Source organism: Strigops habroptila, chromosome Z (genome assembly GCF_004027225.2).
Source record: "Strigops habroptila isolate Jane chromosome Z, bStrHab1.2.pri, whole genome shotgun sequence".
In the NCBI taxonomy this organism is placed as follows: Eukaryota; Metazoa; Chordata; class Aves; order Psittaciformes; family Psittacidae; genus Strigops; species Strigops habroptila.
The window spans coordinates 71,643,259-71,787,437 of NC_044302.2; the positions used below are offsets into that span (position 1 = coordinate 71,643,259).

The 144,179-nt window shown below is 39.3% G+C and overlaps 1 protein-coding gene and 1 long non-coding RNA gene across 2 annotated transcripts; one reads left to right on the forward strand and one right to left on the reverse strand.

Annotated features, from left to right (window-relative positions):
- Window positions 1–13,639: 13,639 nt before the first annotated feature.
- Window positions 13,640–35,043, forward strand: LOC115600844. The gene is made up of 3 exons (XR_003989184.1): window positions 13,640–13,711; window positions 24,646–24,658; window positions 35,034–35,043. It is a non-coding gene; the product is annotated as an uncharacterized LOC115600844 (long non-coding RNA).
- Window positions 35,044–39,361: 4,318 nt separating this feature from the next.
- LOC115601040 lies at window positions 39,362–77,134 on the reverse strand. The gene is made up of 5 exons (XM_030470563.1): window positions 76,881–77,134; window positions 75,147–75,597; window positions 61,788–62,033; window positions 52,958–54,292; window positions 39,362–39,547 (listed from the first exon to the last, which is right to left on the reverse strand). Exons 1-5 carry the CDS (start codon window positions 77,132–77,134, stop codon window positions 39,362–39,364), a joined length of 2,472 nt encoding a protein of 823 aa, XP_030326423.1.
- Between the last annotated feature and the right edge of the window lie 67,045 nt (window positions 77,135–144,179).

A 144,179-nucleotide genomic window follows, 5' to 3' on the forward strand; every position in this document is an offset into this window, starting at 1 on the left:
AAGAAGAATAGCGTGTTTATCATCACAGTGTTTTTTTCACAGTGGTTGCTGAGGATAGCAACGTGATAGTAAGGGTATGGCTTAGGAGGGTGCATAGAAGAGTGTATAAGTAGGCAAATTTTTTTTACAGTAAAATCCACAGTGCAACTTAGACAATGTGTTGGTTTGTTGCTGCTATGTTTCCCTCTTCACTACGCTAACTTTTCTAGCCAATGAATACACAACTTCTGTTGAAAAAGTTCCAGCATTGCCACATCCTGATACTCTCCTACTGAAGATTTGCAGTAAGAGTTAAACAGAGAAAGTTTTAATTAAGTGTTCCTTTAGGATGTTCCTGAAGAGCAATTTTGGAAAACCATGCTCCCTCCTCCTGCACTCTTGTTCTTCCTACCAAAGCAGCTGTGTGCTTTTTATTAGTTTCCTGATGGACATGCTTTTAGTGCCTCTAAACCTTTGCCACTGGTGGGAGTGTCTTGTCACATCATTAAGAGCAGTGAGAAAACTTGTTGTTTGACAGAGAATGGAAAATTGTTATATATATTGCACTAAAAGGATGATCAGGCAAACTGGTTGGGATTACAAATATAATTGCTCGTTCTAGCACTTTCCTAACTGAAGGTGATCAGCAGAATCAGGCATTAAAGAAACATCAACAGATATTCCTGTCTTGCATACAGTAACTAATTTCTGCGCTATCACTATGCAGATATGTTCCTATGATGATGAACAGTAACACAAACCTGTTTCTTCCCTTCTCATCCTCAATACAGGTTTTAACCAAAAAAAATGCTACAGAAGCAGCAGCATTGCACATGACAGCAACACTTTCCCCCTTGCTTCCACAAGCTTAGCACGTAAACACAGAAAGGCAACCTAGGCCTGCCACACCACAATGAAATCTCGTGTTTGCCAGTAAACCTCCCATTTCCCAAATCCAGCTCATCAGTGCTCCCTAGGCCAGTAATATTTACTGACCTCCCCAAAAAAATCTTAATCATATAGCGTATAAAAGCAGGAATCCTGTTTAGTTTGACTGACATTTGAGTACACAGCAATAAACCTACCTTTGTTCCTGGAGTTCTGAGATCTGTCCTTTGCACAATCCTTGCTCCCTCTGCCAGACCTGTTAGCACAGCACACTGAATTTTACTCATACCAGTTCTGCTACCAATTTAAACTCAATGATACTAGGCAGCCCCTGAATTTATCCAGGAGACCGATGATGAATATAAGCCTTAGCCCTAACTCGGTAAAAGAAGTTGGATGAGGCAATAAATCCAGTTCATTGACTACTGTTCGATGAAAATCCTATCTTAATCCCAACCTCAACAAGAGCTGTAATGGTACCTGAGAGGTCCTGACTATAACAGCACAAAACTGGTGAAGTTCATCACCAATCTGAGTCCACCTGTCCTCTCTTTATTGGCAGTATTGCTAGCTCATTGTCTCCTGCTAATCTGAGCCTTAAGCTTCCTTCCACCTCTAGCATTAGCTGGGTATCTCAGCTGGCTGGGTATCCCAGCTGGCTCCATCGCCCAAAAATTAAAAAACCTTTGTCTCTGCCTCTGTACTAATCTTACCTATGTGATACCAGACTTGGCTGAGTTCTATGGCCTTTGTAAGGTCTAGTAATAAACCTGCTTGTTGCTAAATATTCAACCAAACACAGTCCTATTCCCAGAACTAGTCTCAAAGCTAATGTAGAATACCTTCCATACCTTTAAGTCAAATTTAGACATCCCATTGCTCTTCAGATAGTCTCTTACTGCCACTTCCTCCTTCTCTGCTCATAGCCTTCTATGATTCAGCTACCAGCAGGAAAAGGAGTGGTGAGAGAAGAAGAGAAATATAGACAAATCTGGAGTGAAAATTCCTTTCTGTTCAGCCTTTACCATTGTAGACCATAATTTCCAGTCCAGCCCTCTGAACAGAACAGTCTAACCAGCCCATGGCGAAGAATACCCACAGGGAAATAAACCATCACGATTTATCATGTTACTATGGCAGCAGATTCCAAAATTACTGTAATTCAATGGGATAGTTTTATCTAAACCCTAACACAAACTCTATCCTTATCCTGAGTACACACCTGGGTAGTACAACAGCCAAACTTAAAAATTAATCACTGCTGTTCTAAGCCCACTTAGAGATTTTATTGTTAATGGAACTCTTGGAACCCATTACCTTCAAACTTATGAAATCCTAGCACTAAATTTATCAATGTGCAGCAAAACCCTAGAGAAGCCCAACTCAGAGTCTCCTTTAGAACCTTAATGGTTAATATTCTTAACACCTTTCATAATGAGGTCAATAGCACTCTTACATTTGTTCTACATGGTCTGTTTTATTGAGCCCTAAATGCAAGCTGGCTCTAGCCCTATGATCACAACTACTGTTGACAGGCAGATATAACTACAACCCAGAATCTAGAGAAAATCTATGCTTTTCTTGAGGCCAAGAAGCAGGACATAGATTAGTGCAGGTGAAGATAGGCACCTTTGTTTAGACAACTTGAACTGGGTTGGCACTCTCAGTGAGTCACTTCTACTACAAAAAAGCTAAACTGTGACTTTACACAATGCACAGTAGTAATAGGCAAAAACATTCCCTGTTTCAACCATGAAAATATTATCAGCTATTGTGCTATGCTTCCTTTTGGGCTCTGATTTAAACTGTTATTTTTCCAGACACTCTACTGAACCCCAGTCATAACTCCAAGATTAAATCAGGTTCATTGGTATTATGTGGAACATCACCCCTAATTTTCATATTGAGAAATCAAATGGTTCCTGCTTTAAACTTGTTTTATGGCATTCATTTTAGTTGTGCTGATACTGTCACATTGTAGGATACACATCCTGAAAATCTAGCACTAGGCAAAAGCCTGACTAGGTCAATATACTCAAAGTAATTACAGTATTTATTTTTTCACTGAGAAACCTAACGACCAATCACACTTGGTCACTCCAGGGCTCCATGTATTGCAGTCTTTAACCTAGGCTCACACAAAATTCAATCATATGTATTACATGCCAAGACAGAAATATAATCACTACCATCTTAAACCTAATTTGAAATCCATTTTCAAATGCTGCATTTGTTACTCTCAGTAGTTTCTCATTTACTAAAATGTAACAAAAGCCTCAGGCTGTGCTCACTGACACCTTGTGAAGCACTTAGAACCACTTGGTCATGCAGGCTGAAGTAGACAATGAGAGGTCTTTATCCAGCCTCTCACCCAAAGCAGGGTCAACAGTGCATTCAGGCCAGTTTTCTCAGAGGTATATCCAGTCAGGTCTGTAAACCTCCAGGGACAGAGATTTCAGTCTCTGTGCTGCCCATCCCACTACTTTATCCTCATCAAGAGTGTTTTTTCCCTATCTCTATCCTAAGCTTCTCATGTTACAGGTTCTGCCTGCTGCCTCTTGCTATCCCACCATGCACCACTGTGAAGAACCTAGCTCTCCTTGGTCCGCTCCCATCAGTGACAGTGTTGCTCTTAGATGACACTGATGCCATCACTTCTTTTAGATGAGCTAGCCCTATTCCCACAGCTTCTCCCCACAGGGCATGAGTTCCAGTTCGCACCATTTTGGTAGCATCTGCTTGATTGCATATCATATTCCAGATGTAGCTTAACCAAAGTGCTGATTGAAGGGGAATAATCACTTTCCTTGATCTACTGAATATGTTCCTCTTGAGGTAGCCCAGAGTGCTGTATAATTTCACCATTGCCAGGGTTCTCTGCAGGCTCAGTTTAGCTGACTTCCTCATCAGTACATGTAGGTGTAACACCTAGGGACATGGTTTAGTGGTGGACTTGGAAGTGCTAGAGTTACAGTTGGACTCCATGATCTTACAGATCTTTTCAAACCATGGACTTTCTCTTCAGAGCTGCTGTCAGGGCAGTCAGAGTGTGCTATTGCAGATGTATTGCAGGGTTCTGCATTTGTCTATGCTGAATTTCATGAGACTTATGTCAGTGTGTTCCTCCCACCTGTGCAGTTCCACTCTTAACAGAATTGACTGCACCCCTATCCCTCTGTCTTCACCTTTGTGAAGGTGAATTTCATCTTGACATTTAGATCACTGATAAAGATACTAAACAGAGCACGTTCTAGGGTAGATGCCTGAAAAGCCCTGCTTTTAACCAGCCTCCATATACACTATGACCCATTAACCACTGCACCTCAATCCTGATGGTTCGGACAGCTTATCACCTAGATGGCAGGCCAGCAACATAGATTGTAACATGTCATTTTGATTATAAGGATTCTAAAGGAGACTAGGCCAAAACACTTGCTAAAGGCAAAGTAGACATCTTACAAAGTAGAAAATTTCTTCTCTTTCATCCACTTACACGATTTAATCCTCATAAATTCATGCTGGCTATTTCCAGTCACCCACTTTTGTTTCATACATCTAGAAATGGTTTCCAAGAGGACTTGTTCTGTAATTTTTCCAGGCACAAAAGTGAGACTATCCATCCTGCATTTCCCTAGATTGTCCCTCTTGCAAATTTTGAAGACAGTTGCTGCATTTCCCTTTCTCCAGTCGTACTAGATTTTGCCATCTTTTCAAAGATGATCAAAAGCAGCCCCACAATTACATCAGCCAGCTCTCAACATCCTCAGATGCATCCTGTTAGTCTAGATTTCTGTGGAGCAAGATCTATCAAGAGATCCTTGACTCAATTCTCCTCCACCACTAGTAGCTCCTTGATTTCTTGAACTTTGTTTCTAGGTGCAAGACCTTCAGAGAGATCTTGCTGTGAAGTGTGAGACAAATAAGGCATTATATGTATCCCCTCTCAGTAAATCATCTGCTCCAGCCAGCAGAAAGCGCACATGTTTCTTTGCTTGTTCTTTTACAGTTAGTTCAGGGGTAGAAGCTCATCATACTGCATCTCATGTCCCTTGAGAGTTCCAGCTGTAGCTGAGGTATTGCTTTCCTCAGAATATCTCTGAATGGTTAGAAAATGTTTCTATAAAGTTGAATTATAGTCTTGTCTCACTTCCACCTCCTGTATACAACTTTTTGCATGAAGGATCACTCATAAAATGCTTTGCCACAAAGCTTAGTTGTCGTAAGGTGTTTAGCCACACCAGTCTCCTGATATGTCCAGATATTGTCTTGATTTTGGGATAAGCCTATCTTGAGGCTGGAGGATGCTGTCCTAAAGATCTGAGCTCCCTTGGTCTTCAGAGCTGTATCACAGTTTTCTGTAAAGCTGAAATCTTATCTCCTGGATTGCAAGGATCTCTACTCTTCTACTTGCCTTCCTCACTTTTGTCAGGATCTTGAAATCTATTGTTTCATGTTCATTACAGCCAAAGCTGTCACTGACCATAATTTCTACTGTCAGTTGCCTCATTCATAACTCATATATCCAGGACAGCATCACACCAAACTATCCCATTTAAAATGTGAGATAGGAAATACACACCATAAATGCTTCCCCTAAAAATGTTATGGGCACTGCCTTAAGAATATTTTTCTGTCTACTTTAGTGGTGATCTACTTTAAACCTTTCATCAGTTTCTCACTATAAAAACAACTGGCTTATTCTGAAGTTTTCCTTCAGCATATTCACGTTGCATATGCAATTATGTTTAATTGCAACTCTCCCTTACCTCAAATATTTTGTGTGCAATAATCCGCATCTTTGCCTAGCCTTTACTGCTGGTTTGTCCATTACCCTTGGTTCAGCACACAGTGTTCCTCAGATTGTAATTTCTCATTTTCTTCCAGAAAAATTTTATGACCACTTTCCACATTTCTTCTGTTGCATACTTACAATGCCACCCCCAATCTTGTCTCATTTTTTCCTAGGGTCAGCCTTCTGTGGGCATGTTTTTGTTGCTCCAGGAATTCCATTTCTTATGGCATTAATAGTCTAAACTCTCCTTTTAGTTGCAGACTTGCAGTTTCTCACTAAATCTGGCCTCTCTAGGCTCAGAAATACCTTATAACATTTTCCCTTTTTCTGTCACTAACGACTAAAATCCTATGTTCTCTTGGGTAATCTTTACAAAGACCTTCTTACACTCATACTTTAATTTTCTAATGTAACCAACTTAAACCCTAACTGAACCCTAACTCTAAATTTCCACAAGACTCTAGATGCATTTAAATATCTTCTTCTTTTCAGTGAGAATTCTAAAAATGGTTTACCCACACTTTTTTCCTGGTTTTAATTCATCATTGAACATTCACTATCAGTCCAAGGAATTTTATCACCGTATTACCAAGATGCCCAATGTCAAATGTCTTAATATTTTTATCTCTTTTTCTATGTCCTTCTCACTGCTCAATTACAACTTTTAGTTTACTCAACCTTAAACTGAGTTTAGTGGCCCTGTTAACTTTTCACTGAAATAAATACTAAACCCTCACTAGTCTGAGCTCACTTTTGGCCTTGTCTGAAATGTGGTTTTATTGGCTTTTTACAGATCCTTGTTTATGAAGTTCTAATCTTCGTTGTTGGTTTAGGGTGACCTCAGTAACACCCTAGAAAACTCTGTTCCTCAGCTTATCTTTGAAAAAAACCCCAATAATCATGTTCTTAAATGTAGCTCGGAGTTGCCTTTTTGTATGCTCTTATTATATTTCCATAGCTTCAGTTTATCTAAATCATAATCCTTACTATATTCCTAGCCAACAAGGGCAATCAAATGGTAGTCTTAATGTGGACAGAAGAGAACTGAACCACCAGTGTTCTAACTTCTGGGGTTCTTAAAATTTTATTTTTGGTAGAAAGAATATTCAAATCACTAGAGGAAAACCATAATCCTTGGTTTCAGTGAGCCTCTGTAACACCACCTGGGACGTTATTCATCTTTTTCCAATGAAGAATTCCTTCTATAGTCTGCTTTCCCAAGGCACTATTGCTGTCAGTTCACAGCTTTCACTTTACTATACCCCAATTCCAACCATAGAATTCCACTAGCTTCAACGACGTTCTCCAAAGGTCACTGCTAATTTTCACTACTGAGAAAGCCGACAGTTAGTATTCAGTTTCCTTGAGATTTGTTTTAAGATTGCTTTGGGATTAGCTTTCAAACATTCTCATTGTTATTATTTTTATTATTATTATTATGTGGTTTACTCAACTGTAGCGTCACGATAATCAAATGGAAAGATGCTCCTGGATCTGTTCCTAGGCAAATAAGTTTGCTGCTTTAAAATAACTTCATGTCTCACTTCAGAGGGCATTTTTGCATCTTAACAGATACAGTGGTTGCTCAGTCCTAACATGTATCCTAGAGCTCAGATTTTAAGTGGGATTAATGGAATATAATGAAATTCCTAGTTTACTCACTGAGAAACCTAATCACCACTGTCTTAAAATAACATATTTCTTTTATTATTTATTTATTACCTACTTATTTAGTGTTAGTCTGCCAAGTAGATATTTGATCAAAACCAGGAATCCCTGCAAGTCTGCGGGAGGAAACCTCCCTAGACAGAGACAGACAGACAGATACACAACACAGACACAAAACTACCTGATCAGCACTTTAAGGACTAAACTCTCATGCCATGATAAAATTTCTAGTTCACTGACTCCCACAGCTGTAAGATGCAGATACTCTTAAACTATCCATAGTCCCAAGATAGAAGCCAATACTGTTTACATAAAAGGCTTACACAATTATTTGATCAAACACTGTAGCCTTGAATTTCAGCACAAAACATGGTGCAGGAACCACTACTACTCCAGCTCTAAATTAACACAGGTAGCCTATTAAAACAACAGAATAGTATGTCAGTCTCTTACTAGGAATTCTATGCATTTTATTGCTATACCAGAAACAATCCACAGCTTTCTGCAAATAATTTGGGATTGCCTGGAGATGACAGAAGTAAAAAACTGAGACAGAGACATGGGTTTCAAAACTAGAAATAATAGTTTTCTGACAGTATGATTAATACTTTACAGTTCTGTAACTCCTTCCAGCTTATTCTTTGCTCAGGTGAGCTGTGACACTGCTAAACCAAGCCTTCATTAACACAGGGATCATTCCATCTGACATCGATGTCCTTGAAAGCAAGTTAGAAGTACAACATGATAAAGCATTTCAGCACTAGAAATATACTTTGCACTTACATTTTATTTCTTTTTGAGACTTTCAATACAAAGGTGAGAGATCACTTCCTAGGAGATCTGGGCTTTTAATCCCATATCTTTATCTTGAGCTACCCTATCTTACTCTCTTTAGTGCCTCACTCTGTGGGTTAAAACCATTCTGATGAGTGACTGGTAAATGCCATGTAACAGTCAGAATTAAGACATCATACTTTATCAATAAATTCTACAATTCAGGAAAGTAAGTCCATGACAAGTAGTTATTTTGAACCATTTTCAGGCTAATCACTTTGTATAATTTATAGTAGGTGACCATTCCTATAGTAAAGAATGATTTAAAACATTAATCTTGTTTCAAATAGATTGTTTATTACAATCTGTTCTTTCTGTATTCATTTGACCTTCAGTTTGTATGCATCAGTACTCCTGTGCCATTGTGATGTCATTGTGAGATTACTTCAATTACCTGTATACATACAAAAGGTGTAAATGATACTGTGTCCCATGTCTGCAGAGTCTGAAGTCCTCAGATGTAAGATTGCATTTACCCTTCATATTTATCCATGGTAAATCATACTTTGAAAGAGCAAACATAACTTTCAAGAGTTACAATTATTACACAGCATACAACTGATGGAAAGGCTCTGAGATCCCAATAAGAAAAACATGTTTAATATTTAAGAAAGTGCAACATAGTGCATAGGTGACATTTGAGATGGGATAGGAATGGTTAGGCTTGTTCCACAAAACATTATGGGGAACTGATTGAAATCCCCATAATTCAGGAAGAATGGTTAGTAACCTCCTACTCCAAATAGATGTACACAGTCTATGGGGCCGGATGGGTTACACCCAAGGGTTCTGAAGGAGCTGGCAGAGGAGCTCGCTAAGCCATTCTCATCATCTATCAGCAGTCCTGGTCTAGCGGGCAGGTCCCAGAGGATTGGAGGTTGGCCAGTGTGATGCCTCTCTACAAAAAGGGCAGGAAGAAAGACCTTGGGAACTACAGGCCTGTCAGCATGACCTCAGTGCCAGGGAAGATCATGGAGCAGATGATCCTGAGATCATAAAGCACATGTGGGAAAACTGAGGGATCAGGCCCAGTCGGCATGGCTTCATGAAGGGCAGGTCCTGCTTGAACAACCTGATCTCCTTCTATAATAAGGTGACTTGCCTGATTGATGAGGGAAAGGTTGTGGACATTCTGTATTTGGATTTAAGTAAAGCATTTGGCACTGTCTCCAGCAGCGTTCTCCTGGAGAAACTGACTGCTCATGGCCAGGATAGGAGGATTCTTCACTGGGTAAAAAAGTGGCTGGATGGCTGAGCCCAAAGAGTGGTGGTGAATGGTATCGCATTTAGTTGGTAACTGGTCGCTAGTGGAGTCCCTCAGGGCTCGGTGTCAGGGCCAGTGTTGTTTAATATCTTCACTGATGATCTGGATGAAGGGATTGAGTGCACCCTCAGTAAATTTGCAGACAACACCAAGTTGGGTGGGAATGTTGATCTGCTGAAGGCAGGAAAGCTCTGCAGAGGAATCTGGACAAGCTGGATTGATGGGCTGTGGCCAATGGTATGAGGTTCAACAAGGCAAAGTGCTGGGTCCTGCACCTGGGCCACAACAACCCCCTGCAACACTCCAGGCTTGGGGAAGAGTGGCTGCTAGGTGGAAAAGGACCTGGGGGTTGCTGGCTGACAGCCACTGAAGATGATTCAGCTTGTGCCCAGGCAGCCAAGAAGGCCAACAGCATCCTGGCTTGTATGAGCAATAGTGTGGCCAGCAGGGCCAGGGCAGTGATCATCCCCCTGTACTTGGCACTGGTGAGGCTGCACCTCAAATACTATGGTCAGTTCTGGGCCCCTCACTACAGGAAAGACATTGAGGTGCTGGAGTGGGTCCAGAGAAGGGAAACAAAGCTGGTGAAGGGTCTGGAGCACAAGTGTGATGAGAAATAACAAATGTGATGAGGGATCTGGGGTTGTTTGATCTGGAGAAGAGAAGGCTCAGGGGAGATCTTACTGCTCTCTACCACTACCTGAAAGGAGGCTGTAGTGAGGTGGGGGTCAGTCTTTTCTCTCAAGTAACAAGCAATAGAACAAGAAGTAATGGTCTCAAGCAGTGCCAGGGGAGGTTTAGATTGGATGTTAGCAAATATTTCTTGTCAGAGAGGGTGATCAGGTATTGGAACAGGCTGCCCAGAGAAGTGGTAGAATTATCACCCCCGGAAGTGCTCAAAAACAGTGTAGATGAGGCCCTCAGTGATATGGTTTAGTGATGGACTTGGCAGTCCTGAGGCTCTGGTTGGAACTGATGATCTTAAAGGTCTTTTCCAACCTAATTGATTCTATTATTCTATGATTCTATTACAAATTAAGTTTTTTTTAAAAAAAAAAAGAAGAAAATTTCACTTTTGTCAAAATGAACCTCACCAAATAAACCAAAGGATTTTTTTTTTTAAGTAAAAATTTTCAAGGAAAGCAAATATTGTATGAAAAGTTTCACTTTGTGGGTTGCCAAATATTTTATTCCTACACAATCAGTTGTGGCATGGGGGTTGTTGTCCTTTTGTTTATATCTACCTGTCTGCCCTATTACAAACTTTTTGAGTGAGCAAGCACTCAGAAAATGCAGTTTGTACTTTGAGGCACCTAAACAGAGAAGGAGGAACCTGAACTCCATGGGCAGGTGCAAGAAGGAATGGTAGATGGGAATAAGGAGGTTACCAGTCTAGAAAAAGAGTTCACTTTGGAAAGTAAGCGCAATCAAAAATTTCATCATGCTGCATTCTAACTAAAAGGTGGATCTAAATGCATGTTAACCCTGCATTCACACTTCTGTTCAGCAAGAGAAGATAAAAGGATGGAAATTATTTTTCAGTTGCTAGTCATATTTGCTTATTGTATAAGCCATCTGAGAAGTAACACTCAGCAGATCAAAAGTATTCTCTTTTATGAAAAAAGGGCTAGATTATATTCTTAAAGTGAATAAAGAGAGGTTTCCTTATTTTTTCCTTTTTTTTTTTTTTCCCCTCACTCTTCAGGATGTAAAGAACTTGTATCTTCTTCAGGCACAAAATATGGAAAAGTCCTGAGAAGACCCTACAAGCCTGGAACAAATCCAAGTGCTGTTATTGTTTGCACTACACATTAGAGTAACGAGATGCAGAAATTAAGTTGTGGTTTCTGAAGCCTGCTTTACCAGCCTGTACTAAGATAACTCATTCATCTTTCTTGCATACAGAACCTTTGTCAAACAAAGACTCAGCTGATAATGAGCAGAAGAGAAATAATTTCTGCAAGTCATTAACTACTTTTTTGTTATGTATTTGAAATTCTATCAAATTGTTAAAAATAAACCTTCAGTATTCCTTTCTGTGTTGCTGGGGCAAAGTCCTGTGATGATATACAGAATCCCTCCTTTCTGCTTCTGACATTTAGCAAGGCCGCTCTTGTATCTACCTTTGTGATCTACTGTTATGAGATAGGAAGGCAGTTTCAAGTGTCAGTGAATTCTTTTTTCAGGAGAGATGCTTAGAGTCTTTTCCTAGCAAGAAACTCCTCACAGAGGACTTGAAAATGATTTATCATCCATTTAGATTTTTTTTCATGTGTTTTGTGCTTTTCTGGTTTGAAAAGATTTTTTTTTTTTTTACTTCCCCTTTGGCTTAATCAGGTCCCTTTAAAATTCATTACAGAAAAGAACAAAAGAATGCGACTAAGCGTAACTATGCTAAATCATCGCACCAGCAGAGCATTCAGAGATGAATTGGTCTCAATTAGTCAACGGTCTCATTTCTGTACTGCCCAAGTGCTCTCATCCTTTCTTTTCTTTCTAAGGAGAAGTGGAAAAAATGTGTCAGAGAGTACTATCATTAGCAGTAATTGTTGCTATTAATGCACGCCATTTTCATTAAGTATTCAGTTTTGGTAGAACATGGCTCTACTAACCTCATATTCCAAAATAATGGAACTCAATAGTAATTAAAACCACATATTTATTACTAATCCCATTATTCCCATTAATCAAGCAACAAAAGAGAAGATCTCAACCAGTAGCAGGAAAGGACCATATAAGAGAATATTTAAAACACTCAGATACTTGGAAATAACTTCGAGAAGACAGGTTTAACCCTAGAACACTAAAAAAGGTCCATTAAACTGATTGAATAACCAGAAAGTCACTCTGAGATCTCCTAGGGAATGAATGAGAAGACTAAGAAAAGGTAAATATGCTGCCTTTCTTTAGAAGGAGACAGAACTTAGATAATTAACTTAATTGGAATACCTGGAAACATCTGAGAGTAGATAAGCTATTAGTAGGCAAATGAAACAAGCAACACTGAGATGATTTACAGCAAAAGTAGATATAGGTTTGGTTTTGGGTTTTGGTTTTTTTTTTATTAAGCTAAATAAAGGTAGTTTTCTTACACTAGATTGGGAGAGACCTTGGTGTGTTTAGCCTGGAGAAAAATAGACTCTGGAGGATGTATATAAAACCTGATGAATGTAGAGTCATACTCTTCTCTGTGGTGCCTGCCAGCAAGACAAGAGCCAACAGGCATAGGCTGAAATAACTGAAATTCTGCTTAACAAGATAATTTTTACTGCAGGTGATCAAACACTGGCCTAGGTTGCCCAGAGAAGTTGTGGAGTCTCTGTCTATGGACACATTCAAACTCACTGGGACATGGCCCTTTGCAATGTTCTTGCTCTGAGCAAAGGTGGAACTGGGTGATCTCCACAGCCACTGACCAGTCTCAGCCACATTGTAGACCTGTGATCTGGCAGCACAACAGGTTGTATGAATTTTAGGAAGGTCGGTCTTCACCAGTAAGAGCTTCAGTCACACTGCCCCAGTCACAGAAGGCAAAGGCAGGGACTGGGAGAAGGGAGAACCACCTGCTGTAAGAGAAGATTAGGTTCAAGATCATCTAAGGAACCTGGAGGTGCACAAGTCCATGGGACCTGACAAGATGCAACCGCGGGTCCTGATGGAACTAGCAGATGAAATTTTCAAGCCATTATCCATCATACTTAAGAAGTCACGTCTGTTAAGTGAAGTTCCTGCTGACTGAGAAAGAAGAAATATAACCCCCATTTTTAAAAAGGGAAAAAAAAGAAAACCCAGGGAACTACAGGCCAGTCAGTCTTACCTTGGTGCCCAGCGAGATCATGGAGCAGATTCTCTTGGAAACTATGCTAAGGCACATGGACCATAAGGGGGTGACTGGTGACAGCCAACATGGCTTCACTAAGGGCAAATTGTGCTTGAGAAATTTGGTGGCCTTCTGTGATGGGGCCACGGTGTTGCTGAATAAGGGAAAAGTGACTGATTTCACCTACCTGGAATTATGCAAAGCCTTTGACACTGTCTCACACAACATCCTTGACTCTAAACTGGAGAGGCACGGATAAGATGGATGGGCCATGCATTGGATAAGGAATTGCCTGGATGGTCACACTCCGAGTTGTGGTCAAAGGCTGGATGTCCCTATGGAGCCCAGTGACGAAGGTGTTCCTCAGTGGTCAGTAGTGGGACAGGCATTGAACAACACCTTTGTCAGTGATGTGAACAGTGGGATTTATGCACCCTCAGCAAGTTTGCTCATGACACCAAGCTGTGTGGTGTGGTCGACACACTGGAGAGAAGGGATGTCACCGAGAGGGACCTTGACAGGCTGGAGAGGTGGGCCTCTCATAAGCTTCAATCCTCATGAACTTCAAACCTCATGAACTTCAACAAGGCCAAGTGCAAGATCCTGCACCTGGGTCAGGGCAATCCCAGGCACAACTATAGGCTAGGCAGAAAATGGATGGAGAGCAACCCAGAGGAGAAGGACTTGGGGGTGTTGGTTAATGAGAAGCATAAGATGACCCCGCAGTGTGCGTTTACAGCCCAGAAAGCCAACCATGTCCTGGACTGCATCAAAAGGAGTGTGACCAGCAGGTTGAGGGAGGTGATCCTGCCCCTCTACTCCACTCTCATGAGACCCCACCTGCAGTACTGTGTTCAGCTCTGGTGCCCCCAACACAAGAGAGGTGTGAACCTGCTTGAACAAGTCCAGAGGAGGCCACAAAGGTGATCAGACATCTGGAGCACCTCTCCTATGAAGACAGGCCAAGGGAGTTGGGCTTGTTCAGCCTGGAGAAGAGAAGGGGAGACCTTCTAGCAGCCTTCCAGTACCTAAAGGGTCCCTACAAGAAATCTGGAGAGGGACTTTTTACAAGGGGGAATGGCTTTAAGCTGACAGAGATTTATATAAGACATTAGGAAAAAATTCTTCATTATGAGTGTTGTGGTTGTCCCATTCGTGGCAGTGTTCAAGGCCAGCTTGGCTGGGGCTTGGAGCAACCTGGTCTCGTGAAAGGTGCCCCAGTTCATGGCGGGGATGTTGGAACTATATGATCTTTAAGGTTGCTTCCAACTCAAACCTTTCTATTTTCTATGATTTTCTGTAATATTGTCGTTAAAAAAAAAAAAAAAGGCAGCAACAGAAACATGATGAAAACCTTTTAACATCAGCAAAGATTAAGTACTTCCACATTCAGTGGAAAGTTTAATGTTTCACTGAAACAATGGAGAGACTTATTTAATGGTATCCGGTAGGGGCTTGATTTGGGTCTGCACCTACTTTCTATCTCTCCAATGAACTGAATATAAGACAAGAGGAAGTTACCACTTATGAAAACATTGACATAGAATTCAAACATATTAAGATGCAATATATTCTATGTAAATATACTTATATTCCGTATTTGAAAGGAAAATAGGCAAGTCTGAATGATTAGAATTGCAATTGCTAAAGATGTTGACATCTTAGAGAAAAAACATAAAACTAAGATTGAATTCATTAGAAGTTTATGGTAGTCCCTTAAAGAGGACAAAACTGGCTGGGAAGCAATTCTTCAGAAAAGAAACTGATAGGTTGGTTATATATGACTCTAAGATGAGCTTTAGTTAGCAAAAACCTATTCTCAGGTAATGTAAACGTTAAGTTGGAAGGTATAAATAGGAGTACGGAATGCAACATAAATTAGTTAACTCTTCCGCTCTGCTCTGAATTGGTAACACTTGACCTAAAGCATTACAGCCATTGATTTTGAAGGAAAAAAAGTCTTGCCCCTTTCATTTCTATGACACCTTGATTAACAAGGTCATCATGATTATTCACTTTCCTTTGTAATTTGAATATGAAAAGTATAAACTCACCAGTGTGGATTGAGTATTCAATCAATTCCTTCCTAAAATATACTGTGGTGAAAATGTAAGTCTTTTAATATTGCCTCCAATGTCCATGTTCTGAGCCTCCATAAGAATAATAAATTCTGTAATATAAGATGTCTATCTTCGCCCTTCGAATGATGCTACATGGATGGGACTATAGAGACTTTATGTTCAATAATCATTTATTACTAATCTGTTTTGTATGCAACCATGATACATTTTGCTGGAAGAAAATGCAAAGGTGCTTTCTGGAATGTATTAAAGAACCCACCTTCTAATTTTAAAAAAGTAATCTTATTTTTAAAGTAATATTTGTAATTCTCTGAAAGGTCATTTCAACTCTTTTTTTTACACAACAGAAAGCATTATTCAGCTTCTAATAACAGTGAAAATAATAGGAAAAATTAAACAAATTGTTTGGGTTTTTTTTTCATATTTTGGCTCAGTTGTCCCATCCTAAGCTAAGAAATAAACAGCTTCTGATCAGACATTAATGCATACACAGCAGAAGGATTTATCAAGACTACAGCAGAGGAGAATAAAGTTTGACAAATACATGCCAACGTTGCATATAGTAGTAGAGGAGTGGCTTCAGTGATCTAAGTAATCTGGTATTACTCTTGTGTTTCTATGTGGTGAATTTGTCACTTTTCCATTCTTCCTTTTTCTGCTTAAACAGTGATTAAAAAATGTTAAAGTTTTACCTCTCCATAAAACCAAAAAAATAAAATCTAATAATCTACACCACCCGCTCAATCCCCCTTCAAATACAACACCTTCTTCCATGTAATTTTTCTAAAATGTTGACATCGACTACTGAAGTATTTGGCTTTTCTGTTATCCTGTTCATATTTACTTCAACATCCACCACTAAATGATTCTGAAACTAGTACAGATGACTCTGAGAAAGAGTAACTCACTGATGAGTGGAAAAGGACAGCATTAAACTGAACAATACAGTCATTAGAACCACTGGATGGAAATGCTCCTTCTATCCCCATACAGTTCACACAGCGCTGCCCAATGATGGAAGAAATCCAACCCTGATGAAACAGTTTTATGCTGACAAACTAAAAATGTTAGATTTTCTACCGTGAAACAATTTTTACTGGGGACCCAGGTGACAATTCAAACATAAAGGGAGCTTTCTTCAAAGATTTGGACATGTATCTGGTTTCCTGCTTTTCCAGTTTTACGTTTTCTAATTATGGTGTCAAATCTCCTCAGGTAGCCTCCTCATTAATGTAAGAAGCAAAATTTACTGAAGACAGGTATGAAAATCCTACAGTTACAAATGCCCAATAACAAAAATTTGAGTCCAGACAGTTTAAGGTCTCAATATCACCTAACACACACTACCCCATATTTTCTACAAGGGGTTTTTGGTCTCTCCAGAGCAGTTCATGAACCTATGGGTTTCACATACAACAACTCAGCTGCAACCACTTTTTACAGAATAGTACGTTCTGCAGATGTGGGACAATTTTTTAGTAAGACCCCAAGCAAGGACTGTGAATATTTGAAAATTCTGATAGTTTGATATTGCTACTCCTCTTCTCCAAGAACAGTTACTGAGAATAGTATGCCAGAAAACTCTAATCAGACCCGACCCAGTGACATGGGTGTTTCTAATGCACATATTTACCTAGACTACTTTAAAATTAGGCAAATCCTTTCCATGAACAAGCTACACTTGCTGATTTTTATGGTGCACCATGAATTTCAACAAAGAAAGAAATCAAGAGGTCTTAAGTCTTTTTGACATCTCAAAAATTAGTAAACTTGATCTACATTTTGATTCTCAGTTTTTAAAGTATTGTCATGTATTAATTGAATAGTGAGGACATGGAATTCTTGTAGAGAATAATGTAAACATAAAAGGTAGTGATATGGTTTAGTCTCAAAAACACACAAAGAAAGGGTCAAGTTCACCTCTTTTTCTTCTCTGAAGATTTACTCCTGGGAATTTGAAGTCCACCGAGGAACTGTCAATAGAAATTAGAAATACCTAATAGAATGGTCTGTGTGAGCACAGACCAGCTGCTGGAGCTCTGTAATATAGTTAGAATCAGCAAGGATGTGAAATAAAGCAGCTGTGCCTTTCAGTTGTTTTACTCAACTATCACTATTAACTCTATAACTGAGGAAACAAGCAGAGGCACCATTTGAGTTTCTACACCACCACTGTTTGCTTGATTCTCTCTTCCCTCTCTCTGAAACTGTTCCGTGTGTCTCATGGAAATATGGGGATAAGCATGTCCTATTTTGTTGCTTCTGTTCTACACATAACTTCCTTTCCCCACTCCACAGAAATGGAATAACATGATTTTTTTCTTCTTTTTTTTTCCCCGATAACAAGGGCAAATGGGCTGTTTTGCAATATTCAATCAGTGTGCTTTTCCAAGTCACACTGGGAACTATTTTGGATCCCAAAGGCACAGTTCCATCTCAAAGTTAAAATGAGTTACCAAAAAAGAAAAGTAGAATATTGCAATTTTTTTTAATATAAAAATCATATCGACAGCTAAAAAACTAGAAACAAATGTTCCATTAACAATTACAGGAAATCTATACTTGAGAAAAATTTCTGAAGAGCCGCTTTGTATGTATACTAATCATTCCTAGTGATAAAAGAGAGCCATCTGAGATAAAGCACTGGAAAGGCTGTCCATGCAATGGTCCTGAATGCTAATAAGCATTGCTTTACATAAGGGACAGTGCTGAACTTCAGAAATTAGGCAACTGATTCCTCTCCATTGCTGCTGACAAATATTTCAGCCATAAGACCTGATTAAGCACTAATTGCTGCCCAGCAGTGAATGCTTTCTGTGGTATCCTGAAATGAAAATGAGGATGTGTAACCAACCAAGAAATTCACTAGCTTGGCAATGACCTGTTCAGAGAAGCTGATGAACATTTGGTAATACTTTTAATTGTTTTCATGCTGCACTTATCATCTGAATAAATATCTTCTGTAACAGAAACTCCATTTTCTGACTGGTTTGTTTAAATTTCCGTAGTGCAAATGTCATTCCAATTTAGCTTATTGTTTTGATGGATATTTTGCAATAGGTAACATAAAATCAATATGGCTTGACGAAAAAACCAGTAATAAATGACTTTTTTGAATATGCATTTATTAAAAATTGCATCACCCAAGTGGACCCAAATAACATTTAAACTTAAAATATGAGACTCATAATAAATAGGTCAAATTACCTAATGTAGATAATTCAATTGAAAAGTGCAGTTCACTTCTTTGTTCATATATCTTAATGAATCCAGCCCAATTTTATATATGTAAGTTGGGCAAGATTCGTGAGGGATTATAAATAGATATTAACCATCCATGGGCATATCCTGAACAGATTATGCTAACAAATTTTGGCTGCTAATTCACGTAATGGTGCCTCCATCTGCTCCAGGCATTTCAGCTGGTTACATGGAATGTGGGGCTACTGTTTCTGCTTTCCCATAAGAGGACAGGAAACTGATGCAAGCCAGTAAAGGAACAGAGAGAATAGCAAATATTTTTGTCCATTAGAAAATAATTTGCTTCCACCAATTTTAATGAAAGATACTGTAGTTCTCTAAGCACTTCAATGTACATTTCTAAAATTGCAGAGCAAAAATGCCTATATTTAAACATTGTGGAAGCATAAGAATGCTTACATAGAAACTTTTACAAATCTGAAAACATTCAACAACACAAATAGGTACATAATCTGTCCAAAACAACATATAGTGCAATTATTACATTAGTTTAATCTTTGGTAACAGCTCCAATTTTCCCTGCCTTTCCTTACTGTTGTGAAGAACAGTATTTCATGACACTATTTTATGTGCCCTTTGGTTATAATCCTGCCTTTCAGCCCTGGTAAAAAATGGTACTTAACAAAATGGCTAAAGCAGATGCCACTTTCTATTTTTAATTTATCAGAAGAGTGTGAAAAAGAGTGGCTTTTTTACTTTACAACTGGTTCTTCTGGATTCTAACCTTTTAATGTTAATCTGCTTCCGTTTGTAATTCCTATTTTAAGTATATCTGAAGCTAAAAGGTCTTCCCAGGCAAGTCCTGTGTATGTTGAACTGGTGTGACAACGTTTTCCTCCAACTCTGATGTTGGCTTCCTACCTAAAACTTGGACTTCCATTGAGAAAGAAATCAGTTATATTTCCTGGAAAGCTAAGAGAGAAAAACAACTCCAACTATTCTGTCAAAATCTTTCTAGAAAGGAGATGAAGATTAGGAAAATTTCCATGCTACAGCAGACTTGATCACAAAGATTTGCCGTGGATTACCATTGTAATTGCAATCTCTCAAACTCATGCAGTTTCATTGACATGTAATGATAAATATAAGTGTGTCTGAACCTAAACAGATGCCTGTTGTAAAATACTTTTCTTCGAATGTTTTCCAGTCTTGGCCGGATACAGTTGTGACTGACGTGATTTGGGGGGCCTACTTCCCACCTGCAGAGGGACACCGGAGAAGATGGCTTCAAGTTCCTTCAGTTCCATGATGCTGACCCCTGTGTGCTGTTACTACTGTCCAGCAATCTGTAACCATCCCTTCAGCTGAGAGACAAAAATTCACTGTGGAAATGCATTTCATTACCAAGCAAAACAGACCCATGTGAAGTGCTGTTAAGAATAGTTTAAGCAAACCTGTTCCACTTTGCTCTGAAATTGACTAGAATTGAACATGTCATCATATATCAGTTGCCCTAGTTGAGGCTCCAACAATTTCAAACAACTGGAAGGTATTAATGAATAGCCATAGGGTAATGACATCTTAAATTGTTACATCTATTTAGAAAATGAATATATGACTGTCCCCTAAGGTTCTCAATTTCAAAAGAATAGAGTATGAGAAATTAAGAGTACTGGCTGGTAGAGACAGCTGCACTGACAAAAGTACTAAAACAATCAAAAATTTATACCCCAGCCAAGGGGAAAAACTTCTGTGGTGGGTTTTCAGACCTAATTAACTAAATAGTCACTTAAAAAAATCATACCAAATGTAAGTAGAATTACTATAAAGATTGACATCAAGGATTCTTCAACAAAGAAACACTACATTTAAGTCATCAGAAAGCACACAGGGAATAGCTAAAAGTAAAGTTGACACAGTCTAAGAAGGAGATTAAAACAGAAAATGATTGCTTATAGAGAAGGTATATAACCTTCAAGTAAGAAGAGTTTAAAATTAAAGGTAGTATAGACAAGCTTCAAAAGTTAAACTGACAATTTACCTCAGTTTCAACTAAGAAAAGTGCCTGAATGTGCTATGAAAAACAGAAGAATTAAAAAAAATGAAGAAGGATTTGTAAATTATAGAGTGGAAAACTATTTTAGATAAAATACAATGCTGCCAGAAGCAGACCTGAACATAAACAGGGCATTTAAGAACTAGTCTTCTACTAAGGCTAGTGGTAACTACCAATATGCTCCTACTTGTAGGGTTATCAGGGATTCAATAACCAATTTAAAAAAGTACGAACTCCCTCAAATGTATGTATTTTTAGAAAACTTAATGATTTTAAGGTGTTCTTGCAGCTTCTAGTGGTTCATGTGTATTTTTCAATATTTATGGAGGTAAAACTGCAGCTATCCACCCAAAATGCAGACTGTTCTTCATTTATCATTTCAGGCACTTTTTTCTTTTCTTTGCAGAGGAGCTTGCTGTGAAAAGAGGAAAAGGAAGGGAAGGGCAGGGCAGCGAGGGGCCGCAGCGAAGGGCAGGGCGGGGCAGGGCAGGGCAAGGAAAGGAAAGGAAGGAAGGGAAGGGAGGGAAAGGAAGGGAAGGGAAGGGAAGGGAAGGGAAGGGAAGGGAAGGGAAGGGAAGGGAAGGGAAGGGAAGGGAAGGGAAGGGAAGGGAAGGGAAGGGAAGGGAAGGGAAGGGAAGGGAAGGGAAGGGAGGGGAAGGATAGGGGACACATGTGCGCAAACACATATTCCCAGAAGATGAGCTGAACGACAAGAACCATGACAAAAAAGTCATACTGTTCATAGATTAATAGAGAAAAAATGGCTAACCCTAGAAGTAATGAATGTCAGGTTGAAGGTGTTCTCATTAACTACAGTTATCCTAACATGTGGATTAGGGGGCATAATGTAATATTGTACTTGCTAGAAAATACAACTGTGTTAAGAAAAGGACTGGCCAAAGGACTACTAAAGAATGTATACCTTGTTATGTCCATAGACTCATGCATACACACACATAGAGACACACATAGATGGGTATCCACATAGCTTGGAAAGTTCTTTTGTTGTCATAAATTAGCAGGTTTAGTACATTAATGCAGCTTTCTTTCCTTTTAGCATATGCAATCACTTTGACCAATGTAGCTGACATAAATAATGGTATACCTTAGTTAGAGAGCAGTGATATATAGAACCCTAACCAAGTAAATCTTATACAGTAGTGTCGCTAAAATTCCTCACTATAAAATTGCCTATAAAGAATGTCTGGCCTAATTAAGAGACAGTATGTGAAGCTCTGGACAAAAAGGTCTAAACAGGGGCAATTTACAAGCCAAATTTTAATGGAAGGACTATAAACAAATAAAACCCCTCAAGTCTATTACCAGAGGCATGCAGAAAGTGTGCATTTCAATATAAAATCAAATTAATACTGCTGGAACAGTGGATATTTGTGGATCAGTGAGACAATGAAAATTTTCTCTAATCATTTTTTTCCAACATCCCATATTAGAGAAGTTCTGTAAACGGAGATCTTTTGGCTGAAGGTGTTGCATGATTCACATTGAAGAATTGGATCAGATTGTTGTGATTTAACTGGACATACTGTTGTTTATTTCTTAAAATAAGGAGTGACTTGGTGGTAGCCAATTAGGTACTACACTGATGTCTTCTTAAAAGCAATAGGTCTAGTAACAGCAAAAAACTGAGTTTACCTTCCACAGACATTCTAATCAATATGAAGATTAAGCAGCAGCAGAACATTCACTAATCTCATTTGTGCACTAAATCTGAGAATTATTCTTGTACTTAACACTGCTTACCGGTTCTAGAAGATGACTTAATTTGTAAATGTTAATATCACTTTGCAAGTGTACTAAGGAAATGGAAATAAAACCTGACTGTTAGGTCTAAAACAGACCAAAACATTAATGCATACCTGCAACTTTGATAGCAGGAACATAAAACTGATGGAAACAGAGAGATGAAACGGCTGGAAATGAGTTCTTATGCCTTACTGTGAGTATTGGCACTTCAAATGCAACACTAAAGATCAAAATGAATTACCATCTGAATATTGTTCAGTAGACAGTATGAAATGAGCCAGTGGATCTCAGTTGGGTTTTGAATGGCTGTATTACCGCTGCAAAAATTTGCAGAGACATTAGGGATGAATAGCCCTGAAAATTATATTATGCTGTATAGGCATAAGAGGTAATGTTTCCAACATATCAGTGGCTGCAATGTGTTGGAATTGTGCACACTGTAGGTCTGGCTGTCTGAACAGTATTTTTTACTATATTTATTTTCATGCAAACTGTTACTGTACCTGCTTCTCAAAAGGATGATTTTTCACTCTTGGAAATGACACACTGGTTTTACATAACAAAAATGGTATCTTAGGTGTCTTAAGCAGAGGTAATACACTTCTGATTTCAGAAGTTGTGCTGTTATTGAGGATAAAGCACTAATCGTGGTGCTCTGTTGCATTTTCAACATCTTTAAAGAGGTATTCCACCTGAAGCCATGCCCTCAACTACATGAGCCCCGCATGATCACAAAGCACACTAGAGGTATTCTGTGGCAATACACTTAGGAATAACTTGCTGGAAATGAAAAGTGACAAAAGAGGAACAGCAGCTCCAAAACCCCTTACAAACATAAAAGAAAAATTGAAATGAACAGATGAGTCAAAAGCAGGAAGAAACAAAAAGTCTCTTTTTGCCCTTTACATTATTGTGTGATAACCACATAATAATTATTGTGTGGGAGTGTATTTGTAATCAGAAGGTTTTGTCAGACTGGAGGACAAGTTGGGGCACAAGGTTGTGATTTCTAGAGATCACTTGCTAAGTTTCTGACTCAGGTCATATAAATGGAAATAAGTTTGTTGACCTCCATGTTAATGGCTATTTGTGCACATCAGAAAACACCTCTAGCTGACAGAAGTGACAGTCATCGGTCAAGAGAAAATTAGCAACTATATAGTCCAAATATGAATGTCATGGAAAAGAAGAGATGAAAACTTACACATTATGAACTCACATTATAACATTAACTCACATATATCCATTTCTATCATATCTAAATTCATTCAGAGCTATTTATAAGGAAACTGCATAGGAGCATGTAGCTATGGAAGAATTTATAATATTTCAGAATAAAGTTATGTAAAACTGAAGTTTCATGAAAACATACTGAATATTTTTCTCTGCCCATGGCAGGGGGTTGGAACTAGATGATCTTAAGGTCCTTTCCAACCCTAACTATTCTATGATCCTACTCTTTTAATCACCAAATACTTACACATATGAGAAGCCCTACAGGAGTTATAGCCTAACTTTTTAAAAAGGGATTGAATATAACCATGTCTATCTGTACATGGGTTGTAAGCGTATGAACATCCATGGCTGATGACTGTAAACACATAGCTATGCAAAGATAACAAGAATATATGCTTAGTAAAATTAAAGTCTTCTAAGGTTTCTGGGACATCCACACTGGTATGCAAGATACAGCTTGTCATTTGTGGGTGATCCACATCATTCTGAAGAGTCAGCAGTAACCAGTGGTACACCCTGATGCATCTGAAATGTCTACAGACACCTACATTTAGGGAGCTGAATCATGTTCATTGAGGCAACGACGCTTAATGTAGATTTTGTAGATAATTAAAGTTCAGCCAAATTTCAACATGGTGTTGGAAAATTCACCGCCTATAAAAAAATATTAGTAAAAGACTACACCTCGCATGACATTTATGTCCATTTCAGCTCTAATGACATCAGAAGTTCTTCACCACCCATGCCAGAACAACTATTTGCTAGTAATTTTAAAAAAATACTTCAGTTCTTTAACAGGAAAGCCCGCGTAAATGATGTCAGAGATAAATTATACAAGCATAAGTCATGTTGAGGGAAGGTTAAGAAACCAAAGCCAGACATTCACAAAATTAATCTAAAAAGTTATTGTTCATTCAATGGCTTGCTAAAACAAAACAGGTTGCCTCCTGTAAATAGTGTTATTCTACAAGTGGCTAATTTTAGAATCATTATTATTTATAATGAATATTCAACTCCAGTTAATTAGCATCCAAGAATTTGTGTAAGATCCAGGATAGGCAGAACAGTCTACCAAGTTGCATGAATACTTGAACGAGGATCTACTGGAGCAAACTTGAACTAGGTCTGCTGCACTTCTTACACAAATAAAGCTACTTTACTCCAGATCTACATGCCTAGAAAATAAAGAATATATGAAACAGTGATCTAATTTTTATAAACTTAATCTTGCACTTTTCTACTTTAGCATTAAGAAAGTAAAAGCAATACAAATGAATGGTAAACCTTATGTACTGCTAAGGAAGTGTGTCCATACTGGAAAAAAATAAAGCTAATGTTCCTCCCCATGAAGATGCAACTGTGCTGTTTCAAACTGTCAGCATTCATAGCGGGCTGACATCCACCCCAGTTACAGGAAGTTCTGAAACTGTTCCATGCTGATTGTAATGTCATTGTCTCCGTCTGGAAAAAAAGGAGTGGTATATAACTTAGATTGGCACTAAAAATCCAATGTTATTTAGAGGTCAGATAAAGCAATGAGTCTGCATTCAAACATCTGAGGGAGGGTCCCATTTTCCACCACTCCACCTCTCTGTTTTCCACCCACAGACTACGTTAATCCTTCTTGAGACAGTTGATGTTTTGGGGTTTGTTTGGTTTTTTTTTTTTACGTGTTTACCCAAACACTACCCTTCAGCTTGGAAAGTTGCAGGCAGTATTATTAGAAAACACGGGCCCTATTTGGCCTTAAGGTATCCCTGTGCAGACACCAAGGGATAGGTGTAGCAACAGTAACAACAACCGACAAGAGCTATATTTATGGCTTGCAAAAAGAGAAGCAGTGACAAGCTAGATAGAGGAAGGATTTCCATGACTGGGACTATCTGTGCTTGGTAGAATACATACAAAATAGAAAAAAGGCAGATGCACCAAAGCCCTACCAGCTGTCCAGAAAGATGATAATTTGCTAGTACAATATTGTTACAAAAGCGGTTGGAAAGTACGGAGAACTGTTTGACTCCACACCTATAATAATGGTATTACTTAGCATTTACATAGTATGTCTCATCTGCACAGCTAAAGCTCTTTACAAAAGATAGAGATCATTATCCTGATTTTGCATTTGGGAAATGAGTATGTACAGAGTTTAAGCCAAAATTTTAAGAGTTGGCTCATTTGGGGGTTCTGAAAAAAACAAGGGATCTGATTTTACAGAGGCTCCAAGCATCTGCAACTTCAGTTAGAATGGCTGGTAGCTGCAGGTGCTCATCAACAAGAAAATCATGTTGCAAATGCATTAGGTTGAAGACTTCAGAGCCCGGTATCCTAAATTAGTAGGTGCTTTTGTGAAAGGTAGACTGGCTGATGTGGCAAAGGTTACTTGTAAAGCTGAAAAACAGGAACAAAACTGAAGTCTCTAGACTCCCATCCTATATAGTGCTATAGAATGAACTTCAGTGTCTTCACCAAAATAAGCTCACTAAAAAACCCAAAGGCTTCACTAAATAACAAATGCAATGGAAACACGTTTGGGGGGGTCTTTTTTGTTTGCCTAAGTGCCAAGACAAAGGGATGAAGTGTGAAGCTAAAGGAGGTAGAAGGCTTAATTTAGGATGGAGGATTTACTCTAAAATTATAACAGGAAGGATAGTAAACTGTAAGAACGTAACAATAACATGGTGTCATGGTTTGAGCCCAGACGGTAACTCGGAACCACACAGCCGCTCGCTCACTCCCCCCCTTTTTCTTCCCCTCACTCCCGGAGGAATGGGGAGGAGAATCGGAAGAATGTAACTCCCACGGGTTGAGATAAGAGCAGTCCCGCAACTAAGGTATAATACAAAACCACTACTGCTACCACCAATGATAATAATGATTAGTGAAATAACAAGGGGAGAGGATACAATTGCTCACCACCCGCCGACCGATACCCAGCCCGACCCGAGCAGTGATCTGGGCCTTCCGAGTAACTCCCCCTGGTTTATATACTGGGTGTGACGTGCCATGGTATGGAATACCCCTTTGGCTAGTTTGGGTCAGGTGTCCCTTCTCTGCTTCCTCCCGGCTTCCCCTCCTCCCTGGCAAAGCATGAGACTGGGAAAGTCTTTGGTCTGAGTAAACATTACTTAGCAACAACTAAAAACATCGGTGTTATCAGTGTCATTTCCAGGCTGAAAGTTAAAAAACACAGCACTGCACCAGCTACTAAGAAGGAGAAAAATGACTGCTACAGCTGAACCCAGGGCACATGGTCAGAATACCCAGGCTGAATGATTTAGCATAGCTCCCAAGGACACAACAGCTGCAAAAGCAAGGGACTAGCAAGATCTGAAATGAAGTCTAGCTCAGGTAAATGGCCAAATTAGTGTGACTGTTTTGGCACCAATACTGAAGTCAGTTTGACAGAAGTTGGATGGGAGTTGGATGATTATCAGACATCATGGCATATAGGTATTGCTTAATGTTTACAATAATTGCATCACTATCACCAGACAGAAAGAAAAGGTGACATTTACAGAAAATTAACAAAGATGAGTTCACTAATCCCATTTTAGCTTAGAGACTTCCAAGTATCTAAAGGCTATGGAAAAAAAGATTCAGGTATTACATAGAAGGCTGGATCCCAACAAAATTTCCAACCCTGTCCCTATTATAACTACTAATGCCCTTGCTACAGTTTGCATCTGTTCCATTGTACAGCTCACTACAGAAAAAGCTTCCTCTGGAGAACAATCTCATAAGGCAGAAGCAGCTGCTCTTGTTCCTCCTGCTTTCCCTCTTCAATTCTTCAGAGTTGTGTCACTAAATTTCAAATGATAAGTTTGCTTTATTACTTTAGCTTTCAGTGGAGTTTAGGGACAAGTTGGTAGCAAGACTTAGACTTCATACTGTAATGCATGTGAGGACAGCCCTGGAGCCAAGGCCCAGCCCTGCTTCCCTCCAACCTCAGAGTTGTTTAACTAATAAAATTAATTTGCCTTTTTAAAATTTGAAATAAAGACAAGATGTTTTGATTTTTTTTTCGGTAATCGACATTGGCAGAAATGAAGGGATGTTATTTGTATGCTGATTGTTCTGGTAAAAATCCAAACTGCAGATAGTTTGGCCTGGTGCCAGTCTGAGTTGCTTCATTTCTTCTTTTCTCTGAACACAATACAGGAAAGATAGCTACTCTACACCAGTGGCTGGGCCAAAAATTTAAATAACTGGAAGTGTAAAAGAGAAAGTCAAGAAGTGGCCGAGAGCAAAACACACATCTCGCCATAGTTGCCACACTGGCGTTGAAATATATTGTTGATTTCATAGAGCACCAATAATTATCATAATTTTTGCAGTCTTACAACTTCTGTTTTTTAGACATAGAAACAGTTCACATTTATGTTTGTTGCCATTTTTTCAGCTATTTGTCAGAAAGACAAGTGCAGACTTATTAAATCTATATGTCCACAAAACAGCAAAAAGACAACAGATTAATCCTGTAACATACTATCAATTCTCAGCTTTACAAAATCAATAACTAGACTGCCGAACACAGCAACCATAACAAAAATAACACCAGAGCTGTAAAGTCCTAATCTGCTTTTCTAGGAGGATATGTTAAGGTCTCTTCCTCAGAGCTTTGAGGTAGATGTGCCTAGCCATGGTCTTGAGTGAGCCTCTCAAGAGGCTGAAGGTCTTCAAAGCCAAAAAGCAATGATGTATCTGAATAAAACCTAGAAATTTAACTTAATGAGAAAGATTACAGGAGACAGAAAAGAAGAGCAGTCTTTCTTTACAGTTCAGTCACTTCAAACTGAAGCAAGTCCTGCCTGGTGCATGGTTTGCCCTAACTCTCCTGCAGTCTGACTAGCTGCTCCTTACTGCAGTTGGTTGTTTCTCCAGCTGTGTTTGAATTGCAGGCTTTCCTGCTGCAACTTTCTCATTTCCTTTTGCCTATTGTTTCCAGTTTTCTCCCACATCTTCTGTTCCTGAACAGGTTAAATAATTTTTCATGAGAAGTCTCCTTTTCCTTTCATGACCCAGTGTTATTAAAGGAAGATTAACACAGAAAACAAAACAAAAAAAACCCACAAAAAACCAACAACAACAAAAAATCAGTGCAGGCACTATCCATCCCAAAAAGGCAAACCACAAACAAGAGATATAAGGCTTAACAGTCTTAGATACAGCCTTTGACCTTTGGCAGAGCTTCTATAGGATATGCCTATATTAATTACTGATGTACAGCACAAGGAGAGATGAACTGTGAAGCTGTGATTTGATTTGCTGCAGGTCGCAATGTTTCCAGAACTGCCTGTTTACATTAACCTCTTAACTAGAAATTAAGTTTGGGCTAGTACCTAGTCCTCTATGTGTACAATGTAGGCATATAGGCTAACTGCCGGGAAACCTTGCAGCCACATTGCAAGTGGGGTGTTCTGGACATCTCCCTGCTTTCAGTCTTAGTTCCAGCAGGAGATAAATTTCTTTGGTTGTACCAGCAGTGCACTTTGTTGCATATGACACTATAGACAAAAGCCAAATTTTCACTTAAAAAGATCTCTTCAAAAACTCAAATTCACTAGATACAGCCATCATCCAACAGACTAGACTACAAAATTACACTGGTCATGAAAAATGGAAAGAGAGGAGAGTCTGTTTGCCATAACCTTGCCTGTTCCTGGACTACTTGGACACCAGGCGTTGGGAATGAAGAGGGTATGTATTGGGTCTGCATGGCAAATTTCTGGTAATGGGTGGGGTGGGCTACAGGTGTGGCTTCTGTGAGAAGCTGCTAGGAGCTTCTCCTGTGTCCAGGAGAGCTAAAGCCAGCTGGCTCCGAGATGGACCTGCTGCTGAGTCCACTAGTGACAATGGTAGCATCTCTGGGATAACACATTTAAGAAGGGCAAAAAGCCTGCTATGTAGCAGCAGCTGAAAGAGAGGAGTAAGAATATGTGAGAGAAACAACTCTGCAGACACCAAGGCCAGTGAAGAAGGAGGACAGGAGGTGCTCCAGGTGCTGGAGCAGAGATTCCCCTACAGCCTGTGGCGCAGCCCCTGGTGAGGCAGCTGCACCCCTGCAGCCCATGGAGGTCCATGGTGGAGCAGATCTCCACCTGCAGCCCATGGAGGACCCCACACTGGATCAGATGGGTGCCCAAAGGAGGCTGTAACCCTGTGGGAAGCCCACACTGGAGGAGGCTGCTGGCAGGACCTGTGGTCCCATGGAGAGAGGAGCTCATGCTGGAGCAGGTTTGCTGCAGAACTTGTGACCCTGCAAGGGACCCGCACTGGAGCAGCCTGTTCCTGAAGGACTGCACCCATGGAAGGTACCCACATTGAAGAAGTTTGTGGAGCTCTGGCTCCCATGGGAGGGTTCCCATGCTGGAGCAGGGGAAGAGTGTAAGGAGGAAGGAGTAGTAGAGACAATGTGTAATGAACTGACTGCAACTCCACACCCAATTGCCCTGTGCTGCTCAGGGGGTAGGAGGTAGAGAATTTGGGAGTGAAGTTGAGCCCACGATGAAGGGAGGGGTGGGGACATGGTGCATTAAGATTTGGGTCTATTTCTCATTTTCCTACTCTGATTTGATTGGTAATAAATAAAAATTAGTTTCCCTGAGTCAAGCCTGTTTTGCCAGAGACAATAATCACTGAGTGACCTCCCTATCCTTATCTTGACCCACAAGTCTTATGCCATATTTTCTCTCCCCTGTCCAGCTGAGGAGGGGGAGTGACAGAGCACCTGGCATCCAGCTAAGGTCAACCCACCACAGGATAATAAAGAGATCATGTTCATGTTCTTATGTAGTAATGAACACAATCACAAACAAATGTACACTTTGCAAATATAAAGATGGGTAATAAACCTTTTTGTTGTGATTTTCCAACTGGATTTGCCCCATACCCCATCTGCCCACAATTAAAACCCCACAATCAGAAATAAACTCATCGAAACTCTCTGGTGATTCACTCAAGTATTTGAGTAAAGGTTGCCCATTTTCTACCTTTGGAGGAGAAACGTATCTAAGGCATACACAATACTCATCTGAGCTCTTACAACAGCTTCTCAGCAGAATTTCATGCCCAGAATTTCTAGACCAGAATCTGATTTCCTTGAATAAAACAGAAGATCATTTGTTTGTTCTCTGGAAAGTGGTCAAGTAAGACACATTTATCAAACTGCTTTGTTCTAGTAAATCTCAGAGATTTTAAAGAACGGATGGCTCAGTACCCTGTGGAGAGCAACAGCTGCTCCATGATGCAGCTTCACGAGGGAGCAAGGAGATTCCAGCCAGCCATGGATGGAAGTTCAGGGTGGGTAAAATGAGATATCTCAAACAATAATTAAGATATTTATCCCTCTAGTAGAATTAGGATCTTAAATGACTACAAGTTGCTAAGATACTAAGTCTGGACATAAACTACCATCCAAAAGACAACATTTGCAGAAACAGATGCCTTGCAAAGCCCTGCTGGGCTGCGTGTACTGTTACAGAGACAGAAGTGGCACAGTTAAATTGCAAAGAACAGTCAGCTTTTGTAAGCTTTAATACCTAAGCAGCTATTAATTGTGACCTGGCACACAATGTATGTGTAATGATATGTTTGTTATTACGTAAAATAAATCAGTTATTTTTTCCTTATGTTTCTTAAGAATTACTTATAATTTACCAAATAACTGACACTAATATTTCTTAATTTTAATTATAGAACCAACATATTTTCAGGGAAAGTTATCATCCATAAATATACAACTAAATATATTACAAAGTACAGGAAATGAAGTAGTATTTAATTACCAGTATTTAATTACTCAATTGCGTTGAGTAATTGTCAAGTGCTAACCGCCACTACTACAAATCTCATATAAAATGGAAAAAATCATGTATTGTTACTAATAATTTAATTTACTAATGGTTCACTTTTGCACTCTACTTAGAAGAGAGTATCAAATAAATACAATCATTCCTTTACACAATGAATGCTGGGTGAGTACAATAACTCGAGGCTGCAAATGAGAATATAAAACACTGCAGCTGAGAATAATTCATATAAAGCTTGAATATGTCCAGCTGAAATCAATATAGAACTTTGATCAGTTTCACTGATGACTTGAACAGCGAAACTTATCCTACAGAAAACACTGTAAGCTACTACTACTTATGATAACAGTAATAACTGTTACTGGTTCAACACCAAAAATAACAGCAAAAAGGGAGACAGAATCATCGAAACATAGAATGGTTTGGGTTGTAAGGAACCTTAAATACACCTAGTTCTACCCACCTCCCATCCTGGCCAGGGAAAGGTAGCAGGGAGGGGGGCTAAGTGAGTGGCTGTGTGGTTCTGTGTTACTGGCTGGAGTTAAACCATGACAGTCCTTTTCGGTGCCCAGTGTGGGGCACAAATGCTTGTGATAACAACAGATCTGACTAGAGCATGTCAAAACAAATTTGTTATAAACATTCACTGTTTTGGTTTAATATTCACTGGTCACTCCGAGATTTGCTAGAACAAATGCTGATTTATTTGCTCTCAGAGTTGTTGCACTTGGTCTGAGTGGCATTATGTCATATCTTGCTTGCAGTATGTATTTCCTGTTTTGATGTTTATTGCCTTCTGGGCCTGGGCTAAGGTTCTTGGTTTGTTGTACTTTATAATAGCAGCTTATGATATAACAGAATTGCTAGTCATGAGACTGATCTGATATGTGTACTCAGCATTGCCTCTATACTTTGAGAGCCACCTAACGGGAACCGTTAATAATAATGCCTCTTGCTTTTTCTCCTCAGAGAGCCAACCAATGGAAGAGAAATTCCACCATATCTCCCCTACTAGGCTATTTACAGCAACCTTTGAGAATTTTGAGGATTTTTAATATTTTTAGGATGCTGAAACCATCCTGGCCCTACTGCTAGGAATCAGTATGCTGTTGAATATGGTTCAGGTCTTGCTTAAACAGCTACCTGTGTCTACTCCAACCCTCATGAGAAGCATTGTGGCTTGAATGAGAAGAAGAGAGACTCAAACTCCTATGACAAGGATTTTGGCTACTTCAACCCCTGCAATACACACTATAGCTACTCAAATCCCAGTGGCAAGAACTATGGCTGCTCAAACCCTGGCGACAAACATTATAAGCCCTGTAGCTACTCAAATTCTGACAAGCAGTACCACAGCTACTCAAACTCCATCAACAGGCACTTCAGTTATTTTTACTCCCATAACAAGCACTGCAGCCACTCAAACCCCAGTGGCAAGTATGGTGGCTATTGAAACTTCAGTGACACGCACTGCAGCTGTTTTAATTCCTGTGGTCTGTACTGCAACTACTCAAACCCCAACAGCAATCATGACACCCACTCAGACCCCAGCAATAGGTGATACAACAGAACCAGAGAACCAACCTGTGTTGATATCAGTTGCCGCTATATACACAAGAGGAAATGGAAGTGAAAATTCATTTAGTGAAGGAAGATGAAGAACCATTATCAGAACTAAAGGAACCATTACAGAGATGTTGACCACAACTTTTTGAGTGCAGCCGTCCAGCTAATTCTTTATCCATGCCTCTCCAATTTAGAGACAAGAATGCTGTGTGGGACAGTGTCAAATGCCTTGCACAAGTCCAGGTAGATGATGTCAGTTGCTCGTGCCTTATCTTCATATTATTGTAAATATTATGACACAAAGGAATTTAGAGGAGTGTGAAAGACAGGAACCAGATGGAAATTATTGGTGAAATGTAAGGCATTTCTACTTCTACATCATTGATTCATAGGCAGCCACCCAGTACCAGTGACTCGTGAAGGTAAAAGCAATGACTCATCTTTATTTATACCATATCAGGAATGAAATTACCTCACATTCTGGATGTCACAAGTGGGTCCCTCTTGAGAATTTCAAACCTCAAAGGGGACAGACTACTTTTCTTCTGCAGATAGCACTTCCAAACCATTACTGCAGACACCAATCCTGTGATACACATGCACATACATTATAATAAATGGTCTTTCATACAGATTTTACCTCAATGTCCTTATTCACATGATCTTTTAAAGACATTAACAAATGTATTTTTCTAGTTATGCTTCTCAGGGGTTTCTATGCACCAAAAGACATGTAGCATCTGGCTAGATGCTAATGCAAATTCTTTTTCCACGGAGCCAAGGCAGTTTACAGAACAGTCTGAACTTTGAACTTCACCAGCTCAGCAGTCTCATCTACACACTTTCTGAGCTTGGTAACAGAATTTACAATGCATATTCAATATCTAATTCCCTAAAATACTCAAACGGGTCAAAGCAAAACCAGTTTTCTCATACATAAGTTCAGGAATATCTGCCTGTTTGGGGCAATTTCCAAACCAAATTATTGTTTACCAGAATGAACAGCACAAGTGTTTTTGAAGGAAAAAAATCTTCCATAAATTTATATTAAAAATATTTTTCTAGCCTTAACTGGATTCAAATTGAATCATTCTTATGCTCAAAGAAAGAAATAAAACTAATCACCAAGAAGTTAAATAGTTGGGAAAAATCTTTACAGGTACAACATTTAGGAAAAAGTGTAAAAATGAAAGGTTAAAATGGAAATATGTATGACTGCTTTTTCTGCAATGAAAGAAATTCAATTTATTAATAAAGTTCAGTGCTTGTTATGCCTTTCAAGTAGCAATGTGTAAATGTGAAACATAAGTTTCTTTCACTTCCAAGCAAAAGTCAAGATACTGTGTGAAACAATATGTAATTACTAACAGCATTTGATGTGGCAACATAAAATACCCAATCCACTTGTGTTAACTGTTTAAGCCAATCATAGGGCTCTTCAGATATGCTTTCCAGGTATGTTTTAGGAAAAGCAGATACAAAACACTCTGTCTCTTTTCTTCTGAGGTGCTGTAACGTTCAAACACTGCACTCATCTTTCCAGACTTCCCGTATCCCTCGCACCCACCTAGAAGAGGAGCAAGAGGGAAGAGTACTAACCTGATTTCCTAAACTTATGCAATATTGATGCATCTTTCTGCTCTCTCTTATCCATAAATTTGCAATCCAGAGTCCAATTTCAATTAAAAGTTGCAGAAGCAGAGCTCTCAAAGATATTAAACCCCTGTGAATTTCATGAAAATTGTATAACTAGAAAAGACAGACACTAAAATTTCCATCATCAAAGGGAAAGAGCACAGAATGGTTTTTAACCTTTTTCAACATAAAATAGTCTACACAGGGGAGCAACACGATCAGTGGTACCTGATCTCTAATGTGTTTGTATCTCACAGTGGACTGACACTCTGGTCAACGTAGCCAAGAATTACAACAGGCACTCAGTTCTTATTAGCCACAGGAGAATCCACAGCTGCGAGCACCACTGAGTGTTCCTTGACTGTGGCAAAATCTTTAGTGAGTTTATGCCATTTATCATACACCAGAGAATATGCGTTCAAGATTTGTTCATGCTGGCAGCACTTGTTGTGGAGCCTCTAGCATCTAATAAAGTGGCAATACAGATTGAAGCTCATTTTCCACAGAGTGTTCATAACCTCTCTTTCTCATTCTGACACTCTTTCTCTCTTTTCTTCCAGGTCAAGTATCAGATGTTTAATAAAGCATGAGCTCATCTTGCAATCATAGTATATTTCAGTTAAATTTCTCCTTCAGCTAGGAGAGAAATCCATACAATTCTTTACAATTATGGTTGCTTTTTAGGGACGAAGATGTTTTCAGGAAGCTGAGCATCAAAAGTACTCAAATCATTATGTATGAAATAATTTATAATATCATAGCTTTTATAATTATTGAAATGTTACACTAAGATTCAGAAAGACCTGTGTACAAAATTCCAATAATTTCTAGGCAGATATGCACACAACACACAATCCCCTGAGGCCTGTGAAGTTGTGAATGGCAACCAGTCCGTGTTCTTCACAGCACCTGATTTCCTCACAGCTGCTAGGTAAGGAGCAAAAGAGCTTTTTTGACATGATATAACAAAATTTCTGCCAATTGTTTGGGGTTTTTTTGTATTTTAGACAGGGATATTCATTTTTGTTTATTCTGACCTCAAACTCTTTGGTCCTATAATATTTCTCGTTAGCAATATGATACAGAGTGAATCCATCACCTTCTGTTAAGGTCCTCTGCATGAGAGCTATATGGGAAAGATTTCTCTTCTTTTCAAAAAATGTAATTCCTGTATTAAATGAAGACCCCAAAATTTCTTAGGAACTGCACTTTTCATCCAAAAAATATAGCCTTCAAAGAAATCCTCCCAGTTTACAGGACATTGTCTACTAGCTGTATTAATCACTTTTTAAATTGAAGCCCTTAGGCAATATATGATGTGAATTTCTTCTCATCTCTGTAATTTTTTGTAACAGCATAACACCACTGACAACAATGAAATAACGTAATTAAAAGAAGAGGAGAATGAGGTCGATGTGTTCTTATATTGGTTTGATAGAACACATTATTCATCCACTAATAACCTGATTAACGGTTTGAAAATCCTGAGGTTTACTATGAATTCAGCCCTGTTGACTGTATGCTGCTTAAAAGATATAGCCTCATTTTTTTCAGTTGCATATTATGAAATTGATACACTTTCTTATCTAGGTATGATGAACACTTATTCTCTTGCCAAGCTACTTCCAACTTCTGATACATGTGACAGTTCAAGCAAAACATTCTGAAACTCTGCCAAAATCCTGAGTTGAAGAGAATGAAACTTTATGCTTAAAGAATTCCAGTAAATTTTGTCTGGCCCGCTTTATTTCCCATTTGTTTTCAACAGCCACTAATAGCAAAAAATTACAAAACAAAACAGGAAAGACTATTCTCTGAATATACTGGGCCTGATTTAGAGCTAAATCACTTAAAAACTTCCAAAATTCCTGAAATTTCCCCAGAAGTCTAAGCGTTTCTACAGAAAAGCTAGCTATTGATAATCCTTAATCAGATTTATGCCTAATTTCAACAGCCTTTGAAAAAGCACATTACTTTGTAAAATAATTAAGAGCAAAAGAGATATTTCAACAACTAGGTGAAGCACTTTACACATCGTAAAGCAATCTGCAACTTATTTATATATTACGAGTCACATCTGTCCATCATTCATAAGAGGGAAATATTTGCCAAGTATGACTTCTCACTTTTACAACACATACAGCTAAACTGACAGGGCAGTGGCCTATAGTTAGCTTTGTTTTTCATTTCTTTCTTACTTGAAGACTGAAATTAAAAAGATGATGAGGATTCACTATGTGAAAATGCTATTTTTTGGATAAGTAATTTGGGATTGGGATTTAAAAAGGGAAAGAAAAGTGAAGCAAAGAGAAAGAGGGAGAAGGGCAGGACAGGGCAGGGCAGGGCAGGGCAGGGCAGGGCAGGGCAGGGAAGGGAAGGGAAGGGAAGGGAAAGAGGATAACTGAAATTGCAAACTGTTTTCTTATATAACTTGTTACCCAAGGGCATTGCTGTGGCACTTTACCACAATACCTTGGAGTAACCTGTAGAGTTTCTGCTGCCTCCAAGTCAAAGGACTCCGTAGTTTAGCACAAGCCACAGATGTTCACAACTGAAGTCAAGCCATTCACAGGCTGAGAATTCCTAAAAGAAAATTTAGCAGTTCTATTTGTGTGTGTCAGTAGAAGACATTGATTAGTAAATCCCTGTACAAATCCTACCCATGAAGTAGAGTAGGGAAAGATTTCACAGTGCATATCTCCTACGTTATTGTGGAAATTAAATGGATATTAAACCAAAAAGGTTTGTCTTCAATCTTGAGTTGCTACAGAAAGTAAATCCCAGCACTCTGTTGCGAAAATGCTTGGGATAAACACATTTCTGAGTAAGGAGTGTTTCTCTCATGAGAGAAATGTAATGGATATATCCTCCACTAAAGTTCATTGTTTTAACATCATTTAATAGTCAACTCCTGTACTGGTCATGACAGCACCAAAGGCAGGGGGGAAAAGCAGTAAATTTTGTGTGTGTGTAATTACATGCTACCATATAAGTCCACCTTTCCTAAGAACTACTTACAGTCACCTCACTTATGATTCTTGAACAGCCTAGAACTGAGAAAATTTTCAGAAAAACTCAGGACACATCTATGTTTCATAGTGAACCAAGGTGAGCTCTTTTTCTGACCCATGCCTTGACCCACTTAAGTAATAGGATTTCAGTGGTATCAGTGGCATAAGACTGCTCTGGACTGCAACAAAGCTCCTCTGCATGGTGCCACCTGTTATATACTCACCCATGAAGGAAGTGGGCCAGACCAGCAAAGAAAGTGTAGGGACTCCAGCAGAAACTTAGTCATCTTTTTGGCCATGGCAACAATAAGCCTGATCACCTGGCATGCCCAAAAAACAGCAACACTGACACATCATGATGAAGAGCCATCTGGGTCAAATAGCTGTCTACATACTAATAAGAATCTCAAACATATATGTATGTATATATTGCTGTTCTGAACTAGACTTTTCAGGAACATATCTCCTTCTGCACAAAAAACCCCCAACGGAAACTAGCCTTCTGAGTTTGGTGCCCTATGTTAAAGAAAAATAAACACACCTCTCATTTAACCAACCCATATTTTTAGGTTACATTCTCTTCCGTCACCCTTTCTAGAAGAGACCTCCTACTATGACACTCACAATTCATACCCAGAAGTGTATAAACACTCCAATTTCTGGATACGTTCACTGCTTTATTTTTTCCTGTTTCCTGCTGTTTGCAGGTGGTATTCTATGCTGACACTGTGAAGTTTGCACAGCTAGACCTATAAATCAATTACATGTATACACGAGCCCCAAAATTAGAAAGAACAAGTTTAGCAGTGTTTGCATGTGAAGAGTACAAAACTCTCTCTAAAAAATTAGAATATATAAGTTCTTATTGACAAAAGCTTGATAGATTTCTACCACTATATCTCATATAACTGAAAATGACCAGGCTTTCTGCTCTTGAATGCATTCAAATTGAAACAATACTAAGATCTCCTGATCCATTGATAACAGGGTGCATCTGCCTGATAATTTGACTGTACAAGTGCCATGCAGTGAAAGGTTTTGTTTCCATTGATGCAAGAGAGGAGCCACATAGGCAGACCTGGACGGTGCAGGACTTTCCAGGAAGAATGAGGCTGACTTATTGTATGTCAATGAGTAAATAAGGAATGATTAATCATGCTGGGAAGTCACTAATCTGTACTTGATTTCAGACAAGTTTGCAATGTCAGATAAAACTAAGGACATGTGAAACTCATGTACCAGGACTGGTGTAAGGCTTTATGAAACCCATATAATTTTACAATAGCAAGTTTCATTCTTCAACATTTGCCTGTGGATTATAAACAACAAGAAAAAATACAAAAGTCATAAATAAGCCTCTTAATGTGTTTTGACAGGGTTAATGACTCTTCCCAGTATAAAGAACAAATTCATGGTTATTCTGCAAAAGAGGAAATTGGAAAATTATGTACAAAATAGGTTTTAACCATTCAAATTCAATGATTTTCATACAATCTTAAAAAGCAGTTTGACATACCACATATGGGCTTTTCCTACTCTTGTTTAACATACAGTTAAAATAGTCAGATTTCTAGTGGAATAGCAACACAAGATTTTTATTTGACCAGTCTAATCTGTCACTACAGTAAAATGTTAACTGGAAAAAATAGTAATTTCCATATTTTGCTAAGCTGATATTTACTGGACCCATTTCTGCTGAAAACATTTGATCTGGTTGAAACTCATTTTATCTTGCAACATAATCTCTAATGGAAAACTTCAAGTGCTAGTAACAAATCTCAGTGCATTTACTTTTGCTGTCTTAGCCTTCTTTTCTTCCTCAAGTACTCTGTTCCTTGGAACACATTTTCCAGCATTAAGTTTTTTCATACGCAACATTTTAACAAATTCTTCAGAGGGCTGGAGCACCCATCCTGTGAAGGCAGAGAGTTGAGCTTGTTCAGCCTGAAGAAGAGAAGGTGCAGAGGAGACCTTAGAGCAGCCTTCTAGTACGTAAAGGGGGCCTACAAGAAATATGGACAAGGACTTTTTACAAGGACTTATAGTGACAGAACAAGGGGGAATGGCTTTAAACTGAAAGAGGGGAGATTCAGATTAGACATGAGGAAGAAATTATTCATTATGAGGGTGGTGAGACACTGCTGCAGGTTGCCCAGAGAACCTGTGGCTGCCCCATCCCCAGAAGTGCTCAGTGTCAGGTTGGATGGAGCTTTGAGGAACCTGGTCTAGCGCAAGGTGTCCCTGCCCATGGCAGGGGTGTTGAAACTAGATGAACTTTAAGGTCCCTTCCAAGCCTAACCATTCTATGATTCTGTAATTCTATGAAATTGCAAGTAGTCATTACAACCCCGTGGTTTTAGAACAGCCTTGAAGGTGCCTTGTAATAGCAGGGGCAGTATCAAGCCCCTGGCCAAGATCAGGAATGAATTTAACATCTACTTTTATCTATCTTTATTCCTCATATGTACTCTGGGTTTGAAGGTGGAGGACTACCACTCTGGAAAATGCACTTCTGCAGGAATTTAGCACATCCTTAGATCTCCAAGCTTATGACAGTACCACTCTAAATAACTGTCTACAGAAAGATGGACAAAAGCACATTTTACAGTGACTGGTAAAGACAAGGCTTGTGTATTTTGCAAAAGCTTTTCATTTTTAATGAGCTATTCACTTTCTGTACTCATTTTATTCAATAGCTTCGCCTCCCAACTCTCTCTTCGCTCTGATAGTGAATTATTTTCCAGAAATAAAAGGGAATTTTATGCATCATCATGTTGCTGGTACTGTCACTTGAAAATGTGGGTCGCAATCACCTCATCTCCCCATCCTGGTTTGCTCATTAGTGGCACTCTGTATGGAAAACCTCTAAAGATCATTACTACTGTAGTCTAAAGCCAATGTGCAGGCATAATGAAAAACAATTCAACAGTTCCCTATGCTCTGTTAGTTGTGTTTGTCATAAATGAGTTGTGGAGATTTGGAGTGAATGATCCATATCATATTGAACCGTCCTTTTTATAGCTGACAATTGAAGGTGACTGAAAAGCTGGGTCAGTGTCAGACTGTATCTAATTGGAAACCTTTCCTCATTAACGTTTGATGTTGACTTGTATTAGTTGATGAAATTAGGACCACAGTGGAAAGGATTTTATTACACAGAATGACTGGTTGAGTTCTCTTCCATTTCAATGTTTTTTTAACCCCACCCCTGGCTGCTGAGAGAGGAGTCCAGAAGCAAGGGAGTTGGGAGTGATACAGGATTAAGAGGAAATTGAGTAAAAATGTCAATGCCACTCAGGAAATTGAAACCATGTGCATACTTCTGCCACATTTACTTCAGCAAATCTTTTGTGAAAATACTTCCTTACAGATCTCGGGGGTTATTTTGTGGGTTTGAATCAGAAGTACAGGACAAATGTTTCCCAGGTAAAAGGGAAATTTGAGGGAGGGGGAGGTGGGAAGTCTTGTTTTTTGAAAAGCAGAAATACGGAAATACTTTTTTAAGGTTTAGATAGTCATATTTGCAATAAGAGAAATGTAGCAGTACCCCTAACTCTGAATAACCCATTTCCTTTTTTATCAGCTGCTGCAAAAATCTGTTAATTGAAGGATACTAGGACAAATCCATTATAATAAAAATATTAAATATAACTGCATAAGCCTACAGAAAACATGCAGGAGTCATGCCATAAAGATAGATAACACACAAGGTACTAAATTTTTCACAGACATTTTATGACTTTAAAAAAGCAGTAATATTTACGAGTTCATTTTAGGAGTAAATTATTGCAGCTAAATTGATCATAGGAAAGTCTGATATAGGACCATGACGCCTATAGACTATCAAATTGAGTTAAATTCATTCATTACAGAAGAATGAAGTGGGAAGAGATGCTGTCACAAAAACTCTGTTACATGATCTTGTTCTCAAACTCTCAACTCATCTTAAATAGTCTTTATATATACATATATAATTTCAGCAACAATTCATTAAAATTGAATTCATAACGGATAGTCAGCTTTCCGCTCCTTATAGCATATTCTTAAAGCTAATAATTCACTGCTAATTATGGACAGAACAGCAGGACATACTGGAACTGAGGTTTTTAAGATGTGATCTAAGAAGAGTAAGAGCTTTCTTTTCAAGCCACTTGTATGAATCTCTCGAAGGTTTTCCATCAAACTCATGATTCAGGACTCTTTACATCAGAAACCTTTCAATATTAAAACCATGTAAGAAGACCCAAAATTTCACTTACTTTTGTAGCTCAAAGACATACAAAACCACCATGCAAATTCTTGAGTCTGTGATCTCAGAAATTCTGCTTCTGAACAGTTCCACAAACTGCTTTCAACTCTCAAAAAGTGCTCAGTCTCATTCAGACAGGCGTCTGAGCTGTTTTGTCAATGTCTCCTCTTTTTGTTATTAGTCAGAGATTGACCCATCCTCACTAGATCTTGTAGCTATGCTAATTTGTAATCATAAACAACACAATGTAATCACAAATGCTGTATTATAAGATACAAAAAATGACAGTATAAATTGATAAAAAGTGAAATAAGTTGATAATAGAGTAATATCAAATGGTCTTTTAGTAACACCTCAGATTATCTTGGTATGTTGTAGAAATGTTATCATGGTTACATTTTCCTTGTGCCTATTTTTTTTTAATGAAGCTAATCAGTTTTGGTATATCTTTTAGTACAGTTACATGTTCACATTTTATAAATACGATTTGGGATTTTAGAATGAAACAAAACTTTTATTGGTGTTGCTAGAGGAAAAATAATAGGCATTTTTCATCTGTCTCAGCTAAGAAGAAAACCCAGAAACTTGCCCAGTATTATGAGAAACTCATATTATAAACCAAAAAAATTATCTCATGTGTTGGAATGACAGTCTGATAGGTTGTGCCTAGCTACTAGTAGACAGAATCATTTCCTCTTGTTTTCAATCAAATATATTTTGATTTACATAATATAGTTGCTTTCAATTCTCTTTTCCTACTCAAGCATCATGAGACTAGACTTGATATTAGCTGCTACTTTGCTTCTAACTCTGGTGCTTCTGGGCATAAATGGTTTGTTAGATTCATATTTTGATGTCCTAAAATTTTCCTTTGATGTTATAAGAAAGCTTTGTCCCAGCTTATAGTAGACTTCTTTGGCCCAACATAAAAAGACTGAATAAATAACCATACAACTTTCATCTATTCCCCCACAGCCAACATCTGGAGTGATAAGTATTTTGCAATATCAAGATAGTGTTGGAAATTAACCTTGTTACAAAAAATATTTTAAACCTTTCAACTTCCATAAGGTATTTAAAACAACTATGGAGACAATTAAATTCTGATAGAAACAGGGGGGGAGAAATGAGGAAGAGAAAATAAAAATAAAAACAAACATAATATGAATGTGTGATGGAAAGATCTGAGATTTCCATAACTAGATGAAAATAAACAACTTGTAAAAAGGTACGAAAGATAATTCTATGCTTACAAACTAGGGTGACATCCAAAGCAGAAAGACTGACATTACTAGGAACACCAAGGTTTAATTAAATTATTTAAAAGCATTGCTTTGCAAAACACAGGTACAGACAAATCTGTTTTGATTCTCTCTACCTTTCAAACAATTCCAGCCTTCATTTCCATACAATTCTATCTGATGTTTACACACAAAGGGCCAATATGCTTAGCTTGCTCAAATCCATTAATAGTTTCTCCCTATTTTACCTCCACTATACTTATGAACCCTAATTACTAAGTAAACAGCAGAGAGAAACACAATGACACCCAAACATGGACAGTTAGTGGTTAAACTCACGTGTTTCTTCCCAAACTGTCTTCCTCCTCAGGTTTCAAGAGCTGTTTAAGAAGAGCTGCAGGCATTTTATTGACACCAGACTTGAAATTCATAATGGGCACATTATTTGGCCACATAATAAAATAGCATCATCCATCTAACAAATGAAAAAATGTTAATGGGTGCACTCTTAATTGTAATAATTTGGAAGAGAAAGACATCAGCTGAAACTGAAGCGAGAAGGTCATTTAATGAGATTTGTGACTTTGGTGTCCCTTTTCAACTTACTACAGGTAATTGGAATAAAAGATCTCAAAGGCCTTTTCCAACTGAAATGATTCTATGATTCTAACTCACATCCACAGTTCCTGTTTTGCTGGAAGTTTATGGCAGATTTTGTTTTTTCTGATATGTAGGCAAAAGCAAGGCCATGACTACTGGATGCTGTGGTTGTGATTAGATCTCTTTTTTATCGGAATGACAGTTTCTAATATTTTACATTTACTAGTAAAGCATCCCTCAGTCACTTAAGGGCAGGGAGAAGGAGACACACACCAAAGCCCCTGACAACGGATGCTTGCACTTGACCAAGCTGGAAGACAGAAATGACATGGAGAAAGGACAGAAACTAAAATAACTCTTCCAATCTCACAGTACCTGTGAGTCACAAAAACACCTCACATGCAGCTCTACCAAGCTGTTACAGATTCCAGTAAAGTTCACAATAAAAAAGTGTATTAAACCAACATATTGCTGTTTTCAACACAGGGTACACCATTCATGAGCTTCTATTCATTTTTCCAAGGAGGTACTTTCTTCTTCTTTTTCTCAGAAAGAAGTTTAGTGCATTCTTTGCAAGAACCAGTTCTTGCCCAGGGACTGCTAGCACCCAAGCTGCCGTGCTCTTCCTTCCGTCTGCAAGAGCTCATAAGTGGCAAGACAGGAAATAAGAAAAGTGCATGTAATACATATATAACACATCTTTGCCACACATGTAGATGTCACAGATAAAAGACATAAATGCCAGGGTGGTGGTACACTAACCACCCTCTTGATTCATTAAGTTACTTACACCTCAGGCATGTTCAGTAGGCCAGACTTCAAGAAAATTGAAACACAGGCATCTATTACCAGAAATTTCTTTGTATCAAAATTATTGCCACTCCCTTTTAATAAATAACTTTGATTAAAGTCTAAGCATAAATCCTAGAGTCTGACCAGCCGTTTGCTGTATAAGAAACAAGGTGAATAAATATTCTGTCTCAGCAAAGATAACCTTGTAAGACAATAGTCCATTATTACAAGTACATATGCATGACCCTAAAACCAAGCTGTCTGTAAGAAAAATCAGCCCTTTGGCACCCAGGAACACCAAAGAATAGGCTGCCCAAAGTTTAACAGTGGACAATAGATGTGAGATCAAAACATTATAGTATTATCATGACTGGGAAACTATTTGCTCAACAGAATTAAGTCACCGTTTAAACACTACAGAAAGCACTCATGAGTTTCAACTTCAAGGGTACATTGTTAACAGTATGGGTAACATACTAATGTTACTAACTAATAATGTACCATTTTATCTAGTTCTTTATGTGACCCAGTTACCAAGAGCATCTTAGTGAACTAGTCTGACATGGTTGGATGTGGTTACAGTGTCTGATGCTTAACTTCAGAAAAAATATTATAATAGTAATGTTCCTGTGTTGGAAATTAATAAAAGAAATGCCTTTTTTTTCTTTTCTTCTTCTTCTTTTCTTAGTTGTTTTTTTTAATGAAAATGTAGATTGGCCAATCATATGCTATTGCAATGATATGGCAATGGTGTGTGGCTTTTTGGTATTTTACTCAGAAATATATATTATGCCCTCATCTGATTGTCTGAATTTTGCAAGAACCAGGACTCTATGGCCCTAGTGTGGCAACATAAAGATGCAGCTGCTATTAATCAAAGAAATGGTGACATTATTGAAGGAAGAGAGAGCTGCATGTAGCATTTTTCCTGACCTCTTTGCAAAAGAGTCAAGTCTAGATTTTAATGAAATGAAATCTCTTTCTAGGGAATCCAAATAAGGCTGCCTCTGGAGCACTGTTCTGGGGAAATTCTTTCAGCTGGCCTCTGAGAAGATTTACACCTAGGTCTCTAGTGTCAGAAGTTAAGGTAGACTGCATTCACTACATGGAGACCTTCTTATCACTTCTTATCCTACAGCCAGGAGCTGCCTCTGAAATTGCTTCAAGTAAAAAATGTTTTAGAGGCGGAAAAAGATATAAACAAATTAAAGAAGAGTCCAAGATCACTATGACTTTCCTATCTATAAAAATGTTAGCCTACCTAGGAATTTCCTGACTATAACAGGGGAAGAGATTAAAGTTGTTATTGACTCAAAAAAGTGTGCAGAGAATGCAGAAAGTTATTTTCTTCTTGTTAATATTAATGATTAGTGCTTGTATTGTAACAGTTCTCGTACTAGATACCACCTTTAGCCAGAAAACTGTCTTTCTTGTAGTAAACTGAGATAGCAATTAGAAATTATTTTCTGATATAGTTTTCCCTATGAATTTGGGCATTTTTCTTCAAACTATTAACTCCATTGATAAGAGAACAAATTTCAGTAAATAATTTGGTTATTGCTTAACATCATTCAGTACAAAAATCAAGTTAAAGTAATTTTCTTAAATATTCAAACGAAAGAACTATTAAAATTGGGGTTGAAAGAAGTTTTGTGTAAATAAACTATTACCCTTTCACTTAGGTAAAGCAACAGGTCTTTGGCAGATCTTAGCAAATGTTAATACTATGCGTAAATTGAACATTTTGATGTATAGCTCAATCTACTTGATATTAAAGAACTACAACATCACACAGCTGTGCAAACATTTATTTGGTTAGCCAATCTTTAAAATCACACATTTTAACAGTCTAATTGAAGTTGAAAAAAAAAATAAAAAAAAATTGGGTACTCAGACTTCTGAATACAGTAATTTAAAAGGAAACTACCAAGCCTCCTGATCTCTGTTAGACAGAATCACCTGTTGTTCTGTAGTACTGTAAACGGTCTGAATTCCTCACCAGAGAATACAGGCAGAAAGGTCAATAATTATGCAAAATAAACAATGGGTTTAGAATAATCACCATACCCAGCTGTCGCAAAGAAAGCAGACTCTGCCTGCCAGGTGCAGGTCTCTTATCCCTTTGGGAATGACCAGGAACTTTCAGAAAATGATGTAGAAAACAATACTGCTAGAAACCCAGGGAAAATACTGGTATGTTTGAAAACCTAAGGGCGCTAGATGCAGATAATGGAAAATGTGGTTATTTATTTTGGCAGATCTATTTTATTAACAAAGAACTTGTTTTTATAAAACACATTTGTATGAATACTACAAAAATTATAATCTAAAAATGATTCCTGAAAATTTTCAGGGTTTCTTTTTGCTGGATGAATCACAATCTGCCCTCATTTAACTCCTCTATTCAAACACACCAGTTTCAGTTTCTTGTCACTGTTTGCAAGAAATTGGTTGTACAGTTATAAATACACATAGAGAGAGAAGAAAACTCAAACTACCTTACATTAGAAATCCTATTACCCTCTTTGAAGGGGCAAAACCAGTTTTTTGTGACATGTGGGTTCAATTTCTTTGTATTTTGAATGCTCACTTTAACAAAGAGGTCTTCGTATTGCATCTGTTGCTTTTAAAATTTGCTAGGAATATTCATCAAATACCTTTGAATAGCAATATATTCAAAGGAAGAGCAATCCAATTAGAAATTCATGTAAGCAGAAGGTTTCATTAAGGTTACTGGTTAAATCGTTTCTCCTATAATCTCCATACACCTATAGAGTGCACCCTAAAATCTAGACCTACTCTCCCACCTAACAGACACCTCCCTTACTAATTCTTCTCACCCTTATTTGATTTTTTTAATCTTTACATACTCAGAAAAAAAAGGAACGATGGGCAGAGCCCAACATATGCACATGGTGCTCTGCAAGTGCTTCTCTTTTCTAATTTGAAATATCCTTCCTGCTATTTAAGTCTTTGGTCAGCCTTAACAATTCAGCAATCCTTTAAGAAGCAGTTCTAGTGCATTAGGAAATGAGTCCTTAAATACAGTTAAAAGCAGTGTAGAAACTCATCAGCTATACTATTATTTGTATTATTATAGATATCAAGAACCTAAAGGTGGAAGCTATAGAAGAATGAAACATCCCAAGGCCCTTCTCGAATCAGAAACACTACTTGAACTGTATAGTTCGAGATGCAAAGAAATAACAACAGGAGGTTTGAAAGGGGTGCTTTTCTCTTTCTGCAGCTGTCAAGCATTATTGGAAATGGGAGGTAAAGCTAGAGCAGAGCTGGGGAATGATTAGAAAATATTTTCCTGATGTGTCAAGGCCTCCTCTCTCTCTGGTTGCAGGGCGAGCAGTGAATGAAAGATCTATGGAAAGCCAGACCCATGTATCCAGTGTGCCTGAAAACTTTCTTTGGAATTACAGAAAAAACAGAGGAAGCGGCATAGGTTTAGGCATAGATCTAGGGTCTGTGCTGGATTACCATCCAGATGCTAAGGTAAGTAAAAACTATCTCTACGCAGAAAGTTACCTAAAATTGTGTATACAACATTTATGCACTGAGAAGTCAGTGTTACTTGATTTGGTTGCCAGCAAAAACAAATTTCTGCTATTGCTTGAACCTGTAGTGTAAGCACTAGTAATGCACCAAAGTGCTAATATGCCATCAGATGGTCTGTTCTAGCAGCCTAGGATAGTGAGACCCAGGAAAACAGAGAATTACTGCAGTAGATTTAGAGGTGCTGAGGGAGTGTAACAAGGACCTCACTTCTTTTGTTGTTAAGTATCTCTGTATTAATCTGCAGCAGTTGTTTGTGGACAAACTCACTGTCAGCATCACTGAAAGTAGTGGTTCGTAGGATTTCCATGAACAAGGAGGAACAGGCACAGCATTTTCCTGAGGTGAAAGACTAATCAAGGATAACCCTGGCTTTTTGCCCTTAAGAGTCAAAGAACAATAAAACATAATAGAAAAAAAAAAAAAGCTTTCAGATGGTATTTTGGCTGTGTGACTTTCCTCTGGCTTCAGGATGATGAGAGCAAGCTTAAATGCAGCCAGGTCTATTTTTTCCCTAGCCAGAAATTGAAAGTCTCAGAGCTAAAATGTCACAGTGCTTCTTATTTTCAATTTTCAGGTTGTAGTCAAAAGCTGAGGCTGACATTTTGTCTTGAACTCTCACAGCTGAAAAAAAATGAAAACAAAATCCAAAAAACAAACCAAAAACAAAGGAAAAACACAAAGGTGTGAGGAATTAAGGATAAAGTATCTTCAGACTTGCCTCCACAGTTCCTGGATTTTGGTTGCTCACAACAGCTACTGGGCCTTGTGCCACTAAAGCCTTTGGAGTATGCATTGCCTACGCTTTCTGCAGCCAGCGTCTTCCACAGTTCTGATCCGGTAAGGAACACTGTGGGTTCCTGGCCTTTGACCACATGCACATATGCTTCTAGCTGGTGTGTCAGCTTCTTCTACTATCAAAGTTAAATTTTCTTCCCATCAGAAAGCACTAACATTCCCCTCAAGTGTCCCCAGGTTATATACTGGGTGTTTCATTAAATTAAATTAACTATACCTTAGAGATGGTGATTATAATAATTTTCCCCATCAGTTTTAGAGTATTGCACACAGTGAAGATCCTGATTAGACACTAATTTGTCTAACTGAAATAAATAAATACATGATAAGATTTCCCAAAGGTCTGACTTTCTCCCATAGAGAACAATACTGGGGACAGGGGGTGGTTTATAAAACATACAGTTTTGATCTGTATAGGTATTACTTGCCTTTTTCATCCTCAGTAGGTTGAATCTTTCTCCAGTCTTTTACAGTTCTATCACTTTCTGATAGTGTGAGTGAAGGAGACAAATTATGAATTCAAGCCTCCAGAGCAAGCACAGTGGTAAGTGCCACATTGATGCTGATAATCCAGGAAGTAAGCACAAGCAATTTAGAAAGGGTCAAAGGCATTATTCCTTAATGTTAACAACCTTCACTCTGAGACCGAGATGAGACATTGTGACAACTATTCCTGTTGCTGACTTACACATTCTTAGGATACGGATTTCAAACAGGCCAAGAGATCGAATAGTATAGATTTATTATTACTTTTTCATTTATGCAAATTATTTGTACTTGTATATGTTAGCCCATATTTGTTATTTTTGCCACGGTAACAGACACAAAAGTCTTTGTATGCTTGTCACTGGCTAGACTTTTCATGTAGTAGCTTTGACTTCCCATTTTCTTGTACAAGGCATCCTTCTGTCCATTAGACACTATTTAAACCCAGTTGCTGTTACAGGTTGTATAGAAAATCAGGCCCTTATGTTAACAGTATAAGTTTTCTGTAAAATCATTTCCAATACATCTTTTCTTTTTCTGAAAAGTTTCTCACTAAAGCAAACGTTTTAGCTTAGATAGTATGAGAAAGAGAGAAGAAAAAGAAGAGAGAAGCTCTGAAAATTCTGATAAACTAAAATATAAGTGGACGGAAGAGGATAAACAGACAGATACAGTGTGCCAGGATATTTGCTCGTCACTGAACATAAGCTCTTGACAAGGGCAATTAGCTGTCTGTCAACTGTATTGCATGTTCCATTTTCCACCATTTCCTCCCTGCCTAAGAGGAACACACCACATGCAATTTTTCTGTTACTCTTCCTCATTTGTTTCTTTGATTTATTTTTTTTTTCCCCCCAAGGCAGGTTTTCACATCAGGATAGCATGTAAATCTGACTACATAACCTTAGAGCAACACTCAGCACAGAAATGAATGTAGTAAAAGTGATGCATACCACACGGCAGTCTTCTATCATTTGTTTCCTATTGTGCTTTGGTATGGAAAAAAGGAGGATAAAAAGAAGAAATGGAAAAGTGTTGTCAAGGTCACCAACACTTCTCTGGTGCAGGATTTCCCCAGGTGAAATTATTTTAATTTACAAATTTGCAGAGATGAAAGAGGTCCTGCTGTGAAAACCACAATATTCACTGTAGCGTGTGGTGCTGATGAGCTCCACCAGATGATAAAGGAAATTGAAATCTCACATTTCTAAGACCTTTCGTTAGTGGGGGGAGAAAATCATGTGAAGAGTTATAATGTAGTTGATAGTATTGCAGGGCTGATCTCACTAATTTTATAATTCTGTTAACGTGCATAGGTTATCATACTAATTAGTTTCATCTGGAATATTAGTCATCTTAATAGAGGGCTTTCATGTTTCCTTTTACATCAGTTCTAAAGCTTGCAGTTTGACAGTTTCACACTGCAATAAAACTCTAATCTCACAAAACTGATCAAAACTGGGTAATTGGATTTTAAACAAACCATTCTGCTGCAGGCATGCCACCAAAGGGAAAATAGCACAAGAGAACTACCCAGTAGCTCTCAAATCCATTTAAAAATTATTTACTTAAATACGAAGTACATCCTGAAATTCAGAAGAAAATCTAGCATGTGTCAGATACTCCTTTCCATGTGTTCTTTTGCAGATTCATCCTGCACAGTGCCGTGATAACCAGTATCTCTAAATACATAACCAGGGTTTAAGTACAGCTAAGTTTTAACAAGTCATGCCGCCACCTGTGAGTAGCTTTGGCAGTAGAAGGCAAGCACTAGATAGATTTCTTCTCATTGCTTCTTGTTGGTGGTGTTCCAAGAATTTTGGGAAGCTCTCAGCAAGCAGTCCATAGAAATCTCACTACTTCAAGAAATTCCTGCAGAGGTAATTCTAGAATTCAGACTTAAATAAAATATCATGAAACACAATCTTATGATATGCTTAAGTACAGTTAGAAGAAAGCTGTTTTGAATATTTACATTGTCCCATTTTCGGATCATTTGTTTTTAAATCAGCTGTGAAAGCAACAAATGACAGTTCCAGAGAGGAGGGGTTTTTTTCTAAACATCCTGTCACCACCTGAAAACTCCCTCTTTCTTAAATTTTTCAGTTGCTCTTAGCCCAAGACTTAAAAACTTGAAAATGGAAAGGCAACTTTAAATGACAAACATATCATAAGAGATTATGTAGATTTTACTGACAGGTAGAATAGTTTAAAAGAAAATAGTCTCTACATAGGTAGACGACATATGCGGCAGTTTTTAATAAAATCTTTCATTCGATAGAGGATTATGTTTCGTTTCGATGGCACCATGTTTCAAAGGCTCCGAAGAGTTTAGAAGTGCCTCAGCTTCAAGGCAGCTTACCTGTTGAGCTACATTCTTTATTGAAAAAAGTATGAAAGTATTTTGATTTATTGGGCAATCGAAAATACAAGAGAAGCAGTGTTCAGAGTAAGTAAGTTTCTACTTCAGCAGAAGGTTGGAGAATATCTGGTATATTTTGCTCTATTTCAATTATTTTACTAAGGCCAACATGAGATATTCTTGAGAATGAAGGAACCACAGGGTGTTGTAATGTGAATTATTTGTCTTAATGCAGATACTGTCTCCTAAATATTTTTCTAAAACAGGAAATGGTGATTTTTCAAATCTGGGTTTGGGATTCTTTATGTATTTTCTTCAGATAAGGTGATGACTTTAGGATCAATTTGACTCTTCCAAAAGTGGAGTAACTTATACAGGCAAGAAGGTATATAGAATATAGAATATATTTAGAATGGTTTGAATATATACATCAATATAGAATCATAGCATGATTTGGGTTGGAAACGACTTTAAGATCATCTAGTTCAGCCCCCCTGCCACAGGCAGGGGTGTCTCACCCTGGACCATGTTGCCCAAGGCTCTGTCCAACCTGGTCTTGAACACTGCCAGGGATGGATCATTTACCACTTCTTTGGGCAACCTGTTCCAGTGCCTCATCACCCTCACGGTAAAGAACTTCTTTCTTATATCTAACCTGAACTTCCCCTGTTTAAGTTTAAACCCATTACCCCTTGTCCTGTCGGTACAATCCCTGATAAAGAGTCATAGAATCATAGAATCATAGAATCGTAAGGGTTGGAAAGGACCTTAAGATCATCTAGTTCCAACCCCCCTGCCATGGGCAGGGAAACCTTGCCCTAAACCATGTGGCTCAAGGCTCTGTCCAACCTGGCCTTGAACACCGCCAGGGATGGAGCATCCACAACCTCCCTGGGCAACCCATTCCAGTGCTTCACCACCCTCACTGTAAAGAACTTCTTCCTTATATCTAATCTAAACTTCCCCTGTTTAAGTTTGAACCCATCACCCCTTGTCCTACCACTACAGTCCCTAAGGAAGAGTCCCTCCCCAGCATCCTTGTAGACCCCCTTCAGATACTGGAAGGTTGCTATGAGGTCACCACGCAGCCTTCTCTTCTCCAGGCTGAACAGGCCCAACTTTCTCAGCCTGTCTTCATATGGGAGGTGCTCCAGCCCTCTTATCATCCTCGTGGCCCTCCTCTGGACTCGCTCCAACAGCTCCATGTCCTTTTTATGTTGAGGACACCAGAACTGTACGCAGCACTCCAAGTGGGGTCTCACAAGAGCAGAGTAGAGGGGCAGGATCACCTCCTTCGACCTGCTGGTCACGCTTCTTTTGATGCAGCCCAGGATACGGTTGGCTTTCTGGGCTGCAAGTGCACACTGCCGACTCATGTTAAGCTTTTCGTCAACCAACACCCCCAAGTCCTTTTCTGCAGGGCTGCTCTGAATCTCTTCTCTGCCCAGCCTGTAGCAGTGCCTGGGGTTGCCCCGACCCAGGTGTAGGACCTTGCACTTGGCTTGGTTAAACTTCATAAGGTTGGCATCGGCCCACCTCACAAGCGTGTCAAGGTCCCTCTGGATGGCATCCCTTCCCTCCAGCGTATCAACCGAACCACACAGCTTGGTGTCATCGGCAAACTTGCTGAGGGCGCACTCAATCCCACTGTCCATGTCACCGACAAAGATGTTGAACAGGACCGGTCCCAACACCGATCCCTGAGGGACACCACTCGTTACAGGTTTCCAACTGGACATCGAGCCGTTTACCACAACTCTTTGCGTGCGGCCATCGAGCCAGTTTTTTATCCACCGAGTGGTCCATCTATCAAATTGATGTCTCTCCAATTTAGAGACAAGGATGTCATGCGGGACAGTGTCGAATGCTTTGCACAAGTCCAGGTAGATGACATCAACTGCTCTGCCCCTGTCCATCAGTTCCGTGGCTCCATCATAGAAGGCCACCAAATTGGTCAGGCAGGATTTCCCCTTAGTGAAGCCATGTTGGCTGTCACCAACTACCTCATTGTTTTTCATGTGCCTTAGCATGTTTTCCAGGAGAAACTGTTCCAAGATTTTGCCAGGCACAGAGGTGAGACTGACTGGTCTGTAGTTCCCCGGGTCTTCCACCTTCCCCTTCTTGAAAATGGGGGTTATATTACCCTTCTTCCAGTCATTGGGAACTTCACCTGACTGCCAGGATTTTTCGAATATGATGGACAGTGGCTTAGCAACTTCATTCGCCAGCTCCTTCAGGACCCGTGGATGGATTTCATCAGGCCCCATGGACTTGTGCACGTTCAGGTTCTTCAGATGGTCTCGAACCTGATCCTCTCCTACAGTGGGCCTAAGGTCTTCGTTCTCACAGTCCCTGCATTTGCTTTCCAAGACTTGGGTTGTGCGGTCAGAGCATTTGCTGGTGAAGACTGAGGCAAAGAAGTCATTAAGAACCTCAGCCTTCTCCAAATCCATGGTAGCCAGTTCTCCTGATAGCTTCTGGAGAGGGCCTACATTGTCCCTAGCCTGTCTTTTATTTGCTACGTATCTATAGAATCCTTTCCTGTTATCTTTTACATCCCTTGCCAAACTTAATTCTAGCTGGGCCTTAGCTTTCCTAACCTGGTCCCTAGCTTCTCGGGCAATGCTCCTGTATTCTTCCCAGGCCGCCTGTCCTTGCTTCCACCTTCTATAAGCTTCTTTTTTCCCTCTAAGTTTCCTCAGCAGCTCCTTGTCCATCCATGGAGGTCTCCTGGCCCTCCTGCTGCACTTTCTTCTAGTCGGGATGCAACACTCTTGAGCACGTAGCAGGTGATCCTTGAATATCAGCCAGCAGTCTTGGGCCCCCCTGCCTTCTAGGACTGTATCCCATGAAACCTTACTAAGGAGGTTCCTGAAGAGGCCAAAGTCTGCTTTCTTGAAGTCCAGGGCAGTGAGCTTGCTGCACGCTCTTCTCACTGTCCTGAGGCTCTAGGATCCTGAGTCCCTCTCCAGCATCCTTTTAGGCTCCCTTCAGATACTGGAAGGCTGCTATGAGGTGTCCATGCAGTCTTCTCTTCTCCAGGCTGAACAGCCCCAGCTTTCTTAGCCTGTCTTCATACTGCTCTTGATCATCCTCGTGGCCCTCCTCTGGACTTGCTCCAACAGTTCCGTGTCCTTCCTATGTTGAGGACACCAAAATGGCATGCACTGCTCCCAAGTGGGGTCTCACAAGAGCGGAGTAGAGGGGTAGGATCACCTCCTTTGTCCTGCCGGTCACGCTTCTTTTGATGCAGCCCAGTACACTTACCCCTCTAAAACTGTTTAAGAAAATCTCAGACAGATAGTAACTTTCTGTGACTTCGTGTCAGTTTTTGTAGTTCATGTCCACATTTCTACATCTATACCAATAGAAAGATAAATGTTTTCTCAGCTAAAGAAAACACTGAAATAAACAAAAACAGTGATCCCTCTTTCAGAACTGAAAGGGGTAAATGTTAAATAAGGTCTAAAAGATGTTTCCAGCTATTTCTCTGTAAAATGAAGGATGAGGCAGGGGAAAATCATCAGCATTTGGTTTGATCTTGAAAATGTTAAAATCTCTGGAAAGGACAGAAAACAAAATTTTCCAGTTGGGCCTATGGTATTATTCATTTTATACATAGGGAAAACAATCAAAAATAGTGCTTGTTTTGATTTGTCAAGGTAGGCTTACAACTGAACACACTTCCATTACTTTTGGAGCTCTGATGAGGTCAGTAAGGTACTCATCAGAGTGTCTTACTTATTTCAGTTGACTCATACAAATTATTAAATTAAAGGAAGGCCTGCTATTGTGTTTCATATTAAGTGGATATAACTGTTCTCATCATCACTGAAAGGTTTCCATGAAAAACGTGTCTGAAGGACACAAAGATATTTAGCTATGCTGTTGTAAAAAGGTGATTTAAGCTTCTTTCATTCTTGGGAGACCATAAATTTAGTATTCTCTTCGGACTAAGGTATTTGTTCATGTTTATGCCACAGGATGAGATATTATTCCTAAAAACAATAATCTAAAAAAGTGGTTGTTGGAAGTTAATCATTTTATTCTGGACAGACTGTATGCTATGTAAAGGACTGGTATTTGTCAACCAAATTGTGCAAATATATCTGTGGGCTTTATTCTCTAGAAATGGAATGGAAGCAAGTCGGTGAAAACCTGAACAAGGGAGTTAGTTAGAAGTAAGAACAAGTCAGTGGCAATTCTCTGCCTAAATTACCTGTGGGCTTTCAGCTATCTATCAATCCCTACTTCAGGAGGTTTTGCACAGTTTCCTGTGACTAAAATAGAGTGAAGAAAAATGTATAGCCCTGACTTTTGGAAGTCTTAGATATTTCTCATCTCCGTTTGGATCTGAGAATGCAAAGTTCAGACTTTAAGAAAAAAGAGCTTAGGTAAGTTAATAAATCTTTCCTTGTTAAGGTTTGTGAAAGTGGGAATATGGAAGGCTGAGGATACAAATCTTGTTATACAGAGTAGGAAAACGGAAAATGTTTACAAGAACATAGACAGTTAACCTTCTGTCTCAAACTTGTGGAAGAAGATTCTGTTTGAGGGATGGGTGAGGTATGCTCTGAATAGTCACACTAGTAAAATGTGATCAAGCATAGGAAGATGTCTATCTTTGCGACTGAAGAGAAGTGAACTGAAAAGTTTGTTTGCTTTTTCTCCAAAAGGTCTAACCTCAAAAGGTATTCAATGTCCTTCACTCTCAAGAGACTGGCTTAGTACACTGCTGAACCCACCACTAACTGCTTTGTTGGATTATTTAATTAACCCTGAACAAACTCTCTTAAGGGATGCAGCAAGTGGCATTTAACCAATCTCCCTCCATGTGAAAACCTTGACTGGTGGAAACTGAGAAGGTAAAAAAAACCCAATGGCCCCACATGAAATTATACTGATGACATCTTGAAGAGTGAGACATATTCAACATAGAATTTAATTAGCTCAACTGTCATTTCACCCACATATTTTTAGATGTATTTATAAAAACTTGGGAGTAAAACCTGTTTTCCTTGGGACCCACTATGAAAAGTGACATTGCTTTCCTGTATCTTATTACACCGTCTCTTTATTACGTAAATTGGTGTCAGCAGGAGAGGTAACAGCTGAAGGAGAGATGGTGCTACAAATGGTAGTGGTATACAGGCCCATTCCTTTCAAGTGACTGATGACAGCAATAGCTGGCATTATAACTGGCATAAATCCACTCAACAATCTCTGAAAATATGGTACAGAATGAGGTGGCATGTCAGTTAAAGTAATTCCAGTTCTGTCATACAGCAAAGGAAAATAAAGCTCAATTGAAGTCTATCATGCATAAGGTATTTTCAGGCTGTGATAAACAACAGCTTTAACTGCAAATATCAAAAAACACAGCACATACTCAAGAACAGTTCAGTACACTCCCCCCAAAAAATGGTTTAGAATCAAGACTTAGAGAAAAAAAAAAAAAATAAAAAAAATTCCAGGCTAAGAAATGTGGCAATTTACCTCATTGGAGCAACCTCATATTTCATTGAGGAAAGTGTTCTAAGATTTTCAGTCTTGCCTTTGGTGTTTTTGGCAAAGAATTTGCAAACAGTTTCTTAATTTAAGAATAAATAAAACAAATATGATATCATACTACCCATGAAAGCTACTGTAGGATGTTTTATTGGACATGGCTTGTCCAGCTGGGGTAAGCAGTTATCAAACACTTATATTCATGCAGGAATGAAGGCCTACAAAATATGAAAGTTTGCACAGCTGCATCTTTTTGGTAGCTTGTGACATATCTGCTAAATCGTAAAATCCAACATATGGGTCTTATTTGAACATTTTGATTAAGATATTAAGTATATCCACAACTGGCCAAGGCAACCATGTCATGTGTACTTTGAAATCTGAAGTCCAACACACTTTTACTGCTTCCTTCTCTGGATTTTCTTTCCCTCCATATTTCACCACAGATGCCAAAAGTGACGGTATCCCACAGACATGGCATGTACTCACTGTCATGTCATTTTGAAAGGGATATTTTCATAACCATTTTTTTTTAAAGAAAGACTTTTATAGCATTGTGAATAACATCCTCAATGCCTGTTAGCCTGAAAAAAATGGAAGTTTAGGATTTAAAATCACATTATTGAAAAAAGCCTTCCCTCAATTGATTGCAGAGCTGTGAAAAAGCCCTCAAAATAAGTATTTCCATGTGTGAACCCTCCCAACCAGTGTCATAGCAAGAAAGCAAGTATTTTGGGCAATACTGAAGTATCAGGTGAAATGCCCTTACCCTACTATCATTTTCTGTTTAAACAGAACGAATGACAGCCCAAATACCTCAGTTAACCTCAGTTCTTACGACATCTCTTAGACAAATCTGCAGCAATTAAAACATAACCACTTCTTTAGGGTTTCAATGGTCAAAATCACTATCATAATTGTCTTCAAAAATCTGTTGGAAACCAATTTCAATAACTAGATGGAATTCAAAAGTGATTGTACCATCAAGGCGTTGCGAAATATATTTATCCTTGCATGACAGTCCTCTTACTATTGGACTCAGATGTTGCTGCTGCCAACAAGAATGGAAGCAGTTAAGGTGTACCTATGCCGATCAGTAGATGGCCAGGCATTGTGGTGAATGCTATTCCCTTGCATATGAAAAAAAGGCAGAAAAAACTCAAACATACTATTGGAGTTTTCCTGATGTCCAGCCATGGCTACAGGCTGAAGTGGCCGCCACAGAAGTGTTTGTGAGGATAGCAGATATGCCAATTCAGCACCAAACCCTATCTGTATTTTGCCAAGGAGCACAAATTAAAGCAGCCTAAAAGTTGCCTTGAATTCTGCTGGCAGACAAGTTGTGGACACAAAGGTCTTTGGGGACTTCTTATGCTCCTTTTCCCAGCATATATTTGTGTTTTCTAGCCAAACCCTTGTATATGACTTATTAAATGTGGAAATCGTGGTGGGTAATGGAAATTTTTTTTGTAGTTTGGAATGAGATTTGACAACCTATTCCCTCATTGGAAGACTTGGCACACAACAGTTTACAGGAAAAGTTTGCATTATAAAGTAAAATGCTGCTGTGGTAATTGGCTCTAGTGTAAATATAATTTTCTAACATATTCCATGTTTCTGCCACCTTATTTTTCTAGCCATCTTATACTTTATTGGCCATTAGAATAGAATATGGAGAGTGTCCTTTATTAGTTCATGCAGAAAGATATTTCAAATTTTGCAGCATAAATCCTGTGCTATCCCAGTGCCTCTTCTCTGTTGTAGCTCAGTCATCTGAATAAGAAATAAGCTTATGCTGGTGTTAGGGTTTAACTAGCAATGACTTTCACTTTATTGTGATATTTATGAAAGCTTTTTAAAATGTGCTTAAGAAGAAACCTTCCATGTGGCTTTAGTCAATATTTCTTGAGGAGGAGGACTTAAAAAGCTGTAGAGTTTTCTGCTCTTTCCTGATACCTCACCTTCCTCTGCCTTTCTTCTCTTCAGCTATTTCATTGAGTCCCACTTTAGTGTCACAATGGTCATGGAAAGTTGTTCTTATTCCTTCAGCTGCTTTTTGGCAAAGATGTCTCTATGTTGCCTGTAAGGCAGGCAAGAAGCTTGGAAACTGGGACCAAAAAACCCCAGGAGCACTTTCCAGGACATTGCAAGTATAGCAATAATTACCAGTGGTACAATAGCTGTGAGAGTTGTTATTTGACCTTATCCAGTTGCAGCCAAAGCTCTTAAGAACCAGTTTGTAAACAGTTCCTTTACTGAGGAATGTTTCTTGGAATCAACAGGAAACTATGGATCTTAGGCAGTTTTTCAAACAATCTTCTTCCCCCTCTTTTTCACAGGGGAAGTTGAGTGTCAGAAGACGATAAAAAACATTAGCATGGCAGGGCAACAAACTGTGGTTTATTAATGACTTATAAATGTAGCAGAGACTGCTGGTTTGGGGCATCTTCTGAGGTGTCTTACAATGGCTGAGAACCTTTAAGTAGCCAGTAAGACTCAAGGGTGTCCAGGGCAAGATCTTCCAAGATTTAAATTATATTTTGAGAGAAAATGTTCTGTTAATCTAATATCTGAGAAAAAATGAAATTTTAGGCACAGTCTGTGCCTAAGCAACAGTTTTCTTTCCCTCCAGTAAGTCTCTTCATTGTAGCCTCCTCAGCGCTGAAAAACAAGGTCTGTTTTCCTTATCTCCATCTTCCAAGGGATTTATCTTCATCACTGGACTTTCCATCCTGCTCACTCTTATCTGCTCGTATTGTACTTCTGCCTACAGCTGAAGAGGGCCAGAAAGCACCAGTCTAATCCTTGCAGGAGCTGCATGTTTAGGAAACTCTCCAGTGAACTGTGAGCTGTGAATGAGAACCCCTTTTCTTTTGAGGACTACATACAGGATCTCAGTATTTCGCCTGTAGAAGGAATAGTTTAGCCATTTGGCTTATATGCAGTTACAAAATCCTTTCCTAGTATGAAAATGCAGTGGCTGCTCTGTTTTGTAATTAACCTGGTAACATCTACTTTATGAAAGGTGCAGCCTGAAGATGCCTGTCACGGCAGGATTCTCAGAGGAGTTCAACTTCTAACACACCAAATCCCAAGCAAATTTCATTGAGATGTGTAAATCTAACCTCTGAGCTTCTGTTGTAAGAAAACCTTAGGTGCCACATAAATCCTAAGAGCTATCCAGACTGCAAGACAGATTATAGGGCAAAAGCAGTCTGATCAGCAGGCTGGTGTGCACCACCAAATACACTAACGCAAAATGACCATTTCAGTGACTGAGAACTTTTCATTGCATTGCACTGTACTTTGTAGACTGGACATGCTGGGTCAGATCAGTTTCAGCTCAGGTGTGTCTTCACTGTGTGATCCACAATGTAAGATATACCAGAACTTTATAGACAGAGGGTTTCTGGATCTAGCCTCTTCTAAATACCGCCACCTAAAGTGCAGGTATACCAGTGCACGCAGCCTGGGCAACAAACAGGAAGAAGTGGAACTTCACACCCAGTCAGAAAGTTATGGTATAGGAATAACTCAAACATGGTGGGACAACTCACCTGACTGGAGGATTGCAATGCATGGCTATAGGCAGTTTCATAAAGACAGGCAAGGAAGAAGAGGAGGAGGAAATGCACTTTATGTTAAGGAGAACCTTGAATGTACAGAATTCAGCTACAGCAATTGTGAACACCTATCAAATGCCTCTGGGTCAAGATCAAAAGGGTGATCTCCAAGGAGATCTTACAATAGGCATCTGCTACTGACCTCAAAATCAAGACCATAATGCCAATGAAACAATATTTGGATCACTTAAGGAAGATTCATGTCAGCAGAACCAAATACTTATGGGTAACTTCAACCACCCAGACATTTATTGGAAGAGCAATACAGCAGCTCACATCATCCATCAAGTTCCTGGAATGCATAGAAGACTGCTTCCTCATACAAATGTTAGATGCACCAACCAGGAATGAGGCACTGCTGGACTTCTTACTCACAAAACAAGAAAACCTGCTCTGTACTATCTCAGTTAGTAATAGCCTTGGAGCAGTGATCACACTATGGTGGAGCTTGAGACCCAGCTGAGCATGCTGAAGATTACCACTATGCTGAAGGTTAGTACTAAGGCAAAGGTTTTAGATTTAAAGAAGAGCAATCAGAGCTTAGCTGAGAGGGATTTCCTGGAAGCTTCCATGGAGGATAAAGAAGCCTGGGAGATTTTAAAGAGCTCTCTCCTGGAAGCACAAACCAGTTCATTCCTTTATAGGTAAAGCAACTAGGCAAAGCAAGAGACTCGCTTGGTTTAACTGTGAGCTTCTGGATCTGCTCAAAACCAAGAGAAGCATACCAGAGATAGAAAAGCAGATGAATACCCATTGAGATCTACAAGGTCATTGCCAGGGTGTGCAGAGATGCAGTTGGAAAAGGAAAAGCTCAAATTGAAATTGGCCAGAGATGTCAAAAACTACAAGAAAGGTTCTTCGGGTACATAAACATCAAGCAGAAACAGAAGGAAATTATTGGCCTGATGGAATTAGTCACCAACAGTGCTGAAATGGCAGAAGTTCTCAACACTTCCTTCACCTTTGTCTTTACGAGCACTGTTGAGCCCCAGGCCTTGGGAACAAAAATCCAGGTTGATGCCAACACAGGCCCACCATCAGTGAAGGAGGAGTTGGTCTGAGAACTGTTACAGGAGCTTGACCCCTGCAAATCAATGGGCCCTGACGATATCCACTCAAGGGTGTTAAAGGAGCTGGCTGACATTGTTGTGACATCGCTTTCCGTAATCTTTGGGAAGTTGTGGGGATCAGGGGACATCCCCAGACACTGGAAGAAGGATAACATCACCATCATCTACAAGAAAGGCTTAAAGGAGAATCCAGGCAATTATAGGCCCATAGCCTTACTTAAGTCCCTGGGAAGGTTATGGAGCAAATCCTCCTGGGACTACCACAAGTCAAATGAAGCCCATCATCAGGAAAAGCTAGCATGGATTCACCAGGGGCAAAATCGTGCTTAACAAACTGTGTCTGGACACAAGAGGAAAATTTTTCACAGTGAGAACACTCAGCCACTGGAATAATCTCCACAGGCAAGTGGAGAATTCCCGAACATTGGATACTTTTAACATTCAGCCGGACAGAGTGCTGGGACATTTTGACTAGACTGTGCTTTTGCCGAGAAATGTTGGACCAGATGGTCCTGTAGGTTCCCTTTGAACCCGAGGTTCTATGATTCTATGAAATAGTAGCTCAACAAACTTTGTTTCTCATTGCTTTATTTCTAGAAGGCAACTAAAACGGTAGAAATTGTTGTTTTCACCTAACACACACTTGCATTGTGAATAATAGAATAATTTAGATTTGAAGGGAGCTCCAGTGGTCGTTTAGACCAACCTCCTGCACAAAGCAGGTCTAATGAGATGAGGTTGCTCAGGAGCTTGATCAGCTTGATAAAGCTGATGAGCACTAGAGGCAGACTGTGAACCACTGTACCATTCAAATGTGGCAATCTGGATGATGGGGAAAAAAGTCATAGAATTTAGAATTCACTTTGGTATATTTGTTATATTTGCAATGCAAATAAATAAAGGTTAGAAGCATGTAGTTGAAATTCATATATAGGCATAGATATAACTTTAAATTTACGTTACACACCCGAACGTGTAGAATGGAATGCTGTAGAAAATCTAATACATTTCCAAGAGTTAACATATGAAGTGATAAACTGATGAACTGTAGAATATGAGACAGGAAAGGATAGTGAGAAAAGATCCACAACAACCAGCAACTCTCTTCTTAGAGAAGATAGAAGTTCAAAATGACAGTGATCAAAACAGCTGTAAAATATGGAAGCAACAAGCACAAAAACTAAACATTTCAGTCATGTCAGAAAATTGGAGTGTCAGGGCTAATAATCTTGGAGGAACAACTTGTCTTCCAAGCTGTCTTTCATAAGCTCAGCCTCCTCCATAAGCATAGTGTCAAGACAACAGATACCTCCACATCAAAGGATTTCACTGCAGGAGTCAGTATGTCAAAGAAATCTTCTGCAATCTTATGTAAAGATACCTGAGCATGTACAGTAAGTAATTTTCTGGATTATAAAACAACACAAAACAAATAACTAGAAAGCAGCTACCACCAACTGATTACTTGGAGTGGGCACTGAAACTAAAATTTTGCCTACATGCTTTTCTTCCTTGAATCCTCTGACATGCATTGCAGAAAGATGGAAAAAAGTTGCCTATTGTAACAATATGCTTCCCAAAGAGTGATGATCCTATGTATTTTAAAAGCTGTTTTATTCTAAAGCAGTAAAACACATTCCAGTTTTTCCTGCTTTAAGAACACAAATAACATATCAGTGAAACTTAAAAATAAAAGGATCCAAGGGTTCAGCTTGCTTTCATAGTGGACATTTGTTTTTGAATAGTTATCAGTAGATTTTGGATTGAGCTCTTTCCCATTTTAAATGCTTCTAAATGCATTTAAATACCCTAACTGCAGGTAAAGGTGAGGAAATCACCTGTAGCATTTATTTGGTTTTATATGCTTTCTGAAATGTTTGGAAAACAAACAAAAATCTCCACTGGAAGTGTAATAAAATGGAAACAGAAGAGATACAGATACACGTTAATGAGCAGTGAAACCATCCAGAATGCCAATGATGGTGCAAATATCACAGATAACAGTAAGGAATGAGATAATTACACAGCTGAAAGGCTGGTTGCTATCTCGTATCATGAGGATATTGTAAAGGGAGCTTCTCTTTCTTTCTTTCCTAAAGGAATAGGCACAGAGATTGTAACTCATTAGGCTAAGGCAAATAAAAACAAGGACCTCACCTGCCATGCACTACCACCACCACCACCACTTCGTGGTAATCATAGTGGCTTCACTTTCTCATCCAGTGGCCAATTACCATGATACTAGAACAGCACATACTTCAAAAGAAATAATTGTTCAAGTGATTTTAGTTTAATTCTACAAACAATTCCTAACCATACCCCTGGATCCAGCTCTTTCGTACAGTACTCTTTTCAAAACATGGCTGAAACTTCAGTGCCATTGTTATGGTGCTTTTTTGTTTTAATGAATTACACAACTGGTTCATTTCAAAAAAGGCAGTAGGTAGGGCAAGGCAGGTAGAATCAAATAGTTTTTCATTCAAACATTCCTTTCCAAAAATCAGTGCCTACAGGTACTACTATAGTGCCTAATTGAAGAGCACTTTTTGAAGCCACAGGCCTCTTAAAACAACTTATTTATGTGATCCTGATTAAAATATAGTCATAAATACAAGGAGATCCTACCTCTCATTTGACTAGCTCGTAAAGACATGTGTATCCTGGAAGACAAAAACACCAACAGATCTCAAGCTGCAACAGCATAAAAGTGTCTGAATAAATACACATTTGTGCATGGACCAGACGTGATACTATATATTAGTGAGTGATATATCTACAAGAAAAAAGACCTGGAAAAAAAAAATACTGTTAATATTTTACAAATGATGTTTCAAAAAATACCATTCTTATGGGGAAGTTAAGTGCTCAACAAATGTACAACTAACAGATAATAAGGAAGTAGAGCAGTATCATACAGAAGTACATTAATCAATAGAGTAGGCGTAAGAAGGTCTGTAGAAACAATACTGAAGAGTACAGCAGCTTTGTCTGCGACTGTTGAAAGTAAGAATACCACATTTAAATGCTGAAAAGAAAAAGATGACTTCTTGGTAAAAAACCGTCATGGTGAGACAGTAAAACCAGTATTTTTTAACCTCTTCTCCTATAGAATGGTGGAGACAGTTAAGCAGTTGTGAAAAGGGTTGGAAGCTACGTTTAAAACCGCTCACAAAGCTGCATCTTGTCTCTGGGTATATGTGCTTGCAACAAACACAAAAATAGTAAAGACACCAAGAAGCATGTATTATAACAGGACTAGAATGTGAGAAGGCATCACAATTCCTGTTTGGTGGGTACATAATTTCTTAGTTTTCTTAGGTATATATTCTGCTGCAGGTGAGAGGCCCGTGTGCACATCCACTGGGTTTTCTTCACAAATATTGTTCTCTTGCAAAATATTTTATCTAGTAAATTCTATTAAAAAGAAAAAAAAGGGGGGGGTAAAAAATTCTTCCATAAGGGTTGGATTATCTCTTCCAACTCAAGGACTGACTTTCATATTCTTTTTTTCGTTGTCTGGGGCCCAGATGATAAGTGCCAATGTAAGAACTTATCTGAAAAAAAATACTTGTGAAAGAGATTTCAACAAAACAGTATATTTTACTATTTTATAAATAGTAGGAATGTGTCCTTTGAAAATTCTCCATTTTTTTTTTTTTTTTTTTTCCCTATGAGTTAAGTAGAATAAGAATCCTCTTTCCTGCTGGTTAAGTCCCTGATTTTTCACTAAGCGTAAGAATGCTTGGACTGTAATGAAGAAGAGAGGCTGCCAAAAAAAGTCTTTGTGGCTTTCCAGATGAGCCATTCATTGTGAAAGGTAAGTTAAGAAGGGACAATTTTACTTTAAAGCTGCAGAGGATCAAGTCTCCGGAGCTTTTTTAAACTCCTCTCTCAACCGATTCACTCATATCCATGCCCCAGACATGTAATTTCTGCTGCTTACATTTGGGAATGTTGAAAAGGCACAGTTACCTTCCTCAGATGTGCATCCTCAGAGCATAGCCACAGACAAGATTATACTACATTGCCTAATTGAAGCATGAGTTGTATCCTTTAATAGTTTAGAAAAGCAGTCTTAAGCAAAACAGGGAACTTCTCATTTAGATGCTTCTAATAATAGATCAGAGGTGTCATCTCATGAATGTTGATTAATTACTGGGTTTCACACAGCCTGTTTTATGGTGCACCCTTAATTTTTCTTTTTGGAGTCAGAAATTCCTGAATTTCCTGTGATTTTTCATACATGAATGAAGAACTTCCATCCCCAAACACAAAATATTTCAAAACAATAATTTCTAAATATGAAAATTTCACAGTGCACTCTCAGTACTCTTCAGTAGCACATACTGCACTTTCAGCTTTCACTCTTAAATAATTTTTTTGAGAGAGGAACTGATGGGATCCCAGTTCTATCTTTGCTCACATCTAATTCCCCTTTCCAACTCCTACATTTTACCAGAAAGTTGAAGATGGTTCTCAATAGTAATCTTCAGTCCTGTTCTGGGTTTACCAGGAAAGATTTGGTACACAGCTATGGAAGGTGAGCACATGAGCACACACAGAGAAACACATCTCAAGAGCCCTAATGCAGAAAAGGAAGATACTGCTTCTTCAGATTTCTGTCTCAACATTTAGTAGTTGATATCACATTCAAGGGCACCCAAATATCTATCAAGGCTTAAATATTTGCCAGGCATGCAGAAACATTTAGACATTTAGTCTGCACAATAGAGAACGCCTGAAAAACTGAATAATCTAATTGGCTAGAGTGCAAAACAACAGAATTCACCACTCAGAGCTTATTAGCCTGTTCATTTAATTAAGATTACACAAATTTTTTTACAAAAAGTAACAGTTCATAATAAAATTGAGTTCTTCTATTCAGACATTCCACTGTTTGAATTGTACTAGAGGATATTCATTTTGGACAAGCAGCTTTGATCATAAATATGCACTTATTCAAGCTCTGCTATGTCTTATTAATTAAACGGGGTATTTTTCCTCTTGCCAAAATGAAGCTGCAGTTCAAAGGTTTTGGAAAACCATCCACTATAAGAAATTGGCAAAATAAGTGTGTAAGTGCACTACAACCTTCTGAGAATTGCATAGTGTTCCTTCTTCCCCAGCTTCTGGGGGGGTTAGCATTGAAAAAAGAGTGTGCGTAGTATGTGCTGCAGTTGAAATTTAATAAATATTTGGAAAAAAATTTTGCTAGAAGACAAAGGTGCACTACGTCAAATGCCATGAAATCACAGGCAGGTTTATTTATTTAAACATATCATGAGGTATTTCATCCACAATGTGCAACTTACAAGTGAAAGCTTTGGCTCATATCTCCTAACAGGACTACTAACCCTTGCACTATATTAAAGAAAAGCAATCCCAAAATGTCGTAAAAATGATTGAATCCCAGAGACCTGTTATATGAAATAGGGATCTCTCTGATGGGTTTTGTTTATAAATTTCAGTAAAGATGTCTGTAGGCTTTTTGCAGAAGTAAAGAGTACAGAAATGTTCTGTTTAGATTGAAGGTTTAGGTTCAAGAGGGTTATTTTTTTTTTCTTTCCCCCCCCCCCCCCCCCCCCTTTTCTTTTTTGGTCTCATTCTTTTTCATAAAAGTTCTGTGTGATTTAATTGTTCTCTGAAGCTCTCAGTAATAATTCCTCCTATGGCAAGTTTCAAAATGTAAACCAAATATCTCCTGGGCCTTAGATAGAACACATTGAATAATAAAATAAAACAAGGTTTGCACTCACACAGCAGTCTCTGAAGGTCTCTAAGGACTTCAAAAAGAAGTTAATTGTCACAGCAACTTAGCAAGGTAGTAAGAACAAGAGATGGTAATACTGTTATTATCTCTACTTTGCTAACATAGATACCAAGATAGGGAAGTTGAATAACCTGCCAAGCCTCTGGTATGGGCTCAAGAGAAAGCAGATCTCCTGATTCCTAATTCTAAATATTAATGTCGAGAATTGCCAATGGCTAGGCAAAGTTTGCTGACTTCCAAACCTTACGAAATCTCTCCTGAGATATCGTATAACAACCAGAAAGCTAGACCATGATCCAAAATGCATTAACGTTAATGGGATTTTTTCTACTAGAATAAACATGCTGAAGTCTGAAGATTTTCCTGAGTTTTAGTCAACCCTAATGTTACAAAATGGGAATAGGTTTTGCCACTTCCTGCCACACTGCCAGAAAATAATGTAATTATTGTCTCTCTTGCAGGGTTTTGGAATCACTTTTCTAAGCACTAGTCAGAGCAAAATAACAGAGTTCTCAAGAGCATTTGTGTTCTCCCACCTGGCCTGGCCATTTCCACTCTGGGTTCTGTGGGTAGCCAGTTATTTCCTTGGGAGGCCACAGGTCATGAGAGATGCTTTTCTCTGTATTGCTGCTGAATACAAAGAGCATTATTTGTATTATTAGTCATATGTGTATTTATATGTTTTAGGCTGGCTTCTCACTTATAAAATGGTCACCAAATAACACCTTTCAAGAGAGATAAGAGGGTGTCACAACTGAAGAAAAAACCAGAAGCTAATTTCAGAATTGGATCACCCCTGCTCTACACATTCATTTTTTAATATTTACCTCTTTTTTTGTTCGGGTTTTTTTGTATTGTCTCTCTTTCAGCATAACAAGATTACATGAGGCCAGCTCAGAGGTAAGAGTGCCACCTATTGAGTTCCTAGCAATATTTATCATTGTCTACAGAGGAAACGAAAGCTTACATACCATTTCTTACGATGCATCCACATAAAACAAAACGGTAGCCAATGTTTCCAAGACTGTTATGTATGGAAAGAAAAAAAAAAACCACATTATAATTATGATAAGAAATGGTGTCTCCCTAAAAAATACATCTTCAAATATTTTTTTTCTTTGGAAAATAAGAAAAAGGAGAAAATCAAGATACAGAAAAAGGTCAAGTACTTATGATAAAAAACAGTGCCTCTAATAAAAGAGCAGTTTGCTTAAAACGCTTCAGTTATAGTTCAGGGTAAGTTTGCCTCCTGACTTGACCCAGAGAGAATTTTTCCCCTCATCATACTGGCTAGTCATTATACTAATTAAATACTTTACTAAGCCAGGGTGAGGTGGATGTCACCTTGGAAACACTTCAAACAGTATTGAGTAATATAAAAGCTGAATATAAGGCAGAAACATTACGGGGTTATGTTACAGAATGAACTAGCTTTTTTTCTTTTTTTTTTTTGGCAGCAAAATTGAAAAGACAGTGCATATTTTTAGAAATTGCTGGAATCTCCAGAAAGAAACCAGAAAGACTTACAAGAACACTGATGACTTTTCCACTTTATTACACTTGCATATGAATCACATTTGCCTGGCATTCCAAGCACTGATGACATATGAGAAACATATATTTTTAGGAAAGTTGTATTATTGTTGACTTGGGTGTACGTACTAAGTTTAATCAAGAGAAATCCTACCCATATTATATGCTTCTCTTAATGGGCACTAGCTAGACAAATGAACCATTTCCTGAAATATGCAGAAAAAAAATCAGATGAGAAAATCATCAGAAATTCCATCAGTATACAAACACTTATCTCCCCAGTCCAGGGAATAAATGCGTGTACTTCATTTTAAGTTTCACTGAAACAGTCCTTTGTTTCTTTTCCTTTTCTGAGCACTGTGCAGTATTACTTACTGCTGCTCTGATGCAGAGTTTGCGGGCAGTATCTCGCTTTCATAATTAGGAAATGCAGCATGAGAACAAAAAAACAAATAAATGCATTCAATTTATCTGCAAACAGCACCCTGAACTAACCAGATCCTGATCACTTTTCAGGATCAATCTCTCTCTAAGAGCAGTGATGTGCAAAGAATGACAGAGGGTGAATTCTGTCAACGTTATTCTGGTGTCCGTATGAGCATTGCTTCCATGAAACAAACGCAGGGGTGAAAGAAATGCTCTGAAGCCCAGACTGAGAGATGGGAGTAAATGTGCATATAATTCTTGCCCCCAAATAACCACAGTGATGATTCAATAACCCCACAGTAAACAGACAAACATGAAGAGTTGTCACAAACCTAGAATCTGAAATATCATGACAGAGGGGTGGATTCTTGCCCAGTATGCAAATACATGTGAGCACAGGGCAGACAGCTATATTTCCTGAATCCAGGGATGTCTTTTTCTCAAATGCTACTTAAGCTAGTGTGCTAGCTTTCCTAGGAGTGCTGCAAATCTGGTCAGAGAGCTGTGGAGGCAGAAGTCCTAAAAGCCTAATCAATAAACCTTGTCTACATATGCTTAATTTATTCCCTACCCTTCAGGAGCCAGACTGCCCCAAACTCCTTTGGAGATAGACCTTTCTCGTGCTGTTTAAAACCAACACAGTAATTCCTTCTGTGGATTCATGAGAGAATGAGAAACTTTAATTCCCACAGCCTTATTTACTTCTCAGAAAGCTTGGAGACTCCTATACATAGGCAAGAAAATTGACTTCACAGGAATTGCTGAAATCGCTCTGAGGAATCTTTATCTACCAGAGACATAACAACTCCCCACAGCTCCCACAAGAATGATGTACCTAAAGGTTTGAAGCCATGGTATATCCACGATGGCCAGATCCTGCCTTTCTATACATTTCTAGTTTCTCTTCATATATCAGTGACATACCTCTGGATACAACAGAGGTATGTCTAATACAACATGTATTAGTCACTTTGTACACAACAGTGATTATCCCTAGTCATCTACACTTCCTAGACTTCCTGCAATTTATAAACTGGGCACTGATGTTAATGAGATGGATTGAAGAAAAGTAGGGAACATTTGTTGCAAAGAAGCGTAAACTGGCTATAATGCTGCTGAATATCTCCCTTTCCTCTGACAGAATTTTGAGGATGGGTTTTGTCAGCAATCACAGCAAGGTAAAAATCACTCCAAGTAAGGATATAAGAAAAAAAGGAAAGAAAAGGAACATGTCAAACAAAACATGCTGGTTTAATTTAACACAAAAGACCTTTTAAAGGCTCAAGGTAAAAATCAGTCCAAGTAAGGATGTAAGAAAAGAAAGAAAAAAGTGAAATATGTCAAGCAAACCATGCTGTTTTATTTTAAAAGAAAGTTCTTCTGAGGGCTCAAGGCCTGAGCCTATGTTAGCCCTGCTGCACAGGCTGGATGACTGCCAATATATCAGGTTGCAATAGGCCATTAGAAGGGACTGAATATGGATAATCTTCCCTAAGGGCTGAACAGTCATACTGCCTTGATTACCTTTTTTTTTTAATTTAGATTGAAAATCTCTAGAACGGTTGCAGTCTAATTGTAAAAAGACTTTAAAGGAGCTTTAGAAAATTAGGTAAGAATAGTTTTTATTATTATAGTGCACAGCAACTGCTGCAAACCTCTTCCTCCTAAAGGATGGGAGTCAAGAAGGATGGGATAGCAAGAAACTCTTATCAGAACAGAAAACCAAACCTTGTCCCTTTTGAGATTTCATCTTTTGAAACCTTGTTATACTGTGACCATTTAATTTCAAGTCAACATCAGAAAGCAGAACTGTAGGAAAGGCCAGTCTCTCAGCAGTCCACACATTTGCACAGTGCTTTTAAAAAGACAAGTTAGCTCCATATATAGGTGGCTAGCCACTGTAATCATCATCCAAAGTTATGATTTGCTGAACTTTGACAAAAATGTTAGTATTAGTATTGCATTTCAAATAGAGAATGTTTCTGATTTTGAGCATTTCTCCACACTGTTGTGATACAAATCCCAGCTTTTCTGGCTCTTTATCATTCCTGATTAATAAACTGTGAACCACAGAAACTGAAATGCTGATTTGAGCTCTGAAACACAAAGATCAGTACAGCATTAAAGACCCAAACCAATATCTAATTTCTAGTAAGAAACATAAACCTAACAGTCCTGTGCAATGGCAGTAACATGTTAACGCATGAAAGCCAGTGTATGAAACTAAGAAGAAATAAGAGGAAATTTCCTTGAAAAACAATAGTTAAAGACCCCAGTGTAGTAAAAATTCACACATACGAGAAATAAATCAAACACTGGTACAGAAAGAAAGCTAGCTGAGGCTCCAACCACTTTTTTTCCAAGTAAATTTGCACCTGAGTTTTATGATAGCAGTGCCTCTGCAATCACTCTCAGTCTAAAGGAGTTACAGGATTTAAGGCTTCAACCTATATTGCTTTCATTCACAACCTTAATGAAAGGTTTGCAGAGGTAGCTGCAGCATCCATGTGATTCATTCAGATATGTAATCAGATCATTTTGTTTTCAGGGAAGTAATATTCAGGGAAACAGATTGATACACTGTGATTCGTATATTCTTGACTTCTAGGAGCAGGTTTTCAGGTTCTCACCTCCCACAGCTGGGGTTACATCTTCAAAATTGCTGATAGTTCATTAGCTCTACTGTAATTTTTTTGATCAGATTTTTATATAAATATGTTTGTATTCTGAATACCACTTATTTTATGAACTTGGACACAGCTCTGTACATTTAGTTTGTGGACGTGGAGTAGCACTCATATCTGCTGCCTAAAGGTTCTCCAGAATTTCCCCTCAACCCAGTACACTCATCCTCTCTTTATTTTTATTGTGTGATACAGAAAAACAAAAACTAACACTCCTGTATTCCCAAAGAACATCTAAAGCACCTGGAGCCATACTGTAAAAAGAATGGCTGGGAAAAAATGGAGAGCTCGGTGTATTATCAAAAATGATTCTGAAATAATATAAAGGCTATAAAGGGATTTACTGAGCAAATCAAATGAAGAACACAAATTCTTTAGACTTACTAGACTTCCATAACAACTTGGTCCCTGGCTCAAGATAGCTATTTACAATTCTTGGTTCTTGCTGGAGGTGAATGTGTCTCAGGAAATGCTGCTCAGAGTGCCCCCTATAGCTAAGCATCTGGCTCCACTGTAGACTCATCTACTAACAAATGAGCAAATGTTCACAAATCTGGAACACATACTCAAACAGACTCCAGCTAGCTTTAAAATTAAGCAACCCTCTCCTAGTATATACTTCGTATATTTGGGAGAATGTTGTGTTTCATGACAAATATTGACCATGTCATTTGACTAACATCAGCAATGTAGTCCCTCATACATTTTAGGTTATTTCTACATCATAATGTCTCATACCTTACACCAACAAAAATAAATTAACCTATTTGAACAGCAAAATTGCAACTTTTTTATAGATTTTTTAGTTTCTCTCCTGTTAACTAACTCTTTCTTTGTAACAAACCAGTTTTATCAGGTTTTAAATTGTCATTGTTACTGAATACATACAAAGATAGACAGATATATCACCCTGCTTAAATACTGAGTATTAATACTGACTAGCGATGTTTTCTAAACAGCCATACCATCAGAAAGAGACTAAGGCTTTTTTTAGTCTGCAATACTGTTATAATGATATAATGGGGGAGGTTACTGAGAGGAGCTGTTTTTTAAACCTGTGCATTCAAGACAGTCTCAGACAACTAAAATGAAATTGCTGCATTTCAGGACTCTTGGCAAGCCAGAAACCAAATTCTCATTTTTATTCTCCTTTGGAAGCATAAAGGACTCTCAAAACATTACATAAATTAATATGAATGGACACTGGACACTAGAGATTTCACAGAATCACAGAATGATAGAATTGTTGGAGTTGGAAGGGATTTCTGGAGATCATGTAGTCCAACCCCCCTGAAGGCAGGGCCATATAGAGCAGATTACACAGGAATGCATTCAGGCGGATTTTGAATGTCTCCAGAGAGGGAGGGAGACTCCTTGCACAACCTGGGCAACCTGTTCCAGAGCTCTGCCACCCTCTGCCACCTTTTCCTCATGTAGAGGTGAAGCTTATTGTATTTTAGTTTATGGCCATTGCTCCTCGTCCTGTCACTGGGCGCCACTGGAAAGAGCCTGACACCATCATCTTGGCATTCACCCTTGAGATATTTACATGCATTAATGAGACCCCTGTCAGTCTTCTCTAGACTAAACAGGCCCAGCTCGGAAGAGAGGTGTTCCAGACCTCTCATCATCTTTGTGGCCTCTGTTGGACTCTCGCCAGCAGCTCCTTGTCTTTCTTGTACTGAGGAGCCAAGAACTGGACACAGTACTCCAGATGTGGCTTCACCAGGGTCGAGTAGAGAGGGAGGATCACCTCCCTGAACCTGCTTGCCACACTTCTTCCTACGCACTCCAGGATACTATTGGCCCTCCTGGCCGCAAGGGCACACTGTTGGCTCATAGTCAACTTGTTGTCCAGCGGTACGCCCAGGTCCTTCTCAGCTGAACTGCTCTCTAGTGGGTCACACCCCAACCTGTACTGGTCCTTGGGATTCTTCCTCCCAGGTACAGTACCCTACACTTGCTCTTGTTGAACCTCATTATTTTTCCCTCTGCCCAATTCTACAGCCTATCAAGGTCCCACTAAATGGCAGCACAGCCTCCAGGTGTATCAGCCACTGCCCCCAGCTTCGTGCCATCAGCAAACTTGCTGAGACTAGCAAACTTGCTGGCCCTTCATCAAGGTTGTTATTAGACCAGTTGAATAAGACTGGACCCGGTATTGATTCCCAGGGAATGCCACTGACCACAGGCCTCGAACTGGATTCTACTCTACTGATCATGACTCTCTGAACTCTGCTATTCAGCCAGTTTTTGATTCACCTCACTGTCCTAACTGCTTCATCTAACTCACATTTCCTAAGCTTACCTACAAGGATGTTATGGGAGACAGTATCAAAAGCGTTCCTGAAGTCTAGGTAGATAACATCCACTGCTCTCCCCTCACTGACCCATCCTGCCGTGTAATCATAGAAGGCTATCAGACTGATCAAGCAAGATTTACCCTTGGTGAACTCATGCTGACTATTCCCAATGACCTTCTACTTTTCTACATGCTGGGTGATGGACTCCAGAAAGACCTGTTCCATCACCTTGCCCATCCTCAGGGATGGAAGTGAGGCTGACTGGATGGTAGTTTCCCAGGTTCTCCTTCTTGCCCTTTTTGAAGATGGGAATAGCATCAGCCTTCCTCCAAACATTGGGCATCAGTCCCGTTCTCCATGATTTTTCAAAGATGGTGGAGAGTGGCAGAGCAACATGTGCCAGCTGCCTCAGTACCCTTGGGTGCATCCCATCAGGGCCCATGGGTTTATGGGTGTAAGTCTGTCTAGCCTATCCCTAACCCAACCCTCTATGACCTGGGGGAAGTCTTCCTTTTTCCAGCTGCCTTCTCTTACCTCCAAGGCAAAGAACGCATTCAGTAATTCCACCTTCTCTGTGTCTTCCGTTACCCGGACACCCATCTGATTCAGCAGCAGCCCCATGTTTTCCCTAATCTTTTTGCTACTGATATACTTGTAGAAGCCCTTCTTCTCGTTCTTGATGTTCTTTGCCAGACGCAGTCCTAAGTGGGCCATGGCCTTCTTTGCCACATCCCTGCATACCCTGATGATGTTCCTATAGTGCTCCCACTTGGCCTGTCCCTTTTTGCACATCCCATAAATTTCTTTCTTGCATGTGGGATTTACTAGGTGCTCCCTGCTCATCCAGGCAGGTCTCCTGCTCGCTTTGCCTGATTTCTTCATCATGGGTATACCCTGGTCTTGAGTTTGGAGGAAGTGGTGCTTAAATATTGACCATCTCTCTTGTTCTCCCTTCTTTTCTAGAGCCTTATCGTATTGGACTCCTCTAATTACGTTTTTGAAGAGGCCAGAGTTAGCTCTTCAGAAGTTTAGGGTTCTAGTCCTGCTTACTGTTTTGTGTCCCCACGCAGGAACCTGATTGCTACAACCAAGGCTGCCCCCAACCTTTACATCTTCAACCAGTCCCTCCTGGTTTGTTAGTACAAGGTCCAGCAACACACCTTTCCTCATTGGCTTCTCCACCACTTTTATCAAAAAAATATCTTTAATGATCTACAGGAACTAAATTTCTCACTTTCCTGATTTCAATTCTGATGCCTAACCCACAGTGAGCTGATATTATATATGAAAATAAGAGTGCATATAAGGTGAAAAAAGTTAACAAATGAGATTAGAATATTTCAGAAGTATAAGTGATACAGAAGTATACATGATAGAGAGCTGTGAATCATACAGTTTTGTAGTCAAAAATAACTCTCCATGCCTAGCCTCCTTGAGAAGAAAGGAATGATTTATACATGAAAAATATTCCTCAAAAACCAGTAACAGCATTTTTCCATTGGTCTCCTATAAACACATCCTCTAAGACATCAAAAGTCACAAAAGTCTCCAAAAAGAAAGGGCAGGAGGTTTCTACTATTAACAGCTTAAGCTCACTTATTTCTCTATACAGATACGAGTTAGTACAAGCAGAAGAATCCAAATATTCCAGCAGATTATGTCCCTTGGTTGCTTTGGCTGCAATGCTCATTAGGAGTAATGGTCTCCCAGTCAGTCCCACTTCTGAGAGGCTTTGACAGTGTACACAAAGCAGCCTTCAAAGTTGCTTAACTTTAGTGCCCCCGATTTGATGCATTTTGAGCACATTTCTGTCTCCTTCTGTAATCCATTAACACACATACACATATACCCATTCTTGTCAGCGATTAAATAACTTTCAACCTTTTTTTTTCTTCCTAGTTCCTGCATAGAAGAGGAGTCTGGTTACCTGAGTAACAGAAACACAAAATCAGACATAAATTTAGAAAATTTTAGTCTCCCTGATTAGGCTATTGAAGAACAAGAAATGTCTTGCACATAAAGAGGTTTATGCACAAAAGTCAAGGTCTGTAGAATAACGTGTACCCAGATAGCTATATATATAAAAACAGAAAGCAGAACAGAACTTAGTAGCCGTGTAGGATCAAATCACACAACATGGTCATAATTTCACAGGATAATTCAGGCTGGCTTGGTCATGAGGGTGTCTCCTAGCCTCAGTTAAGCTCACTACCTACCAGGGCCCAGTGTCATTTCCTCAGAGCTGTTCCCTAGCCTCCTTATCCTAACCTGCACCCCTGCAGGGCTCTGTCTTCCTGAAGCAGAGCTTGGCCTCTGCCCATGCTGAATTTTATGGTGCCTCGCTCAGCCCCTTCCTTCCCCTGAATGGCAGGCCGGCCCCTGAGTGAATCAACTGGTTCCTCCTTGGTGTCATCTGCAACCTTCATCCTCTCCTCTGGATCACTGATAGAGATGTCGAACAGAACAGCTTCCAGAACAGACCCTGCAGGACTCCAATTGTTATACACGTCCAGGTAAGACATGGCCCATTAACCATGGTCCTCTGAGCCCCACCATCCAACTGGGTTGGTTTTTTGTTTTTTCGGTTTTTTTGTTGGTTTTTTTTTTTGTGGTTTATAGGCCCGGACAACATAGTATCACCTTTCCAAATGGTGTCAATTTGAAGGTGGTGCTTAAAGCAAATATAATGGGTCAAAAGTAATACAATACTTCCACTAGCATGGTTTCTTAGCTTTTAACATCTATAAAGTTTCCATACTTGAATATAAGACTGCTTGGTGTACTTTTATTTTTTGGAACATTTTTAGTTTCTTTCTGGCCATGTCTCCTGACAACAAATCCTATAGTGTCATTACGTATTGTGTGGGGAAGAGAAAACCTTGTTTGTTTTAAACATACTGCCAAATAATGTCATTTTCTCCATCTTCATTCTATTGCAGGAAAGTGTGACTAATCAGTCCCTGTTCACTTTCTCCTCATCATTCTTGGATTTATCCCATACTTCCAGACTAAAGAAGCCTACTCTGTTTAATCTATCCTCATGTGGAAACAAATGGAACACTGTTGTCATCTTTCTCTCTTTCTAGTTTTATTGTGTCCTTTTTGAGATGCTGTAATGACAGCTGTGCTTAATGTTAATGATACAAGCACATCTCGGACTTGGGGCGTAATAATGTTTTCTGTTTTGCTCTATTTTTCTTTCATAGTAATTCCTAACAGTTGATTTTTCTTTTTAACTCTCTCTGGGTATTAAGCTGATGTTTTCATAGAAAGAGCCACAATGCCTCTACTATCTTCCTTATGAATAATAATAGTTCATTTAGAGCCCAACACTGGGTATATATACAAAATGTGTACATACAGGTAAGTGTTTTTTCCCAGATGCATTACTTTCACAGCACTGCATTTATCTTTCACTTTATTGCCAAGTCACTCAGTATGGTGACATCCTCCTGCAGCACTTTGCAATCATTTTTTATTTAACTGATCTGAATAATTTTATATAATCAGCAAACATCTCTTACTTCTCTATATATCTATCCACTTTCCCAGGGTTTTGGTGAATGCTGTGAATCGCGTCCGAAGAAAAAGTTTCAGATTTGCCAAATTTGACCCTTCTCATCTCAGGGTCATTTTAAACAGCAAGTTGTACACCACAATTCGTAGGTCAGCAATTTGTTACTGATTGTCTCTACAACTCTTTGTCAATATTATCTTATCATGACAATCTGCTGATTTTTAATTTCCTTTATTGCAATTCTTGCACTGCAGAGTGTTTTGATGGATTTTGAACTTTTCCTTCACCATTCTTGAAACCTCTTCTATCTTAGTGCCACTATACACTTCAGACAGCCACTGTCTAGCCCATCATCTGCTCTTCAGTTAAAAGGCTGATGAAATGAACAGGACTTCAACCACAATAGATTCCCAATGTGCCTCACTTGAAAAGGTTTTCTATATTGAGGTCAGCCATCAGTAACCACTTCCACCATCATAATCACAACTGGGTATCTATAGTCACTTGTTTCATAAACACAGACAATCATCTTCTCTGATTCTTAATCTATAAGGATTTCCCAATAGCAGCAAAACCTACCCAGAAGGATGTAGTGTATTTTAGCCTGGCTTCTTTGTTGTGACTCTCAGACTTTTGTTACTGAAGGGGAAAGAGCTGGAGGAGCAGAAAGCTGCATGTTTGACTCCATTCCATGACATTTGCTGCATATGCACATTTAAAAGAATATCCAGACACAGATTCAGTGCTCTAAATATCAGTTTATCTTTGTTAGCTCTTCCTTCAGCCTCTGTAGTACTCCTGATGCTCAGTAAACGACTGCCTTCAAATGCCGGCCATGACAACTGAGCTCTATAAACCAGCCACCAGCAAAACTCAAGTTAAATCAAGGAGCTGCTTGAATAGTTTATATGAGTGTTACTTTTACAACTTCAATGCATTTACAACTAAATCCAGTACACATGAACTAGTGTGTAACAGTCTATTTATGGCAAATTGGGCCAAAGAGAGCCTACATGTTCCTGAGTTGAAAAAAAAACCAAACCCAAAACAAAGCATGACAAGTCAGCATCTGAATTCCACTGGAGCTGATTATACATTTTGTACTGATACTTGGCTTCCAACAAAAAATTAAAAAAAAAAAAAACCAAACAAAACAAACCACAAATAGTTTATTAGAACCACAGCAGCACTGGTTTCTCCAGGTACCAGTCTTTAGTCTGCCACCATTTACATTTTTTTTCCTGGAATATGCAGTCTATGCTCAGAATTACTCAGTTTAAGAATATGTGTTGACTAATTAACTGTTATGTTTGGCCTTTTTTTAAGTGGAAATACAAAATATTGTGCTTACACTGGCATCAGCTGCTTCTAGTTAATGATTCTCACATAAAGGGAGTTAGGCAAACTGTTAGTTTACATATGTTATTTTCCAGTATGCACATTCTTTTTAGGGCATCCTAACAGTGTATCACCAATTATAAACAAAATAAAGAACACAACTGAAGTAAATTGCTATTGTTTAATTGATCTAATTTGATATACACAAGGTGAGAATCTGATTTTTTTGATTCAACTTACACAGATTCAGCTAGATCATAATTAAAATAGAAGTATTTATACATTCTGTTTATGCTCCTATGCAGTTTTTCATATGTAACAGCATTTTAAAAAGAGGGAGAGAAGAAGGGAAGGGAAGGGAAGGGAAGGGAAGGGAAGGGAAGGGAAGGGAAGGGAAGGGAAGGGAAGGGAAGGGAAGGGAAGGGAAGGGAAGGGAAGGGAAGGGAAGGGAAGGGAAGGGAAGGGAAGGGAAGGGAAGGGAAGGGAAGGGAAGGGAAGGGAAGGGAAGGGAAGGGAAGGGAAGGGAAGGGAAGGGAAGGGAAGGGAAGGGAAGGGAAGGGAAGGGAAGGGAAGGGAAGGGAAGGGAAGGGAAGGCAAGGGAAGGGAAGGCAAGGGAAGGGAAGGCAAGGGAAGGGAAGGCAAGGGAAGGCAAGGGAAGGCAAGGGAAGGCAAGGGAAGGCAAGGGAAGGCAAGGGAAGGCAAGGGAAGGCAAGGGAAGGCAAGGGAAGGCAAGGGAAGGCAAGGGAAGGCAAGGGAAGGCAAGGGAAGGCAAGGGAAGGGAAAACAAAAGTAACTAACTGGAAAGAAGAGAAAGATCCAATTCTGCGAAACACAGCATTCTGTAAGAAAATAACAAAACAAGGTTATACACACTAACATGTCCTAGTCTATTTGTCTGTGTTGTCTCAACTGATATTCTGAATTTTCTTACAGAGGAAAGTGTATCCTTGATATTGATATGCAGTGGAGCAGGACATAATACACCACTTACCTTGAGGACTGTGTTTTCCTTAATGTAGCTACGGCATAAATGTGTGATTGGGACTTGTCTTTTTAACCATAGTTTAAGATGGTAGGAGTTGTGTAAATTGCTAGTTATTCGTGTCATAAAAGTGTGGTTAGAGCTAAACCTTAACATGTAACTATACAATCAAAAGCAAAATGACCTACTAGTTTTACTGTGTGCACCTCTTCTTACAAAATCATTGAAGACTTGTCTCACTTTGAACGTCTTTTCCATTTCTGGCTGAAATATTGCCATTAATAACAGTTATACTGCCACTTACTGATTATTTTAATTTTATCAGTAATATTGTAGTTAAAAGTACGGTTTGGGTGCTTCATTATGAAATTTTGAGTAATGAAGTCTTACAAGTTTAAGATGAGACCTACAGTACCTACTGAGTAGTCACTGGTAAATCACCATAGCTCCAAGAAGTTAAGCAAGACGCAGCCAAATTGTTCATTGTATTTCAACATGACCTGAGTGACATACAGTTTAGGAGCTGTCCTGGGTTCAGCTATAGCAGTCATTTTCCTCCTGCTTAGTAGCTGGTGCAGTGCTGTGTTTTTTAACTTTCAGCCTGGGAACAACGCTGATAACTCCGATGTTTTTAGTTGTTGCTAAGTAATGTTTATTCCAACCAAGGACTTTCTCAGTCTCATGCTTTGCCAGGGAGGAGGGGAAGCCGGGAGGAAGCAGAGACAGGACACCTGACCCAAACTAGCCAAAGGGGTATTCCATACCACAGCACGTCATGCCCAGTATATAAACCGGGGGGAGTTACCCGGAAGGCCCTGATCACTGCTCGGGTCGGGCTGGGTATCGGTCGGCGGGTGGTGAGCAATTGTATCCTCTCCCCTTGTTATTTCACTAATCGTTATTATCATTGGTGGTAGCAGTAGTGGTTTTCTGTTATACCTTAGTTGCGGGACTGCTCTTATCTCAACCCGTGGGAGTTGCATTCTTCCCATTCTCCTCCCCATCCCTCCGGGAGCGGGGGGAGGAAGAAGCGGGGGGGGGGAGTGAGCGAGCGGCTGTGTGGTTCTGAGTTACCGGCTGGGCTCAAACCACGACAGTTCTTTTTGGCGCCCAACGTGGGGCTCGAAAGGTTGAGATAACGACAGATCTGACCAGAGTGTGTTTAATCATATTTGTGATAAGCATTCATTGTTACTACTCGTCACAATGGTGATTATTTGGCTCTCAGACTTGTTGCGCTTGATCTCAGAGTTTCAGCATGTTGTACCTTACTTACAGCCACTATTTGCTGTTTTAGCGTTTATCGGCTGGGGGGCCTGGGCTAAGGTTCTTGTTTCACTGTACTTCATGGTAATGACTTGTAATACAATAGACTCATTGATCATGAAACTGGTCTGGTTTGTGCTTCCAGCGTGGCCATCACCACTATACATTGGGAGGTATATAATGAAATATTTTAGCAATTGCATATCTTTTTTTTTCTCCTCGGGGGGTAAACTTACGAAGGAAGCATTCTCTTTCACCCCCCGTTCCCCCACCAGCCTATTTGCAACAGCAATTGAGAGTTCTGAAGGTTTTAGATGGCCTTTGAGTACCCTTGAAACCTGCCTGCTGATTGTGCTGGGGATCAGCATGTTGGCAAACATACGGAGTGTGTTTTACCCACGGCCATCCCGTCGTAGGAACATCCTATTTCGTTTAATGTCAAAAATTCAGCAGTATCAGGTTCGAATCTGGTCTAGGGTTAGACGACGATATAGGAGGACCACCAGGAGATTTTCCCTGAGGCTGGACAGTTATGAGTGGCAGGGTGTGTGGGATAGTATGGGAAAGTACCTAGGCCAGTGGGCCCCTCCAGTGCTTTGGAACTTCACCACTGAACAAGTGCAACATCCGGAAAAACTAGTAAAACACTTAAACGAGGTGTGCTGTCGTCCTGGTTATACCAGAGAGGGACAAATCTTGGCAACGTGCTGGGGCTTGGCCTATGCCTACAGAGCCCTGCTCAACACTATCCAGCACCTTCAAAGGGAAAAAAATGTCTCTGGATCTGATGGCAAAGCAACAGACAACGCAGCTATGCCAACTACAAGCACAGCAGCTACTCAGACCCTGACCACAACAGTCAACACAGCTACTCCAAGTACAGCAGCTACATCAACCCCAGTGACAAGCACAACAGCTACTCAAACCCTGACCACAACAGACAATGCAACTACTCCAACTTCAAATACAGCAGTTACACCAACCCCAGTGACAAGCACAACAGCTACTCAAACCCCGACAGCAACAGACAATGTGGCTACTCCAAGCACCGCAGCCACACCAACCCCAGTGACAAGCACAGTAGCTATTCAAACCCCGACAGCAACAGACAATATGGCTACTCCAAGCACCGCAGCTACACCAACCCCAGTGACAAGCACAGTAGCTACTCAAACCCCGACAGCAACAGATAATGCAGCTGTTGGTGTTACTCAACTCCCAAGCACAACAGCTGCACCAACCCCAGCAATAGACATTGCAACCACTCCAATCCTAGTGGCAGACACTGCAGCCACCCCAACCACAGTGACAAACACTGCAGCTAAACCAAATGTCCAGTTTGTGACAATGTCTGTTGCCCCTGTAAGCAAAAGCAGACGAAAGGCACAAAGAGCAACCCGCGAAGCGAAGAAAGATGAAGACCCAGTGCCATTACTATATGCAACAGCACTTGAACAAGAGTTACTACTACGTGGGTCAGAGGAAGAGGAAGAAGAAGAAGAGGTCACTTCTCGACCCCGGACCTCAACCGAACTACGGAATATGCGAAAAGATTTCACCCGTCTTCCAGGGGAGCACATTGTCACCTGGTTGCTCCGGTGCTGGGACAATGGGGCCGACGGTCACGAACTAGAAGGTAGGGAAGCCAAGCAGCTGGGATCACTTGCTAAGGAAGGAGGAATTGACAAAGCGATTGCAAGAGAGAAGCGAGCCCTCAGTCTTTGGAGGCGGCTCCTGGCAGCTGTGAAGGAAAGGTTTCCCTACAAAGACGATATTACGAATCACTCAGCCAACTGGACCACGATAGAGAAAGGCATCCAGTCCCTGAGGGAATCAGCCATTATAGAGATGATCTATCGTAGGCCGGATTCCAGGAACACATCCGTAGACCCAGATGAAGTCGAATGTACACGACCCATGTGGCGGAAACTTACACGGAGTGCGCCATCATCATGTGCCCACACATTGGCATCAATGACCTGGAATGACGGAATATCACCAACAGTGGATTTCCTGATTCGTCAACTCCGAGAGTTCGAAGACAATCTCACCCCTTCCATCATTTCAGCTGTGGAAAAACTGTCCCAGGAGTTCAAACAATTGAGAGACGATTTATCCGATCTATCCAGCTCTCCACGCGTACCAACCCATGTCTCAGCTATCAACAGAAGGCGCCCTACTGCTCGAGAAAGAAAATATAGGAGGTACACGCCACGGGCCACCCTATGGTTTTACCTGCGGGATCATGGAGAAGACATGAGAAAGTGGGATGGAAAACCTACTTCAGCTCTGGAGCAACGGGTGCGTGAACTGAAGAGGAGAACAATGGTCAAGGATGATCCTCCCAGGAAAGCTGCTGCTCCAGTCTCTGGCGAGCAGTTTCCCAGATGGAGCGAAAGAGCTGATTTTACTCCAGCTCCTGTGATAAGAAATACTAATCCCTTTCTACAAGACAGAAGTGGAGAATTTTGTGATCACTATTAGAGGGGCCCTGCCTCCAGCCAGGTGGAGGAGAGGGATAATCGGGTTTACTGGACTGTGTGGATCAGATGGCCTGGCACATCAGCCCCACAGAAGTATAAGGCTCTAGTAGATACCGGTGCACAGTGTACTCTGATGCCATCAAGGTATCAAGGGGTGAAACCCATTTCTATTTCTGGAGTGACAGGAGGATCCCAAGCCTTAACTATGCTGGAAGCTGAAATCAGCCTGACTGGGAGGAAGTGGCAAAAGCACCCCATTGTAACTGGTCCAGGGGCTCCATGCATCCTTGGCATAGACTATCTCAGGAGAGGGTATTTCAAAGACCCAAAAGGGTATACATGGGCTTTTGGTATCGCTGCCTTGGAGACAGAGGAAATTAAGCAGCTGTCCGCCTTACCCGGTCTCTCAGAGGATCCTTCTGTTGTGGGGTTGCTGAAGGTCGAAGAACAACAAGTGCCAATTGCGACCACAACAGTGCACCGGCGGCAATATCGCACCAACCGAGACTCCTTGATTCCCATCCATAAGCTGATCCGCAGACTGGAGAGCCAAGGAGTGATCAGCAGGACCCGCTCACCCTTTAATAGCCCCATATGGCCAGTGCAAAAGTCTAATGGAGAGTGGAGATTAACAGTAGACTATCGTGGCCTGAACGAAGTCACACCACCATTGAGTGCTGCCGTACCGGACATGTTAGAACTTCAGTATGAACTGGAGTCAAAGGCAGCCAAGTGGTATGCCACAATTGACATTGCCAATGCATTTTTCTCAATCCATTTGGCAGCAGAATGCAGGCCACAGTTTGCTTTCACTTGGAGGGGCGTCCAGTACACTTGGAACCGACTGTCCCAGGGGTGGAAACACAGCCCTACCATCTGCCATGGATTGATCCAGACTGCACTGGAACAGGGGCAAGCTCCAGAACACCTTCAATACATTGATGACATCATCGTGTGGGGTGATACAGCGGAAGAAGTTTTTGAGAAAGGAAGGAAAATAATCCAAATCCTGCTGAAGGCCGGTTTTGCCATAAAACGGAATAAGGTCAAGGGACCTGCACAGCAGATTCAATTTTTGGGAATAAAATGGCAAGATGGACGCCGCCAGATCCCCACAGACGTGATCAACAAGATAACAGCAATGTCTCCACCAACTAACAAGAAAGAAACACAAGCTTTCTTAGGTGTTGTGGGGTTCTGGAGAATGCACATCCCAAATTACAGTCTGATTGTAAGCCCTCTCTACCACGTGACCCGGAAGAAGAATGATTTCAAATGGGGCCCTGAGCAACAACAAGCCTTTGAACAAATTAAACGAGAAATAGTTCATGCAGTAGCCCTCGGACCAGTCCGGGCCGGGCCAGATGTGAAAAATGTGCTCTATACCGCAGCTGGGGAGAATGGTCCTACCTGGAGCCTCTGGCAGAAAGCTCCAGGGGAGACTCGAGGTCGACCCCTTGGCTTTTGGAGTCGGGGATATAAAGGATCCGAGGCCAGCTACACTCCCACTGAAAAAGAGATACTGGCAGCCTATGAAGGGGTTCGAGCTGCCTCAGAAGTGATTGGAACTGAAGCGCAGCTCCTCCTGGCACCCCGGTTGCCTGTGCTGGGCTGGATGTTCAAAGGCAGGGTCTCCTCTACACATCATGCAACTGATGCTACATGGAGTAAGTGGGCCGCACTAATTACACAACGAGCTCGAATAGGAAATCCCAGTCGTCCAGGAATTCTAGAAGTCATCATGGACTGGCCAGAGGGCAAAGATTTTGGGATGTCACCAGAAGAGGAGGTGACGCGTGCTGAAGAGGCCCCACCATATAATGAACTGTCAGAGAGTGAAAAGCAATATGCCTTGTTTACTGATGGGTCCTGCCGTATTGTGGGAAAGCATCGGAGATGGAAGGCAGCTGTGTGGAGTCCCCTGCAACAAGTTGCAGAAACTGCTGAGGGAGAGGGTGAATCGAGTCAGTTTGCAGAGGTGAAAGCCATCCAGCTGGCCTTGGACATTGCTGAACGAGAAAAATGGCCAGTACTTTATACTGACTCATGGATGGTGGCAAATGCCCTGTGGGGGTGGTTGCAGCAATGGAAGCAGAGCAACTGGCAACGCAGAAGTAAACCCATCTGGGCTGCTGCATTGTAGCAAGATATCGCTGCTCGGGTGCAGAACCTGGTGGTGAAGGTACGCCACGTAGATGCTCATGTACCCAAGAGTCGGGCCACTGAGGAACACCAGAATAACCAGCAAGTGGATAAAGCTGCTAAGATTAAAGTGGCTCAGATGGACTTGGATTGGCAACATAAGGGTGAATTATTTTTAGCTCGGTGGGCCCATGACACCTCAGGCCATCAAGGCAGAGATGCAACATATAGATGGGCTCGTGATCGAGGGGTGGACTTAACGATGGACACTATTGCCCAGGTTATTCACGAATGTGAAACATGTGCTGCAATTAAGCAAGCCAAGCGGTTAAAGCCTCTCTGGTATGGAGGACGATGGCTGAAGTACAAATATGGGGAGGCCTGGCAGATTGACTATATCACACTCCCACCAACCCGCCAGGGCAAGCGCTATGTGCTTACCATGGTGGAAGCAACCACCGGCTGGCTGGAAACATACGCTGTATCCCATGCCACTGCCCGGAACACTATCCTGGGCCTTGAGAAACAAGTCTTGTGGCGACACGGCACCCCAGAGAGAATTGAGTCAGACAATGGGACTCATTTCCGGCACAATCTCATAGACACTTGGGCCAAAGAGCATGGCATTGAGTGGGTATACCACATCCCCTACCATGCACCAGCCTCTGGGAAAATCGAACGGTACAATGGGCTGTTAAAAACTACACTGAGAGCAATGGGTGGTGGGACTTTCAAACACTGGGATACACATTTACCAAAAGCCACCTGGTTGGTCAACACTAGGGGATCTGCCAACAGGGCTGGCCCAGCCCAATCAGAACTTTTACGTACTGTAGAGGGGGATAAAGTTCCTGTGGTGCACATAAAGAATTTGTTGGGGAAGACAGTCTGGGTTATTCCTGCTTCAGGTAAAGGCAAACCCACTCGTGGGGTTGCTTTTGCTCAGGGACCTGGATATACTTGGTGGGTAATGCGGGAAGATGGGGAAGTCCGATGTGTACCTCAAGGGGATTTGATTTTGGGGGAAACAGCCAATGAACTCAATTGTACGCTGTTGCCTGCTCTATAACACGTTTATAGCCCACCAGCTAGATATCTTCAGGTCGCCAGCCATTGACCCTGACTTCCCTCTGATCATCACCTCAACAAAGAATGAATTTTGAGGAAACCAGACGAGCTCAGCAGTGACCAGATGAGTTTGGCGGTATCATCAGCAGGCAACAACCCAACACTACGTACCGTCCCTCCTGCCCTGAAAGACTATTACAAGAGATGGAACCTGACATCATGGACTGGATGAGTTCAGCAATTTTACAGGGATTGGTCCATGGACTAGGGAACGATATCTTTCTCTGTGTGTGGGTGTGGGTGTATATATATGTGTATATATGGGACAGGGGTGATGGTGTGCTGAGAAATGTGGGATCTGAGCATAACGTGAATGGTATGGAATAAGGGGTGGATACTGTCCTGGGTTCAGCTATAGCAGTCATTTTTCTCCTTCTTAGTAGCTGGTGCAGTGCTGTGTTTTTAACTTTCAGCCTGGGAACAACGCTGATAACACCGATGTTTTTAGTTGTTGCTAAGTAATGTTTATTCCAACCAAGAACTTTCTCAGTCTCATGCTTTGCCAGGGAGGAGGGGAAGCCGGGAGGAAGCAGAGACAGGACACCTGACCCAAACTAGCCAAAGGGGTATTCCATACCACAGCACGTCATGCCCAGTATATAAACCGGGGGGAGTTACCCGGAAGGCCCTGATCACTGCTCGGGTCGGGCTGGGTATCGGTCGGCGGGTGGTGAGCAATTGTATCCTCTCCCCTTGTTATTTCACTAATCATTATTATCATTGGTGGTAGCAGTAGTGGTTTTGTGTTATACCTTAGTTGCGGGACTGCTCTTATCTCAACCCGTGGGAGTTACATTCTTCTGATTCTCCTCCCCATCCCTCCGGGAGCGGGAGGAGGAAGAAGTGGGGGGGGGGGAGTGAGCGAGCGGCTGTGTGGTTCTGAGTTACCGGCTGGGCTCAAATCACGACAGGAGCACTTCTCATGTTAAGTCTGATGACATACAGACCTAGAGAGCCACAATGTTCACAGGAGCTATCATCTGAACAGTCACAGAACCAACTGTGACCAACTACGGGGTATTTTCATTGCACGTCTTCACTGTACTCAGTCAGTATGGTTTTCAGAGGGGCTGCAGCACAGTGTCTAAACCAGAAGGTTTTAACTATGTGTGTTTGGGCAACATGTTTTCCTGTTTTCATCTTTGCAACCTTTAAGAAGCAGAAGCATCCAAAAATGTCTCAAGACTAAAGCAACATAGAAGAGATCTGGGAAAGAGAGGCTTTATTAGTGATTTGTTCATAATCTAGAAAGGAGCATAACAAAGTTAATAAATATTTTCCCAAGATTTAATTGTTGTCTTTGAAGTTAACCACTTCAAAGTAATGGTGCCACCTGGTGACTGAATGATATTAAACACTTAAATTAATGAAATTATTAACTCAATTAACTATTCATAAATAGGATCCCAGCATCCCTGGAGTGAGTGACATGAGCCCAGACAATAAGCAGTCTAATGCCAGTGTGCTGTGGTTCAAAGCTTAACTTTAAATTTGACAAATGCCAAGATCCTAGCTCTTTCTTAAAGTTGGAAATACATGTAATACTCTATGACTCAGTGAAGCTCATGGTACTTAGGAAGTTCAAGATTTGTCATCTAAGTGAGTCAGGAAGATTTTAATTTGACAGGATTAGTTTGTGGTTGAGATGTAAGTGTGAAGTGTAACTGCTAATATTTTCTCCCGAAAAAGTACAGAGTAATTAATTTTCAGATCATAAGCGTTGATTTGGATGTATCTGTATTTTGACAATCCGTCTTGTGCACAGTGGAAACAACATAAACGTGCTTAGAAGTCTTCAGTAAAAAAAAAAAAAGCTTCTTAGAACACTTTGCTCTAAGTGTTGTATTTTCAGTTAAAGAGCTTGGAAGCAACCACCCACCAAAGTCTTACTAATAATTGTTCCTGATTAACACAAGAACATAAATAAAAAAGAGAACTGAACACTTTTTTTCTTTTATTAAAATAATCAAGTCAATGAAAACAGCTTATGTGACAGATAGCTTGTGTTAAAATAATTGATTCATTAATCTTAACCATATGAACATGTTCACATTAGCAGGGTCAGCTTCTAGAAAGGATGCAACCATAGTTACATATTCACAGAGATGTAAAGTTGAAGTTAGCCTAATTGCAGAAAAACTTTCCTTAGGAACCAAATGGAGGCTTTACAGAAGATAGCTACCGAGTGCCAAAAACAGAGAAAGTTTCAGTATGATTCTCAAATCATAGCACACAGATTATAAATTATTTAGGCAAAGGAATGTCCTTTCATCATACTAAATAGGGCAGCCAGCACAAAGATGTTTGGATCACTGGCTGGGATGTCTACCAATATCTACAAAGATTCATCCTTAATCTCAGGTATCTGTTATAAGCTTTTTTTTGGTGATAAAGCAACTAGAGCTTTTAAGCTAAATAGCTTCAGAGTTGAATTGGGTTAATGAGAAAGGCTTCACACTTACAATAAACATTAATGCCAGCCCATGGCAATATATATTCAGGGAGAGTTTTTAGTAATGTTAATATAGCTTCTGAATGAAATATATCACTCTGTACATTACAGGGTAAATCTTTATAGCCACGTAATTCCATGACTATGGTGTTACCACTGCCCACAACTGGCCACAGGCGTTGCTTTAAGATGACAGTTCAGGGATTAGTACCTGACAAGTTTTGTCTGGATTTCACTTGGTCTCCCTGGAGATTTGTTTCATTTAGCAGTAACAACAATTGTCTAATGATGAGGTAACTTTTGGTTTATATTTTGTTCAGCTTTGAAAGTAAATTGCATTAAAGTAGTTAAATTATCTGTGTACAGAAATACACATTTAGTGGCTAAAAGCAGCAGTAAAGAGTAGTTAGTCTATGTGGAATGCCATAGCTGTGACTTAGAAAGAAGTGCAGCATGGATAGGCAGATGGCAGCAAGGGCCTTCAAAGCCCAAAAACAGAGCAATACCAGACGCCATGGGTTACCAGTAGCTAACCAGCCATTGGGCCACAAGAACCCCATGCAACACTACAGGCTTAGGGAAGAGTGGCTGGAAAGCCGCTAGGTGGAAAAGGACCTGGGGGTGTTGATTGGCACCACTGAACATGAGCCAGCTTGTGCCCAGGCAGTCAAGAAGGCCAACAGCATCCTGGCCTGTATCAGCAATAGTGTGGCCAGCAGGGCCAGGGCAGTGATCATCCCCCTGTACTCGCACTGGTGAGGCTGCATCTTGAATAAGGTGTTCAGTTCTGGGCCCTCATTACAAGAGAGACATTGAGGTGCTGGAGCGGGTCCAAAGAAGCGCAGCGAAGCTAGTGGAAGGTCTGGAGCACAAGTGTGATGAGGAATGGCTGAGGGACCTGGGGTTGTTTAGTCTGGAGAAGAGAAGGCTCAGGGGGACCTTGTCACTCTCTACAACTATCTGAAAGGAAGCTGGAGAGAGGAGGTGTCTGATCTCTTCCTAAGTAACAAGTGATAAGACAAGAGGTAATGGGCTCAAGCTGCACCAGGGGAGGTTTAGACTGGATATTAGGAAGAATTTCTTCACAGAGAGGGTGATCAGTCATTGGAACAGGCTTCTCAGGGAAGTGGTAGAATCATTGCTGCTGGAAATGTTCAAAGCACGTGTAGACAAGGCCCTTAGTGACATGGTTTAGTGGTGGTCTTGGCAGTCCTGGGATAAAAGTTGGACTTGATGATCTTAAAGGTATTTTCCAACCTAATTGATTCTATGATTCCTGATCAGTGAAGAAGCACAATCCTGGGAGCTGGGTAAAACTACTCCTGGTGGTCATAAAGAAACAAAATGAAAGGATCCAAACAAGGGGAAAACACACCTTATATGTTTTGCCACTGGTGTGTCCTAGGTGGAAAAGGAAGAAATCATGAACATCAACTTCATCTTTCCCCCTGCAAATGGCTCAGGCTACTGGTGATGGGCCATACCCTGCAGTCCTTGGAGTGAAGCTACCAACAACCTTAGGGCTCAGAGGGGTAGTGCAAGGCTAAGCACATCATTAGAGAAAACGTTAGACTGTAGGAAGTTTGTGCCTGTATCATTGTTGCTGTATATTATTTGGTCCATAAACATTGGTATCATGTTAGTATCATTGCAACTGGGCTACTAAAATTCTTCAATTAAACAGTTAAAATTTTAATTAGACCAACAATATATTATTGGCTTTTTGTGTACGGTGTGTGCCTTTTTCCTGTAAAAGGATTTTGAGTATAACAAGTTGGCAGGAGTTAAAGCAATTTGTTTTGTAACACAGGTACAACAGATAAGTAGTATTTTACTTTAGTTATGTTATTCAGCACATGGGCTGGCAGCACAGAATAGTATGCCTGTTACAAGATGTTGTTTCATAGAAGATGTACTATTCTGAAGCATATAATTCTTTCACTCCTGGTATTTCAGAAGAGAGCATAGAAGTTGCAACTAGGCGGTTCCAAGTTGCTGATGACTAGAACTACATCGGGCATATTCAGATGCATCCTATGTTACCTGTCCATGAGATTTCTACACATGAAAGTCAGCTGTTGTGACTGAATTGATTGTAATAATATACTATAATAAAATGAGATGCAAATGAGTGCTTGGAACCCAGCCAGCTGCTGTAAATCTTTGCTAAGCCATAAGGGCAGGTCCTTGAAACTATCCAGGCTAAAACAATTGATGGCAGTTGAAGATCTGGGTTAGCATGTTACAGAACAAGGAATTATCTCCACTTTGATTATTTTGAGAATAATTGTTGAGATAAGCTTATTAACTCTGATCTTCTCAAACATCTGCCTTTTCAGTGTCTGTGATTGCCATCTCTTAATTCTCTTTCAATTTTTTAGTTCAGAGAGCACGTTAGCTCATTAAAGCCTACATTATTTTCTTAATATACTGCAGGGTTTCTCTTGGAATCAATATGGGCTATCAGGTAGCATGTCTTTCATTAGTGAGTGTATGTCAAAAGGCGAACCTTAGTTGTCGAAGCACATCTCTTCTAAAGCAATGTAAATAATTACTCTTTTTTTTACAGAAGTGCAAAAAAAATTGGATTGTAGCTTCTGTCTTAATCAATACAAGTTATCAGGTATTTTCATGCCTCAACTAAAAAATTAATATACACATTACATCTGTAAGTAGTATTTGTATATGACTGTAACCATTTCAAAAGAGTAACTAACATATTTCTTCTTTTTTATTTAAATGAGGCCTTTATAAAAATCCTGTAAAGGTGGGGTTTCAGATAGGGTCTTTTTAAGTGCTTATTGGCATAGACTCTATGCTCAGGCCCAATGCAAAAACTGCAAACGTCCAGGCTTTGGACAGCACAGAATTTAAACACATCAATTGAAAACTCTGGGCTTCAAAATACTCAACTGGGATCTTTTTTTTCATTATTCCTTTTTTCATGCCCTCCTCCAAATTAACAAAAGCAATTTAGTTCATAATTTTAAACTATCTACAGTCATTAGGCAGATTAATCAATCACCTACAAGATTTTACATGGAAATAAAAAAAATTAGCTTTTAAGAAAGAGATTGAAGGAAAAAAAAGGCCACACAACTAATTTCTGGGGATGATGGGACAATCACAGTTCAAACACAACCATCAAACACCACAGAAAAAGGACATTCACTTTTAACTTATAATCAGAAAAAAAAAAGTTTCCAACAGAGCTTAGACCAAAAAGCAGCACATTTGTCAGTGACTGAGAGATCTATGGGTTGAAGACATCTTATCTGATCCACAAAGAGGTTTGTAAGGGATTTTTCATTGTGTTGGACAGTAACTTAACAGTGCAGACTTTAACCAGAATAATTCTGTAGGGAAGAAATACTACAAATATGGGAGCGAGATTTCTGGTATTTCTTTGAAGAAAGGCATAAAGCAAAGCAAAACAAACAAACATAATAATTAAAAAAAATTCAACAACAACATAAAAGTGTTCTAATGTATATTACCAATAGTCTAGTAGTCTTGTTTATCCAAAGTGAATTATTTCTATAACACTTCAATCACATACACATTTTCTTCCTTTTTTTTTTTTTTCACACATGCTTTCCTAAAATTCAGATTTTTTGGTGTGCTGCAGTCATCTTCAGTTTATTCTTTTTTAGATTCCCTGACATATAAATACAACCAGTGTCCTCTTAAAAAAACAGAGACCTGACAGAGAAGGAACAATGAGATTGACAGGTGCATTAACCAAATCTGTGAGAGGCTCCCAGAAGATGGAAGTTTTACCTTGAAAACTAAATAGAAGGTTAAAAAACAGTATTCAATATATTTATTATCTTCTGTGAAGATACAGTGGTATCATTAATAAGTGTAAGGTAAACCAAAGTCTACTGAGGATGGTCTGAAAACGAAAAAATGGTGGGGGATTGTCTGTCATGGAAAGAGTGTTTAGGCATAATGTAGAGCTGTTTCCTAGAGCCGTGGTAATGTTTTCCAGACTTTTTGTAGAACTAAGTATACCTGAGGCTATTTTTCCCCAAAGGCATTTTTCATTGTTAAGCAAATCGGATACTCACTTAGCAGAGACAAGTGTAAAACTACTTTGACTTACCAAGACACAAACCTAGTGACCTCCACCTGCTCTCAGTTGCCCAGAGCCCACAATGGGGTGCCTCGCTTCATAGAAAGTCTTGGATTGATACGATGTCATTTCCTTTTATTCTTGCATTCCCTGAGTTGTAGACACACCAGGTTGTGGCTGCAGCATAGACTTAAAAAAAGAAACCTGGAGCTTCTGTTAGTGTTTCTAATTTTTCCCTATTAAAAAGGAAGAATAAATTAAAATTATTTTCCTTGAACTCCCTATGGTGTTTGATTTGCTCAAATGCCTCCAGTTCTTAGGTATTTTTACAACAAACCCAGAAAATAGCAATGTAAACATAATTTATATTACTATCTAAATAAATTTATTCCTTTGTTTTGTCTCCAGGCCATCCTTTTACAAACCTGTGCAAAACTGATTCTCACTAAATTCAGAAGAGATAGTAATGAAAACAAAATGTGTTTGTGCTGAAGCCCTTTTACATTTTGTTTCTGTTACAGTTTTCATGTTGTATCTTTCTCTTACTAAACCTGACTTCTAAACATTCTGTTATCCTCCAGAATAGATTTTTCTGAGAAGATGTAAAAAGAAAGGAAGGAGTAAATGCTCAGTATCTCATAACAGATCTTTTTTCCTGTCTGACATTTCATGCCACTGTAATATTATGCCACTACAAAAAAGAGCACAAAAAGTCAATTCTACCCCCCCTTTTTTTTTTATATATATATAATCTTTTCAGAGTTTTATCACCAGAGTGATAACAGAAATTGTTAACAAGACATCAAACCCAAACAGCCTTGGTGCTCACCACGTGTTTGATTTGTGTATGCATATAGATAAAACTGATGATGAAGAAGCTGAACATGTCAGGGGAAAACTAGAAGGCAAGCTCCCTAGAAATTTCTAAAAATTTAAAAGAAGTTAGTTTCCATATAGTTACATCTCAGAAGCATTTTCCCTTGATTTTCTATCATCTGTTTCACTGCAGTTCTACCTCTTCTTTCAAGTCTGTGTAATCCTTCATAAACTTATTAAGAAATAAAACATGAGAAGCACTTGACAAAATTATTAGAAAAGCAGGATAGAACTGATGAAAGAATACACTTTTCGCAATAAATGGTGAATCTCTGGAACTTATGGCCAAAGAAGGAGGCAGAGACACATACAACAGCCGGTTCAAAAGGATGGCAAACTCACTCATGGACAACAGGTTTAAGGACAGAGTAAAGGGGGTAAGTAAGGAGGTGTCTCACAGCACTTTTGTTGTAGTCATTGAAGATATTGAGATAGTATGAGTGACTACTGTACCAAGACTACGTGGTTTTATTTAAAACTTTTGTTAAAATTTTTCCAGCCTCTTTTCCTTCTACTGCAAAGTAAACAATTTTCTTTTTTTTTCTTTTTTTCTTTTTCTTTTTTTTTTTTTTTTTTTAAGAGAGCAGAATTTAGAATGGAAGGATAATTGTTAATTCAGACAAAAGCAAACCTGCTAGTCTGACTTCAAGGTGGCCAAATATTTAGATAGTCTTTTGAAAAGGATTTCTATCCATGAAAGCAAAGAAACAACTCTCCAAAATGGTGGGAAAGGCTACTTAGCTACTTTGAAATGGTTGTTGACCATTTCATGAAGAGAATTACTTAGCAGGTTTGCCTACAGTGCCAGAAGGCTGGACACTATGACTAGGAAAGATTTTCAACAGGGAAAGTGACACTTTTGATAAGTCTTTTTATTGAAAAAGTTACATACTGTAATAAAACTTCTCAAAACCAAAATAGCTGATTTCCCCTTTCCTCCTTCTCTCATTTTTTCTACTTTGGGGACCCTCCTGCTCTTCTAAAAAAGAAAGTAGAATCTGTATTTGGCAACATTTATGCAACACGTTCAGTGTTAAGTAAGTGCTTACTCTCACTGATGTCAAAATAAAGTAAACTCTCAGAGAGGCGTACATATTTCAAGGCCAGTGATTGTTTTTCCCCATAGGAAGCTATGCAAATTTCTTATTCTATTGGCGATGTGATGCTTAAATTACTATCTGAGTAACTGCATTAGTATAAGCAAACTAACGGTTTAGTCTGAAAGTCAACATTCCTATACTGTTCTGAGACTACTTTAAATCTCTGACTTCCAACAGATTGCAGCAAAGGGGAATAAGAGAAAAATTGATCCTTGTTGTCAGTACTTCTGGCAAAGAAAGACTCCTCCCATAAACACTTGACCTAACCCAATCACTTTAAAAATTGGGTAGGTTACTATAGAAGAAGAGTTACAGAGATTTGGGCTATTCTAGGCTGAATCTAGTCTAATTTGAAAGAATTGTTAATGTATGGGAAAAGCGAAGCAAAAAAGAGAATTTACTCATTACAGATTGTTTACAACTGGAGCCTACATAACCTTATTAACTGGTTAAACAAAATGCAGATTATTCTTTTTCTCCTTTGGGAAAGTAAAAACACAAGCATTTAACCACACATTCTTTATCGTGATTCCCTGTTGTACCTATGAAGTTAGATGTGGTGATACCTCTAATTGAAAAATAAACATTCTCATTAACAAGCACTGACAGCTGCCAAATAGTCCGGGTTTTTTGCTTAAGTAAAGATCCATTTGAACACTACTGGGTCTGCACTATGGCTGAGCTCTGATAGCAGAGGGAAAATTCAGTTGCAAAGTACCAGGCTATCTGTTGCAAACACTGAACCTGCAGCAGGTGAATCAAACTGATTCTCAAGCAGAGAGAGCAGGTACAGCGTGCAGCACAGCCATGGCAATATAGACCACTGTGGATGCTGTAGAATTCACCTAAGAAGCTGTTGAAATGGTGATTACAAGCCAAACACATCAACCTACCCAGTACATTTTGCTAAGGAGGGCAAGCTGCAAGGAGCAGTGATCGATAAAATCACTATCCCCAAAACTGAAGGCAGAGCAGTTACCTTTACTGCTGCCTTTTCTGCTTAGTGCTGCATGGAATGTCAATGCTGAGCAAACAAGTACCATCACACCTGACAAGCAGGTCTGGACATGTCCTGATCTACTTTTTAGGGGCCAGTCCGAAAGTATCCAGCAAAATGCAACATCTTAACTTCATTATTAGAAGTATCAGCTCCTGGCCACCAATACTGGTGATGTTGTATAACACAAAAAATCCTAATTCAATTTTTCAAGCCCAATACTGGCTTTCTGGAGATGGATGAACCCTTAAGAATTGCATTTATCATACCCTAAAGAATCAAATTCAAGGAATAATTTTTGCTTCCAGATTTTTATAGTATAAGGAATAAATTGTAACCATGAGGATTGTAACTCTTTTTAACTCCAGAAAGTGCTTAGCTATGGGCTTATGAAGAAACTCTAGCAAGGAAAGCTCTTGACATTGTCTGAAAGTAGCTCCTTTAGCTCCTAGAAAAGCTGGAAGTTAAATAACCTTGCTTCTAATGCCTCACATACACTTAATTTTATGGGTTAGGATGTGCATGATTAAGCCAAAGAAATTGTTATCTTCACTTACATTTGTCATTGTAACCTCAAAGGTAAAAAGCTGTCGTTTTTTAAACTGCATTGGAATGTTTAAACTCAATCTAACGTTAGGGTTAAAGGGAAATGGAGATGGGGGGAGGAATGACTATTATCTATGAGGCAGTCATTTGAGTAGATTTCTAACTGGTCTCCAAAGAGTACTCTCAGAGTGGGAATTACCAGTTTCAGGTATTCACCTGGCAATGAAATCACTTGGCATTGATACCAATGGTGAATAACAACTAATAATGCATCTCCATTAGCATCTTAGTTCAAATCTGGAATGCTTCTGTGAAGCCACTTCAGGTTGTTCCTTACTTGCAACACTTCACTTGACATCTCAGAACATCCTCCGAACACATGAACTAGATCTCTTCTGGACACAGTATTCAAGGTGCGGCCTCACCAGTGCCGAGTACAGGGGGATGATCACTGCCTTGGTCCTGCTAACCACACTATTTCTGATACAGCCCAGGCTGCTGTTGGCCTTCTTGGCTGCCTGGGCACAAGCTGGCTCATGTTCAGCAGCCATCAATCAGCACCCCAGATCATCAATGAAGATACTAAACAACACTGGCCCTAAAACGGAGCCCTGAGGGAACACCGCTAGTGACCAGCCAGCAACTAAATGTGATACCATTCACCACCACTTTTTGGGCTCGGCCAGCCAGCCAGTTTTTCACCCAGTGAAGAATCCTCCTATCCTGGCCGTGAGCAGCCAATTTCTCCAGGAGAACTCTGTGGGAGACAGTGTCAAATGCTTTTCTAAGGTCCAAACAGACAACATCCACAGCCTTTCCCTCATCAACCAGGCTGGTCACCTTATTGTAGAAGGAGATCAAGTTGGTCAAGCAGGACCTGCTTTGCATGAACCCATGCCAACTGGGCCTGATCCCTCCGTTTTCCTGCAGGTTCCCAGGGCATTCCCAGGTAGAATCACAGTCCCTTGGAAGTGTTCAAAGTCTGTGTAGACAAGGCCCTTAGTGACATGGTTTAGTGGTGGTCTTGGCAGTCCTGGGGTAAAGGTTGGACTTCATGATATTAAAGGTAGTTTTCAACCTCGTTGATTCTATGATTTTATCTCACTTAGGATCACCTGCTCCATGACCTTTCCCAGCACTGAGCTCAGGCTGACAGAACTGTAGTTTCTGAGGTCCTTCTTCCTGCCCTTTTTGTACAGAGGCCTCGCATTGGCGAACCTCCAATCCTCTGGGACCTGCCCACTAGACCAGGACTGCTGGTAGATAATCGAAAGCGGCTTGGCTTGGCAAAATTTCCTCTTATGTCTTCCTACCCTCTCCCTTTGCCAGCACTTGCAGCACTTCAGAACACACTTCTGTGCCCAAAAACTGCCACTCCACTGCCCTCAGAAGTCCCTGTTCTAAATGGGTCTCTGCCAACCTTATGTGAAACCATTTCAGAAGGAGCCACAGCCATGAGCCCTCTGACATGCTAAGGAGCTGTGCAACCACATGAGTTGCCAGCAATGCTCAAGGTGCAGCTTCAGTAGAAGAGCATGTAAAGGGAGTAGCTGATTATACAGCAGCAGCTGCATAAGCTATAGATATGGAAGGAGCCAGTCAAGACACAAAAGTTTTAGCAAAAATCTGTGAGCTGATCCTTTATCTGTTTAGTGACATACATGAGTAGTGCTACGGAAAACAAATATAGAGGGTATGGGAAAGAAATCACTTGAAAATCTCAAGACATATTCCATGTCCTATATGACTATGTAGCCTAAACCCACTGAAGTTCTTAGAGATTACTTCTAAATGAAGAGTACAGACTGTGTTTCCTTTTCTGAGCTGAGTAATCATAATGCTCTACACTAAGAGTTACACACATCATTCAGCAAGATAAGGCAATTTTAAGCATGGCATCTTCAGACATATTCTTTGTCTTCTTAAACCCAATCACTGCCAAGTAAATCCATACCTTTAAGGAGTCTGGAAGGTTTGCTGATAACATTTGTAGAACTTCAGTACTATTATCCTTCAGTTACTTAAGACTACATACATTTATTTTAAAAAGAATACACACACCAAAAAAAAAAAAAAACCAACCAAAAAACAAAACAAAACAAAAACCTAAAACTAAACCAGTAGCAAAAAAAGCAGCTTGGGGTTAACAAGAAGATTCATCATTCCAAAATGAGTTGTAGTATTGTTTCCAGTTTCAGTCCACTTCTATCAGGAAGCAAAGTCAAAGCCAAATGACTATGTTAGCAGGAGATTTTATATCAGTTGACCTACTGATTTTATTTTTATTCATTTAATTAAAAAACATTTTCTTCATGGTCATCCTTAAAACTAGCTTCTGTCTATTGAGACAGATTAATGTATAATCTTGGTTTAGGCATATTTGTGGATTACACTGTTGTAGAGTTTAACCACCAATGCATAATTCAAATCACTAATTTACTTAAACATGCAGTCAAATCAATATCCACAAATAAATTTTCCTCATTCCCTCAGTAGCCTTTTTATTTTATTCTTTACTTCTTGTAAAGACAATTTTTTTCCAAAGCCAAAATATATTTAGATATCAGTCATATTACAATGTGTTCAAGTTAACCAAACAACACAACCTCACATGTCAGTAATTCAGGGGAAAATGAAATCTGCTGGATTCCTGGTGGCAATTCAGAGTACAAGGATCTCATCCAAATTTATCACCATGGCTGAGGAAAAAGCAGATGACCAAGGACAGCCAGGATACACTAAGGGCTACATTTTCATTCGTGGAAGGGCAATTTAATTTGTCTTTCCTTTTTATGAATTGCAAGCATAGATGCATTTGCACAAAAATATGTAGACATTTTAAAGCAATTAATTAAGCATGCAATTTATATGACAATAATTTATTGTTGGACACTATCTAGGCATCCAAAATGCACATACCATTTCTGTGCCTTCTAATTTGTGGGCACCATTTATTTTGATTATGCAATTAGGAAAGTAGATTAATTAATTTCTGTCTTACTACAGGAAACAAGGCAAATTCAGCAGCGAAGGTGTAAAAACTATAAAGAAAAAAGAAGCAGCAGCACACAACACTGAAGAGAAAAGCTCCAGGCAAACAAAGCTCCTACCTACCAAAATAGAGAAGATAAAATCCTGAATTTAGGGAGCGAAAGCTAGGCGAAAACGTGTCACTTAAAGTCTCACTGTGGGAGAAAATATAGTTAATGCCAAATCTTAGAAACATGAATGTAAAAATAAAGGAGGAAAGATCACCAAGCTCAGAGCAAGCTAATGGTATCACTGATTCGGAAACGTTTTATGTCACTGGAAAATTTACAGCTAAATACATTTTCATTAAAAAAAGTATTTCACAGAAGCTGGAATGTTTTACAGAGACATTATGATTTCAACGCAGCTTACAGCTAAAGAAAGAAAAAGTAAGAGACCACCAAAACAAAAACCACAACCTTTTCAGTCAAAAGACAAACTGCTCAGCACAGCACTATAAAGGAAAAGAAATATTTAAGAGTCTTGGGTTAGCCCAAGTTCATAAACTAAAACTGACTGGAAGCACTGGAAAGTTGCTGCAAACAAAACAGTCATCCTTCAACCCTCTCTGAGCTCCCCCTTGATTCTTCTGCCTGCTGTGATAAGTATTTGCATTCCAGTTCAGCCATTTAGGCACACATCTATACTTGGCAGCATTGATGACAAGTTCTCAGTTGTTATCTTGAACTCCCCTGTTATGGGCTTGCTGCAAGCATTGTGTCAGTGTTATGAACTGTAAGGAAACAGATATTTGCATGAAGTACATGGTCAGTTTTGGAAGAGCTTATCACATTGTCCAAAACATATAGCTGAAGAGTAAATGAATACAAACTTTATGCCCTCAAGTCCTGAAATATGCAGGCTCTTCGAATAGAAAAGATTTAAGCACAAGCTTTGAGAAGGCTGTTCACTTTCCCAAGTCATGCACATATTTCAGTCGACAGTATCCAAACTGTATTACTCACAACACTCTTAGCTTGTATAGTAAAGATTCAGAGGGGATAAGACAGTGTTTTGAAACTCCTCAACATAAAGATCCGTAAGAAAATATTGTCTATAATGATTCAGTGTGAGTAGATGATCTCTATACAGATTATGTCCTGTAAAAGCTTCATAGAAAGCTTCCCTCCTTCCCTTCCAACCTCTACCATCCTTTTGACAAAGCAGGGGTTTTTTCATACTTCTCTGTTACCTCTTCTATCAGTGCCTCCTCTATGATAATTCCTCATAGCCTTTGGAGGCTGAATAACATCCTCTCTTAAACACAAGGATCACTACTTGCACATGATTGTGTCGGCAGCAATGCTTAAGGCTGCCAAGTGATGCTCTGAGCCTCATGTCCAATAGTGTTTGTTGTTTAAGTTTTAACATTATAACATTATACACTACTTTTATTAATTACATCATTTCTACCCTGAAAATGTGATGACATAGAAAAATCACATCCAAAACAGATTTACACTGTTTTTCGAAGAGGTGGTCTTTTCAGGTTCTTGTTTCGACAAAGACTAAATGCATTACAACCCTCATTCAAGTCACCTAAAGCAAAGGTTCCATCTTACTACATTTTGACAGAAGTGTCCAAGACTACAACAGTAAATAATCAACTAATTTTTTTTTTTTTTTAATAGATGTGGAACATATAACCTAGAGCTAGAAGTCCTCTAGCCCAGACTCCTCTTCCAGAAAGAAACAGTTCATACAGTAGAAGAGTAGAAGACTCAGCTGCCCCAGGTGCCACTTGCTTGCAGCTCTCTGGAAAAAAAGGTCATACTTTCTGATTTTAACCACAGGGGATGGCAGCATTAGATTTCTAAATAGACTTTTTCTTGTGAACTTCATTTCTGTGTGTTCAGGGGAGAGAGTTAAACAAGTTATGGTATCCACTGTGTTTTATGGATTTATTGTGTTTGGTAGATGTTGTTTCATTGCTTTTATTGGGTCTGTACAACCTGAAAGTTTGTGGATTAAAAAAAAAAAGAAAAAACAAAATTTGATTTCTTTTTTTTCTTTTTTAAAGCATTTTGGATGAGTTTGAGAGGGGTATTTTGTATATTTTCAAACTGACAAAGTTAGAGGTAGACATATTTTCAAAGTGCTTACATGAACTTCTGTGCATTTAACTTTAGATTGGTTCAATACTGTGACTTTAGTGCATTTAATGGCACAATATTCTAAAAGGTAATATGAAGCAGCGAAATCTCATGTCAAAATAAAGGGTGTTCTTGTTAAATCTATAATGCTAAAAAATGTATATTAAGTGGCTGGTTTTGACATTAAATGACATAGCATGGAAAAAATCTTACAAGAATAGAATTTTGCTAAGATGTACATCATTATGTTTAAACTGAAATGTGTCTATCAGTATAAAAAAAGTAACTTGTCATCCGTGACTAGTCAAATAGCTTTTCTTCCTGAGCACTAAGCAGGAGGTATACAGGTAAATAAAGATGTCAGGATCTTTGGAAGTACCTGGGTCAGACTTTGACATATACTGCCTTGGACCACCTATACAGACTTAGGGTATTTAGGAGTACCCAGGGAAACAAAGATGGCTCAGAGTTTCTCTGCCTGCCCCACCCAGGCTGACCAAGGCAGCCTGAGTTCAGTTGTATCTCTCCCCCAACTTGATACTGTAATTGGACCAATTCATCCTGTTCTGAGCAAGTTTCACTGTCTGTCAAGCAGGGAACTTCTCTACTATAATTATATGGTTTCTACATTAGAGATGTCTGAGGTCCAGCTAATTCAGATGACAAGGAAGTGGATAATGCATCTGCCTGCAACTCACCTGTGTAAGCATAGATTTCTATGCAATGTTGCGGTCAAAGTGAGCCATGTGTGTGTTTTGCAAGTCATAAGACAGACATACTGCATACTATGTCTGACAGCCTGCTTTATTACTGTCCTGGGTTCAGCAGTAGCAGCCATTTTTCTCCTTCTTGGTAGCTGGTGCAGTGCTATGTTTTCGACTTTAGTCAGGAACAGTGCTGATAACACCAATGTTTTTAGTTCTTGCTAAGTTATGTTTACTCCGATCAAGGACATTCTCAGCCTCATGCTCTGCCAGTGAGGATGGGAGCAGAGACAGGACGCCTGACTCAAACTAGTCAAAGGGGTATTCCATACCACAGCACGTCATGTCCAGTATATAACTGGGAGGAGTCACCCAGAAGGCCCAGATCGCTGCTCGGGTCGGGCTGGGTATCGGTCAGCGGGTGGTGAGCAATTGTATTCTCTCTCCTTGTTATTTCCCTTATCATTACTATTATTATTGGTGGTAGCAGTAGTAGTTTTGTATTGTACCTTAGTTACTGGATCATTTTTATCTCGACCCATGGGAGTTACATTCTTTCAATTCTCATTCCCATCACTCTGGGAGCAGGAGGAGGAAGAAGGGGGAGGAGTGAGCGAGCGGCTGTGTGGTTCTGACTTACCTGCTGGGCTTAAACCACGACATTGCAGTTCAAGAGGATTTGAGCTACTTCCTGTCTGGGCATTCACCTGAGGATTTCAGTCCTCATTTTGTTTTCACCCAGCAGTTGTGCGGTAATAAGCAACAGCTGGTTGCTATATAAGAGATGTTTTGCTTTACTGTAACAGAAAGCACCACGACAATTACAATCACATCTTTTATTTTTATGACAAATATTACTGTCCTGCAAGTAATCCTGTCAACATGGCCAGCACTTCAGAAAGCTCTAAGAACACATTAAATTGCACAGTCCTCAGCACTGACATTATCACTTTTCTGTATGGTTAGAGCAGCTCCTTTCTCAGACCTCACCCCGTATGCTGACTAATGACTAAAAACCACATTGCTTGGAAAATTAGACCTTTACGGGAAGATTCAACACCTACAACAGGACATTTCACCTGAAAACCTAAAAACTTAGATATTTGACAACAGATAGATTTTACAAGGGTTTCTTTGCCATCAGATGTTGACTGGATCTTAGCATGTGTTTAACAGCATACAGTAATCATCTCATAAAGATATACCCACTATCCACATAAAATTAAATAGCTAACTGACAGGCAGAACATTGATTCAAACTGGCATGTGCCCAAGGTGGTGGCTTTGCCATGCCTCACTGCATACTGCCCAGGGATCTTTAATGACATCAGGTAAGAAGGTTTGGGTTTTGCAGCTAGTTGGACACAGTACTGCACTCCCTCATTTCCTACTCCTTGACAAGATTTGAGTTCATTGCTGGCTAAAAGAGAAAGCAGACAATTACCAAATCAAACTTTGAAGTGTTTTGGCAATAAGTGAGCCAGTGTTAGCCTTTAGGACCATGACAGGAGTTAATTGTCTAATATGGAGCATCTGGGGTCGTAAAGTCAAGCTATTCCTCCACAAGTATCTGGTCCTGTGAGCTGCATCTAGGCCTATCACGGTGGAAACCATAAATATAGCTGCTCAGTTCTCCTGTGTCCTATTTGTGCTCTGCAAAATAAGCACACGATAAACACTCAAAGCAAAATAAAAATCAAAATTTTCCTTCTGCTCTGTTCGAACTGTACATGGTCATCAAGTGTTCAAAATACAGATATTATTTCTTAAGGTAAATAAACTGACTATATTTTCAGGTTAATTCCAGCTCCACTGATTTAATCTCAGCACTGCTAATGGACCTCAGCTGAAACCCTGGCTAACTACTGTTGCCAGTCTTGTGTATTCTGCTGGCGTTATATCTCAGCTTTGCTTTTCAGATTAGGTTTTGCAACTGATCCTTATCTATGTGCAGCATCAGGAAGCGCAGTACTAGTCCTTACCATGTGAAGCATGTAACTGGCTCCTTACAGACCTATAACACTTACTGGAATAATCATTACTTGGCCCAATAAAATTGGAATTCCCCCTCCAACATGCTGACGACCTATATCCAGACTTCAGGAGAGCTGGCAAAATCCACACTAAGGCAGAGGGAAGAAAGGAATACTTTAGGAAAAACATTACCATTTGAACATTAAAACTGGAATCTAACATGTATCATAAATTGAAATATCAGATTTGTTATTCCTGCTTATATAGACAAGTGAGGTAAAAAGATGATATGAAAGTGTTCAACAAAAGAAAAAGCCATATTCACATTCAATCAGAGGCATGCCTGTCCACAAGGAAAGCAAATTTCAATGCAGAGAAAAACTGGCCATGTCTTTCTGCTGAAGAGAGAAAAGAGGAGTGGAGGTTAATAAATATAAGAAGCAGAAAATTTAGCATAGCACAACCATGAAAACTAATGCTGGAAGCAAAAAAGAGGATCAAAAAGGATCTGAAGAAATACTGATAAGGCTCAAGAAGAAGAGTTACGATAATGTACATGGAGGAGGAGAAAATTAGGGGAAGACCTGTAACAGAGAGGGATTTAAGCTGGTAAAGCCTACAACTTATGTATGCCACAGGACCTAGGAATAGATGATTTAGGATTCCCCCCAACCCTAGCAAATCAATGTCAAATGGCAATCATTGCATTTCACCTAAAAGAACACTGACATTGTTATTTCACCTAAAAGAACACTGACAGTGTAAGACACACAGAGAAAAGTTACCTGTAAGAAATTACATGGGTTTTCAATATGAAAGGATTTCTTTGTACAAGCATGTGTACATAACACAGGGTAATTTCACAAGGGAAAAAAATAGTGTAAAAATCGTAATTTAAATTGTTCATTTGTTATAAATCTAACGTTGATGTAGAAGAAGGATGAATTGTGGGCTTTTTCCCCCAAAATTCATTATCTAAAACCTGGATAATGTGACAAGTATTCAGGGCTAAGAGAAAGGAAGTTTCTTTTCCAAGGCTGCAGAGTAACAAGGCAATGAGACAAATTGTATTCTTCAACAACATGAAATGAAATGTGAGGTCTAGTTTTTCTACCAGCGTGGAAGCAGTTTGGCTGGCTAGGGTAATGTAGTAGCAGCCATCCCTGGTGAATAAGAAAGGTTTCACACCAAGACTAGTCTGCACATTTCCTAAAGTACAGAGATTTTCCTGGTGACCCAAACCTTGCCTAGGTACCATCTGTACCTATCTTGACAACTTTTACTACCAAATCATATATTTGGCATCAAGTTGTTGTTGCTGATGGGGGTGGGGGAGCAGGAAAGATATTTTTCTTCTACAAAGTCTAAAAATAATCAGCTCCTAATCAATTTTATTTATTATTAAGTATAAGGCTTCTGTGTTTCATTATGTTTATAAATACTAGTTCCCTGATTATGAATGAATAGGTACCACTATGTTCAAAGTCAAAACTGTTCTGCAGTTGTGGAGATGGATGGGAGAAAGTTATAAATCAAATCATAGGCAACTGACCGATGATACTGGTCTTCTATAGAGAGTAGAAGGAAGTGAGCACTATCTGGAGTCCTAATACTTCAGAAGTAGAAAATCTCGAAAGTCTATTTCTACTGTAATGCAGAAGTGCTGTCATCTCAGCTGTGAAGACAGAGTTGAACACTAAGCACAGTACCTTGTTCAATTGTAAGGAAGAGAGCAAGCTCAGTGAGGCATTTTGCAGGTCAGCACTGGAGAACAACTACAAAATAGTAGAAAATCGTATGCGCAGTCAGGGCACTTAAAGCCTTTTATACACTTTCACAGGAAAGTAAAACATGAATGCAGTAGGGCCAGAGAAGGAAAACGTGGAGAGTGGATGCTATCCTCAGAAAATGCAGCTTCCTAACCTGATGCATTTGTGCAATTTTCTTTCATATTTTATGGTGAAACTGACCTCCAGTTTCCTCAGATAGACTCAGATACAAATTCAGTCAATTAATTAAATCCCACTGCATTGTAGAAAAAAAATAATATTAAATTTATTGTATTTTTTTTTCCAACATGGAGTAACAGAAATATTAATAGCATACTCAAATATACTTACATTGCTTTTCTACAAGAAAGAATATAGCTCATCTTATGTAATTTTAATGTATTTATTTGTAATATATTATTAAAATTTAGGCATGGGAATTATGGTTTGTGATTAATAACTAGTTAATGGTATATTTCTGTGTTTCAATGGATAATGCTAGGCCCATATATTCAGCTTATAATTGAGGCTGCCCACATACAGCTTTTATACAGCCTTTCTTCCCTGTTTTTCATCACTCTGCTATTCAGTCTCTTGCACACATTATCATGGGCATGCATGGAAATAGGCTCAGCTGCTTAGAAGGTTCCTAAACATGAATATTTTCAAACTACATCAAAATGTTATCTAAAACATTAACAAGATGTCTGAAGAAGAGGCATTTATGTTGTTCTGTATTGTTTCCTTTGTAATTTATCATATGGTATCTTAGCATAGTTCCTTCTTCTGCCCCATCATGTTATTGTCTTCCTTTTGGTGAACCCTGCTAGAAGTAACAAGCCTGGAAACCAGCTAGAAAGGTCTCTGCTACATAGACTACTTTTAACTCATTCCTCAGTCTAGGATAGGCTACTTATTGGATCGTCTTTGCTGAAGAAAGTCAGGAATCAGCTCCTCTCTAGCAGATATCTAAGGAACTTATCTGAGACTCAGCAACACTTTCATTTTATTTCAGTTTCTTTGTTTATAAATTATGATTTTTGGTGCTTAAATTCCCTAAAACCCATAAAGCCTTTCCATATGAACATGGTCAAAGGAATATAAGAAGTATTTGTCTTTTTTTTTTTTTTTGTCATATCTTTCATTCATACATGAAGTCTCCATCATTTTCTCGGCACCCCATTGTAAGCAAATGAGTAAGCCCAAAATAAGCCATTTTCTTGGCTATTTCCTTGAGAAATCATAACTCATCACTTCCCTAGCAATATTTACCCGAGACTGCAAGAGGGCAGAATTAGCTTACCATGGTAGGTGACTTAACAGTGAAGCAATAAGAGATAGACCTTAACAGGACCAAGATGGAGATTAAAGGACATAGTCACACAAAAATGAAATGTTTTCTCCTTTTACGCTCAATTGCAGTAGGCAGCCATGACATAAACTGCAGTAACTGTGACCTTCATGCTCAGACATGACACTTTCAAATAATTAACTTTCTCGTCTTTCCAGAAGGGGACAGTTACAGTGCCAGGATATTTGCTTCTCCGCACTTATCACTGAAAAAAATAAGCCACAATGACCTATTCCTATACAGTCCAGTTCATCACAGCTACACACAGAAAGTTTGTCTTCACTCATCCACGCTGTCATCAACACTTGAAACATTTTTGAGAAAATCATTTGAGAAGAAAACAAAAAAATTTTGTCTCCTGCCTTTTCTTCACCTGAAGGACAACCCTTTCCTGAGTGGGAAGATTAACTTTTGAGCAGATTGGACCAATTAGATTTTGAGTACCCATTCTGTCACGAAATACAGATGATGTAGACACATTAAAGAAAGTCTTCTGGCTTCAGAGTTCTTATAGGAAGGCCTGTATATGTTTTCTAGGGACATATGAATATTCAGTTTTTACTTCTGAGGTACTTCACATTGCGAAGAAAAGCAGCGGTGAAGGAACAGCAAAGATCTCAGCATTTCATTTTTTCCTTCACTTTTTTTTTTTTTTTTTAGTAACACAATTCACAAGGAATATAGAGATTCAGCCTAGTTGAGGACGAAAACCATATTTGCAAACCTCTTTTGAAATAGCTAACTGCACGCAAAAGTGAACTATTTCACTGTTTAACCTGATGCCAGCCAGCAGGGGAATTTTGGCATGGTCTTTTCCCACTTATTAATACTGTTACAGTGGCAGGCATGGGCAGTACCATCATACTGAATCTGTAAGGACAAAGTTTTTTATTTAGTAGGTGAAGAATAGTATTTTGCACACTATTTCTGAAGCTTTACTCTGTAGCAAGTTCTTTGCAGGGAAGAACTTTCGTACTAGGAGAGCTTGTTTTCTGCCTTTGTTTCTTTGGCCAATCATTTTATGCGCAGCAGCATCTTTGAAGGCAGACACAATTTTTGAGATAAACATTTTGGAAAGGGCATAAAGCCTGTTCACTGTTTTCAGCCACTGCTATTCGTGAGCAGGTGAGCATACTGCTGAACAAACAAGTACTCAAAGGAAATCTTTTTCCTTTTCCACTCAACCTTTATTTGAGTCTATTTATGCTTCTGAAAGAAAAGAGAATTTGTCAACCTGGCTTGTTAGATAAAACATTTAATTATTTGTATAAATACCATGCTTTTCACCAGGAACTCAATTTTGTTGATCCTAAAAAATAGTTGGAACCCCTGCCAAGGTAGCAAACAAGAGAGAATTGTGAGAAAGCAACTGTTTTTCAGTGTACGGCTGCCCACAGCAGAAACTAACTAGCTTAAAACTGCCTGGCAGCAGCTGCAGTCTTTGAGATCTTCCATAAAATATGTCTAGAAGACGGTTTCCAATTTCCTTTTATTTGAGTCTGTATATCAAAGGCCACACCCGAGTGATTTTTATAATTAAGATCTCTGAAACTCTGATTCATGTCGATCTTTCGACCTCAGACCTTTCATGCTCCATAATTTCTTTCCTAAAATATGGCCTCTAGAATTGAACATGTAGGTTCCAGCTATGCTCCCCCTAATGCTCAACATTAACCAATTTATAATCCCAACTCCTCTGAGTCTCTTTTTAGCCCTGCCAAAGATTTTTGGAATAGTTTTGGTGTATTATTTATGATCAACTCTGTTTCCCAAGGTGATTTTTCTTTTTCTCCCTACAATTCATGCATTTGTTAAGGTCTTTAATTTTAAGCCTACTAGTATATAACTTTTTGTCTTTAGTTAAGTGGGTGACTTGAATGACTTCAGTCTATCTTTTTTTTTTTTTTAAATTTTCTTATATTTTTGCATCCAATGACTTTCTGGTTAGTATAAAGTACTTTTTCTTCTTCACTTAGTTATCAGTAAGATTAATTTCCACACTATATATGTTGTATATGTGCATATCAGGAATGACACTAGTCAGATTCACTCTGCAGAATTTGCAAAAAAAAATATATTTTTGACAAATAAAAGCTTGGTGAAGCTGAAGTAAAATATATCAGATGTAGGTTTTTTCTAAGGGAAGAAATTGTTTACACATTGTGACACTGATACTTGGACAACCAGGGATCAGTGGCCAAATACCATACGAAATTTGATACTAAAAAGCTATGAGATTTTAAAAAAAAGTCAAAGGCGGATAAATAGCAGCAAAGTTGGAGGACAGTATCTCCACAGAACTCCCAAAGAAAGCAAGAGAAGGAGGACATGTTGTTTCAGCAAGATCATGAACCAGAACAGCAGAAAATACCCCTTGATATGTTTTTTACAATGTAGGAAATTAGACAGCAAACAAAAATACATTAGTTCAGGCCACTGCTACGTATTTCACACTCAGGCACTAATGGCTTAAAATACTGCTCTAAAAAATGTGAAACACTTGTAGATCTTGATCTTTAAAATGGCAAATTGGCCTCAAAAAAGTCACATATAGTTAGAAAAAGGTTGAGGCCTCTTTTGAAGCAGAGAACATCTGCTCCAAAACCTCCTATTCAAACAGGGCCACCTAGAGATGGTTGCCCAGGACTGTGTCCAGAGGACTTTTGAATATCTCCAAGGGTAGTAACTCACAACCTCTCTGGGAAACCTGTGTCAGGGCTCAGTCCTCCTCACACTGAAAAATTATGGACACTGATAAGATCCCTCCTGAGCCTTCCCTTCTTCAGGTTTATCACTCCCAGCTCTCTCGGCCTTTCCTCATGTTAGAGATGCCCCCTTCCCTCAATCGTCTGTGTGGCATTTTGCTGGGCTCTCTCCCATTTGCTAATGTCTCTCTTGTACTGGTGAGCCCAGAACTGGACACAGTACCTCAGGTGTGGCCTGGTGTAGTCAGAATGATCCGGAAACAGACTTTTCTGTGTACTTAAGCCAGGTGTGCTCCACTTTAGACACTCCTGCAACGTGTTTTTCTTGGGATCTTTAGGTTTCTAATATCTCTCAAAGCTTTTCTGTTGCTTATTTAAATCATCTTGACAGCAAACTAGAGAGCTTGCTGTTTCTGTGAATAGATCAAAAGAGCATATGTTATGCAATCTTTATCTCAAAATTATTCAGAAGAGAAAATAAAATCCTCAATTAAAATCATTAACATGGTCTTTTTGCTTTATCACAGCTGTGAGATGAAGACCAGATGAGATACAGACTCTGGATACAAAGTTTAAAAAAAAAAGTTCAAGAATGTTTGGTTAAGGAGCCAAAATCAAATCACTCTTCAAAGAACATGGAGCCTAGGAAGAAATGAGCGGCTATGCTTCAAAATTTATTTCATATTTCAAGATAATTTCCTTTTTTTTCCTATGTAAAGAAAGAGATTAAATTATTTTGATAAGCTAAAACATTGTTTCATACCTAAAATGATCAGATCATATTGTCTGAAATTGTTTAATTACAGGTAATACAAGTACAGTTGAGTTTCACCACATTAGGGTCAGAGGCTTTGATTATGACAAAACATTTCAAATTTCTTCAGGCTTTAGCTTTGCACCTCAAGACAATTAAAAGAAGCCAGTGTGCTACTTATGCTTGAGGTGTCTGTAATAGTAGGAAAAAGAACAGGTCAAATATGCCCAAGATTCCTAGTTGGCATATTTTACATCATAGCAGAAGAAGACCAGGAACCATAGGTTTTTTCCTGTCACTGAGGAAAACCTCACACCAACATATGATCTTTAACACATATGTCAGACCCACTCACCAGGTACCTGGAGGAGAATTGTCTCTGGCACATGACAGCACGCGAACAGAGTGCGGGAAATCATCCAGGAGATATGACTCCGGGAGTGCTCTTATGTCCTCGCAGATAGCCACTTCATCATAAACACTCCCTACAGCACTTCACAAAATAGACTAAAAACACTCCTGTATGGGAAAGAGAGAATATCAGATGGTAGCAGGATGAGGCATGACTGCTTCTTTGCCTCTCTAGAAGGCATTAATGAGACCACTATTTCAACACAACACCATTAAGCCCAGTTTTTAGCTACAAGAACAATGTTGAAATCTTTGGAAGACAACTGTAACAGAAGGTAAATAACAACAAATAAGCCTTGAAGAAAATTTCTTCTTTGTGCTGTAAACTGTCATTTTATTAGAGAGCATTTATGTGAAAGAAGTAAATGAGTATATAATAACTGCTCTGAAATTTCATGAACACGACAGACACAAAATGTACAGAACTGTACTCTCCCTTGGCAGTGACTGTAATCAGACTAAGTCACTCTGAATCAGATCAAAGTTCCTTCTAGTCTAGAAACCTGTTTCTGACCATGTTGTTAAGAAATACTTTGAGAGAGACTAGAATAAGAAGGGAAGATCATAGTGAGCTTCCCCAGCATACTTTTCCAGGTGCCACCTGGCTCTATGCAACTTCAAACGTGATGAGCATTTTTCATGTAAAGTGAAGATGATGAACAGACACTGTTCTAAAATTCCATACTTATATATCTATGATATGTCAACTGGGGCATGCAGCTGATAATCTTAGAGAGAAATCTTTGGTTAGAGAAAGTGTGAGATTTTTGCATGTTCTACTAAAATAAATAAATAAATACATTTCCACCTAATTGTGATCTTAGAATGCTTGGGAGGATAATTAAAGAAAATTTTCACATGCATAAAATCCGTTTTAAAGTTTAGCTAGAAGTTGTTACTTGTTTTTCCCAGCAGAACACAGCTTGGAATACTAACGTACATCATTATGTAAATCATATCAATGTTCAAGTTAACACTTCTTCTGTAGTCCATTTAGAAAACAATGCTTATTTAGAAATTTAGAAAACCTGCTTCTTATAAATTCATTTTAATTTATAGGGCAGTCCTATATACGTCACATTGTGTCAAACATCGTATATTATCATATCCTATGATGCACACCCAATATCTGCAATAACCTAAGGCAATCATACTACTACAGTGCAGCATACATTTGGGGAGATAAACGAAGAGATAGTGGGTTTGATGTGAACAGTATGTCATATGCTTGTGTAAGAAAGCATAGGCTTGCATGTTACACAAAAATATGTTTACTAGATGATCTGAAAAATCTCTCTTGTGCTGTGACTCCTTTAGACCTTTCAATTCCAACTCATTTAATGCTCATAAATTAGGGAAAGGATATTACAAAATTTGGGAAGCTTTCAAGTAGACATTGAATCCAAGTCCATCATCTACGTGGCATTAATAAATCAGAATTACCTGCCAGTGTATCCAACCTATCATGAAAACTGTTGCTTATTTGAACTTTAGTGTAAAAACAGAAATATATTTTTCCTGAAAAGTTTTCAAAAACTTGCACATTAGATACAGCAGGGGTACACACAAAATATACAGAAACAGAAATCACCTTGTTTTTCCACAAAGTTGTTAGGTGTCATGTTTCCAGTTACTAGAATCAAACTCTGTTGTCAGCAGGAGCATAAAATTCATCAAGCTTGTGCCCTCCATGCTATCAAAAGGGAGCAAACCCCTGAAGGAACAAAAAACCTTTCACTTGATTCTGGCATTTCTTTCACTGGTACCAACACCACTGGCTTCTGAGAGCCTTCATTTATACTGGTCAAATCCAGAGGGGAATTTGGCCTTCCGGATTTTTGTTTCATTCACAAACAAGAAACACTGAGGAAAAAATGTGAATGTTTTAATGTAGGTTCCTAAATATAGCACACTAACTTTCAGAGAGTACACATACTTCCTTCTAAAGACAATTGACTTGATTTCATCTCTCACTTGCACAGATTTTATGTCAATATAATACAAGTGGCATCACTCCCAAACGTCTTCATTGAATAGAAAGGAAAGTTATATACATTTATTCTCAACACTGATTCACTTTTTTTTTTAGGCAACTAAGTGTAGATTTCAGTTCTTAATTCCAGGGTATGAAGTAGATAGATGACTCTAATTTCCAGGTATTCATAACCAGTTATCTGTACACAGCAGGATAGATAATCTTACACGCACAGTGCAACCATGTGAGTTTATGGACAATGTTTATATATAGCTTTTTCAAAAAGTGCTACATTATATTTGCATTTTACCAAGACAAAAAGAGACAATGAGTACATCAAACTTCATAGTTTAGTCATGCATTCAATGAGAGAATGAAGGAAGGAGAGTGGTAGGAAAGAAAAACTCGATCTCAACATTGAAGTGGCCTCAAGCACTTAATTTATACCTCTGGCTGAGAGAAAATATCAGCCTGTCTATTGCATTCTGCTGTTCACACTGAGACTAAACCCCACTGTAAGGCTTTTTCACAGAGAGGAATCTCTTGGCTGCAGAGTTATTTTAAGTTTTGTTCACATGCCAAATGAATGACACCAATGGAAATGCTTTTCTTATGTGGTCGCCCATGTATACATTATTTTCAAAGTCAAGTAAAGCAACATTGCAAAATGAAGGACAGGAAGGTCAGATTTCCATTTAAAGAACAGTCTATAATGTACCTATATAGAATTGTAGAATTAATTACAGGTTTTATGTTATCTCATCTGCTGCTCAAAAGAAAAAAAAAAAAAGACCATGTGTTCAGCTATTGATGCATTGATGCCTCTGATCATGCATGTAGGCACTACTTCTGTGAAGCCTTTCAGGCAACTAACTTACTTGTATGTTAAAATGTTGTTGGGTACAGGTTCCCTTGCTGATTTTTGAAAAGTATTACCCTACATTCCTTAAAACACTTTTGTACAAATTTATGTGCCTTTAACAAACACTGATAACAAAGTCTCACAGTATTTTTAACTAGACACAGGTCTTCAGAATAGGAGGTTTTAATTTGAATAACTAACTTTCGAGGTAACAGGTAAAAATCATCACAAATTAATTAAAATGTCTTCCTTTGTTTGGAGTGATTAATAACATATAAGGAAACCAAGCTTTACATTATTCATCAACCTGACTCAAACTGGCACTCTCCAGTTTCACCAAGTGGAAACCCAGCTACTCTGTGACACTAGAAAAACAGCTCTGAATTGATGCAGTGCACCCTTCTGCCACAGGACTTAAAGACATATGGATCCAGTGCTTCACATACTAATGAAGTTTCTAGGACTGAAGCAGTAAGAAATAATAAAAAAAATATAATAACTGTGGAGAGTTTTAAAGAAGGTTTTTTCTTTTTAAGTACTGAACTGACAAAACCTTTAAGTAATATACTAGCAATTAAAGGATTTAATTCAGGATTAAAGGATTCAGGTAAGATAATGTAGCCTTTGCTCATATGGCTAAAGGATTATTTCCTAAGGAACTTACAATTTCTAAGTATGTTGTTCAAAAGGCAATCTAGCATCAAGCATGTATCACACAAGTTTCAATTCGAAGCAGGAGGGTGGCAACACTGGGATTGAATCAAAGTGGCAGCAGGTCTTCCTCCTTTCTGGAGGTTGTAGCAGGGAGCCTTTTCCAGGAAGAGACAGGCAATGAAATCCTTCCTTAGCAGCATTTACCTTCCCTGCATGGACAGACTTTGTTGGAGAGTCCAAAAGGAGCAAGTAAAACTGTACTGAGCTCCCTTCAGTTCTTAGCCTTGATCAAGCTGTGTACTTCTACCTTCTTCGTTCATTATCCTCTTAACCCACTGCCTGAACACATGGCACTTGTAAATCTTTTTTTCCCCAAAATCTTTCTAAGCACTCTGACTCCTTCACATTTTTCCTTCTTTTTCACATTGAGACAGAGTACGAGGAAAAGGAGCAGCTCCTAAAAATCTGTCTCCTCTGCCTGATGTGTAATAATAACCCCTCATTTGTATTTGTGTACGGTACTGCAACACTACCAAAGACAATTGCACAAGGCAGACCTCTAGTACCTGAGGGTGCATCTGAGCTACGTGCAGCGACACCAGCCCTGCATGCAAGCACCAGCCTTCACAGCTGCCTGTGGTGGTTTTAGGAATACGTGATCCTATGTAGCTTTAACTTTCTGCGTTAGGTATCTCTAGCACAGATACAAACCACTTTTTTTAGTGTTCAGTGAAACCTGAAATATTCAGGCCAGACCTAAACCTCCAGCAAGGTTTCAGCTGATTAGAATTATTTTTTAAATAAATATTTAAAAATAAGCATCAAAGTAATTATCACATACTTAAACCATGATAAAATTCTTTATTTACAATGTATATGGAGAAAGTACTATATTTATCTCATTCGATTAGCTATCTTAAAACTCCCAAATCTTTATTGGTGAAAGGTGCTCTGTATAAAATACTTGTTACTGCGTGTAATTCAGCTATTCTGTCTATTGTGATAAGCTTGGTGCTTGTACTGCTGCTCATCTTCGAACATAAATAATTTGACATTTTTGTAGTAAAGTGCATAACATTTCTTTTTCTTCCGGTTTCTAACCAGTCATGCTTTGAGTAAAGCCATAATGTAATGTTACTCATGCTTTGAGTAATGCCATAAAGTAAAGTCTGGCAATTAATTTCTTTAACATCTTGAATGTTTAGAATTCTTGCGTTGGTCTTTCCTTTAAGGCAGAGACTTACTTAACATTAATGTTATTTATATTTAAGTAGTACATCAAAAATCAACAGCAGATTCTATTTGAGTATGAACTCAAGTCCCATCTTTGAAAAAGGAGGTTGCTTGCGTAAGCATCTCTTCTTTGTCCTTTATTTAGTAAGTTCTCCACATAGCTGTAGCTGGATCATTTATATAAGCTCATATACATTCTTTTTCTGCATGGCCTTTTATTTGCAATTACAGTTTGACCAGAACTGTTTCTTTTTACAAAAGGTAAATGTTAAGAACCTTAGCTAATTGAATCATCAGTTTAAGTCTCCTGTTACTTAAAAGATTGGGTTTTTATTGTGTGGTACCACTTTTCTGACATTTTTCATTTGTAAAATTCTTTTCTATGCACTCTTTCCTAGCCAATAGCTTTTTTCTAGGATGCTAGTCACAACAAAACTACTGCAGAGTTACAAAAAACAGTAAAATTAGGATAACATTAAAAAATACTTCTGAAACGCACTATTCTGCTTCAGCTGCAATCATGGAAAGCTGGGTAAGACTTAACTGCATGTAACCCAAACTCTTAGAGCTGCTACAACAAAATACAACATTATGACAGGACAACCAAGAGCTACGCTGTTATGATGGTAAATACCTGTGCAAACCAGATGGCTATTGTCAGTGAGACGCAGATCTATTGATCTACATTCCTTTTTTCCTTTGGCACATTTGTTTAAAGCAGAGAAATACACTTCAAATTCCTGTAGTTATTTTCATCTCACCATAGCATTCCATGCTTTCCTCCCACAGAAAAGATAAAAGAATGATTCTGTAAACTCTGGAGCACCTTGCATAAGTTCTTTGTTTTCCAAATGCCTATTGGTCTGTGGAAAGATTCAAAACACATGGACCACAACTATTAATTAACAAATAGATTCATATTTCAACATCCATCCATATCTTCAATCCTCAGGCTTAGCAGTCTCATGCATCCACCTGAAAATGTTCTGAAAACAGACAACAATTTCCAAGTAGACAAGAAAATTAGATATTTTTTCTTCTTTTCATTTTAAGAGAGTAGAGATTGTTCTTAGAGTGTTTTAAATTCTAGTACTTATGTTTTTCACATAGTGCCTTTCACTTAACTTCTGAAGGCATGTTGTCTTTATATAAGACTTCTTGCAATAAAAAAATCAATATGTGCCTTAAGGATATCCTATGGCAATTTTGGAAAAGCAAGCCTGCCTTATCAAACAGCTGGAATATGAAAGTTCCCCTGCCCGTTAAACAGATAACCATTACTAGTTTTCCTAGTGGAAAAGGAAAATCTTTTATTGACCTCCATTCATATTAGAGGGTGAATTCATGCATGGACTTGAAGCATTTATTTTTCATGTCTAAAAAAATTAGAATGTCTCCTGTTTATTGCTCCTATCACCTCTCTTCCAGAAAATATTCAAGTCATGCGTGATACCTCTTAGTGTAAAAGTCTTCTGAATAACAAAAGACTTTTAAGAAAAAAGGTCTGAAAACAAGTTAAAATTTGCTAACAATTTAGCTTTTTAATTTACATTGACTTTTAGCCTTATGGTGGTGGTGGTTCATCTCTTCTGTAAATGCAAAACAATGAAGTTGAAAGACCTCCCAGAATAAAGGTGTAACTTGATATATATATAGGAAGCTTTAGCAACTTCAGCTGACACTTCCTGAAGTTGAGCACTTTTTCCCCTTTTCTTTGATTTTAGTTCTGACACTGTCAGAATACAGAATATGAAGCTTATTGCACTTCTTAGAGTAGAGTGGCAGAAACTGCTTCTAATCCTCCATCATCCTCAATTGACTACTGTCTGACATTGTCAGAGCTGAGCACTGCTCGTACCTGCAAACACTGGAGACTAAAAAATATTTCATTCTAATCCAAAAGAAATGTAACTGGAACTACAAAGGCATTGCGGTATCTTCTCAAAGAAGATACAGAGAAGGGAAATTATCTAAAAATCTATAGTTGATTGAAAAAGGGGAGAGGTTTGGAGAATGTTTTGCTGCAATATAAATTTCTGAGCCAGTATTTTATGTGACAAGGTTAGTATATATATTTTATACGATTCTGCAGTAGAAATGCATATTTGTTAAAAAGGCAGCATATGCATATTCAAAGTAAAAACAGATGGGTCCAATCCAGGACTCTGGATCCAAACAGATGGCAGGTAACAAAAGCTAGTTCAGACAAGAGTGTCGATGGCAAAAACCAATGGCTTTACTGAGAAGACGATACATAAAAAAATTTCCAAGCTTACTTGGTTGCATTACAAACGAAGAGATTCTGCCTGTCAGCCTTCATTTAAGCTGCCAAATCCTGCCCCGAGGAGCTATCCATTGCAGTACATTATTTTATCAACCCCAACTGCTCACAATTTGCAAAGAACAAAACACCAAAACCTCTCTGAAAATAACAGATATCTGGAAAGCCTTTTAAAGCACAGATTCCCCCATCTGTTTCACCAGACAATAACCACCTATATTCCCAGTGTTGAATGCATTCATCTTTCACAAGTTCCTAGAAAACCTAACCAGTGTTGATCCAGGACTTCTTGGATTTAAACTATGCCTTGACTAATATAATGTTGTAAACAATTGGTGCTCTAATTTTCGGGGGGGGGAGGGGGGGGAAAACACCACAGAAAAAAAAAAAACCCACATCAAAAACCCAACCCAAAACCCAACAAAATATCTGTCAGAAAGGAGTTTTCACATCCATCTTCTAGATGCCCTGCTGTCAAAAGAAAATTTAGGAGTGAGGTAGCTGCAAGAACAAAACAATATCAACCAGAGACATAGATTTCATTTTCTAAATAATACAGGCAATAACACGTAATCAGCAATTAGAAATTGCAAGAAGGGCTTAACTTAACAGTTGTGTTGTGAAATTGCTTACTGAATAAAAAGAGAAAGCTGTCACTTTATTATTATTTAACTCTTATTACACGTGTTCTCTGCTAGTCTTCAAGGCATTACATGTTTCAGACATGGCAACGAATTAGGCTAGAGACTTGTCTAGTGATGCTGTAATTTGCATTGTTCAACAAGATGACTGGAGAAGGAGAAACATTAGTAATAACAAATGCAGAAAAGATGATCTTATCAGTCCCCCTCTGAAAAATAACATATCTACTGCTGACATTAGTCCTCCAGATAACCAGCCAATAAATAGTTGTTACTGACTGTACACATGATTTCTAAATTAGATAAAAGATTCTACAGCACTACAGATTAAGACTAGTTACAGCTTAATTTGCGGAGATGTGTCCTGCATTTCAGAGTCTTGGGGACATATTTAGCACTACACCAGAGGCAAGTTATTATCTAACCCTTCATTACTCTCTCATTGCTTGGCAGTCTTTCCCTAGACTTTGGAAAAGATAGCAAGGGGATTCATGGCAGGTTTTAGACTCAGGAAAAATTTGCAGACTGTAACGTTTATGAGACAGCGACTGTCACCTCTAAGCTCTGCTTAAGATTTACCCATGGCTAGTGATGATTCACAAAGTCAACTGAAATGACCTAATGGGCTGCTTCTCCAACAGGTGCTTGCAAAAATTACAGCACAAATGCTGCCCCAACCTCAACTCTCCAGGAGCAGAGGTATTCAAAAGAAAAGGGAATTACACTAGTTCTGAGTGAGAAATCCAAATGCCTGTTTCATTCTACCGCTGCAATTCTAGCCCTTTTGAGGCAGGAAATGATGGGTTTTTTCTTAGTTTGGGGTTTTGGAGACAAAGGAAATCTTATTGAACAAATGGCCTGATCAGAATCAAATTCACTGTAGCATATGATCATGCTGTGCTTTAAAAAGGAGGGTTCTAGGAATATGGGAGATGGAGATTGTAACTCTACTGGCGTCACTAGGTGGTTTTCACTGGGCAGTGAAACAACTGCTGAAACACAGATGCACAAACAACAAAATAAACAAACAAACAAGCAGATAAATGAAAGTCAGGACTTTCTTTTCAGCAAATATTAGATTTTGCAAAAAAATCACATTAATACGGTTCTCCAAAAGGAGTCACCCTCACTGAAAAGTACACATTTCTGTTCAACTCCAGTTTTTAAGGGCAAAACATGTTATTGATACTTCAGTGTTTTACTCTTGAATAAGAGTTGCTTAGACAAAACCTGAAGTATTAATAGCAGGACAAATTATAAATAAAGCAAAGAACAACTGTGTCCTAAATCCATCTCTGATCTCAGTTCAAAGAGGTAAATGTTGTATTGATTCTTTTGCCAAGTCTGTTTTCTGCTGAAAAACATTTACATTTCATAGTTTTCAGGATATCCATGTAGTTTGCTTTGGCATTTGCTTCACTTATTTATTGATATGTATGGAGATTTCCCGGTAACAGAATTTTCAATACTCAAAAGTGGCATGAGAAACCAAAATTAATAAAGATTAAACTTGTATCATATGTACTGAAAAAAATCACCCAGCTTAAGCAGGCATGAAAAGAAATCTTACCTGCACATTTTTGTCTCTATTAAAATGGCATTATAAGTTGTGTGAAAAAGACCTCAGGAACACTAGAACACAGTCATACATGCAAAGGTACTAGACATATAACAAAGACAATGTTCTTTGCAGTACCAGCTATGGCACTAGCAAATAAGGTCATGGTTTTGTGCCCTGGCACAAAAAGGATATGTTGACAGATACAGCTGAGTGAATATATGTCTAATCAGAACTAGTATCCTGAAGTGAGATTCCACTTCTCATTCATACTTAATGGATGTTTAAAGTTAAAGGACGATACCTTTTACTAATACCATCAATGAACTATTGAAGATTGCAAAGTAGAAGATGGTTTCAGGGTTCACCCAGTTCAGAGCCTGGGTCTCCATGCCTGGAGGTTCTGGGTTACACATCCATTTTTCAAGTACATTAATGCATTTCATTAATCCCATGTGTTTTAACAGCAGTGCACTCTGGAGAAAAGGAAGTGATTTCCCAAGTGTTCTCTGGTGGGGACAGAGAAGAAAACTAAAGCAATTTTCTTTTAAACGAAATCCCAAAAAGAGTTTTCTGAGCATTTCTGTTTCCCTTTAGATATTTTTTTTCCTGCTCTGGGAAGAGACTGCACACACACAAAAGTGCACCTCTACACATTGTGGCAAACTAGATAATCTGACATTAGTTATTCATATGATCTTACCAAGGAACATCACTGGATAGCAATAGAATATAGTCTTTAATCACATGGAGGCGGGGGGGACTAGTGTGTCTCCTAAGAGAGGAGAAACTCATAGGTTTCAAAGAATTATGAACATCTGACCTCCTGCATAGTAGAAACCATAAATATCATCCAGCAATTCCTGCATCAACCTCATAATTTCTGCTTCAGTTGCTACATTTGCTTTATAAAGACATCCGAGTCTTGATTTAGAGATCTCTTGAGCAATGTCAGAATGCTTGGTAATAGGGACTTAATCAGGACTGAATAGTCAGTGAATACGGACTACTGGCTCAGGAAGAGACAAAAGAAAATGTCCATGATCTCAAGCAGTACATCTCACCACAATCAAAAAAAGGAAAGGCTACCCAGTGTGAAGGCATCTGCTCTCTGGCTGCTTTTAAAAAACACTATATATAGAAAAGACTTTGAAATGCAATATCTTTTTTGGGTAATGAATAAGGAGCTAGCTTTCTTAATCATGGTGTTTTAAGTTTCTGTTTCTCCTTAGAACAAACAAAATAGAATGGCCCCCACAGTTGGCAGTAACTTGGTCTTCCACTGCATTTTGGTTTTTTTTTTATTAAACCATTTCTTAAAAAATTAGTAGTCATTCCAGCATAGTCTCCATATTGTTTTAAATACCTCAGCTATCCTCCTTCCTAGCACTTAACAGTGTGAGAAATAACATAATGTGTTTAATAAATAGTGACCATATTTTAAAGGGCCCTCAAGGTAATTTCAACTGGAGGTCAATACACTGTTACTAAAAAAACCCAATTATAATCAAGGAGGGAAAATATCTGCATCAACTATTCCCCTCTATAACCTTGCATTACTGAAATTCCTTCAAAATATGACGTAGTTCATTGGCTAATTAATACCTCCAAAAAGTCAGTACTCTGATAGACCCAAACATGTCATATTCAGATGGTTACTCAGTATATATGAAATTTGCTTTCAATATGATATATTGGAAAAGAAGGTCATGGTTAAACAGTGCTTCAGCTTCTACAAGGCTGACTGAAAGCATGGAAGATAAAAAAAATTTTAGGAAGAATTACCTTGTAGAAATCCATAATATTACTGACATCCCATGTGAGCTACAGCACAATATAGCTGGAGTAGCACTACCATTTCAAAATCCTTTCAAACACTTGTAATTTTCATAGAAGAAGGTAGAAAATACTGCTGAAAATTCTATATATATTTTCAGTTTGTAAGAATTTTTTTAAGGCTTCTGTATATTTTCTGGTCTAACACTTAGTACAAATTAGTCTATAGTTCAAAATGCCATAAATGCAGCTCAAAATGCCAAAAACACACTATAACATATATCGCAAGGGTGGCTACATTCTTCTGTGAGAGGATGTTAAAAGCTTCCCCTATGTCAGGCAGAGACAGTTCCAGCCATCTTAAAAATCACCACTGTCCAAATCTGAGTCCATCAGCAACAGTGATAACACCTCTGGGCTAATATTTAAAGGAAAAAAGCTGCTGAGCAACAGCAGCCAAAAAGAGGACTGTACCCCATGGAAGGGACCCACACTGGAGCAGTCTGTTCCTGAAGGACTGCACCATGGAAGGGACCCACACTGAAGCAGCCTGTTCCTGAAAGGCTGCACCCATGGAAGGGACCCACACTGGAGCAGTTCATAAAGAACTTCAGCCCTTAGGAAGAACCCAAGTTGGAGAAGTTCCTAGAGGACTGTCTTACAGAGGTGGGACCCCATGCTGGAGCAAGGGAGGAGTGGGAGAAGGGAGGAGAGGCAGACATAGCACATAATAAGCTGAACACAACCCCCATTCCCCATCCCCCTGCATTGCTCAGAGGGAGGAGGTAGAGAATTTGGGAGTGAAGTTGCGCCCATGAAGAAGGAAGGGGCGAGGGGAAGGTGTTTTAAGATTTGTTTTAATTTCTCATTACCCTATTCTGATCTGATTGGCAATAAATTAAATTAATTTTCCCAATAAATTAAATTAATTTCCCCGTCTGTTTTGCCCATGACAGTAATTATTGAGTGATCCCTTCTTCCTTATCTTGACCCATAAGCCTTTTGTTGTGTTTTCTTCTCCTGTCCAGCTTGAGGAGAGGGGGTGACAGAAGAGTTTGGTGGACACCTGGCATCCAGCCAAGGTCAACCCACCATAGCACACTTGTAAAGGATAAGAACAAGTACAAATTCCGTTCAGCAGTCAAGGGCTATTGCTAGCATTTTCAAGGGTATTAATTCAGGGTTGAACACCAAATTGCCTGTGAGACATGGGCTAGTGCTGTAAGATGGAAAGCATCTGTAGCTCCTGATGCATCTCCCTGGCACTGCTGAAGCTCTATACCCCCATCACTGCTAATGGTAATGTTAATCCATGAGCCTGGGAGTTCAACATGCAAGATCCTGGACTGTGAAGTTACAAAGTTGCTCTTCAGATCCACTATGAAAATTAGTTTCTATAAACTAAATCTCTGTGTTTCACAATGTACTTTACACAAAGTTCTGTAAAGGGGATTTAAATGCCTAAATGAACACTTTGGCCTGTGTTTCCCAGCCAAATATCAAGAAGCCTTGACACACCCTAAGCAGCACTCCACATCTGAGTTGAGGGAATAGCAATATAAACATTTCACCCATCTGAATCATGTACATGTAGTAAAAGTGAAGCTGATTCATTCAGATTGTTTAAGAGAAGCACAAGTGTCCATGCTCCACAGTTGTGCTAACATAACCCTCTTTTCCACATATATGGGGTAAAATCATTTGGATTTTCTCTTCCTTTATAACCTATCCAGTTTATTTTAATTAATATTTTAAGTGACCTGACCCTTGTAGTACAGGACTCAATCAGAAAATTGGAGAGGGAAAGAGCATGAGAGAGGCATGCTGTATTTACAGTACATTCATTAATATCACCAAGTAGGTTACTCAACTTCTTGCATAGCAATCTAAAAATATACGTGTTCATAACCTCAGCAAGTACACAGCTAATGTTATTGCTTTATTTTACCCAAGCACTTGGCAGCACAGCAGCCCACAAACTCTGGCCATGCCAAAAGCAGTCCCAAATTTATCTGATATCTCTTTTTAGCAAGAAACCATAGATTTATATGGTTAAACCTACAGAAGAAAAAGAAAGAAACTCATCCCAGATTGTCTAAATCACAGCTTCTGGTGGGTAGCTTAGTAACTGAACTCTTTATCCCCTGGAGGACTACTCAAACCCTTTGTTTTCATGTTCTTGATATCCTGTTGGTGTAACATAACTGAATGTGCTTCTCTGTTTGTTATTTTCTGGGATAAAAATGACTGTCTTTGCTGAAGAATCTAAGAGATAATGAATAATAAGTTAGAGGAATAGACCCAGTCATGTGATCTCTGAGGAAAGAACATTTGCTCATAAACCCACTTACAAACCACAGAAATCAGTGAAGATGTCAGGAGCTCGGCCGCTCATGTGGGAGGATCTATGATATGCTCTTTATGCTCCTGGAAAAAAAGATTCCTTTGATGAAATTTTAGCACTCTTTTGAGGATGGGCCTTTCAGAAAGCGTGCTTTTATTCATACACAGAATAGCTGCTCAATGCTCAACTGTCTAATGCTTTGCTACTTTTATGCTTTAATTCTCCGTGAATTGCCGAGGAGGTGGCAGCCATTGTGGCAGTATTACAGGCTTCAGGAAAAAGCAGTAGTATCTGAGATATTGGCAGTGTAGTGGGTTAAAATATTAAGTTACCCAGACCTTTCAATTCAGACACAGTGAGCTAGAATTTTTGGTTTAGGGAACAAGTGAACACAGATTCAGTGATCTCACCCTAGCCTCTAGTGGACATTAATCCACATCACAGAGCCATCAGGCAATTTGTCACTCTTCAAAAGATAATCTGAGACCAGTGAGTTCTGAGGGTGGTGCTGGACAGGAATCACTGGGGTTTTTTCACATAGATTTTGCACTGTTTGATGTCAACATTGCTTGCTCCAGGCACTGTTACTAGATACTCATCTTCATTCACATAGTTGCCTCTGAAAGTGATAGTAGAATTTTAAAGGGGAATATTCTGAAATTTATGTACATACACAGCAAACCAGAACTTCTTGTAACAACAAGGGCAGAGACAAAGCCTGTAGCAGCGTAACATTAGAGCTATAGTCTCCCAGAGACGTTATGCACCTGAGGATCCTGCTGGAAACAAACTTCTCATCTGCTTCCTTTTTGCTCCCGGGGAATGATAAGTTACTGCTAGCCAAAGAGTGCTCAATTCCACACTTATACCTTCAAAAGTGGTTCTACTGCAAAGATCAATAGAAAAGTGACTGTTGAGAGAGCATTTCCTCATCCTTATACATTTCCTAGCGCCTGCTCTAGTAAGGGAATGACTGAGTGAAGATCCCAGCTTCCTCCAAAGTGACAAGACCAAACAACTTCTCAAAAGATGAAAGGTAGCTGTCACATCACATTATGCCCTTGAAAAGACTGAACAGCCCAAACAAGAGTCTAGGATTTAACCTTTTCCTTTTAGGTAGTTCTCACTTATGAGAAAGGACTGGGAAAATATTATCTTTTTATTCTATTCATTTCTAAAAGCATGCCCTAAAAAAAACCAAAACCAAAACCCAAGCCCTAACAAGAGGGAAATGAAAAAAACAAAGCCAAACACAAACTTGATGGGTACTTTATGCGTTACTACGTGGCAATTTTATTCCTAAATCCAAATTATTTCTCTCAGAAATAATGTAAAATTCCTTACAACAGGAATAATTCCTATATAATCAGACTTCTGATTTGACTTCTTTTCCTTTAACAGCTTATAATCTGTTACTGTACCACAAATTTGGATTTAGAAAGATGTTTCTAAATCCTGGTGCCAATAGCAGATGCCCAGAGTCTGAAGAGGGATCACAGGTCAGCAAGGGAGCACCCGAAGAGCAGCACAAAGAATTTCCAGTCACTCCAGCCAATGACCCAGCATCATCAGGGACCCAATTGAAATGCCTCTATGACAATGCATGTAATGTGCGAAACAAGCAAGAGGTGTGCACACGCCTGAAGGGCTACAACCTCGTTGGCATCATGGAGATGTCGTGGAACACCTCCTGTGACTGGAGCATTGTGATGGAAGGATACAAGCTCTCCAGCAAAGACAGGCTGGGGAGACAAGGAGTGGGTGTCACCTTCTACATCAATCACCAGCTGGATTGCAGAGAGCTCTGCCTGGGGGTGAATGAGGAGCCAACCAAGGGCTTATGCGTCAGGATTAAAGCGAGGGCAGGGACTAGTGGGTATCTGCTGCAGGCCACCCAACCAGGAAGACTGAATGGAGGAGGCCCTTTATAGACAAACAGGTGTGGCACACCCTGGTGCTCCTGGGGGACTTCAACCACCCTACTATCTGTTGGAGGGACAACACAACAGGGCACAAGCAACCCAGGAGATTCCTGTTGATGATAACTTCCTTCTCCATGCATAGAGGAATCAGTGAGGAGGGAGGCTATGCTGGACCTTGTTCTCATCGACAGGGAGGGGCTGATGGGAAATGTGAAGCTGGACGGCAGCCCTAGCTGCAGTGACTGTGAAATGGTGGAGTTTGAGATCCTCAGGGCAGTGAGGAGAGTGTGGAGTAAGCTCACTACCCTGGCTTTAGGAAAGCAGACTTTGGCCTCTTGAGGGATCTGCTTGGTGGAGTGCCATGGGATAAAGCCCTGGAGGGAAGAGGGGCCCAAGAAAGCTGGTTAATATTCAAGGATCAATTCTTCCAAGCTGCTGGACATATTCCAGCATAAAAAGGAGGCCTACAAAGAGCAAAAGCAAGGCAGTGTAGCCTGGTAATAATATAGAGAAATAGTCAGAGCAGCCAGGGATTGGCTTAGGAAAGTTGAAGCCGCGACACAACTCAATCTGGCAAAGGACTTAAAGAGCAACAAGAAAAACTTCTATAGGTACATTGGGAATAAAAGGAAGACTAGGGAAAATGCAGGCCCCCTCTGGAAGGAAATGGGGTAACCTGGTTATCAGGGACATGGAGAAGACCAAGGTATTCAATGACTTTTTTGCCTCAGTATTCACCAGCAAGATCTTCAGTGACCCCGCCCAAGTCGCAGAATGCAAAGGTGGGGATTGGAAGAATGAAAAACCGCCTGCTATAGGAGAGATCAGGTTCAAGATCATGTAAGGAACATGAAGGTGCACAAGGCCATGGAACCCGACAAGGTGCATCCACAGGTCCTGATGGAACTGGCAGATTAAGTGGCCAAGTCATTATCAATCATATTCAAGAAGTCATGGCAGTCCAGTGAAGTTACTGCTGACTGGAAAAGGGATTGTGACCAGCAGGTCAACGGAGGTGATTCTGCCTCTCTACTCTGCGCTCCTGAGACCCCACCTGCAGTACTGCATCCAGCCCTGGGGCTCCCAACACAAGAGGGGTGTGGACCTGCTTGAGCAAGTCTAGAGGAGGCCACAAAGATGATCAGAGGGCTGGAGCACCTCTGCTATGGAAACAGGCTGAGAGACACGGGCTTGTTCAGGCTGGAGAAGGCTCTGAGGAGACCTTAGAGTTGTTCCAGTGCTGAAAGGAGGCGTACAAGAAGTCTGGAGAGGGACTTTTTACAAGGGAATGTAGTGGCAGGACAAGGGGGAATGGATTTAAACTGGCAGAGGGGACACTTATGTAAGACATTAGAAAAAAATTCTTCATTATGAGGGTGGTGAGACACTGGCACAGGTTGCCCAGAGAAGTTGTGGCTGCCTCATCCCCAGAAGTGTTCAAGGCCAGGTTGGACGGGGCTTTGAGAAACCTGGTCTAGTGCAAGGTGCCCCTGCCCATGGCAGAGGGGTTGGAACTAAGTGATCTTTAAGGTCTCTTCCAACCCAAACCATTCCATGGTTCTATGATTTAACCAGTAGAATGTCTATACTTAGCTACAGTTATTTTTAAAAGGAACAATACTATTTCTCTAAGCTCTAAATCCCATTTTACCTAGCTCCTTTTAAAAATATGTTTAACACTCTTGTAAGCTTTAGGAGCAAAAACTAAAGTTCATATTACTGTATTTCTTTATTATGCTACTACAATTCCAACTGATATGACCCTCTTTAGTGCCTACCAGAACATCACAAGACATGTAAAGTAAACACTAAGACAGCAGTTATGTTAATGCACATCCATCAAGATCAGCGGGCAGACTCATAATCTCATCACTAGTCTTGCAATTTTTTTTATCACTTGGGATCTGTTTTTTCTTCGATATGTACAACACAACAAATGTGTTGTACCATGCCATGTTTTATGATATAGGACACCCAAAACTGTTTTTTCCTGTGTGTTGCATCACAGCCAAAGTTCTTCCATATGTCCTCCATATTTCACATGCTGGCTTTTGTGGATAACTTTTTAAAATGTTGTGTTGATAGTCTCCTGGAAAGTTAAACGTGTCTTTTTTTATGTGTCATTGTGACTTTGCACTTGCCCACTATCATCCTTTTTTTTCCTTTGTTCGTAGTATCAGTAAGCAGCTCCTGTCTTCAAATATTAACTATACTCACCTTAGTAGGTTCAAAAGACATCGAGCTATCGGCTCCAATGTCTAATGGGGACTGTCATCACCCTGACTAGCTATCTGTCAGATTTTCTGCTGTCTCCTTCTCATACTTATGTTGTTTTTTCAGCACAGGAAACTACTGTATCTGTCCATCTTTAAAATTCAGTACTTCCGTGATACCCATAATCTCTTTTACTTAACGAAATATGGGCTTGCTGATGATTTTTACTTTCTCCATACGTATTTCATTACTGTTTATTTCACCCACCTGGTGTCATTCACCTGAATGATGTACAATCTGATCTTCACATATGTGCTTCAAATACTTCCACCTATCAAGGAGCCCTTTCTGACCCTTTTTCGTCACAAGTATGAAATAAGTGTTGTTCAGTTTGGGATTTATGCTGAGAAATCACTATGCAATTGTTCCAAGAGTAGTCCATCTACTCATCCTGAAGTACAAAAACAAATACAGTTCAGGAGTTGCACAGGGTTGTTATAACCTGGAAGGAACGAAGCTGTAGCCTGTTCCAACAACAATGTTACTGTATTGCTATTAACATCAAGATGTTACAAAATATTACATGTGCCTTTATAAATAAACACATCCATAGACATTTTCAAGCCCAATTCTGTAAAACCCCAGTTACCTGAGACTAAGTCTGTCTATACGAATGACCTGTCAGAGACACAGGAGGGTCCCCTCAGGACACAGTCTGGCAGAGGTCTGGAAAGCCTGGGAATGGGATGGTACTAGGAGCCCCAGGGATAGCCACACAAAAGTCCAGCTGCTGGCATACAGCTGTGTAACAACCTAATGAAGCTGCACATAAATGATAGCAAGCTGGAGCTCTCTTAACAGTGTTTAGATGACAAAAAAAAAAAAATCAGTCATGCTGGTGCCACCCCTCAGAAATAAATATGTGGAGCTAATTACCCTACCACTCTGTACTGTATGACCATTTTTGTAAGTAAGTATTGTGTTTTCCTTTTTCAGATGAAATTATATTTTAGTATTTGGTTTAACGCGTTGCTGATTCTGCTTAATAGGTCTGACTGACTATCTACTGTTTTGGACTAGCTGTTAAATCTAAATACCACAGGGTGCCTCAATCAGGCCAACTGAGTCAAAGGAAGTACTGTATGTGCAGCATTGTAAACACTTGCTACCACCAACATTTACAACCAATGAAGCTTAATCAGTGTGCATAGTCATATATGTCTGATGGGACGATGCTTGCAGTTTTTGTACTGCACACCATGAGCTCTGGTGAGAATGCCCCTAACATCCCACCATTCCTGAGAAAGATGGGGAGCATAGGGGCAGCCCCCAGAAAGGCACCTGGATGTCAGGCTTGAAACCATGGAAAGGATGTCTGCTGCCAACAAACCAAAGTAGAGAAAGTACTGCCAAGCAGAAAAAATATCAATACATAAACATGAGTGCAAAACAAATATTTAAATCAAACTGATAAACCTGAGGTAGAATAAAGACAACTAGAGATGCTGTCCTGGGTTCAGCTGTAATAGTTGTTTTTTTCCTTCCTGGTACCTGGTACAGTGCTGTGTTTTGGCTTTAGCCTGAGAATGTGCTGATAACACACCAGTGTTTCAGTCGTTGCTAAGTAATGCTTACCTTGGTCAAGGACTTTTCAGTCTCTAATGCTCTGCCCGTGAGGAGAAGCCAGGAGGAAGCAGAGACAGGACACCTGACCCAAACTAGCCAAAGGGGTATTCCATACCACAGCATGTCATGCCCAGTATATAAGCCAGGAGCAGTTACCTGGAAGGGCAGATCACTGCTTGGGTCAGGCTGGGTGGTGAGTAATTGTATGGTGTGTCACTTGTATTTATTGTTTTGTTTTTACTTTCCCTTTTTAGTTTTATATTCTCTCCCCTTGTTATTTCCCGTATCATTAGTAGTAGTACTAGTTTTGTATGATACTTTACTTACTGGACTGTTCTTATCTTGATTCATGAGGTTTACATTTTTTCGATTCTCTTCCTCATCCTGCCCAGAGGGAGGAGAAGCGGGCAGTGAGCGAGCAGCTGCGTGGTTCTGAGTTACCAGCTGGGCTAGAACCATGACAGATGCACATGTGATTAGTTGCTGTGTGGGATCTTCCATGCTTGAGGTCTGTAAAGGTCCCAGGATCATAAATTTTAGACATTCGTGACTTCACCCAAAAAGCTGCTATATTGGTGAATCTGCAGGATGGTGGTGAATGAAGTAATGCATGCTAAGCACAATTAATAACCTTAATAGCAAAAAGGCTGGCAACCTTCTGAAGAGAATGAAGAGCAGAAAACTGAACCTGGAATGAGTTACATTGTTTCAGGAATTTATAAGTAATTGTATTAAAAAGAAGAATGTGGCTAGTGGAAAAGAGAGGAACTCATCAATATTGTCCTTTAAACTTCAGTAAGAACCTCCTGAGAAATACAGTCAGATGTTCCAGTTCAGAAGTGCCTTTGTTTCCATTGCTTAGCCATGGCCAGAGAAAAGAATCAACACAGAATAAAACGTGGCAAATCAGATCCTTTAAAGCTTTGCATAAGGCAAATTTTGTGCTTTGCCCAGTGCTTGAGCAAAGCTGCTAAGTATTAATGCATATAATCTATCTAGCCAGCTAACTAGTTTAATCTATCACACAGTGTGTGAAAACATACAAGCAACCCATCTGTGACAAGTTAATAGTAGGGTTAGGCACTAAAACAGTAACAAAAACACACTTTGATAAATGATCCCAAATGGTCCAACTCTAGTATAGATGGCTTTTGTCTAGGTTTATTTAGTGGCCAATGAATGCAAAATGGATGTGGTAATTTAAAGTATTACACCAGATCAGGTGTTGCCCCATACCGAAAAACACTGGAGAAAGTACCACATTTTCATAGGGAATAAAAATAACAATGTGTATAACTAGACCTACTTCAGGGAAAGAGAGACAATTAAAATACACAAAGCTCAGGTCATTCCAGAAATACCTGCAGTGGAAGGAATGCTGTAATTTGAATAAAATAAGAACCATGCCAAACTATTACTCAACGAGTGAAGCAAAACTTTATTTGACCTCTAAAACATGTGAGGCCCTTCCCTTTCCTTGTACCTTGTTGTCTGTTTCCATAACCCTCCACAAGCAGTTTCCAAACAGGTCAGAAAAAAAGTTAAATGTAAGAAGACTTGCTTTCTCGGCATCTTTCAAATCTGTGGTGTTTTGGCTACTCCACTTTAGTATCAAATAAGCACATATACTTTGGTATACATCAGTGCATTGAACTGATGAATTGTCAGCATTCCTCCATTTTTAGTGCATAGAGCCCTTTCTGTTCAAAACACCATTGAACGAATATGTATGTCACAGTCCCTCTGACCACAGGATCTGGGAAGCCTGGGACAGAGCATCCCAACCTGATGAATTCAGGCATCTATTACATTCTAAGGGACTGCTGCAAGCATCAAGCTGTAGACCTTTATTATCTCCTCTTGACATTTTTTCTCCCAAATAGATGTCCTACCACTCTGCAAAATACCTCTAATAGGGTATAGATTATTCATAAATATGCCTCCTGTTGGAAATGTTTAGAGATTGAATTTATAACAGTGAAAAGGGCAATGAAAGAAGATAATAAACTACTTGTAAAAACTTTTACATTTGTTGAGTAGTATGAACACTCAAGAAAAAGTCTTCTACGTACCAGGTAAGTTGGAATAAAAACTAGAATTAGCCTGGAGAAAGTTAAAAGAAATCTGCACAGCAAATAACTGTATAGATTCTACTGCTTTATGACAACGCAGTGCACAACTTTGGCAAATTCTTGCCTAGCTTGGAAGATCAGATTAACAGTGAAGTCTGTCTTTCTTGCTTGCTCACAGGGCCCAATATAGCAAGCTTTCAAACTGAGATGTTTGATAATGCTAACCCTTTCTACCTGCATAACTGGTCAAAGTGTGGGATTCCATGAGTAGGATGCAGTGGAAAGTGGAAATAATGGATACATCTTGCCACTGAGGAACAATCACAGTGGTCTGCAAAGAACATAAAATCCTGTTTCTGTGAACACAGAAGGAATCGAGCAACTGGAGATGGTTACTTCAAGCACAAATTCAAACACTCTTGCAGCTATTACACAACACACTGTGCTTTCCTTTAGATGTAAAACCGTGTGTGGTTTCTCTGGTTGTTTATCTTACCGCTCATTCTCCCACTCCGTATTGCCACCTTCTCCATTTTCTCTCATATAAGCCTCTATCCATACATAAATAAGTAAGTTACATTTCACTCTCCACTGCTTAAGTTTTGAATAGCATTCATTCTTATTTTAGGTGTGAGTTGTGGTGAAATCTACAATGACTTCATAAAAGAAACAATGCTTCATAAGCAATGTGATGACTACACTGACTGATGAAGGAAACAGTTCAAAACAAGTCTGTAACAAAAGAAATCACATCAATGAATGCCTCAGTGTTCACTTGTGGCATCACAGGGTCTAATTCAGAGACATTATATTGGGCCTACTGCAGTAGTCTAGAACAAGAGTTGTACTTTATAGACTTGCAACCAGAGTATGTTTCTTAGCCAGCTGTAGATTTATGTATTTTTGTTACTGTTGTTTTGGTGGTGGTTTTAAGGCAAACTAATAGCAAAAGTCTGTGCATAAAAAGTGAAAAATCAAGCTTGGAATATCTGGCAAATTTTTAACAGAATAGTACCACAGCTTAATTGTCAATATAGCAACTAGAAACATGAGAATTCTGTCACGTAAAGTGACAATGTGACATGCCTGTAATTAGCACAGCACTCCTAAAGAGAACTAAATTGGCCTGCCTGTTTATATCTGTCCAGGAGAAACTGTCTGCTGTAGTATTTTCTCTATCAGTAGTGGCTGATAGCACGACATTTCCATCTGTCATTTTAAATGGTAAGCATACCTGTCATCTCATTTAACACACGTAGACATCTAACTGTGGCTAGAAATGAACACGGGGCTTGCAGTGTTGGTAACTGATCGTAAGCTGGAGTCAAACATTTTCAAAAAGGCTGTTAGAGAAGGATACAACCAATACAGCATTGGATCTGCAGAGAAGGGAAGGAATACTTTGTCAGTGACTATTTCTACCAGTTGATAGTTCAACACTCCTGTTACCTGACAGTGTATTCTGGGCAGCCACATTCAAAGTTACCGAGACACCCATGTCCTATGATGTCTAAAGGAGAACACTAGCATACAGATGCTGCTAATCCTTCAAGCTACTTTTAGAGATAAAAAAGTTCAGTGGGTCAACCAAACCTACCCAGCTGTCTTCAAACAAACACTTAGAAAGTCCTTTGAAATGTGTCATATTACAAGCAGTGATTTGGAGTATCATCTGTGCCAAGTAGCTGTAAGTGCTACTGGCAACATCCAATTACATGCTGACACAAACTCACAAAACACCACAACCCTGATGTGATAAACCAGCTTGCAAACATGCATCTCCCATTAGAACATTGTTGAATATTCCCACAAATGGGAACAACTAAATGGATGTGATCCAGATTGGCTGTTTCTTTATCTCTTTTCTTAAAGGTTAGGTTTTTATTTTGGCTACTACATGGAGTGGCCAGTCCTCATGGGGAAGGCATGGTTTCAGTGATATTCAACGTGAAATCCAAAGTAAGCACAAGGACTGGTGAGACAAGGTGCTAGAAGAAGTTGTCCATTTTTTTGGCAGGATACTTTGGTCAGGGCATGATAAAATTTATGGCCAGTCAGCAGGGAACAAGTAACACAATGATTATGGAAAGAGAGTATTTTATATGTCTAATTACCACAGTTCTTCACAGCCTTACTTATTAAATACGACTGCCCTCCCAGTGAAAGCTTCACAGTAACGATGGGGCCAACTTTTAAAGTACTAATTCAGTTTCCAAGAAAAATTGCCACACAAAGTGCCATAAAATACAATTATAATCTCTAAAGAAATTAGTTCAAAGGGACACATGTAAAAGGGAATTTCAATGGTTCTGAAAGCAATGAATGGGTTTTGAAAAACTTCGGTGTATCTTTAGAACATGAATATATTCTATAAAATATCTGCTCTCATTACTGCTTTCATTATGAAAATACTTTTAAAATATGATAGTTAAACAATAGAGGAGACTGCTTTCTTTCCAGACAAAGCACTAGGTGAAGAAATGTGTTGCTTCTGATTTTCCTTTATGTGAGTTGGAATTAGAAGAAATATGCTAGGAAGCATGCCTCAATTGCAAACATCAGCTCTGAAACTTTAAGGAGAAGCCTTACCTGGGTAAAACAAAGAAAAATTTCCTCAAAAGACAGGAAAAGGGCACAAGTAAGACAAAAGAAAAGCTTTATGAAAAGCTAAGGTTTTTGTGGGTTTTTTTTTTTAAGAAAAACTTAAGGTAGAGATTTTCTGAGTAACGTTTTCCTGAAAAGCTTTTGTCTTTTCTTTGCACTAAACAGAGGTCTAACATAGTGGTTTACCAGAGTAATAACCTTTCTTTTCAGAGAAAAAGAGTCTTTGCTGCAGATTAAGGATGGAACTGACTGGTGTAAAAGAACCTGTGATGTCATTTTCCTGTATCATTTCTAGCAACCATCAAAGAGCTATTTTAAATATATTGGTTTTATGACAAGGAACACTCTTAACTACAAACTCCTGTAAAATTCACAAATCACTGAAAACAAAGTGACATTAGGCATATGAAAGATGATCAGAGTCCATTTCTGTGAGTGATTTTTTTTTTTTTAACAAAAAAAGGAGAATGAGAATCTAAACAATGAGGTGAAGAATACTGGCAAGAAAACTACAGAAGCAAGCGAAAAGAGCATCCTTGCATCTGATCAAGCAATGCAGAAGGGGAGGAGCAGGGTAAAATAAAGCAAATATACCCACCTGAGAGAAAGGACTGTCACTGTGCTGAGATGTATAATTTTGCATGGAGAAATTGCTAAGAAACAACAAATCTCTGGCTGTTATAAATTAAAAGTCTGCTATAGGTGAGGGTTGGTCACTAGGGGCAGAGAAATCAGCAGCAATAAGCTTGCCAAAGTAGGATATTTATATCATGCTTGAAGAATAAGAATTCCATATTACACTATCTTTCAGTGGCTGGGATTGCCAGAAGATTTTTATCAGTATACTTATTGTTTGTGGGTTAGTGGAGAAAGGACACCTAGCAGGCATTGACACGATTGCAAAGGACTGAAAGCAGCACAGTCTTTCTTGGCTTTCCAGTTACAGAAGCAGCAGCTGTCTTGCCTGTGTCAGTGAGACCTTACTTCTACTGTCATAACCTTTCACTCATGTTGTCCTGAATGATCCTTAGTTATGATCCTTGGTCAGGGATACAGAATTGAGCTAAGCCAGAGATTCAAGACAAGCTTGAGATCAAAGTGATGGTCTAACATGTTCCCATTCTTCTTACTGATGACAAGATAGTTTACAAGTCTACAATGCGGATTTTGTCCTCTTGCCAGAAAGGAAGTAGATATATTGTTCAAGGGGGTGGAGTGAACAGGCTGATGCAAACTGGTGCCCTGTTTTGGCTCATCTAACAATACAAAGAAATCTATGCAGAGCCAAACAGTTCAGTCTAAATGGCAATTTATCCAGGAATAGCTTAAAAAACAGAGAGAAATTTTTAAATTCAAGATCAATGAATGTGGTTAATCTTAGGGCTGTTCAGAACCCTTAAATTACTATAGGCTGATGTTATACACTGTAATAGCTTGCTAAGCATTTGTTAACTCCAGCAGAGTATATGTGCAATTATTTCTAATGAACTCCCCAGCCCTTTAGTGAAAAATAAAAGTCCTTTTGAATCGGTCCTACCTGTTGGCTGCATTAAATTTGGAAACGAAATCCATACATTTTCAAATCTCCCCATACAACAGGACTCAGAGCAAGATTGGCACGTTTATTTTCAGAAAACCTCCCAAAGCATTTTAGGCATGGCCAAACTAATACATCTCTCCTTGACAGCTGCAGAGCTTTTATTTCCTTAGCTAGAGTGTAACAGATTGCTTGCAGTTTAAGTCTTGGTGTTTGGGTTGCACTGCAAAATCTGGCTGCCTGCTGGGGTTGTAAAGACGTCCCATGCAGAGAGGGGAATTCTGGGAACATCTGCCCACATAAACTTTATGCAACCAAGGAGTCAAGGGAAGGAACAGCAATTTGTGGGAAGGTGAGAGAAACTATTTTTCACTCATGTTATCAGCAGACTCTCTACCAATACATACAGATTTAAAAAGTCTGTTCTTGAAATTCTTGATGTTTTAGCTGGCAGAACAATTAAAATAGAAGGATATGACTGATTAAGACACTGGGGTTTTTTTTCAGTTTCAGAAATTCTCTTATTCATGGATGTTTTCAGGTTTGCTTTTTTGACTTTCCTCTATGTTGCGGTGTAATTGGAAAAATATAGCTTCACATGAGAGGATTTTCATTTTCATGGCAGATTTACATAAGATTGCCTTTATCTGGGAGATTCTTGATCACCAGTCAAAGCAACAGCTGGTGCTCTCTGCTTCAGCTGTATTTGGACATTGGGGAATGTCATGTTATCAAAACGTTTTAAGTGCACCCATCAAAGATGACATAAACTGGAACCTGCAGCATCAGCTAAGCAGACTGCAGGTTGATTGCATAGCTTCACATCACTCTGCAGAAAGTAAATTGTGCACAGGAAGTGAAACACAGAAATTGTTTTAATGATAAACTTATTTCACTTTCAACTTTCCCAAACAATATAACTCAATTTAAGTCCTAGCACTTCTAGTGCTGTTTCAAATGTTACCTGTTCAACAGCCCATGAATATCTTCCCAAGATCAGGTTTTAAGATTATGAGCCCTTAAACCACTTGTTCTACCTTAATTTCTTTTGCACTTGTAAACTTAGGTAAACAAAACACTCTAGAATTGAAAAGATTCCGCAAGTGTGAAATGGTGCTTTTTACTGAATTTGCCTAAGAATTCTTTAGTCTCTGGATAGCATTGAAGCCCACATAAAAACCGTTGCATGATGTTAGATGAAAACATTATTGATGCAGAGCTATAGTCAAGTCATAGCAGTGGTCTTTGATACTTAAAACAAGGTTTTCCCTCATAAGCTCTGAATTACACACAGGGAGTGTGCTAGATACATGCAGCATATCAGCAGCTTTAATAATTTCCCATTGCTTTGGCAATACCCAGATTGACACTATTATTTTCATGACACATCATTATGTTCAAGAAGAAGAAACAAAACATACCCAATGACCTCTAATGTGTAGGATGTGCACACACTAAGTATTCTTTTCACAGTTGATTTTCAAAATGCTTTACAACTCCCATTTTGGCACAAAATTAGGTGCTATATTGCCTGAACGCAGCTTTCAGACTGAGCTAGAGTTCTGCAGCCTGAATTTCTGGTTGCCAATCAGGAAGGCAGAATTTTAAGTGCAACTAGCTCAGGTGTGTAGGAATAGATTATAAGCACCAGGTAGATAGCAATGAACTCGTAGGAATTTGATGTCACAATAACGAGGATGTTGCTGTGCAGCTGTCAACTTATTCCCGAAGAGGAGCAGACACAGCTGAGCATTTCAGTAAGTCAATGCTCCCCAGCATATGTCTCTTCATCAATGTCCATGCTTTTAACCAAGTACATCCTTCTTTATTCTCTATTCTTGGAGCTAGGAATGCATACTTGCAAAAGGGCTTGAAACATACAATACTGAGGACTCTAAAGCAATCTGAAGCTTAATGTTCTCACTTGTGTCTCATACACAGCTCAGTGGAGATGAAAGAATGAGAGTCTCAGGAATAAACAGAGAAGGATGAATTTACTGTTGAGTATTTCATGACCTTTTCAAGTACCCTAGAATAGTAATCATTTAGAACTCGTAAATAGACATCACAGATTATGTTTGCTCTGAGTAACTCTACTGCATCCTCAGCTACAGCACTCAGCAGGTGTCAAAAACAAATTTTACTGAAACTCACATGGATATGGCAGAAGTTCGGAATCTCACCCTAGCTGACAGTATGTTCACCCTTGGTAAGCCAAATAAACTAACTTACTGTAAACTTTGATATGTATGGGTAAGCTCTGTTCCAAAATAAGGTTTGCAATACTCACCCATATAATGTTACTGCGGCTTCTTTTCAAGAGACCTAATCTTTCCTATTTTTTTTTTTTTAATTGTTAAAATCTGTCCTCTCTGTTCAGATATCTTTGGTGAGCACATACTGGTAGTACTAAAAAGTAAAGGATTTTCATGTTTTAACACCAAAAGGTCTCCTCTAGCAATGTTTTGCTTATTTTTCAGCTTACTCCATATTTATGTGCACTACTTTGGAGCAATGACTTACAGTTCCTGAGCTGATGCCTAGCTGGGCATCAGTCTACCCATGGGAGGTGGTGAATGATTGCCTTTGCATCACTTGTTTTGTTCTGCTTTCTTTCTCTTTTCTTCCACATCTCTTTAGTTTATTAAATAATTTTTATCTCAACCCACAAGTGTTTTTTTACTTTTACTCTTCCTTTCCTCTTTCCCTATCCTACTGAAGGGGGAGGGGACTGGGAAAAGAAGAATTGGCTGTGCGGTGCTCAGTTGCCTACCAGGAGTAAGCAGATTTCATTAAGGGGACTACCAATGAAGCATCTCATGGCTCTTCTCGCTGTGAGGCTCTTCTTGCTCCTCCCCGAGATAGCATGAGAAGAAGCAGAGAAACAATTCAATAGGGAGTATTTAACCTGCACTCACACTGAAGAGGGGCAAGCTTTCCTGTTTCAGCCTACATTTTCTCTTCATTTAGCCAATTCAACTTACCAAGCACTCTGCACCAAAGAGCTGAGCAGCTCTGCAATGTGCATGCCAGGGCTCACCACTCTTTTGCTGGTGCAGAGCTAAAACATATGTTTCCTAGGTGGTGGTCTTGGCAAAACAGTCCTCAGTCTTGTTCCTTTGCCTCATCCAAGGACCAAAACCTGTCTTTACCGCGTTACCTGGAGCTGATGAAACTGGCTGCGTAAACTGGCTAAATTCAAAGATAAAAAGGCAGCTAACCCTTCACTTCAGATTCACCTCACTGTTATTTCTTTTCTTATCCTGGCTGACTCACCTGTAGAAGAAAAACACAAAACATTTCCATGCCCCACAAGGAGCCTTTTAGCCCAAAGGAGCGTCTTACTGAAGCCACTGGGCTACCTCACCCAATACTACAGCTGCTTTTGACAGTCACTCACCTTCTTCACCAAAGCTAACCTGACAGATAGGCTGAAAGCCAAGCCCAGAGGCTGACCCAGGCAAAACCAAACATCTGGGACCTTTTGTCAGGTGGCTTCTGCGTTGACACTTCAGGGTAAATTTGTTCAAAATCTTTTAGCATCTGAAAAAAACCCCCCACCAAAAAAACAAAAAAAAAAAACCCACCAAAAAAACCCCACAAAACCTACACACTACACACACGTACAAACAACCCAAAAAACAAACACAGAAACTTTAAAAAAACATTACTTCTTAAACTGAGCTTTGAAATGTAAATGAATCTTCACCTCTAAAATCATCATGGAAGTAGAAAAAGCAGAATCCATGAGGAGAATTATTTCAGGGCACAGAAAACCAGACACAATATGAAATGTCAAGGGTGAAATAAAAGCAGCTACTGCTGTGGCTTCTCACAGTTAAAATTGCCAATGCATACATCTTAAATGAGGAGCTCCATTACATTTTAATCCTAGTCATATCCCCCTGTCACCATGGAGCTGTGCTGTTAATGATGTTGTTGTTTCTCACAGTTAAGAATGTCAGACCTAAACTTTTCAGTTTGGGAAAAAGAAAGTCATAATTAAAATTTATGCTCTCTATTAAAGTGTTTGTGCTAAATGCACAATGGTACCTAGAAGAGAAAAAAAAAAAAAAAAAAAAAAATAAAATAAAATAAAATAAAATAAAATAAAATAAAAAGATATTTTCTTCTACTCGTCAGTATTACTGTCCTTTACACCATTTGCCTCAACAGCACATGTACAAAGATAAACTTTGCCTAACATTTTATGCCACAGTTTGAGAACTCAGTTTTTATTTTGCACTGGTCAAACCTAAATCTAGCCAACAGGAAATCAGTTATGAAGATATTAAATGCAGTGGAACTAGAGACCAGAGTTGCAGCAAGAAAGTCATTGCAGAGAAACAGTGAGCAGCAAAAATTTCGCTGATACAGTGCTGTCCATGTGAGGCACTTATGCTACATAAATGGAGAAAAGGAAATTCTGCGAGTGCAAATTAGTTATCCAAGGGCACAGAACTAAAAGTTTGGGAATAGTGTCTGGAAACTTCAGTTGAGACTTCTGCTTCATTTATTACCCCATCCTGCCATCACTATATAGCCCTTAAATTCCAACGTAACTTATTTCCGTAGTCTAAACCCACAAAATGTCATGATAATAAGCACATTATTATTGCAAAAAAATTAGAAGAACCAAAGAGAAGTGGGTGATTTGACTTCATTCGTGGCTATACCTATTTTCCTGAGGAGCATTTCTTGCAACAGTAGAGAAGTCAAAGAATCTCAGGCCAAAAAGTTTTGCAGTCCAAGCAGCTGCAAAAGCAGATTCAACTTCCTTTTTTTTAAGCTGCATATAGCCTGTTTCATTCCCTTAGTACTATATTTAGAGGGCAGATTATGTTTTCACAACCCAGACATTTCAGAAGGAAATTAACACTGTAAGAGTAAGATCGTGATATGAGACTCACAATCTCATTTCCATGATGAGCACCTAGGGTGCTTAAATGACCTTCACAATTATGCTGTATGGCTGTTTAAGGTGCACTGGAGAAGCAGTTTGGGTTTTTAGAGAAGTCAGATGAAACTGAATGAATCTGTAAACCACATTGGAACTGTAAAGTGACAGTGACTTAAAAGGAGAAACATATGTAGATGGCTCCAGCCTTTTTTCTTACTTCTTTTTTGAATAATTGTGTGGCAGGGTTTCTATACCCTAATCTGTTTACAGAAATATTGAGTATGCCTTACACATCAAAATAAATAATTCCCCCATATCTTTGTACTCCAAATTTGTAGTTAATTAAACTAATTTATCAGTTTTTGTAAGTTGGAAACTCTTCCTGTCATCCCCTCCAATCACTACTTATTTAAATTTCATCCTTGGCCAGTTTCATGATAATGTTTATCTGCTTCAGAGGATTGGAAATAAGAGTAATACACTGCCATACCATTTAATTTCTTTCTTAAAGCTGGAAAAAGCAAAGCATCAACTGGCCAGCTAGATAGCACAATTTTCCATGTAGGTTATTTGCTTACCATAGCTGGGGGCTAATTTAATTCCTGAGCTGCTTATTTAATGGTTCTGAGAGGGATTCCCTACAGTTAAGAATGAACTGTGCATAAAGTTTCTAGGAAAATTGTAAGAAAATTTTCTCACGTTAGAGTAGGTTATATATATTACTGCAGTACACATTTAACATATTTCATTATCTGAACAGAATAATTCTCAACTATCTGTATGCATTGTATTTATAGTATTTATCTTGCAGAATGTGGACAGAAAATGGGGTGTTTAATATCACATGCATATTTTAAAAACATTATTTGCAGATGGCTCACTTCAGCCTTACTTTTGATTCTTTTTTTTTTTAACCTCTCATGAAAAGTCTAACAAGGAATGAATACAGGTTAAACTAAGTCACACGAAGAAAATTTCACATTTACTTTCATGCTCAATGTGCTTTACAAATATTTAGTTAATTCTAACCCCACTTTTCTCAGACAGGAAGTGTGTGCTTCTGGTTTTGACTCCCCTGGGAAAATTCAGGCTCATATACCAAAGAGCATTTTTTAAAGCTCCTTCTGCCTGTGACAAAGACCCAAACTCTCCAGATCGGTGAAAATCCTAAGGAGCATTTGCCTGTAGACAGAGTAAGGATGTTTGCAAGCACCCTGTCTCTGCTTCGGAGAGCACGCTACTCAACCAGAAGACTATACTGAGTAAAACATCAAGTACATGCACCAGTGTTGCTTCTTTTGCTATAATGTTCCCTACTGTGTACCAAAGATATCTTACATACCGATGTAAACCATTAAGATGTTCTTCTTGCCTCTTGTTTGAGGGTAAGCTTACCAAATTTTCTGCCAACAGCAGAGATACATACCAAACACTGCCATCATTCATACTTCCTTAGCGTGTATTTTTACTTATATTGGGTCTGTCTGGCAAAGCAAAGAAAGAAGACTAAGCTCAAGAGAAAGGGATAGCACAAAGTGTTCCACAGCATATAGCACACATGCAGCAAAACCTCTTCTGTTCATGATAGGGCAGGAAAAAGGAAAGACAGTAGAGTATGAAGGATTTCACATGCCAAATTGCTGCTCGGGTTGGGCTGGCTATCGGTCAGTGGGTG

Coding starts and splice junctions, on each gene's coding strand:
- LOC115601040 (XM_030470563.1), bottom strand. CDS start 77,134: ATGTCTTACCTGGACGTGTATAACAATTGGAGTCCTGCAGGGTCTGTT. Junction 75,598..76,880: donor AGAGCCCTGCAGGGGTGCAG/GTTAGGATAAGG, acceptor AAACGTAATTAG/AGGAGTCCAATACGATAAGG. Junction 54,293..61,787: donor CAGTGCTCGTAAAGACAAAG/GTGAAGGAAGTG, acceptor AGGGACCAGGTT/AGGAAAGCTAAGGCCCAGCT.